This window comes from Microcaecilia unicolor, chromosome 11, assembly GCF_901765095.1.
Source record: "Microcaecilia unicolor chromosome 11, aMicUni1.1, whole genome shotgun sequence".
NCBI classification, from domain to species: domain Eukaryota; kingdom Metazoa; phylum Chordata; class Amphibia; order Gymnophiona; family Siphonopidae; genus Microcaecilia; species Microcaecilia unicolor.
In genome coordinates, this window is record NC_044041.1 from 180,718,532 (window position 1) to 180,862,710 (window position 144,179).

The following is a 144,179-nucleotide window of genomic DNA, read 5'->3' on the forward strand; positions in this document are numbered from 1 at the left end:
GGAGGTTGGAGAAACCATACAGAACCTGTTAGGTAAAATAGGTATCTTTAGTCCCCCGTGTGATCTGGAGTCAGAAAGAGGTCCAAGAGGGGGAAATTAAAACACTACCCCACATGGGACTAGATTCTGTAAACGGTGCCCAAATTTGAGTGCCGAACAAATGCGCACCGAGTGCTAATCTATCAATGGCACTCCAAGTTGGGTACTATTTAAAGAATAGCATAGGGTGTGGAGGAGTGGCCTAGTGGTTAGAGCACTGGTCTTGCAATCCAGAGGTGGCCGGTTCAAATCCCACTGCTGCTCCTTGTGATCTTGGGCAAGTCACTTAACCCTCCATTGCCTCAGGTACAAACTTAGATTATGAGCCCTCCTCCTGGGACAGAAAAATATCCAGTGTACCTGAATGTAGCTCACCTTGAGCTACTACTGAAAAAGGTGTGAGCAAAATCAAATAAATAAGATTCTGGAATCTTAAAGAGTGACAAGATTCCATGCAGAATCTCATAGACTAGTGACATTCCATGTAAAACCCCAAATAATAGCAAGATTCCGGAGTGGCCTAGTAGTTAGAGCACTGGTCTTGTCTTGCAATCCAGAGGTGGCCAGTTCAAATCCCACTGCTCCTTGCTCTTTCTTGGGCAAGTCACTTAACCCTCCATTGCCTCAGGTACAAACTCAGATTGTGAGCCCTCCTTGGACAGAGAAATATCCAGAGTACCTGAATGTAACTCACCTTGAGCTACTACTGAAAAAGGTGAGCAAAATCTAAATAAATAATACGGCTCCAGGATCTGATGTAAATCCTCTCATGTAAATTAGGAGCAGATTCTTCCAAATTCTATAACACTGCCCACATCTTGTTAGTCTCTCTCTCTCACACACACAAGGAGTGACACATGCTGCAGCAGGACATGCTTATCCACTCCTACTCTAGCTGAGATAATATTTAACCATCTCTCTGACCTCATGTGCAAATTTCTTTAAATTAGTCACCTTACTTTCTAACTCTTCTTACTCTCCTACCTATCTATATGTTCCATCTTTGCTTTACCCTTCACTACAAATTCAAATGTTCTATTACGTATTGTGTTGACATTGTAAGTAGTATATTATGCCATACTCTGTATTGTTATTTGAATATTTTTACTGCTGTAATTGCCTATTGCTCATGTTTGATCTATTCTTACTGTACACCGCCTTGAGTGAATTCCTTCAAAAAGGCGGTACATAAATCCTAATAAATAAATAAATCTTTAATGAAGACCCCCCCCCTGAACTGCCCATGCCTCTCAAATGGCCATTCCCCCTTTTCAGTTACACGCTAAAAGATTTGCAGAATAGCGTATAGCAAGATGCGTGCGCAATTCCAAATTGTTTTCAATTAATCCCAATCATTGATCATTAGTGGCCAACTTATTGACACTAATTGGCTTGTTACTCAATTAAATTGTGTGTGTAAATTGAGTGCATGCTCAAATTTACATGCTCAGTTTTTAACCCCATATATGGAATCCAGGGTTTTTTATATTATCTCCGGTCTTATAAATAGCTCTGTACTGAGCTGTGTCTATGGAAGGCAGTATACAAATGTAACTTTATATAATACCTTGCAAAAACTGCCCCCGCCCAGTCTTCCATGACTTCCTCCCACGCATGAAAAGAGGACAGACGTTTAAGGTTTATTTCAGCCCTCTGAAGAAACTGAATATATGCATCCCTAATTATGCTGCATGCAAATCAAACACAAAATTAGTGTCATATGTATGCTAATTGAATATGCACAATGTAACTGTTTTGCTGGAGAAAAGCTTGCAATAAAATAGTTCTAATTGTCCAGATCCCCTTTCCAAGGACCAATTTATGTGTTTACTCGTTTGGATTTTGCTCACACCTTTTCAGTAGTAGCTCAAGGTGAGTTACTTTCAGGTACACTGAATATTTCCCTTTCCCTGGAGGACTCACAATCTGAATTAATGGAGGGTTAAGTGACTTGCCCAAAATCACAAGGAACAGCAGTGGGATTTGAACTGGGCACCTCTGGATGTCAGAGCTGCAAAGAGGGGGGAGGGCAAAATTCCCCGAGCCCGGGCCTTGGAGGCTGGGGACGACCCGGAGCTTCCTCCAGTGCTGCTCTGCTGAGCGGCTGCTTTTCCTCTCAAGCACACATGCTCAGTTTTGAAACCGAACATGCCCTGAGAGAAAAAGCAACCGCAGGGGCAGGCAGTCAGCGCTGGAGGAAGACATCTTCTGCTAGCGAGGCCTCAGGATCCCCACCGGCCAAGGTATTTCCTGTTGTGGCAGCGATGGGGGGGGGGGCGCCAGCAATGGGGGGTGCCAGCAATCAGGTGGAGGGGCAGCAACGATTGATGACTGGGGGAGCGGCAGCGGCCCTGCCCCATCCCCAGCGGCAGCAGCTCTGCCTCAGACCCTGTTCAGTATCTCGGCAGCCCTGCTGGATATCAAAAGCAGTGCACTAACCACTAGGTCACTCCTCCACGTTATGTTCACATTCTCATTGATCGAAAGGAAGAAGGCAAATTTGGCAAAGCCAGCAAAGCGAGGTGCCTGTCAGAATGTTGGAAGCTTTCATGGTCTGGAATGGTGGCTCTGTCACTCAGTGGTAATGTTCCTGCTTTCAAGGGAAATAGCGGCTGGTTCTGATCTTCCACTCTAACCCAGCTTAACACAATCAAGAAAAGGAATTTTAGGAAAGCTACAATCCTTTCCGGAGCACAGTGTGAGGAGGCAGGAAACTACAAGGTCCAGAATGCACTGCAGCAGGAAGGGCATCAGAGTCAGGGGAAGGACTCTAGGCAGGAGAGTGAGAAGCCAGGAGTTGATTGGGAAATTGAACCAGGTGGGAGAGGTTTTCAGGCAGCTTTATTAAGACCATGGTGGAAAGCTGGAAGGTGGAGATGGAAGCACTGGGGAAGCTCTCTGCTGAAAAGGTGACAGCTGCACTACCCTCTGAGAAGGAAAAGTAAATGCTTTTGTTTGGCTGTTGAAACTGTGAAAGTTTGAGGAACTGCTTTAAGTCTGAAAAGGGTTTAATTAGAAGACTCTGAGTAAATGCCTTTTGTTATGTTTGAGTTGAAGAAGAAATGTTTGAGTTAAAGAAGAAATAAGCCATGAAGATTATGTTAAATGGCAACTAATAAAGCCTTTGGTTATAAGAAGCCTGGTGTTGATGCATATTTGTGAAAGGAGAAGAGGAGGCAGAGAACTGTCCTGTGTTTGAGGCAGAGTCCTGGTGAATCACCCAGAAGTGTAGAGCCCAGCAGTGCCTGTGTGTGAAGGAAGCTAAGCAGGGTCACAGTGAGTGTGTGTGAAAGAAGCTAAGCAGGGTCAGCCCTGGCTGGGTCCTGGAAAGATGACCAGCTCACAACAGAGAATTTCCAAATGCATTCTTTGTGAGTGCTGTAACATCATGACTGACTATAGCTTGAAATACCTTCTAAATCTCTTCCTCAGGCTTGTTCAGTGCATAAGTTCTTCCATCCTCGCTGATCCTTCCTTCAGTATTCTCCCAGACTTAGATGGATGGACTTAAGTACCTAGTTTGTCTATCTGTATCATTTCTTTACTTCTTGCGGACTTACGTGGGAATGCAAGGACTTAGGGCTCTGTTTACTAAGTGACATTAAAATCAACCACCTATGGTGACAGACAATTTTTACATGGATGTTAGCTATGATTTTAATGCTCAGTTTACTGCAGGGTGTACAACTTTTGATAAATATGGAATAAGGCCTTATTCTTCAAGAACATTTCCTCATTATGTTCGTAAAGTTATTGAGTAAGACCTTAGAATCAAGATGTTGTTAGCTATATAAGGTTCACAGTAATATACCTCCCTGCTTTCTAAGCCGCGCTAGCAGCTGCAGCTCGGCTATGCCGACACAGCCCATTCAAAGTGACGTATTGACATTGTAAGTAGTATACTATACCATACTTTGTATTATTATTTGAATATTTTTACTGCTGTAATTGTCTGTTACTCATGTTTGATCTATTCTTACTGTACACCGCCTTGAGTGCATTTCCTTCAAAAAGGCGGTAAATAAATCTAAATAAATAAATATTTGTTTTCTTAGGCCACAAGGGAGCAATATGCAGCCCCTAGTGGTCAGTGGTATTGATTATCCAGGTTTTCAGTAGACCCGAAAATTATACGAGTGCAGGTAAATATGTAGGCCCAGATGCATCAAATTTAGCGTGTCAGGACCGATCATTTTAAGCCAGTATGAACCGGCTTAGCGATCATGGTATCTAGCGACGAATGCGCCAAAGCCCACAGCGACCTGTTTACCACATTCGCAAACGTGGAACGAAAGCGCTATGCAAATGTATTGTAATTATGTGGTTCTCATTTAAATGAAAGCAACACCTGATGCACAGCTGTTTACAGACAATGCACATAAAGGTCTGCATACCTTTAATGTGATATATTTAATGGGTGCTCAGGAGCTGTCGTTAACTCCAGAAAGCTGTCATCTGCAGTCATAACACACCCATTAAGTGCATGTACCTCTCTCTTTCCTGCCCCTCTACCAATGCAAACAAATGGACAAATCAGGAGAAATTGAGAAGGAAACGTCTCAGACTTACCTATGAAAATGTGAAAGCACCACACACAAAAAAACGGGATGCAAGCAACATGATGCAGCACGTGACAGTAGTCTTTTGCAGAGCGATTTTAAAAAATCACACACGGATTGGGGCCTATAAGGCTCTGCCAGGGCCGCCAAGAGGGGAGGGCAGGGGGGACAAAATTTCCCGGGCCCGGTGCCGCAGTCCCACCCGCCCACCCTCGGCTCCGTGGACTGTCCGCCACCGGGCCGGGCCCCCTCCATTCAAATCACAGCGCCTCCCCACCTCGCTCCGTGTGAACACGCAGCAGCAGTAGCAGTCTGCAGAACGCCTCCCTTCAGGCCTTCCCTCCCTGTGTCCCGCCATCATCTGACGTAACTTCCTTGAGTTGATTATCTGCTAAGCACTGACCGGGAATATTCAGTAGGAGATAACCAGGGCCGCCGAGGGGGGGGGGGGGCAGGAGGGACAAAATTCCCCAGACCCGGCCTCCAAGGGGGGGCCCGGCAGAGGCACTGGCAAGCTTCTTTTTGCCAGCTTGCTTCTTCTGGGTCTGTCCTCTCCTGTTCCTGTGTGCCATCCAGGACCCAGACGATTGCATTAACGCAATATCACTTTAATGCGATCATCCGGGTCCTGACTCCTGGCAGGAGCAGGAAAGGACAGACCAAGGAGGTTGGATGAAAACAGGAGATGGGTTGATGCCAAAAAGTTGAAGCCAATTAGGTTAGTCTCTCTTTCACCTTCCCCGTGCAACACTCAAACAAAGCAAACAAACCTATGAGCTGCTGCATCCACGTTGTGGCCATTGGCGTAGCCATACAGCCAGTTTTGGGTGGGCCTGAGCCCAAAATGGGTGGGCACAAAATTTTCTCTGCTCCGCCCTACCTCCACCTCAAAATATAAATACTTTAGCTAATGAGGATCCTCAAGCTCAGTCAGCTGAAGACTTTCTCTGAAGGTGGCCAGAACTCTCTTTTACCAAGCTTGGCAGGCAGCAGCAATGACCCTAAGCCACTGATGCCAGCACCCCACACATGCTTAGCTGTCGATGGCTCAAGGATGCTGTTGCCAGAGCTTGGTAGAAGGGAGTTCTGGCTGCCTTTGGAGGAGGTCCTTAGCTGGGGATGTCTGGGAATCCTCACCAGCTATACAGCAAGGGTTAGGACTGGTGTTAGACCTGCTTGGGCCCAGGTCAGAAAATAAAGGAGGGCTCCCCTCCCCGATTCCCTCTCCTCTTTGCCTCCCTTCCAATTTCCCACCTGCCATTACTATCACACCAACAGAACCTCACCAAACACAGAACAAGGGATCACAAATTAGAAATAAAAATATTTAGACAAAAATTGAAAAGGAACCCCAAAAAGTTAAACATAGCATTACTGCAACACTTGAGACACAAAACATGCATTTCCTTTTCTACAGAACACAATACAAAGACATTTCATATGCACATTTCCAAAAGCTAACATATTCCATTTAAAAATTTGAAATAAAATGCTTTGTTTCTACCTTTGTTGTCTGGACATTTTATTTTTCCATCTTGCTGGTTCCAATTTCTCTTTTCTGCTTTCCTCTCTGCCGTCTGCTAATTCTTCTTCAAGCGGCTGTAGTCCATTTGTCTTTTCTCCTGTCTGTTCCCTCACTATTCCTGCCTCTGACATGTTGGTCATTCCTTTGTAGCTCTTTTCTGCCTCTCTCTCACCCTTCTTTGTCTCCTTTTTACTTTTCAACTACCTATCAAATTTCCATCTTCTTCTTTCACCCACTAGCTCTCCCATTCCCCATCTCTACTTTCTTGCTCTCCCATTCCCCGTCTTACTCCTCCCCATCTCTACTTTCTCTTTTTATCTTTAATCTACTTCCCATTACCATATTTCTACTCTCTGTAATCACTATCTCTCATTCATTTCCTTGCCCTCTCCCACAGGGTTCCACCATTCCCATCATCTTCTCCCTCCACCCTTCTAACCAGCATCTGATCCCCTCCCCACCCCACCATGGTAGCCTTATATTTTCCCGCCCCTTCTCTCTTCATTCCTGTTAAATAGTAATAGTAGTAGTCCTCTCCCCCATGGCCCAGCATTTCCCCCCTCACCACCTACTGTGTACCTCTCATCCACCCCCATGTCTATTTCCCCCTCTCATTCCCAATGTCCAACGTCTCTCTCCCCTTCCCATACAGCATATCTACCTTCCTCCCCTCTACCAGCATGTCTAACATTTCTCCCTTCCCTCCACCCCTATGCCCACCATTTTGCCCTCCTCTCCACCCCTATGTTTAACATTTCTCCCCCTCTCACCACCTATCCCCTCTCTATGCAGCATGTCTCCCTCTCCTCCACCTCATATGCAGCCAAGACTTCTCCCTTCCTGACCCCTCCACCCCTTTACTGGATCTCTCCCTTCTTCCCCATGCAGCTTCTCCCCCACCCACCATGCCTCATCATTCCATCTTCCCTCCTCCCTGTGCAGCATCTTTCCTTCCATCTTCTTCCCTCCCCCCCCCCCTGTGCAGCTGCTGTCCCCGTCTTCCCTCCCCCATCCAACATCTTTTCCCCATCATCCCTTCCCCCATGGCGTGCCACCTTTCACCCCCATCTTCCCTCACCCTCGCAGGCCCGCCCAGCAGCGATTCCGATCGCACGCAGCTTCTTCGGCTCGCACACGCTGCCTGCCGGCTGCCGCTCAAATCTCCTTGCAGCTACTAAGCAGCAGCGCTAACCCAGAAGCCTCTCCTCTGAGCCGAAGAAGCTGTGTGCGATCGGAATCGCTGCTGGGCGGGCCTGTGAGGGGGAGGGAAGATGGGGTGAAAGTTGCGGCACGACACGGGGGAAGGGACGATGATGGGGACCGGAGCCTCCGGAATCGCTGTGCTGCTGGGCGGGCCTGACCCCAAATTGGGTGGGCCCAGGCCCACCCGGGCCCGCCCGTGGCTACGCCTCTGGTTGTGGCTCTTTATTGCTGGGAAGCATTTTTATTTGATCCCATTTATATGATCAAACATGCCGGCTTGTGCAGCGGACAGGGGTGGCATTGTGACAGGGATGCTGGCAGGGCATGAGTGGGGCAGGGGCAGCAGCGTTAGTTGGGGGGGCAGGAGCATGGCAGTCCAGTTCTGCCCCGGCTGTGTCTCTCGGCAGCCCTGGAAATAACTAACTATCTCTCGCTGAATATTAGTGGATAGCCAATTAAGCGCTATTTAACCGGCCAGGACCTGTTCCTGGCTGGTTAAATAGAGCTGAATATCGGGCGATGGTTAAATTCCACTGAAATTTAGGGCAGCTCACTAAGTGTGGTTTAAGCTGACAGGAGCCTCTTCTGTCTTCTTAAATCAAGCTGAATATTGCCCATTGATCCATAGCTGCTGTCATTTTCTCTGTATCTATTTTCCTGTGAAGATATTTCTTCTTCTTTACTATCCTCCAAGATGTGGTCCATTTCCTCCAGCAGCCTGTACTATACCACAGAGGGTTTGCATGTCAGGCAGATTCACAGTGACGGAACTCACAGCAACCTGGCACTGTGGAACATTGGAAGTGATAGGACATGTCCATCATCATTGTGTCTGATGATTTCCAGCCAGAACACACTTTGATTGGATTCTAACAGCCGAACTTTAAGGAAACAATGTTAGAAAGACTTTCTCCGTGTAAAACTGGATTTTACACTTGGAAAGAGGTATTTGTAAAATAAGTCACTTGAATACACGTTTTAGAGCAGCAACCACTAGGGGCAGGAGAGAGTGGGGTTCACTCCTGCCCCAATGACGACCACCAGGGAGCTTAAGGTAGGCCCGGGGGGTATTTGGACATGGCAAATCAGAATCAGAGGGGAAGCTTGTAATAGTGGTGTAATTCCAAGGGGGGGGGGGGAGAGCAGAATTGGGGAGAGGGGCTTGTAATGGTGGAGGGTTCTCAAGGCAGAACAGAATTGGGGGTGGGGAGCTTGTACTGGTGGTGGAGTTCAGAGGGTCAGGGTCATGTTGAGGGGGGGGGAGTCATGAGGGAGGGAATAATCTTCAAATGAAAGAAATATTATGACTCATAATCTATTATCAGTTATTTTTTTTTTTTATTAAAAGGAAGGATTTCATAAGTTTGCAGAACAATAAGTAATCTTGTTGAAGATCAAATAACATCTGGTAAGGAGTTCCACCACCGAACACCCTGATAAGAAAACTAGCAGAAGGGATTGACTTGTATACCGCTTTCTTACAACTTGAGAAATGGAGCTGTTTAGACAAGCTTTTAATTTAACCAGCTAAGGGGTTGGGAGGCCTGCAGCCAGCCTTCACTCTTTTCTTGTTTACCACATCTAGTGTAATCCCCTTCTTTTCTTCTCCCCCTTCGTGTCCTCATCTTTTCCCCCCTCTTTTCTTAAATTTTGGCTCCTACCTTGTAAGGTTTGAATGAGTTGGTGTGATTACATAGTAACATAGTAAATGACGGCAGAAAAAGACCTGCATGGTCCATCCAGTCTGCCCTACAAGATAAACTCATATGTGCTACTTTTTGTGTATACCCTACCTTGATTTGTACCTGTCCTTTTCAGGGCACAGACCGTGTAAGTCTGCCCAGCACTATCCCCGCCTCCCAACCACCAGCCCCACCTCCCACCACCGGCTCTGGTACAGACCGTATAAGTCTGCCCATCACTATCCCCACCTCCCGCCACCGGCTCTGCCACCCAATCTCGGCTAAGCTCCTTAGGATCCATTCCTTCTGAACAGGATTCCTTTATGTTTATCCCACGCGTGTTTGAATTCTGTTACCGTTTTCATCTCCACCACTTCCCGCGGGAGGGCATTCCAAGCATTCACTACTCTCTCCGTGAAAAAATACTTCCTGACATTTTTCTTGAGTCTGCCCCCCTTCAATCTCATTTCATGTCCTCTCGTTCTACCGCCTTCACACCTCCGGAAAAGGTTCGTTTGCAGATTAATACTTTTCAAATATTTGAACGTCTGTATCATATCACCCCTGTTTCTCCTTTCTTCCAGGGTATACATGTTCAGGTCATCAAGTCTCTGCTCATACGTCTTGTAACGCAAATCCCTTACCATTCTCGTAGCTTTTCTTTGCACTGCTTCAATTCTTTTTACATCCTTCGCAAGGTACAGCCTCCAAAACTGAACACAATACTCTAGGTGGGGCCTCACCAACGACTTATAAAGGGGCATCAACACCTCCTTTCTTCTGCTGGTCACACCTCTCTCTATACAGCCTGACAACCTTCTAGCTATGGCCACCGCCTTGTCACACTGTTTTGTCGCCTTCAGATCCTCAGATACTATCACCCCAAGATCCCTCTCCCCGTCCGTACCTATCAGATTCTCCCCGCCTAACACATACGTCTCCCGAGGATTTCTATTCCCTAAGTGCATCACTTTGCATTTCTTCGCATTGAATTTTAATTGCCAAACCTTAGACCATTCTTCTAGCTTCCTCAGATCCTTTTCATGTTTTCCACTCCCTCCCGGGTGTCCACTCTGTTACAGATCTTAGTATCATCCGCAAATAGGCAAACTTTACCTTCTAACCCTTCGGCAATGTCACTCACAAATATATTGAACAGAATCGGTCCCAGCACCGATCCTTGAGGCACACCACTACTCACCTTTCCCTCCTCCGAGCGAATTCCATTCACCACCACCCTCTGGCTTCTGTCCATCAACCAGTTCCTAATCCAGTTTACCACTTTGGGTCCTATCTTCAGCCCATCCAGTTTATTTAAGAGCCTCCTGTGGGAAACCGTGTCAAAAGCTTTGCTGAAATCTAAGTAGATTACGTCCATAGCTCATCCCTGATTCACCCAATCAAAGAACTCAATGAGATTCGTTTGGCACGATTTCCCTTTGTTTGGCATTTCCCATCAAATTTTTGTAGTCCTTTACCTCACTGTTTTTGGGTGCTTTTATTTTAAAATTGTAACCTGCTCAGGTCTGTGAGGCAGTTTGGGCAGTATAGCAAGTTTTAATAAACTATAATAAACTATTTTAGGGATGGGCATTTGTTTGAAACATAAAAACAGAGAAAAATTTAGAGGCCCTTTTACTAAGCCGCGTGCATAGGCGCCTATGCATACCCAATGCGCATCAATTTTGAGTTATCGCCTGGCTACCGCGTGGCCCTTGCTGTAATTTCATTTTTGATGCACGTCCGCTATGCACACCATGCAGGCAGGAATCGGGTGGTAATTGGCGTTTTTTGCGCATAGACCATTACTGCCCAGTTACTGCATGAGACCTTACCGTTAGGTCAATGTCTGGCGCTAAGGTCTCAGACCCAAAATTGATGCAATTTTCATTTTGCTGCACGTCCATTTTCGGCAAAAATTTAAAAAAGACATTTTTTACATGTCTACACTACTGCAGGCCATTTTTCAACAAGCTTTTGTAATAGGGTCCCATAGTCTGATAAAGACCATAGGGCCTATCCAGTTTACCCATCCATGCCATCTGTTCTCCCTGTCACTCCCTTAGAGATCCTATGTACTTGTCCCAAGCTCACTTGAATTCAGATACTGTTTTCATCTCCACCACTTCCACAGGGAGCCCATTTAACGAATTAATCACCCATTCTGTGATGAAGTATTTCCTCAGGCTACTTCTGAGTCTATCCCCTTTCACCTTCATCCTACATCCCCTTGTTCTAGAGCTTCCTTTCACTTGAAAGACTCGCCTCCTGTGCATTTAAGCTACAAAAGTATTATAAATGTCTCCTCTCTCCCGCCTTTCTTCCAAAGTATACATTTTTTTTAATGTGTACCCCGCGCTTTCCCACTCATGGCAGGCTCAATGCGGCTTAGGTACTTATTTGTACCTGGGGCATTGGAGGGTTAAGCGACTTGCCCAGAGTCACAAGGAGCTGCCTGTGCCTACAGTGGGAATCGAACCCAGTTCCCCAGGACCAAAGTCCACCACTCTAACCACTAGGCCACTCTTATCTTTGTCTTATATTCCTTCTCATTCTTTCCACTCCCTGGACTCTAATCAGCTGGTTCTTCCTTCACCTAAACAAGCCCACTATGAAACTACAAGACGTTCGACTTTCTTCTTTCGGGCACCAAAATCATAGATCAATCTTCCTCCTGCCTTGCGACTTGAATTATCATTCCCTCATCTCAAAACTCTACTGAGAACCCACCTTTTTGGGCTTCCATTTGGCATTCTCCTCCCAGGACTCTAATGGGGGCACCTGGGTGTCTTTGACAGGATTTTGCGTGGATGGATCTGGGGTTCTTTTCTTGGTTCTGCTAATTTTTGCTTTGCTATCCATTGTGACCCTATGGTTTAGAAATGGCTGAATGTCAAGCGCTATTAGTAAACATAAGCATAAGTCTGTCCCCATAAGCTTTATGATGAAGACCACTGACCATTGTATGTCATTATCAAATGAAAATGAGGAGAAAAAATGCAAAGATTAATGTTTTATTGTATGCACTGTTTTGAGAGTATGAACTATTTATTTATTTAGAACATTTATATCCCACATATTCCCAACATAGCAGGCTCTATGTGGCTAACAATTTATAAAGAATGAACATCAAACAAATGCAAGGGCGGAACAAAGAAGAAGGCACATCGGGGGGGGGGGGGGGGGGAAACAACAGGGGAAGCCAAGGAGGGATGGCAGGAAGTTAAGGAACAGATGAGTAGGTTTTATCACATAGATGACTACTACTACTACTTAACATTTCTAGAGCGCTACCAGGGTCACGCAGCGCTGTACAATTTAACAAGGAAGGACAGTTCCTGCTCAAAGGAGCTTACAATCTAAAGGACAAAGTATGCAGTCAATCAAATTGGGGCAGTCTAGGTTTCCTGAATAGAGGTAAATGGTTATGTGCCGAAAGCTACATTGAAGAGGTGGGCTTTGAGCAAGGATTTGAAGATGGGCAGGGAGGGGGCTTGACGTAAGATGAGTCTTGAGGAGTTTCTTAAACAGGGCGTGCTCAGTAGTTTCCCTTAATGCGGAAGGCAGAGCATTCCAGTATCGTGGACTCATAAAGCAAAAAGAGGAGGCGAAGAGCAATCTGTACCGTACATTCTTGCAGTTAGGATAGTGGAGATGTAGATAAGTACGAGATGCCTTCTTGGAGTTTCTTGGAACATTCATTTACAAAGAGGGCACCAATTGCACGTGTGCAAACTATCACGCATTCACAAACCACTGCGATTATGCACATGGTACACCTTTTTTCAAAAGAGTACGCGCTCAGGGCTTCTTTTACAAAGCCACACTAGCGATTTCTGTGTGGCAAATGAGAGGAAGCCCATTAGACTTGAATGGGCTTCCTCTCATTTGCCACACTGAGAATCGGTAGCACAGCTTTGCAAAAGATGCACTCAGGATTTTTGCTGCTCAACGCTTAATTAAACTCTGGAATTTGTTGCCGGAGAACGTGGTGAAGGCGGTTAGCTTGGCAGACTTTAAAAAGGGGTTAGACGATTTCCTAAAGGACAAGTCCTTAAACCACTACTAAATGGACTTGGGAAAAATCCACAATTCCGGGCATAACGTGTATAGAATGTTTGTACGTTTGGGAAGCTCACCAGGTGCCCTTGGCCTGGATTGGCCGCTGTCGTGGACAGGATGCTGGGCTCGATGGACCCTTGGTCTTTTCTCAGTGTGGCATTACTTATGTACTTATGACAAAATGGCCAAATCACATGGGAAACAGTGGCGTAGCCCACCCATTCTTGGCTCAGGCCCAACCCAGTGGTACCACCCCACATTAACCTCTCTCCTCTTCCGCGGCGTCCTGGAATCTGCCCACCCGTCGCTGAAGCCCGTCCCTCCCTGGTGTACCTTACAGGCATCCCCTGCACCTGCAGTGATTCATTATTGCTATCTGCGCCGGCCCTGCAGGCTTCCATCAGCCAGGTCCTGCCCTCGCCTTCATCAGGAGAGATGTTGATGTGGAGTAGGTGAAAAAAATCAATAATTTTTTTAATATCTCGGGGGGGGAGGGGCCAGGGGGGCTATGCCGTGGAAGGCTCCTTCTAAGTTAGGCCCATCCAAAATACTGGGTCTGGCTACGCCACTGATGGGAAATGATACAAAACAAATATTTTCTGGCTGCCTTTCTTACTGCTTTAGGAGCTCGCAGTTACACCAGCTCTAAGGCTGGCTTACGTATGCTGCCTAAATGTTAGGTTGATAATACCGGGTTACACTAGTATTCTACGGAACCTAGGCATCTAGATTCATTTATGGAATAGACTCCTATTGCGTGCCCTCGAGAAGCCTAAATGGAAGTGCCCAGTTGTAGAAGTGCCCTATAATGACCTGTAAGACTGCTTTTATTTCTCACAATCACCTCTGCTTTCTGGCTCTTTCTGGGTGTTGTTTGCTAAGGCATAGCCCACACTCATAGTGCACAGGGCACATTTTATTCTTATCAGCCATGCAGCCATAGAGGCCAACTTTTCAAAATGATTGGGGGTGCTGATTTTTTTTTTTACAGGTGGTGCATTCCCCCCTCCCCCTCCCCCTCATCCCCCCTCCCCCTCCCTCCCAGTTCCAGGCTCCCCTCCCTCCCTCCCCTCTCTCTCTCCTTTCCCTCCCTCCCTCCCAGTTCCAGGGTCCCCCCTCCGTCCGAGTTCAAGGGTCCTTCCTCCCTCCCTCCCTCCCTCCCTCCCAGTTCCAGGGTAGTCGTCCCTCCCTTCCTCCCTCCCTCCCTTCGAGTTCCAGGCCCCCTCCCTCCAAATTTTAAAAGTCATCTATCTTACCTCGTCGGGGTTAGGGCTGCAGCAGCGGTAAAAAGCATGCAGGCTCGATTCAGTGCTTAGTTGTTTTCCCTTCTCTCTTTATCAGCTCTGGTCCCACCCTCATTTCCTGTTTGGCGGACCAGAGCTGAGAGAGAGAGAAGAGAAAACAACTAAGCACCGAGCCGAGCCTGCATGCTTTTTACCGCTGCTGCCGCCCTAACCCCGACGAAGTAAAATAGATGACTTTTAAAATTTGGAGGGAGGGGGCCTGGAACTCGATGGGAGGAGGGAGGGAGGGAACGAACTTCCGGTGGGTGAAATATTGGGGGTGCTCGAGCACCCACAGCACCCACGGAGTCGGCGCCTATGCATGCAGCAGATAGTACAAACTAACATTATTCCCTCTAAGCTGAGCAGGAGTCCGCCACCTATAGTCCTCCTGCCAGTGGGAGGTACTGTTTCCCTGTTACATTTTGGATAGTGAAGGACAAGCAAGCTCTGTAAAACTCCAGAGAATCTGCCTATTCCCAGCAATTGAAAACACAATATTGAAACACCACCCCCTACTGGTAGCAATGCAGTTGGAGGACTCCTGCACAGCTTACAGAGAACAAAAATGACTTCAAGAGCTTGGTAGGGGACTTCTTGTTTTTTGGGGAGGTGGTTCATTTTATTTTATTTTGTTCTCAGTTTTTGAGGTACACTGTTTGCAAATAATGCACAATTTTTACAAGTAGCATTTGCTAAAAACAAAACAAAGAAAAATAACATTTCATGGCATAGTTTGCAGTTTAAAAAAAAATGAAACAAAGCCTGTTATGTTTCCAAACCTGGAACGAGCTGCTGTCATCTGCCCCAAAATATTTCCAGTCACGCTCATGTTCCACCACAGTCTTCTTCAGTCACCTGAGGTTGCTTTTTGCAGTAGATGCTGAAGTGATGCAGACTGAAATTATCTGGGTTAAATAAAACTGAATTTGAAAATGTGCCAAATAATTATAGCAAGCCTTTAAAAATGCCTCTCTTATTTACCATCCTAGCATTGTGTGAATATTTTCTATAATTTGTGTTTCTGATCAGTATCTTGGCACAGAAAACAAGACATTGCCATGGTGTGGAGAATTAGCATAAGGGATCACAAACTGGTGTGAAAGCTGAAGACACGTAAACACTGACAGCAGTTTGGTTTCTAGGCACAACATAACTGGATATTTCTTTTTCTTTATTTACCTCATATTTCCACAACAGCACAACAAAATGAATTACACCTCAGCTAATGTTGTGATAGGTGCCTGCAAATGAACTGGACTTCAAAGTATGGTCAGCTTTGTTCTTTGTGATATGAAGTCACTTATTGAAATGAATATCTATATACTTGCCAGTGCCATACAGTTGCCCCCTGATTCTTCTACCCTAGGCAGACACCTAGTCCACGTGGAGGGGCATAATCGAAAGGGTCGCCCAAGTTTTGTTGAGGACGTCCTCGCAAAACATCCCGATGGAGGGGCGGGGAAACCCGTATTATCGAAACAAGATGGACGTCCATCTTTTGTTTTGATAATACAGTCGGAGACGCCCAAATCTTGAAATTTAAGTCATCCTTAGAGATGGTCGTCCCTAGACTTGGTCGTTTCTGATTTTCGGCGATAATGGAAACCAAGGAAAGACCAAATTCAAGCCATATGGTCGTGGGAGGAGCCAGCATTTGTAGTGCACTGATCCCCCTGACATGCCAGGGGCACTGCAGTGGACTTCAGAAATTGCTCCCAGGTACATAGCTCCCTTACCTTGTGTGCTGAGCCCCCCAAACCCCTCTACCCACAACTGTACACCTCTACCCCCTTACTGGTGAAGGCGGCACCTAGATGTGGGTACAGTGGGTTTGTGGTGGGCTTTAGAGGGATCGGTGTTTCCTCCACAAATGTAACAGGTGGGGGTTGGATGGGCCTGGGTCTGCCTGCCTGAAATGCACTGCATCCAGTAAAACTGCTCCAGGGACCTGCATACTGCTGAGATGGACCTGAGTATAGCATCTGAGGCTGGCACAGAGGGTGGGAGGGGGTTAGTGACCACTAGGGGAGTAAGAGGAGGTCATCCCCGATTCTCTCCGGTGGTCATCTGGTCATTTCAGGCACCTTTTTGTGCCTTGGTCGTAAGAAAAATATGACCAGGTAAAGTCATTCAAGTGCTCGTTAGGGACACCCTTTGTTTTCCATTATGGGTCGAGGTCGTCCATGTGTTAGGCACGCCCAAGTCCCGCCTTCGCTACGCCTCCAATATGCCCCCTTGAACTTTGGTCGTCCCTGCAACGGAAAGCAGTTGGAGATGTCCAAAATCGGCTTTTGATTATACCGATTTTGATGACCCTGGGAGAAGGACGCCCATCTTCCGATTTGTGTCGAAAGATGGGCGTCCTTCTCTTTCGAAAATGAGCCTGCTAGCAGACCACATAGTTGTTTAAGTGGGTGAAGCTCAGCTATTCTATTTCATCTAGCATCGAGCTGGAAAACATTATCACAGAGAGTCTTGATTTAGTTCATGCCAATCTGGCAGCATGATTATACAAGTTTCTGAGGTGTTCAGCAATCAAGAGTCTATGGGTATCGAAATCCAATGTCCATGAACTGGTTTGGGTCAAGAACAATTAAGAGCAGTGGTCACTACCTCTGCAAGACTTTTGCATCTACTCTTTGGTGTATAGACTGCAATGGATGCCAGTTAGATTGTACTGGTCTAAACTTATTGGAATTGTAGAAGGGTCTCTGGCACTTACCCCCATCTGTTCTTTCACTGCCCTGAAACCAAGGCATTCTGTAGTAAAAAATATGGTGTTAAACTTGAGCAATTCTTTTTTTTTTTTTGTTACATTTGTATCCCGCGCTTTCCCACTCATGGCAGGCTCAATGCGGCTTACATGGGGCAATGGAGGGTTAAGTGACTTGCCCTGTGCCTGAAATGGGAATTGAACTCAGTTCCTCAGGACCAAAGTCCACCACCCTAACCACTAGGCCACTCCTCCACTGTTGCTACTATTTGAGATTCTACATGGAATGTTGCTATTCCACTAGCAACATTCCATGTAGAAGTCGGCCCTTGCAGATCACCAATGTGGCCGTGCAGGCTTCTACATGGAATGTTGCTAGTGGAATAGCAACATTCCATGTAGAATCTCCAATAGTATCCATTTTATTTTTGTTACATTTGTACCCTGCACTTTCCCACTCATGGCAGGCTCAATGCGGCTTACATGGGGCAATGGAGGGTTAAGTGACTTGCCCAGAGTCACAAGGAGCTGCCTGTGCCTGAAGTGGGAATTGAACTCAGTTCCTCAGCTCCCCAGGACCAAAGTCCACCACCCTAACCACTAGGCAACTCCTCCACTCTAAACAATTCCACCCATAAACATTGAGGTATCGCACAAAGTGGTTACGTTTCGGACTTCTTTGTGTAGGTCAGCTAATAATCTAACTGTAGGGATGCCTGCATAAATTCCACTACTTCTACCAATGGGATTATCCCCTGTAGTCTGAGATTAGTGGTAGGCAGGCAGACAGGAAGAGGTAAAAGCCAGGAATCACATATCATCACAGAAAGAAACAGATTGCAGGAGGAAACTCCCCAGACTATAAAACCTTAACACATTGTTGAAACCCTGATCCTCCCTGGTCTCTGACCTTTTTCCTTTCTTAAGGTAATTTTAATTCCTACTGCTTCTGCCACACTGTATTGCGACTGCCTATTAAGGGGGTATTTTACGTAGGCACGCTGGCACTTTTAGTGCGTGTTAAAAGTAGGCACACTCTACACGCTATGGGTGTCTTTAGCATGCACCTACTTCTACTACTACTAATCATTTCTAAAGCGCTACTAGACGTACACAGCGCTGTACACTTGAACATGAAGAGACAGTCTCTGCTCGACAGAGCTTACAATCTAATTAGGACAAGCAGGACAAACAAGAGATAAGGGAATATTAAAGTGAGGATGATAAAATAAGGGTTCTGAACAGAGTGAGTAAGGGTTAGGAGTTAAAAGCAGCATCAAAAAGGTGGGCTTTTAGCTTAGATTTGAAGACGGCCAGAGATGGAGCTTGACTACTGGCTCAGGAAGTCTATTTCCAAGCATATGGTGCAGCAAGATAAAAGGAACGGAGTCTGGAGTTAGCAGCGCACCTATTTTTAATGAGTGACTTTAGTAAATTGTCGGTTCAGAATACAGCATTGACTTGGCCTAGGTCAGTGATGGCGAACCTTTCAGAGACCGAGTGCCTAAACAGCAACCCAAAATCTAATTATTTATCGCAAAGTGCCATTCCCCCCTCCACCTCCCTCTGAGCTCCAGGGTCCCCCCTCCCTCCGAGTTCCACAGGGTCCCCTCTCCCCTCTCCCTCCGAGTTCTAGAGTAGTTGTCCCTCCCTCCCTTCGAATTTTAAAAGTAATCTCTTGACTTACCTCGTCGGGGACGGGTTACAGCGGCCGGCAGCAGCTCTAAAATGCGTGCAGGCTCGGCCCTTCTCTCTCTCTGAGCTCTGGTCCCGCCCTTGCGGAAACTGGAAATGAGGGCGGGACCAGAGCTCAGAGAGAGAGAGAAGGGCCGAGCCTGCAAGCATTTTAGCGCTGCTGCTGCCAGCTGCTGTAACCCGTCCCCGACGAGGTAAGTCAAGAGATTACTTTTAAAATTCGAAGGGATTGGGCCTGAAACTCGAAGGAAGGAAGGGAGGGAGGGATGATGACTCTGGAACTCGGAGGGAGGGAGAGGGGAGGGGGGACCCTGGAACTGGGAGGCGACTGGCTGAGGCGACGGCGCGTGTGCCAGCAGAGAGGGCTCAGTGTGCCCTCTCTGGCACGCGTGCCATAGGTTCGCCATCACTGGCCTAGGTCATTGAGAGACTGGACAGTGTGGATTGAGAGGGGAAAGCTGCTTATCAGCCTCCTGGAGGATTCTATTCTCGGCCTTGGTCCCAACCAATCAGTACTGTTTATGTGCAGTGATTAGCCACCAGGTGATTGCCTAGGGAAAACACATATCCACCATTACCTTTGTTTCATGACCAGCAAATCAAAGAGCAATGTATACTATTTGATTTTCTTAATGGCAATTGCTCTGCAGTTAATCCTAAGAAATTGGAAAAATAATGCAATATTGGATTCTTATTATTGCTGGAACACAGTCTGGCAATATTAAATATGAAGCCATTGCAGTGAAATGAAGTAATTGGGTGTATTACCTTGTTAAAGCCTGAAACCCAGTGGATAAGTATCGTACTGCTTTGCAAACAGGTTAGAATGCATGTAAATGAGCAGGATACCGTTCCATATTGCCTATTCGGTGGTCTATATTAATTTTATTTTTTTTGTTTAATGTGATTTCTATTTTGAAACTGCAATAAAACACATTGAACGCAATATAGAGAGATTAGAGAGACGGATAGGATTGATGTATGCCATTTAGAGCAAATATTAGCTAACTGGGAATTGCGGTGTGATATCACGGGGTCCAGTTGTGAGGGCCCAGAACACTGACATGAGGCTGAGGGAGGGGAGAGGAGTAACATGAGGAAATATTTCCTCACAAAACAAGTGCCGGATGCACTGAACCGCCTGCCAATGGAGATGCGGGGGAGGGGGGGAATTAAGTGGCCTTAGCACACTCTTTCGCACAGTGGCAGACCTACCGTTAGGCCACCTGAGGCGGGGGCCTCAGGCGGTGTTATAAATAGCCCCCACATAACCTGAGAACCTATACAAAAATAGGACTCATAAAATCAGATTGATGAATCCAGGGGCGTAGCTATGTGGGGCCACGGGGGCATAAGCCCCCATAGATTACGCCCTGGCCCCCTCTACATTTGACACCCCCCCCTCGCCGTCACCACCCCACCCCCGCATCAGGTACTTTGTTAGCTGGCGGGGCTCCCCAAACCCCGCCAGCCAAAGAGTCTTCTTCAGCGCCAGTCAACTCCGGCGCCTTCGTTGTGGGATCATCTGTTTCTGACGCCTTATGTCCTGCACGGTGCATGTAGAAACAGATGATCCCACAACGAAGGTGCCGGAGTCGACCGGCGCTGAAGAAGACTCTTCGGCTGGCGGGGATTGGGGACTCCCACCAGGAAACAAGGTACCTGATGCGGCGGCGGGGCGGGCAGCGGCGGTGGTGGCGTGGGGGTTTGCAGTTGCGGCGGTGGTCCAAAGTGGCGTGGCGTGGTGGGGTTTGCGGTTGTGGCAGCAGGGGGGGTCCAAAGTGGCGGGGGGTTGCGGCAGCGAGGGGGGATCGGAGGTGAGGGGGGATTGGCGGCGGGGGGAGACAGCTAAACAGTGCCCCCCCACCTCGGGCTCTGGCCCCCCCGTCCCACCGAGGTCTGGCTACACCCCTGGTGAATCAAAGCCTAATTAAACAATTTAATATTCAAATCATTCTCACGAGCATGAGGTGTGTGTTCCGTCAGCTCTAACTTGGAGCTCACTCACACACACACATTTCTGTAAAATTGCACAGATTTTATAATTACATTTAAGTGTCTGCCCCTAAGTTTTTCTCATTGGCCGATCGTTTGCCTGTCTGCTAGAGTTCTGTGTAACCTCTCTCTCTTTGTAGTCTCTTTGTTCATAGTTCCCTGTTATCTCACAGATGTGACCTTGGCTTATTTCAGCTCTGGGGCCCACATGTCTTTTCTAAAGCTTGTCTGCCAGCAGGGTGGACTTCTCACCCCCCCCCCCCCCCTTCCTCCCTCTTCTCCTGTTTAGTACAGATTCCTTTGTGCAATGATTCAAACAGCTAAGATACAGTAAAATGCTTTATTTTAAAGACAGCTAGGGCCTATTATATGAAAATGCCATATATTTCTCTATTTCTTACAGGCGGCATGCTCCCCTCACTCCTCAACCCTTTAGCTTGTTTCTTTTCCAAAAGGCAGCAGCGGCAGTGATTCCCATAGGCTGCCCTGCCACCGGTACTGGCCTCTTCTGCCAAAGTGACCCGCATCTTGATGTAACTTCCTGTTTCCTCAGAGGCGGAATGCAGTAGCAAAGAGTCCGGTGCTAGTAGCAGGGCAGCCTATGGGAATCGCTGTGGGTCTCCAGCAGTGGCGTTCCTAGGGGGGGCAGTGGGGGCGGTCCGCCCTGGGTGCACGCTGCTGGGGGGGGGGTGCCGCGCGTGCCTGCCCTCCGTTGTTCCATGCTTCTTCTCTGCCCTGGAACAGGTTGCTTCCTGTTCCGGGCAGAGAAGAATCATGGAACAATGGAGGACAGGCACGCGCGGCAACACACCCCCCCCCCCCCTGGCGGCGTGCACCCGGCGGGGGGGTTCCTTCGCGGGGCTGTCCTTTCGCCGGGGGGGGGTCCGCGCTGCATCGGGGGGGCGCTGCACCCGGGGGGCGGGGCGAATTGGCGATCCGCCCCGGGTGCCAGCCCCCTAGGAACGCCACTGGTCTCCAGCCCCCCCAATATCGCTCAGATGTCCCTGGTGGCCCAGTGGGCAGTGGGTGAATCCCCCCCCCCACACCTGATGGTCTCTAATGGCCCTTCCCCACCCCCCACCTTAAGTTGAAGGAGGTGGCCTCCCTCCTCTTCCATCGGCACTGCCTGCAAAATGGCGGTGCCCAGCCCTGCTCAGTGGTTCCTGGGATGCGCTAAGCCGGGCTTCACGCCATATAAGGGAACAACGCAGGGCTTTTGATCATCTGCCTATTGGTTTGTACTATTGAATGTTTACCCATTGTTGTTTATTGGACTGAATTGTTTGACTCCCCGAGGCAGGCGCTCCTCTGCGCCGTAATGCAGGCCTGCATCGAGTCTGCTGTTTACGTTTCAATAAATGATTGCCCTTGTGTTGGAACTTGAGTGGTCTTCTCCCATTCTTCCTTTTGTTTTGTTTTTTCTCTTTGGTGTATGCGTTTGGGGGATCTTCATCTTTCTTTAGTTTAAACACCTGTTTTTACATGTGCACATCAAATAAATGAAGAAACCTTGATTTAGAAAGGCCAGATTTACATGCACAAAGAGCAAATATGAGGATGCAGCAAAGGGATGTGGTTTGGGCCTAGTTAGGGCAGGACTAAGGTGGGGCCAAAATAAACCCAATTCCCTGTTTCAAAAGGGGATTTTTCCAGATGTCTCCCAGAACACCCAGATAGCAAGGAAAACTTTTTTTTTTTTTTTTTTAGCTTTGAAGAATCAAGTATTGGCTTTAGGTGCATCTTTTTCCCTACATTTTCCCTATCAGTGTTATGTTACATTTCAGGGAACTCAATATATTTTTTACATTTCTTCACAATTGGAGAAATTCTTGCAGAAGCACAGTAAAAATCTTGACCTAATTAGGTTGTAGTTCTAGGTTATTAGTCCAGTTTCAATTTGTTTAAGACGTGTTCTTAGAATTTATTGTATTCGTTTTTCCCTTTTAGAATGTGGTTTGTCTGTCTGTCTCTCTCTCTATCCCTTAATGTGGGCTGCTATATTTGGTATTTGCTTGATAATGTTTTCTTAATCACCTCTTCAGATGTGTATTGTTTAGTTTCTCTGTTTTCATAAGTTCATAAGTATTGCCATACTGGGAAAGGCCAAAGGTCCATCCAGCCCAGCATCCTGTTTCCAACAGTGGCCAATTCAGGTCACAAATACCCGGCAAGATCCCAAAAATGTACAAAACATTTTATACTGCTTATCCCAGAAATAGTGGATTTTCCCCAAGTCCATTTAATAACGGTCTATGGACTTTTCCTTTAGGAAGCCGTCCAAACCTTTTATAAACTCCGCTAAGCTAACCACCTTAACCACATTCTCTGGCAACGAATTCCAGAGTTTAATTACACGTTGAGTGAAGAAAAATTTTCTCCGATTCGTTTTAAATTTACTACATTGTAACTTCTTCGCATGCCCCCTAGTCCTAGTATTTTTGGAAAGCGTGAACAGACACTTCACATCTACCGGTTCAACTCCACTCCTTTGTTTATGAGAGAAATATATAATATTTTTAAATGTTAATTTTAAAAAATGGGGTCATGGTGGATAAAAGATTGGGAGTACTGCCCTGAAATCTATAAAGGTCCATTTTGCTGATGGTTTCTTATTTTTTTTCCTTTCTTACCAGTAATGGGTACCTGGCTACAGAAGGTTTATGTTTTTCTCTCTTAGGGGTCTTTTTACCAAGCTGCAGGTAAAAGGACCCTGCGGTAGCAACGGGAGCTGTTTTTCCCGTGCACCAGGGCCCTTTTTACTGCAATGAGTAAAAAGCCCCCAAAACTAAATAGCCGTGCCATAAAGAAATCTCTTACTGCATAGCCATGCGGCAGGGAACTCTTACCACCATCCATTGAGGTGGCGGTAAGGGCTCCCATGGTAACCAGGCAGTAACCGCCACGGCTAACCATTTCCGGGGGGTTTTTTCCCCAGAAATGGCCTGCGCTCAACCCAGAACTACCGCCGGTGGCCGTGTTGGGCCAGCGGTAGTCCTGGAATCAGTGGTGTGGCAAGGGGGGGGCGGGAGGAGCGGTCCGCCCCGGGTGTCAGCTCGGGGGGGTGCTCCCTGCCAGCTCCCCCCCCCCCCTCGGTGCATCGACTCCCCCCCCTGACCAGCTCTCGCAGCCTACCTTTAAAAAGAATATCGGAATCCAAGGCAAGGCGCAGCCCCTCGTGCCTGCCCTGCACGTAAAAGAAATGTGGACTGTCGAGCCTTCCCTCGCTCTATCTGTCCCACCCTTCGCTGACGCAACTTCTTATTTCCGCAAGGGCGGGACAGACAGAGCGAGAGAAGGCCCGACGATCCACTTTCTTTTACGTGCAGGGCAGGCGCGAGGGGCTGCGCCTCGCCTCGGATTCCGACATTCTTTTTAAAGGTAGGGTGCGGGAGCTGGTCAGGGGGGAGGGGGGTGTCAATGCGCCGAGGGGGGGGATGTCATCGTGCTGCACCCGGGGGGAGAGTGCAATGGCGAACCGCCCCGGGTGGCAGCCCCCCCCCCCCCCCCCCCCGTTACACCACTGCCTGGAATACCGAGTGGTAAGCCCACGTTGGGCTTACTGCCCCTCTGTAAAAGGGTCCCTTAGGGCTTCAGAATGGGGGTGGGGCGGTCATTTCCTCATTTGTAACCAGTTCAGCATCACCAACCAGTTTTAGGATTCCCCTTGCCTTTTTGTATCAGCAATTGAAAACCTTTTGCATAGCTATTTCCCATGGACTCTTCTATTTCCAGTGAGAAATCGTATTCTTCCCCACAACAGTTCCATTACAGATTAGCAGAAAAAATAAACCTCACCCCTTTTATCTGATATACCTGTGCCCTCTCCAATACAAATGACTTGATAGGCCTTTTAAACACCTCAGCATTCAGATATATTCCATGATTGAATGGGTAAATGTGTGGAGCAGTAAATCTGTATAACTTCAACCATTTTATGGCTCTCTATTGAAATTTTATGAACTGCAAAACCTTGAGTCAGAATAGTAGATGAGCTAAAGGTTTGAGTCAGATCCAGAACCGTTTAATATAAATGGGTTATTCAATATTAAACTTTTTCCCAGTGTTCTGTGCGTGACCAATGCTAATCTGCCATGCTTTGAGCAAAAGTTATTCCTGTCCCAAGAGAGTGAGATGCAATTTATTGGGGGTGTGCAGTCAGAAAAACTGTTTGTTTATGTGAGCACGATCCTTGCCATACCTTTTTTAAAAATCCGTAAGAAATCTCTCTCAAGGGGAAGATTCATTTGTGGAACCTCAATGCTTGAATATGTCTCTGTATTTCTTTTCAACATCTTTTATCCTTATGCATTTTAAAACAAAAACAAAAAAAGTAGAAGAAAAATTGTCTAAAGACTTCCTTGCATCTTTCCCTTATGCCCTACTAGCAGGCTTCTGCCTTAATTCAGTATCACTGCTGATCAGGACTTAGGAGCCAATGTAGAAAGCTTGCTGTGTGATTAATGCCAGCATTAATATATTTATAAATGATTTAGAGATGGGAGTAACTAGCGAGGTAATTAAATTTGCTGATGACACAAAGTTATTCAAAGTCGTTAAATCGCGACAGGATTGTGAAAAATTACAAGAGGACCTTACGAGACTGGGAGACTGGGCGGCTAAATGGCAGATGATGTTTAATGTGAGCAAGTGCAAGGTGATGCATGTGGGAAAAAAGAACCCGAATTATAGCTACGTCATGCAAGGTTCCACGTTAGGAGTTACGAACCAAGAAAGGGATCTGGGTGTCGTCGTCGATAACACACTGAAACCTTCTGCTCATTGTGCTGCTGCGGCTAAGAAAGCGAATAGAATGTTGGGTATTATCAGGAAAGGTATGGAAAACAGGTGTGAGGATGTTATAATGCCGTTGTATCGCTCCATGGTGCGACCGCACCTTGAGTATTGTGTTCAATTCTGGTCGCCGCATCTCAAGAAAGATATAGTAGAATTGGAAAAGGTGCAGCGAAGGGCGACTAAAATGATAGCGGGGATGGGACGACTTCCCTATGAAGAAAGACTAAGGAGGCTAGGGCTATACAGCTTGGAAAAGAGACGGCTGAGGGGAGACATGATAGAGGTATATAAAATAATGAGTGGAGTGGAACAGGTGGATGTGAAGCGTCTGTTCACACTTTCCAAAAATACTAGGACTAGGGGGCATGCGATGAAACTACAGTATAGTAAATTTAAAACAAATCAGAGAAAATTTTTCTTCACCCAACGTGTAATTAAACTCTGGAATTCGTTGCCGGAGAAAGTGGTGAAGGCGATTAGCTTAGCAGAGTTTAAAAAGGGGTTGGACGGTTTCCTAAAGGACAAGTCCATAAACCGCTACTAAACGGACTTGGAAAACTCCAAAATTCCAGGAATAACATGTATAGAATGTTTGTACGTTTGGGAAGCTTGCCAGGTGCCCTTGGCCTGGATTGGCTGCTGTCGTGGACAGGATGCTGGGCTCGATGGACCCTTGGTCTTTTCCCAGTGTGGCATTACTTATGTACTTATGTACTTATGTACCTTGGAATAGCAATACAGGAAAGGCTTCAGCATGGGTGTTAACTCACACAGAAACCCTTACCGCAAACTGCATTACAATGCATTTAAATGTGAGTTCCACTGCGTCCCCTGTGGCGGGACCTGGCAAAACTTTGGTCTTTTGATCCTTCCTACAGCAGACTGTTGCCTAATCGAGTGCATGGGCATTTTCCTCCAGGTAAAGATCACTATGTCCTATATTTATTGTTCCGCTTTACTGTTTATATTACTATTTTTGTTATCTGAAAACCTTAATAAAATTTCGGGGTGGGGGGGGGAAGATAATCAGAGGCTGATGTGCTGGGCGGAGGGAGGTCGTTGTTCTTTGCAGCATTTTCTTATGCAAAGAAGGCAGTGTTTTGAGGCAATGGTGTCAAGAGGGGGGTTGGGGGGGGCAAAGTTCCCTGGGCCTGGCCTCCAAGGGGGGGCTGTTTCCTGCCTGCCTGCTCCCATAGTCTGCCCTCCCCTGCTCCTGTGTGCCACCCAGAACCCTGATGATTGCATTAGCATGATATCACTTTAATGCAATCATCCAGCTCCTGACTCCCAGCAGAGATAGGAGCAGGAGAGGACAGACTGTGGGAGCAGGCACACGGGAAGCGGTTTGCTGCCCCCCCCCCCTCCTTGGAGGCAAAGACAAAAAGGTGTGGGAGCAACAGTGCGAGTGGGGTGGGAGGGGGGCAGTGCGAGTGGCTTTCCAACGCTGGGCCTGGGCCTCCTTTAGAGGCAAAGGCAAAAAGGTGGGAGGTGGTGGTGCAATTGGAGGGCAGTGGCAGTGCGAGTGGGGGGGGGCAGGCTTGGGGGGAGGCGGCTTGTGGCATTCCAGCTCAGCCCTGAGCCCAGCCATGTCTCTCGGCGGCCTCGCTTTGAGGACCCTGGAAATGCCATTCCCTGGGACTTTGGACTTTGCGGATCGCTTCACCTATCAACAAATATCTCACTATGTGGCTACTTTGGACTTGGTGTTGATCTGACCACCCAATTTTGAGAGCTCTTTGAGGTACCATCAGGGGATCCCATGTTCATTTCGTTGTTGCATAGGAGGTTGCTGTTGTATTGATCATCTACAGATCTGGGCCATCTCGCCCAGCGCTGGTCAAAGGATCTGTGAATTCAAATTACATCTCAGGTCTTGTTAAGCTGCATTGGAAATATTCCTCGTTGGGTGCAGAGCACGAAACTTCGGGAGTGTCAAGCACAGGTGATTCTTAGGGCATAAATTTTGCAGTCAAGACTGCAACTGATGGGTGGAGTGGATATGCCATTCTGTTCCAAATGTGGTCAATCCCCTAATACTTTTTATCATGCTTTTTGGATGTGCCCAGCTATTAAATCCTTTTGGAGATCAGTGGTAAGATATTTGGAGTGCATTTTGGGAAGAGCGGTTTTGCTCTTGCCTAGAGGTATTCTCCTAGGCTGTGTGTCTGCTTGTGGGATTGGAGCTAAACATCAATCTGCAGAGCTGCCAAGGGGGTCAGCCTTCTGGGCGGGAGATTTAGGGCCTACCCATAGCTCTGCCCCATTCTGCCCATAGCTCCGCCCAGTTCACTCATAGCCCAGCCCACCCATAATTCCACCTAGAACTGCCCATAACTCCACCCAGAACTCCTCACAGCTCCGCCCCGGCACACCGCAATTTGCATCAGAGCAGTGACAGCAGGAGACACCTTCATAAAACATCATATCCTGCTGCTGTGAGACCAGCGGCAGCAGGCAATGACATTTAATGAAGGCATTTCCTGCTGTCACTGGAAACGGAGGCTGTTCAACGGGAGATCCAGGATCCCTGGCAGGAGTGTGGGAGATGACCCACGAAAGCGGGACACTTGGCAATTCTGAAACTGGTTGCAGAAAGCCTGTCTTATTGGTAAGAAATGTATTCTTAAATATTGGATTCATCAGAAGGCTCCCTCTTATCAGTTGTCTCGTAATCAGTTATATAATTTGCTCTCAATGGAGCTTAGAGATCAGTGGCGTAGCCACAGGTGGGCCTGGGTGGGCCAGGGCCCTCCCACTTAAGACTCAGGCCCACCCAACAGTAGCACACGTTTAGTGGTAGCTGGTGGGGATCCCAAGCTCCGCCAGCTGAAGACTTCCCCCTGCTGGTAACGAAAACGCTACTCTCCATGATACCGGCACCTGCACATGCTCAGTGTTCAGTGTATGCCTGCTGCAGACTGCCAAGGTGGAAAGAAGCGTTTTCCCACCAGCTCAGATATTTTTCTGATGGGGGTTGGGAAGAACACTTGGTGCCCACCCATTTCTTGCCTAGGCCCACCCAAAATCTGTTGTCTGGCTACGCCCCCGTTAGAGATTCCCACTTGAATATCAAATCACAGCGTAACTTTTACCTAGTTTGGAGACAGTATGTTCACACTCTAGCCCCCGGGCTCGTAGACATACTTTAAGTCAATTTAGGTGCTGTTTTGGTTACCTCATAGTCCCTTACTGACGTTCTCACTCAGAGATCTGGGTCTTTCCATCACAGTAGCCCATGTTTTTTTTATATTCATGGCTTACATAGAAGGGGGGAATAGGGGGCTCGGGAGGTTGGGAGGAGGGAGATGGAGTTAGGCATCCTTTTCTGGTTTTGGGGTTTACGTTTTACAACATAGCTTCTCTTCAGCCAGTGGAGGGTTATCAGAACCCAGACTCTCCATACTCCGTGATGACCATACCTGATTTGCACAGTTCATTGTTGATTGGTTATGTTGTTTTTTTTTTCATCCTTTCTATTGGTGCCAACCTGCCGCTTCTTGTTTCAGGGAGGAGGAGGGAGGGGGAAGTGGGGTTCATTTTGGGATTACTACCTTATGTTTTGCAGTCTTGTATTGTTCTTGCGAATATGCTGTTTGTAATGGTCCACATTTCTTGTTCAATAAAAATTGTTTGAAGTAAACATGAATTTAAATGTAGGTTAATGCAGTCATTTACTAACCTACAGCCATGCTAAAGAAGAGGCAAACTCGAAAGCTTGTCTTGAAGGACACAGTTAACCTTGGACTGGGTCACTTACCAAGACTGCGGGTATGGTTCACCCAGAGCGGTTCCGGGTGGGCTGAGCTTGCATAGGAGGTGGGTGCACTTTCACAGTGGGTCAGAGGATTGGCCACTTTAAATCCGAACTGTTTTTCCTGCTGGACCTTCAGAACCCTATTGGGCAAGTGCTCTTAGGGGTGGGCTGCTGGCTGAATGTTTATGGTAGCCCATTCGAGGATCAGGGCTTTTTCTGTTCCTCGGAGGCAGCTTACCCTCCCACCAACCGTTTGTTTGGTTAGTCATGGGCCAGGACCCGGGAGGTCAGACAGGTATGTGGTGGTGGTGGTGGTGGTGGGTGGCTAGGGCTGTCACAGTGGTGAACACTTGAGCTACAGGGGATGTGACTCATGAGGGATGAGTCATAGCAATAAGCAAGTGACAAGACTGGATTATCACGGTGGGTTACAAGACCCCATTAATGGGCATGGAGGCCCATGTCTGCATACGGCCTCTTGCTGTCAAGGCAGAGCTGTGAGAGCTGAGATCAGCGGTGATGGACTTGCCTCATAGCTGACAAGGCGAGTAGCTGTGGGGTGGGGTATTTGAGAACATTTTAAGTGTAGCTCGGAGTATTACTGTTCAGATTTGAGGTTGCCAATTTAAGCATTATGAATAAACAAAGCTGTGGCCTACTATTTACTTCCAATTTGTGTGTTGTTAAATTATTTTAAGCAGTGTTGGAAGTGGTAAAACATAAATAAGGAATGAAAATGGTAAAGAGAGGGGAGTGATAAGGACATCACTGGTAAGGCAGTCCTAGATCCAATGGTTTAAAAAAAAAATTCTCTTGCGTTGTGCTGGGAAAATTTGTGCCAGGTCTGGGGCAACACAGAAGGGTTGGTTTAGAGGAGCAGGTGTCTAGCAGCACCCCTTCTTTCCCTCCAACCCAATCACCCTGCCCTGGATTGCTTCCCAACCTCCCCCCATATTAAAAAAAAAGTTTTCCAGGTGTTCTAGTGACCCCCACCCTCTCCCTCCCACCCATACATACAAATTCCCTGGTAGTCTAGTAGTCCTCTCTCCCTGCCCCAACCCTATCAGTCCCAAAAAATCTCACCCCCCCCCCCCCCCCCCACCCTATGTCCTCAGGCTGAGGCCCCCAACCCCATACTTCAAATGAGGCAGGAGCATTTCAAAATTCTGGCACCCTTTCTCTCATGGTGCATCCTGGGATGCACCAGGTGGAACCAGTTTACCATATAAGGGAAAGGGTGGGATTAGACAATATAGTGACTGTGTTTTGTTCTGCTTCAGGCTCATCCCCTGCCCTCTATTCCCTGCCGGGTATCTAGAAGGATGGGGTTGCAGCAAAAGACACTTGCTGCCCTGGAGTTTGAAAAGAAGTTGGGGGACTGTCTACCAGATCTCCCCCCCCCCCCCCCCAGAAATTACGCCCCATTGCTGATTCACTGGAGCAGCCAATCACTCTTAGGAGCTCTACATCCAAGAAAGATTTGCTATAGAAATACACATATTTTATTAGGATTTTATTATAAAAGTCTAGATGCATTAGAAAAAATTACAGATACAAAACTATAAGATTTAAAGCACTGGTGAGAGTGATACAAATGTCTGAACTTTAGGGAAAGGTAACCTGTGGTATACATCTGTGGGTTTGTGTATTGAGAGGGGGAGTTCACTGCAGTTTGGTTTGGTCATGTCACCTCGGGACCGCATCTCATAAAAAAAAAAAAATCAATCTGACCATCCAAGGCAGAGAAGTCCTCACGGTTTCCATGGCAACAGACCTGAAACAAAATAAGAGACAAGGACCAGCAGGAAATTAATGGGACCAGACACCATCTTTGAGCCTCAAACAAAATCAGTCAAAGACCAGGGCACAGCTGGCAGCAGCCCCAACTCTCCCACTCACCACCGCAACATTTCAGGGTTCAAACCCCTCCTCGAGACTGAGAATTAGTATAGATAATTATTTCCCCTTCACCCCTGCCATTCTCGCACACAGATGCCCTGTTTTCAACCACGTTCTAAACCACAACAGGGGATTTCACCGGGGATTTCTTGCATGAATAAATAAAATATGTTTCATAGCCATACTGGCTTTCCCACTCACTACTTAAACTGCCCCATTTCCTTTCTGCTACTTCTTCCAGTCTTTACCCCTCCCCCATCCCTCGCATCCATATCTGTTTTCTCAGTGGTAAGGTGAGTAATCAGTTTTCTAATACCGATCTGGGGAGGAGCTGAAAAGATATATGTGCAGGAGCATTGACATGAAGAGCAAAGTGCGGATTCGAGGGAACGAGAGAGAGAGAGACAGCGCATTACGGCCACGTGATGCCTCTCTCAGCTTGCTCTGCATTAAGGTCCATTACAGCAATTTCTTCTCCATCATGAAGAAAATACACCAGGTAAGGAAGTGAATACTGGCAAAAGTTCTACAGGCTGATGCACGATGCTCTGGACCCCAGGAGGATTCATTACTGCAGACTGACTGGGGTGAGAGAAGCAGGGAGCAGCCTCATTCCTATCCAATAACAGGACACTTTACCACTAATAAGTGAGTTGAGTCAGGGCCCCTGATGGGCTGGATCATATCTAGAAAGGAGAGTCTGGAAAGCTTCCAAAAACACACAATTTTTTTTTCCCTTTGGTTTCTACGGTTCTTGGGTGAGGATGCATAGCTGTAGAGATTCTAACATGCGAGTTTGTGCAAAATGGCTAAGATACAATATGGCTGTGTCCTCCCCCCCCCCCCCCCCTCCAGTGTAGGTTCTCTCAGCAACCAAATTACAAAAGCAGGCAGCACAAATAGAGAGTCAAGAATTGCAGCCAATTATATTAAAAACAGTAGACACAACTAGCTTCCCAAAAGGGAAGGAAGGAGACCTTGAACCAACACACAATGAGCGAGTGCTTTACAGAAAGTCCCGAGGCTTTATTTTGTTCTAAACCATTATTTATGATCAGGGAGAGAAAAATTAATAGGATGTGAATGAATTCCTGCTGTGCAATCATTTGAGAGGCAGGATTTGTTTCCCCTACCTTGTATGCTACCTGTTTATAAGCACAAACATCTTAATCAGATAATGTCAGTGGCTGACACCCGGGGCGGATCGCCGATGCGCCCCCCTCCCCCCGGGTGCAGCACCCCCCCCCCCCCCCCCCCCGGGTGCATTTTTACCTGCTGGGGGGGTGCCGCACGCCTGTTGGCTATGAGTCCGCTCGTTCCCTGGCTGCTGCTCCCTCTGCCCCGGAACAGGAAGTAACCTGTTCCGCGCAGAGGGAGCAGCAGGGAGGGAACGAGCGGACTCGGAGCCAACAGGCGCACGGCACCCCCCCCCAGCGGCGTGCCCCCGGACCGCCCTCACCGCCCCCCCCCCCCTTGGTACGCCACTGGATAATGTAATAGGGGAAAATATTAGTTGCCATCATAGGAGCCAACTTTTCAAAATTATTGGGGGTGCTAAGCCCAGTGGAAATAACCCCTCCATAGACACATGCAAGGAATTTTCTCGATTTTGGGGGTGCTCAAGCACCCACAGCACCCACAGAGTCGGCTCCTATGGTTGGCCATAGCTACAATATGATTATAAAATGAGGAATCTCCCTTCCAACATCTGTTTACATATCTAATACATATGGAATAGGTTGGCAAAATTGTTGCACCCAGTGGAGCCTTGAAGTGGTTAGTTGGGGGTATGGAGATCTAGGGGGAAAGGGTTTGTCCTGTTCAGAAGCCCCAGTCTTTCTGCAGCGTCTCACCCCACTCCTGTGCTATTTGAAAGCCAAGATACTTTTCCAAGAATGGTGCAGCAGAAACAATGTATCTAAATTATTAAAGCTCAGAGAGCAGTACAGTCAGCACAAGACTTGTGCTTCAGCATTTTTCTTGTATGAAGTGTGTGTGTGTGTGTTGGGGCAGAGAGGCAGGAGATTGAACACTTACGTGGAACGAGCAGAGAGGGGCGGAGGGAAAGTATTACTATCAGGCTTATTTTCGAAAGAGAAGGGCGCCCATCTTTCGACACAAATCAGGAGATGGGCGTCCTTTTCCCAGGGTCGCCCAAATCTGCATAATCGAAAGCCTATTTTGGGCATCCTCAACTGCTTTCCGTCGCGGGGACGATCAACGTTCGCGGGGGCGTGTCGGAAGCACAGCGAAGGTGGGACTGGGGCGTGCTTAACACATGGAAAAAAGAAGGGCGTCCCTGGTGAGCACTTGGGCGACTTTACTTGGTCCATTTTTTCTTGTGACCAAGCCTCAAAAAGGTGCCCGAACTAACCAGATGACCTCCCCTTACTCCCCCAGTGGTCACTAACCCCCTCCCACCCTAAATAAAAAAACTTTAAAAATATTTTTTTGTCAGCCTTAAATGTCATACCCAGCTCCCTGACAGCAGTATGCAGGTCCCTGGAGCAGTTTTAGTGGGTACTGCAGTGTACTTCAGGCAGGCGAACCCAGGCCCACCCCCCCCCCCCCCTACCTATTACACTTGTGGTGGTAAATGGGAGCCCTCCAAATCCCACCAGAAACCCACTGTACCCACATATAGGTGCCCCCCTTCACCCCTTAGGGCTTTGGTAGTGTTGTACAGTTGTGGGTAGTGGGTTTGGGGGGGCTCAGCACACAAGGTAAGGGAGCTATACACCTGGGAGCAATTTGTGAAGTCCACTGCAGTGCTCCATAGAGTGCCCGGCTGGTGTTCTGGCATGTGAGGGGGACCAGTGCACTACGAATGCTGGATCCTCCCACGACCAAATGGCTTGGATTTGGTCATTTCTGAGATGGGCGTCCTCCGTTTCCATTATCGCTGAAAACCGGGGACAACCATCTCTAAGGTCGACCTAAATGTTAAGATTTGGGCATCCCCGACCATATTAGCAAAACGAAAGATGGGACGCCCCTCTTGTTTCGGTAATATGGGTTTCCCCGCCCCTTCCCGAGGACGCCCTCAGGAAAACTTGGGTGCCCCGTTCAATTATGCCTCTTCACGTCTGTCTGGCTTCAGACTGATTTAGACAACCAAACAGCAGCAGTGATCCAAGGAAGGACAAAGAAAGCAAGAGTTTATCCGAATGTCAGCTTTAATGGAAACAGGACGCAACCTGGCCAAGTTTCAGAAAAAGCTTCATCAGGGGTCACTTAGGTTTCCACAATACGTTCTCAGATTCAAAGCATGTACTGCAATACCTGTGTTTTAAAGAAAAATGGGTTCCAATGTCAAAAGTAAAAGTACGCAACCAACAGCATCTGCATAGAAAAAGCTCTGGTCCAATTCCAAAAGTCAGTAACCACCAAGTCTCCAGCCCAAATTCAAAAAGCACAGTTGGACTTTTGACATTGTACCTCATTTTTCTTTTCAACGCAGGTATTGCAGTACATGCTTTGAATCTGTGAATGTATTGTGGAAACCTAAGTGACCCCTGATGAAGCTTTTTCTGAAACTTGGAGGGGCATAATCAAATGGGGCCGGCCATCTATAAGGGTGGCCATCTACAATGACGGCCCCGTAAAGCGGCGTACCCGACTGTATGATCAAAACAAGATGGCCGGCCATCTTTCATTTCGGTAATACGGTAGGGGCCGGCCAAATCTCAACATTTGGGCCGCCCTTAGAGATCGCCGGTGATAGAGATGGCCGCCATTGGTTTTCGCCGATAATGGAAACTAATGGCGGCCATCTCAAACCCGGCCAAATCCAAGCCATTGGTCATGGGAGGAGCCAGCATTTGTAGTGCACTGGTCCCCCTCACATGCCAGGACACCAACCGGGGCACCCTAGGGGACATTGCAGTGAACATCACAAATTGCTCCCAGGTGCATAGCTCCCTTACCTTGGGTGCTGAGCCCCCCCCCAGAACCCACTTCCCACAACTGTATACCACTACCATAGCCCTAAGGGGTGAAGTGGAGCACCTACATGTGGGTACAGTGGGTTTTGGGGGGTTTGGAGGGCTCAACATTTACCACCACAAGTGTAACAGGTAGGGTGGATGGGCCTGGGTCCACCTGCCTGAAGTGCAGTGCACCCACTAAAAACTGCTCCAGGGACCTGCATAGTGCTGTGATGGAGCTGGGTATGACATTTGAGGCTGTCATGTTTTTAATTTTTTTGGGGGGGTGGGAGTTGGTGACCACTGGGGGAGTAAGGGGAGGTGATCCCCGATTCCCTCTGGTGGTCATCTGGTCAGTTCGGGCACCTTTTTGAGGCTTGGTCATGAACAAAAAGGGACCAAGTAAAGTCAGCCAAATGCTCATCAGGGCCGGCCTTCTTTTTTCCATTATCAACCACGCCCCGTCCCGCCTTCGGTACACTGCCGACATGCCCCCTCGATTATACCGATTTGGCCGGCATTAGGAGAAGGCCGTCCATCTCCCGATTTGTGTCGGAAGATGGCCGGCCTCCTCCTTCGAAAATAAGCAGGTTGGTCAGGTTGGGTCCTTGCCCCCTCCTCCCCCCCCCCCCCCCCCACACACCCCTTACAAAAGAAATTTGCTCAGGAGTGCCACCAGCTGTGACAAGAAAACTAACATTTTCTTTATTGAGTCTTACGATATGTATGCATGTAAAGAATCATTCATGCATACACAGAGAAACAATGATGCAAATGCAGGGGTAAGTGGGAGGGAAAGCTGCATCCGAGGAGCAGAAACCAGACCTGATTCTCAGAGAGAGCTCAAATACTGTCCTGTCGAACTCCTCCTTAGATAGCAGCTCACCCTTAATTGAATTTCTGCGCCCAAAGAAAATTTGAAAGTAAACTTCTAATGAAATTAAAATTCCTGACATGCTCCTCCTCCCAGCTGACTGGCTCGGGGAAGGGGTCGCCCAGCCTCCTCTTACTTGGGGGTTCTTGGGACGAGCTCTTGCCCTTATAAAAATGTTGGCACTAATATTTAATTAAAACAATCACCCCTTCTGCTAATTATTGGGGCCACAATAAATTGGTGAACAGATTATGGAGTCCTTTTATTAAGGTGCGCTAACAGATTTAGCACGTGTTAACAATTAGTGTGTACTAAATACTAAGAAACCTGTGTTATACCTACATAAGTATTGCCATACTGGGAAAGACCAAAGGTCCATCGAGCCCAGCATCCTGTTTCCAACAGTGGCCAATTCAGGTCACAAATACCCGGGAAGATCCCAAAAATGTACAAAACATTTTATACTGCTTATCTCAGAAATAGTGGATTTTCCCCAAGTCCATTTAATAACAGTCTATGGACTTTTCCTTTAGGAAGCCGTCCAAACCTTTTTTAAACTCCGCTAAGCTAACTGCCTTTACCACATTCTCTGGCAACGAATTCCAGAGTTTAATTACACGTTGACTGAAGAAACAATTTCTCCGATTTGTTTTAAATTTACTACATTGTAGCTTCATCGCATTCCCCCTAGTCCTAGTATTTTTGGAAAGCTTGAACAGACGCTTCACATCTACCCGTTCCACTCCTCTCATTATTTTATAGACCTCTATCATATCTCCCCTAAGTCGCCTTTTCTCCAAGCTGAAGAGCCCTAGCCGCTTCAGCCTTTTCTCATAGGGAAGTCGCCCCATCCCCTTTATCATTTTCGTCGCCCTTCTCTGCACCATTTCTAATTCCACTATATCTTTTTTTGAAATGCGGTGACCACAATTGAACACAATATTCGAGGTGCGGTCGCACCATGGAGCGATACAAAGGCATTATAACATCCTCATTTTTTGTTTTCCATTCCTTTCCTAATAATACCTAACATTCTATTTGCTTTCTTAGCCGCAGCAGCACACTGAGCAGAAGGTTTCAACGTATCATCAACGACGACACCTAGATCCCTTTCTTGGTCCGTGACTCCTAACATGGAACCTTGCATGACGTAGCTATAATTCGTGTTCCTCAGCATTTATGTGCACTAAATCCATTAGCACACCTTTAGTAAAAAGACTCCTAAGAATTTAAGGGTAAATTGCACTATATTGACAATGAAAACTGTTCAAACTTGGGCAGTCCTTGCCAGTAGATTTAAGGACTGATTGTACAAGAAGGATGGGTGAAAACAAAAACATGGATGTTCACAAGTGAAAAACTGTATGTTTGTTCAAGGTTTCTTGCATGCTTAACTCAACTGTTTAAATATAAAATCTGGCAGCATGTTTAATCGGGGAGGGAGGGGGTGATATTGAAATGAAATGAAAGAAAAATTGAACACAAGTTCATTTGATTTGTTTTTTTTTTTAATGTTTCATTTCCAAAAAGTAATGAAAGCAGGTGCATTTCCTGTCTTATCTCAAACTACGGCAAGTCCCTGCTGCCTAGGCACAGCTAAGAGATACCTATGCTGGTTCGTGATTCTAAATAGCAGATTTTAAAGAAAGGACAATAAGGGGGCGTGGCCTCCAAAGGTCCATTTGTCAGCATGCCATATCATTATCTCCACAAGCATTAGCATGGATCTCTTTTCAGAGCAGTGAAAGCTCAGGCCTAACCTAAATTGGCAGTCAGGCCACTGCAGTGAATTGTATAGAGCAGCGGGGCTGTGAATGCTGTTTTTCTGGTATCCTGAGCCTCGGTCAATCCAGGATGCATTTGTCTGATGTAGGAATCAAACTCAGGTCTTCAGTTTGGTAGTAAACAGTGTGCATCACTGGGTCTCACTGGGTCACCAGGCTAGTCCAGCCTGCATTTTTATTTTTGCAGTAGTCTCAACCCAGTCCTCAGCAAACACCCAGACAGTCTGGTTTTCAGGTTATTGACAATGAATACGTCTAAGACTGCCTCCATTTCATGTAAATCAACTTTCTGCATATTTATTGTGCATATCATGAAATTGTGTTGAGAAATCCTGTTCTATAGAAAAGAAGTGTTAACAGAGTGACTTTGCATGTCTGACAAAAGGATAATGAGACTGGTGCATAGGGAAATGATACCGCTAATACTTCCCACATCTCAGAGCTGTATAGCCTCCATGATGCATTCATTTCCACTATATACAACCTCCCACACATCCTCTGTTCCAGCTTTGAATAGAAAATATGTTTTGCCACCACCTTGTCAGAATAACAATTTCCCTCAGTCTCCCTTCCTGGTCAAAAAATGGGTGAATCAATGTATCTACTCCATCTGAATGTAGCTCACCTTGAGCTAATGAGAAAGACATGAGCTAAAACCAAATTATAATACACTAGGAGAATTGTATCAGTGACAGTCCTCGAGGGTCACAAACTGAACCTACTGAATATGCATGAGATAGTTGGCAGGCGACTCCACCTCCATTGTGTGCAAATCTATCTCATGTGCATTCACTACGAATAGCCTGAAAATTAGAGAATGACACGGGGATAAAATTTGTCCCCGCCCCATCCCCATGGGTTCTGTCTCCATCCCCACCCAGTCCCCGCAGGCCCCGTCTCCATCCCTGTCCCGTCCCCGCAGGCCCCGTCTCCATCCCTGTCCCGTCCCCGCAGGCTCTGTCTTCTTCCCCGCCCTATCCCCTCAGGTTCTGTCCCCGCCCCATCCCCGTGGGCTCTGTTCTCATCTGCATATTTTAAATCTTTTTATTAAAGTGTAAAAAGGAACAATATGCTGTGCAACTATTATGTATAAATTACAATTAGAAAACAATAATAACAATGAACAACTATAATAAACCCTCCCACCACCACCACTCTTCACCCTTCCAACCCCAACAATAGCTGACTTCTACTACCCCAAGGAATCCTAATCCACCCTGTTAAAATGTCCAGGGGTACCAAATACAACCCATTCTGTATGCCCTAGAAATATGCCCTTTCAAGCACTGTTATGATTTTTTAAGTCTGTGGATGAATAAGAAGTCATCAACAATCTTAGGATCCAGTCTAGCTTTCCTGTCTTCCATAGTCCCTCCTGCAACAGAAGATGTCTTAGATGATGTGCTGGTAGCAGGAATGTACAGGATCCCCCCATGCAAATTTTGATAGCTGTGGCCAGCATGTTTGCTTGTTTTTCCAAAAAATAAAAATATTATCGTCTGCATCAAACATAAATAACAGTCCAGTTCATTAACAGTCTTCAAAGTAGAAAGTGATACGGGTACAAAGATTGTCCCCGTTCTCAGGGGCTCTGTCCCCATCCCCACCCTGTCCCCGGGGGATGTCCTCGCCCCTTCCCCATGAGTTCTGTCTCTGTCCCCATCCCCATGTCATTCTCTACTGAAAATGTGACTTGTCTCTAGCCCTCAAGGACTGGAAGTAAATAGCACTGCATTAGACTATCAGTTGCAATCCACAGAGATCTGACAACATTGCAAATGTTATAAACGTTAAAATTCCGCTCAAGATTTTGCTTCCTTTTGTGTTCCCTCTTTTCATCTACTGATGAAGAAAGCATCAGCCAGGCAACCAGGTCTCTGTGGATTTGCATAGGATATCTACTTTTAACTCACTGTCTCAAACATGATGAGCAAATACACAAAAATGGAGTGAGAAGGCACTTCAGAGTCCCTCTCATTAAATAGGCAGCATACCTTGAAGGCTGGTTTTCCCATTGGGGCAGTCATATTTTGATATCTGTCCAGTCACAGGCTGTTGCTTTTTGTCTCACCTGATGAGTTATCGGAGAGTCTGATCATGAACAAAAAAAAAAAATTCAGAACCGTAAAACAGATTGATAATAATCCAAATAGGAAACAAAAAAGTGTAAAGAATTCTCTGCTTTCAGATTCCTGTGTTCACCATGAGAAGTGAGAAGGATTTCTCCTTCGGCCAACCTAATCTGCAAAGAACATAGGTTTGAGAAGACCATGCCCTGTGAGATGGAGGGCCTGTGGAGTGGTTCCTCCTTCTAGGGAAGAACATGTGTGAAAGGTGAGCTGCCTGCATCATACCACACTCTGATACCTAGGGGCAATTGGATAAGTGAAGGGGGTAGCTTAATGGTTAGAGCAGGGGGCTGAGAACCAAGGAAGTCGCTTCAAATCCCTGCTGCTGCTGCTCCTTGTGATTTTGGGCGAGTCACATACCCCCAGATGTGGGTGCATGAATACTGTGTGTAATTCTGGTCACCGCATCTCAAAAAAGATATTGCAGAAATAGAAAAGGTACAGAGTAGGGCGACAAAAATGATAAAGAGGATGGGACGACTTCCCTATGAGGAAAGGCTAAAACGGCTAGGGCTCTTTAGCTTGGAGAAAAGATGGCTGAGGGGAGATATGATAGGTCTATAAAATGATGAGTGGAGTGGAACGGGTAGACGTGAATCGCTTGTTTACTCTTTCCAAGAATACTAGGATTAGGGGGCACACAATGAAGCTACAAAACAGTGGCAAGGAGGAGTAGTGTAATGATTAGCGCAGTAGGCGAGGGACTGGGTTTGATTCCTGCTGCAGCTTACTGTGACCCTGGACAAGTCACTTAAGGGCTGTTCTACAAAGTGGCAAGTAGGGCTACAGCTGTGTGCAGTACTCGCCAAATCGACAGTACCACCCGGTTAGCACCCACCTGGCGGTAACGTTGACATTGGCACACGCGCTGTTTCCTGTGGTAGAAAATATTTTTTCTATTTTCTATCATGGGGTGCGTTCCCCATGGTAATCGGCAGTGCAGCCACCTACAGTTCTACCAGTGTGTGCTGCTGTTTCACTACAGTGAGGGATAGGCAAGTTCTGGAACATGCCTGTCCCCAGCGATTGAAAACACAATATTGAAGCAAGGAATTTGAAGGACTCCCACTCAGCACAGAGGGAACAGTGCTGGGTATTGACTGTGAAATGGATATTCAATGTTGGCACCTGGACATGGCCTGGCATTGAATATCTGGGTCTAAATTTACTGGCAACGGTCAGTATTTAAAAACCACTGACCACCACCAACTGAATATTGACCCGTTTGTTCTTTTTATGTTTAATTTCTTTGGAATTTTCACACCTTTTCATTGGTAGCTGAGAGTAGGTTACATTCAGGTACTGTAGGTAGTCCCTGTCGCCAATGGCTTGCAATCAAAAGGGACCAATTTATTAAGTTGCGTTACAGAAATAATATGCATTCTTTGCCAATAATATAGCTCTTTGTGCATTAAGTAATAATGAGCTCCATCATTTATAAAGGCTTGCAAAATAGCTCATTATTATGCAAAATGAATGACACAGTTCACATTAAACTTTGCAAGCTGGCTATTCATGGAAAGTTAACTACACATCTGGAAGTGACTCACTAACAGGTGAGTCAAGTTTCCTGGCAAGGATCATAAAGGGACTAGCATGGTCAGAAAAATTGCCCCCATACCCCTCCTCATATCCACTACCCAGTATACAAAATTGAAGAGGTCACAAGGCACCCGCCAACCCCTTGTAAAGGGAAAGGAGATGGGATTTGATATACCACCTTTCTGTGGTTACAATCAAAGTGGTTTACATAGTATATACAGGTACTCATTTTGTACCTGGGGCAATGGAGGGTTAAGTGACTTGCCCAGAGTCACAAGAAGCTGCAGTGTGTAATTGCTGTTTGTGATGTGGTTTAGGTTTTTACTAGCTTACTTCAAAATTCTGAAATGTGTTCTATGTTTATACTTAAAAAAAAATGCTGGTTAGAGGAGCTGTCCAGATCATGGTGCTGAACAGCAGGAATATAGATACATTGTTGTTTCCCTCATTTCAAATAAACCTCTATAATTGCCCAGGTCAGGGCATATGTATCTGAGCTGATATAAATCATTAGAATAATATATGTGAGCATATGTGCACAAACATGAATATAAGCCAAAATTCTGCCTGTGCTCTTCTGTAAATATGCAAATATCTTACATATTTGACAGGTAGACATATACATATCAGTGTCTGGGGGGGAAAAAGGCTTTTTTTTCAAGGGGCCAGGAAAAGGGTCTGTGGTAAAATTGAAACCAGCACATGTCTATTTATGGCCTGAGCCGTAACACCACCCATTGATCTAGTGGTAAGGGCTCAGGTGCTACGTGTGCGGTAAATGGTCAGCGCACGCCAACTGCCAATTAATGCCAGAAATGCCATGTGTGGTAGGAAATAATATAATAATTTGTCCCATCAGTATGAGTGCATGCCAAATCCAAAATTAACACCAGTAGGGCACGCTATCCTGGTGGTAGTCTCGTTTTGGTGCACGTTGCATGCGTGTAGAGTCTACCATGCCTTTGTAAAAGGGCCCCCCAAGAGTCCCACATGGGCTCTGTCCATGTACACACCAGAAGCATAGCTAGGTGGGTTGCAAGGGGAGCAGCTGTTCCCTCAAATTGGATTTTGAATGAAATGGCACTTATGTGAATTGGGCCTGCAGCCTCGCACCAACACCTTTTTTACAAAAGGTCTGCTCCCCCAGATGTCAAAACCTGGCTATGCTTCTGATCTACACCCCTCTTACATATACACTCTTGGCCCTTTTACAAAGCTACAGTAAGCTTTGTAAGTGGAAGAGTGGAGGAGTAGCCTAATTGTTTATTAAAATTTACTAAACCGCCTTTATCACTAGAGCAAATCAAGGCGGAGTACAATAAAATAAATTTAAAATTCAATTTAAGAAAATAACATCATAATAATTAAGGACAGGTAAACATTCAACCATAAATTTTATACAATCAGACAGACCTTCCATAACAACCAGCTGTGAAAATTCCTTCCATGTAGGGATACCCACAAAAATGGAGAGGGGGCACAAACTAAGCTGTACTGGGCAGGAAGCCATAAGAACTTAAGCATTGCCATACTGGGGACAGACCGAAAGTCCATCAAGTCCAGTATCCTGTGTCCAACAGTGACCAATCCAGGTCACAGGTATCTGACAAGATACCAAAACAGGACAACACATTTTATGCTGTGTATCCTAAAAATCAGCAGTGGATTTTCCCCAAGTCCATTTTAATAATGGTCTATGGACTTCTTTTAGGAAGCTATCCAAATCTTTTTTAAATCCCACTAAGCTAACTGCTTTTACCACATTCTCTGGCAACAAATTTCCAGAGTTTAATTACACGAGTGAAGAAATATTTTCTCCGATTTGTTTTAAATTTACTACTTTGTAGCTTCATTGCGTGCCCCCTAGTCCTAGTATTTTTGGAAAGAGTAAACAAGCGATTCACATCTACCCATTCCACTCCACTCATAACAGAAAAGGTGTCACACTCACCCGAGAGCCACATCAGAACCAGGGAAAGGCTGTCTCAGGATAGAACACATTCTGCTGTCATGGAGGTGGGTACAGCATTTGAGGCTGGCATAGAGGCTGGAAAAAAGGTTTTTAAAGTGGGGTTTTTTTTGGTGGGACGGGGTTAGTGACCACTTGGGGAGTCCAGGGAGGTCATCCCTGATTCCCTCCAGTGGTCATCTGGTCAGTTGGGGCACTTTTTTGGGACTTGTTCGTGAAAAAAAGGGTTCATAAAAAGTGACTCAAAATCGCGGTAAAAACGCCTTTTTTTTGATTATCAGCTAAAGACGCCCATCTCTCCTCAGCCGATAGCCACGCCCCAGTTCCGCTTTCACCATGCCTCCGGCACGCCCCCGTCAACTTTACCCATTTCCGCGATGGATTGCAGTTGGAAACGCCCAAAATCGGCTTTCGATTATAATGATTTGGGCGCCCACAGGAGAAAGACGCCCATCTCCCGATTTGGGTCGCAATATAGGCGTTTTTCTCTTTCGATTATAAGGAGGATTGTACACCATTCTGCCAGCTCTGACCTACTGCTAATCTCAGTACCAGGGAGACTCTTTGCCAGTGGGGCACAACCTCTGATCTGCAGTTAACTGTGAGTAAACGTGCTTATTCCAATAAAGGACGTTTTCGGAGACATTAGTCTTCAGGTGTCAACTGGTATGACAAGATTATACAGCAGCAACAAGTCCTAGAGGCCTGCGTGTATGCAGATCCCTGGAGCACTTTTAGTGGGTACCGCAGTGCACTTCAGGCAGGCGGACCCAGGCCCATGCCCCCTACCTGTAACACTTGTGCTGGTAAATGGGAGGCCTCCAAAACCCACTGTATCCACATGTAGGTGCCCCCTTCACCCCTAAGAGCTATGGTAGTGTTGTACATTTGTTGGTACTGGGTTTTGGGGGAGGGGGTTGGGGGCTCAGCACCCGTGGTAAGGGACCTATGCACGTGGGAGCGTTGTCTGAAATCCACCGCACTGACCTCTAGGGTGTCCAGTTGGTGTCCTGGCATGTCAGGGGGGCAAGTGTACTACGAATCCTGGCCCCTCCCACGATCAAATGGCTTGGATTGGGACGTTTTTGAGCTGGGAGTTTTTAGTTTCCATTATCGCTAAAAAAAACAAATGCCCAGCTCAGAAATGACTAAATCCATGGCATTTTGGTCCGTACAAACCATATTTTTTGAAGCAGAAGATGGACGCCCATTTTTTCCGAAAATACAGTCTGTCCAACCCCTTCATGTACCCATTCTCGGACATAGATGCCCATGGAGATGGGCGTTCGCGTTCGATTATGCCCCTCCACATCTTTCTTTGAGATACGGTGACCAGAATTGCACACAATATTCGAGGTGCAGTCATACATTGGAGCGATACAAAGGTATTATAACATCCTCATTTTTGTTTTTCATTCCTTTCCTAATAATACCTAACATTCTATTCTATTTGCTTACTTAGCCACCGCCACACACTCAGCAAAGGGTTTCAAATGTATTATCAATGATGACACCTAGATCCCTTTCCTGGTCAGTGACTCCTAATGTGGAACGCTGCATCACGTAGTTATAGTTCAGGTTCCTCTTTCCACATGCATCACTTTGCACTTTCTTACATTACACGTCATCTGCTATTTGGATGCCCAGTCTCCCAGTCTCGTAAGGTCCTCTTGTAATTTTTCACAATGTTCTTACAATTTAACAATTTTTAATAACTTTGTGTCGTCAGCAAAATTTAATTACCTCACTAGTTACTCCCATCTCTAGATCATTTATAAATATGTTAAAAAGCAGCAGTTCCAGCACAGACCCCTGGGGAACCCATTGAGAATACTGACCATTTAACCCTACTCTATTTTCTGTTAATCAGTTTTTAATCCACAATAGAACACTACCTCTTATCCCATGACTCTCCAGTTTCATCTGGAGTCTTTCATGAGGTACTTTGTCAAATGCCTTTTGAAAATCCAGATACACAATATCAACCTGCTCACCTTTATCCACATGTTTGTTCACCCCTTCAAAGAAATGTAATAAATTGGTGAGGCAAGATTTCTCTTCACTAAATCCATGTTGGTTTTGTCTCATTAATTCATGCTTTTGAATATGCTCTGTAATTTTGGTCTTCATAATAGTCTCTACCATTTTGCCCAACACCAATATCAAGCTCACCAGTCTATAATTTCCCAGATCATCTCTGGAAACTTTTTAAAAAATCGGCATTACATTGGCCATCCTCCAGTCTTCCAGTGCTGTGCTTGATTTTAAATCCTTCAAAGGCTAGATTTAAAAAGTGGGTTTGAAAACCAAACTTACCACCCCCACCCCGCTGCTGATTACTGCCGGGAACGCACCCCGTAAAAGAAAATAGAAAAATATTTTCTACCATGTAGCACGTGAGCCCTTACCACTAGGTCAATGGGTGGTGGTAAGGGCTCAGGCAGTAAAAAGCCATGCACTACCTTTAATTTTAGTGCAAGCCCATTTACTGCCTCCATTGAAAATAACCTTTTTTATCAGCTCTAGTAAAAAATGGCCCAGTGTGTGCCAAAAACACGCACCCATATTACCGCAGGCCACTTTTAACCACAGCTTAGTAAAAGGACCCCTAAATTCACTAGAACAGAGAATGTACCTGCATATAATACATGCAAATAACTTTGGTTATACAACAGAAAGACAGTATATCAAATCCATGACTCTTTTCCCAAAACTGGCATCATGCTGTGATAGCTTTTTCCAAAAGACTAATGGTTTTATAAATTCCCAAAAACATTGCATGGTTTCTATACTACTCCATTTCGATTGAATCACCATCATAAATAATCAAAAAGGTATCACCTACATCTTGCATGTGCAACCTTCGAAAGCTAATCAAGAAATGTATTAAGTTATGTCCAATAAAAAAGGTATCATCTTATTTTCTTTTCCATGTTTTATTTTGTTTGATTTCTATTGATGACTTTTCTTTAGAAATTCCTAGACATTTCCAAGTCATGTGGCTGGTTAAGGAATACAACACAATTGCTGAACTCTTTTTTTTGCTGAAAACTAGTAGACTAACAGGGACACAGAGGAATTTATGGATAGAATGAAATGTGATGAAAGAGAATAATGTTACCTGGTTCTTCTGCGTTGGAGTCTTTGAGAGATGGATGAGAAGTGTTCTGAAGGTCTATACTAGTCCTTGGAGGTTGCCGTCTCCTTGGAGAGGGAGTTTCTTCCATGTTCACTTCAGAAAGCTGGGCAACAGAAATCTTATCCGAGTCACCAGTTAAAACCATCATTGCATAGTCTTTGGTACATCTCTTCAAGTTTTCAATTGTTGGTCCCTCCTGTCCTTCGTGGAGCTTGAAGGTGGACTGAGTCTGGGGTCCAAACTGGTTGCCGTTGGTCTGGGAATAAACATTGCTAACCTTTGCCTTCTGCTGCTCTTCGTTGCTATTGTAGACCTTGTACCTGATCATTAAGATGATGATGAAAACCAAGACCGAGGCCACGATAATGCCACCGATGATGATGATCATGGTGCCCCCCAGGAACTGTGCATGGATGGACTGGCATTGATTGTATTCCTGCTCAGTGGTGAACTGTACGCAGCCAATAATTCTGGTCACTGTCAGGGAGGTGATCCCATCATTATAAACGGCCAGGACACAGAGGTCATACTCCCGACCTGCAACCAAGTCCTTGATAAGGAAGGTTTTGCTAGTAGAAGGGATCATTCTGAAAGGAGAAATAATTCTAGTAGCATTTCATTCCAGCAAGAAGTCTCTCAGAGTTCTGATAATTTATTATCTTATCGGGGTATACAACTAAACTGCAGTTAAAAAAAAACCTAGATTAAATCGGGTCCAGTTAACTATGCAGTGTTCTTTCCCCTAAAGATTATTTAAGGTCACCTAACAGCACCCAGACCAGTGTTAGACAAATTAACAGAAATGTCTTTTTAAGCATGCACTTGTTCAATAGCGTTTAATTGACACTGTGTCAGTAACCCCAAACTCCGATAGTTAAAGTGCAACGATCAATACAGAAGGACAATCTTGAAGGCTCATTTTCTAAGAAAAGTGCCCCTTCCCAGAAGGCTTCATTTAAGTTTAATTTGGTTACTGAGAATAAGAAAATACAAACATTTTGTTCCTATATCCTGCTTATTTTATTTGTCCGATGATCTAATTCTCGATAAAAGTCCTAAATGGTGAAAACAAGGAGCAAAATCACTAGTATAAGAATTTATTTCTGAAACAGGGCAGAGGGGAGGGCACAGAGTTTAACTCTACTACTAATACTACTATTTAGCATTTCTATAGCGCTACAAGGCGCAGGCAGCGCTGCACAAACATAGAAGAAAGACAGTCCCTGCTCAAAGAGCTTACAATCTAACTCTTGCCTGTCCGTTCAATAAGGACAACAAAAAAGATGAGAAGCAGGTCTGACCTCAGATGGAATGTCCCAGTGGAGGATGACAGACGACCTGACAAACTGAACACAGCAAGATTTATCTCATCCAAGATCATTTTCCCCCCTCGTAATGGTATGATCTCATCACAGTACCATTTGCAGCTTGCCAAGTGGCTGCTTTTCCTCTCAGACCTCGCATGCTCGATTTTGAGAGAACTTCTCCTGCCTGGTTAAACCCTTTTGAATATCAATGCCAATATAAATTGAAAACAATCAAAGGGAACAAAAGTGAATTTTTTAAAAATTTCCCATGCACGCCCTTAAAAGTAAATCTTTCTCTCCTCCTCAGAATGAACCTGTATCTGCAGTCCTCTTTACAGGGGGGACAGGGGAGAGGGGCTACTCATGCATTTCAAGAGATCTGATAACTAGAGATGACAAGTTCACACAGCTCCAGGCTGGACACTTTCCTGCAGATTTTCTATAGCGCACCTTGCGTTCTGCGCCAAAATCCAAGCATATTCTGTAACAACGCATGTAACTTTATTTGCTTAACAAGCCAATCAGCATGGTTAACAACATTTAACAAGCAATGAGCACTAATTGGCAATAATTAGAATTTATGCATATAATTTGCTAAGCAAATGCACTGCGCCTAAATTCTAATGTGCGCAGGCAAAAATGGGTGTGGTTAAGGGCAGGGAAATGGGCATTTCATGGGTGTTCCAAAATATATGCATGTTGTTATAGATTATGGCCCAATGCACCTAAATCTACGCACCAAGATTTACGCCATGTTTTCACTGGTGTAAATGGAGATGCGTAGTTTTAGGCACTTAGGCGGAAATGCTTTCTGCACGGATTTTCTAGGCACCATATATAGAATGTTCCCCTTTATGGCCAGTCCCGGTTTTGAACTTACATCTCAAAGCAGCGTGGCTGATTCTGCCCATTGAGCTCAGTGCTGCAAATCCCATAATGCACCAGGATGGGGCGATCAGAAATCCAGGATTGTCCCACAAATCTCCAGCCTGCAACTGGGTAACTTGGCATCTCTGGATAAGTCTAAGGGATGTATAAGGTTTCTACACAAAGCGGAGATGGCAAGACGTGACCATTTTTGTTCCCTGTGGGAACTTTGCTTGCTTTAAAGCCAGTAAGGCATAACATAGGCAGCCGAGACCCCTCGTGCCTGCCCGAGTAGATGTGATGATGCAATAAATTCAGGAGGCAATGCGTTTATTATCATGGCACAACTTGGCCGCAGCTTGATTTTATTTTATTTCATATCATCAAAATTTGCACTAGGTATACCCAAGCAACCAACTTTCCGGCATAACAGCCCACCCAGTCCGCCGCCATTAGCAAGACTGACAACCATATACAGAGCTCCCCGCCACATAGCAAGGGAGCTCAACCGTAGTTGTGACCATTTTTGTTCCCTGTGGGAACTTTGCTTGCTTTAAAGCCAGTAAGGCATTTGCTACTTTGTGAGTGCTGTCTGGAATCTGATTTCAGAAAGCTAATTAATCCGCAAACGAACCTTTTCTGGAGGTGCGAAGGCAGTAGAACGAGAGGACATGAAATGAGGTTGAAGGGGGACAGACTCAAGAAAAATGTCAGGAAGTATTTTTTCACGGAGAGAGTAGTGGATGCTTGGAATGCCTTCCCGCGGGAGGTGGTGGAAATGAAAATGGTAACAGAATTCAAACACGCGTGGGATAAACATAAAGGAATCCTGTTCAGAAGGAATGGATCCTCAGAAGCTTAGCCGAGATTGGGTGGCAGAGCCAGCCGGTGGTGGGAAGCGAGGATAGTGCTGGACAGACTTATACGGTCTGTGCCCTGAAGAGGACAGGTACAAATCAAAGTAGGGTTTACACAAAAAGTAGCACATATGAGTTTGTCTTGTTGGGCAGACTGGATGGTCCATGCAGGTCTTTTTCTGCCGTCATTTACTATGTTACTATGTAATTGATAACCATTTGCTGTTTTGTGACGGCTGTATTGTTAACCTGATCTCAGAAAGCTAATGACCCCTGACGCAGGCATTGCACTGAAACATGGCCACATCGGGTCAGTTAATAAAAGCTTCTGCTTTTTGGACCTGTGGTCATGCCCGTGTCTCTGCTTTGTGTGGTCTTTGGAGGAATCCGCAGAGGTCTTTTTTAGTTTGTTGTTGTAATGTCTAGGTTTCTTTCATGCGTGCCTGCAGGGATTGGGGCAAAGGGGGTCATTCACAGTCCCCTCAGCGGGTGAATTTTCATGACTTAATTGTTTTAATAATTGCTTTTTCTGATTGTGTTTTAGTTTTGTTACTCCTGCTCCTCTACCCAGCCCGCTTCCTTCCCCCAAACATTTGCTGCCTGTTTCCCTGCTTTCTTTTACCAGATCTGGAGTCTGAACAGCCCAGCACTGGGTAGCTTCCTGCCAATGGCAATTTTTAACTTGTTTTTTTTTTTTTTTTTAATAGACTGCAAGCAGCAGGATGTGATCAGACACCCTCACTAAGGCACAGCATAGGGCACAAAATCTTTGTTTCACCAAATAAAGCAGTTCCCAAACATTAGTCTCCCCTTATGCATCCCTGTATGGAACCTTTTTTTTTTTTTTTGGTTTGTTTTCCTCCTTCCTAGAAATTGCTAAGAAAGAACTTGAGCCCTTCAGTGTGCTACAATGTCGATGTCATTATTACCCTTCCTAAACTATAAATGGAAGACAGCATTACATAATTAACATTTAGCTACAGGAGGATGCAGGAAACATAATAAATAAAGGCAAAATAACCAGTAGACACTATTTCCATCTGCTTCCATTAACTAAGATATCGAGCCAGGAGGAATTGTGGCACTGTGAAGGCTACATTAGATCATTTCTATAGGGACCGAGCTTGCATGTATATGTATCCGTGTACTTATTTATTTTGTCTTTGTATCCAGCCGTCTTCCTCGCATGGGTATGACAAGCTCAGCTCTACAAAGGCGGAAATCCAGACCTATAATTAGAAATAAACTCATGGGAGAAGCCTGTTGATTGAAAACGAATCTCCTATCATTTCAGCGTGCAAAACTCATAGCGGCTGGATGCTGCATCATTTCTGTGCCTTGATCAGAGCAACATTAATTCAACTGCACTTGAAAAAAAAAACCCTCCAACACATACATTAGCATAACAGAGATGTTTAACGGGTTATCATATCCAGCGCCATCATTGAAATTAATGCAGTTTGCTTCCCTGAACCCATTCTTCCGCAAGAAAGTCTTGATTAACGAGCTCGCTTTGCCTTCACGAAATATTTGGAAAGGATAATGAGAAGAGGAGACGGAGGTAGCTACGAAGCAGCGTGGAGGTGCCCAACGCGGTGTGTAATTGGAAGCAAACAGATAAATTATGCGGAAAGCTGAGTCAAAGCAAAACTGAAATTTGTCAATGGGGCTTGATGTGCTTTTTAGCTCTGAAAAGACTCTAATTCTTATTCTTAGATGGCGCCTTGTAATTTTCTGGTGAATGTCAAGAGCGTAGATACAAGAGGCCCATTGACAGCGCTAAACACTGAAATTTTCCATAAGCTAGCCACAGAGCTGCACGAGCAGCAGAAGGTAAGATCTACCTGTGTGCACATCCACGCACATGTATGCACTTATACACATTCATGAACTCAAAGATATACATGCATATAGTGACACACCTACACGTGCATTCTCTGCATTTGTATATACATACGTGCACCCACATACAGTCATTCAATTGTACTGGTTCGCATGCAGGCAGACATGTTTACTCTCGCGCCCAATGCCCCACTGGGGTGTCTCATCTCTTCAAGAGGAGAAATACTACTGCTACTACCTATTTCTATAAAACTACTAGACATACACAGCGCTGTACACTAAACATGTAAGAGAGACAGTCCCTGCTTGACAGAGCTTACAACCCAATCAAGACAGACAAACAGGGAAGAGGACAAAGAGTAGCAAGATTCCGGAATCCCAAAGAGTAGCAAGATTCCAGAATCCCAAAGAGTAGCAAAATTCTGTATGGAATCCCAAGAGTAGCAGGATTCCAGAATCCCAAAGACTACTACTGCTATTACCTTTCAATTTCTATAGCGCTACTAGTACCCAATGCTAGACACTGAAACATGAAGAAACTGTCCCTGCTCGACACAGCTTACAACCTAATCAAGGCAGACAAACAGGGAAAAGGACAAAGAGTAGCAAGATTCCGGAATCCCAAAGAGTAGCAAGATTCCGGAATCCCAAAAAGTAGCAAGATTCTATGTGGAATCCGAAGTGTAGCAAGATTCCGGAATCCCAAAGAGTAGCAAAATTCTGTATGGAATCCTAAAGACTACTACTGCTACTACCTTTCAATTTCTATAGCGCTACTAGATGTACCCAATGCTAGACACTGAAACATGAAGAGACTGTCCCTGCTCGACACAGCTTACAATCTAATCAGGACAAATAAGAAATAAGGGAATTACTAAGGTGGGAATGATAAAACAGACATGGGTACTGAACAAGTGAATAGGGGTTAGGGGTTAAAAGCAGCATCAAAATGGTAGGCGTTTAGCCTAGGTTTAAAGACAGCCAGAGATGGAGCTTCCAGGCATATGGCGCAGCAAGATAAAAAGCACGGAGTCTGGAGCTGGCAGTGGATGAAATCTGTAAGAAGGAGGGGAATTGCATTTTTTCAATTGCTTAATATTTGGCATTTCTGCTGAAGCTGTTGACCCAAGTGAAAATGTCAACCTGAGACATTGAAGGCGGATATCATTGTGCTGGGCATTAGACTGAAAGCCAATGTCTAATTTCACGCGTCTTCAGGTGTTTAATATTTTTCTGCTCTTACCAGCTTGATCTGCCTCTGAATTTGTAATTTAGAAGTGAAATGCTTCTCTGTTCAGTGGTATGAACAGCAAACACTGAGGGGTCCTTTAACTAAGCTCCGGTAAAAAAAGGCCCTGCGCTAGTGTCAGGGGCCATTTTTGCCATGTGCTGAGGCCCTTTTTACCTGCAGCACATAAAAATGTTGAAAAAAAGACATGCCATGCGGTAAGATTGCTCTTATCATGTGGCCATGTGGGGGGGGGGGAGCACTTACCGTCACCCCTTGAAGTGGCGGTAAAGGCTCCCACGCTAACTCGGTGGTAACCGGGTAGTGCAAGGTGCTGCCCGGTTACTTCCAGGTAACCCCCTGCATAAATATTTTTTGCCGGAAATGCCGTGAACTGGTGGTGGAACTCTAGTCTGGCCCACAGTCGGCTTACCGCTGTTTAGTAAAAGAGCCCCCCGACACTCTTATAGACTAGAGAATTCATTTTCTCCAGCAGAAGTCACAAAAGGCAAGTGTATTTGATTAAAATATACAGAAAAAATGTTAATTTATCAGCGAAAGGATCAGAGCAGAAAAATCAACTATATCCTAAAAAATCCGCTGTTAAAATCACAACAATTTTAAATCATGGAGGACAAGGACCTCCAAGACTTCATACCCTCTTGTACCTAATTGTACAATCAGGTGGGGGATGGAAATGGTTTATGGTTTATTTAGATTTGCTATACCGCCTTGGCTAACTAGCAGATGTCAGCAGTTTATAATAAACAAAAAAGTTGAAAAAAAGGAAAGGAACTGCAAAATTGATAGATCACTCATTTAGCAGAGAGGGAAGGTTCACACTAAGAGAGCTAGGAAAAAGGGGTTAAATAAGGGGTTAAAATATGGGGCGGACAGCAGCGATCGATCCCAGCAGTTTAGGATGTGACAGAAGCCCGGGAGAACAGCCAGGTCTTTAGGCGGGATTTAAAATTCTTAAATGGGGTTTCTGCACGAATATCCAAGGGGAGGGAATTCCAGGAGGAGGCGGCAGTAAAGGAGGCAGCACGGTGTTGAGTTGGTTCTAACTGGGCAAGTTTAGGGCCAGATAAGACTTAGCGATGAACATTTATGGAATGAAGGAGGAGCACCACCAGGGAGTACGGAATAGTAAGAGAAGAGAGATCTTGCAGGAAGCCAAGCCTAGGCCTTGAATGTAAGAGCTACTAGTTTGAAAAGTATGTGTTGATGAATTGGTAACCAGTGGACTTTCTGAAGCAACGGGGACACATGCTCATAACGATGGCAACGGCATAACAGTCAGATCGCCGTATTCTGTAGAGGTTGAAGTTTCTTTATGGAAGCCTGGGTAGAAGCTAAGTAGAAAATATTACAATAGTCTAACCTTGTAGTAAGTAGTAGTAGTGAAACACTTACCGTGTGGCCATTATACTACTACTACTATTTAACATTTCTAAAGCGCTACTAGGGTTACGCAGCGCTGTACAATTTATATAGAAAGACAGTCCCTGCTCAAAGAGCTTACAATCTAAAGGACAAATGTACAGTTAGTCAAGTAGGGGTCATCAAATTGGGGCATTCTAGATTTCCTGAAAGGTATAAAGGTTAGGTGCCGAAAGCAACATTGAAGAGGTGGGCTTTGAGTAAGGATTTGAAGATGGGTAGGAAGGGGGCTTGGCGTAAGGGCTCAGGAAGTTTATTCCAAGCATAGGGTGAGGCGAGGCAGAATGGGCGGTAGGGAAGATCCTACCATCGCCTATTAGGAGGCGGTAAGGGCTCCTGCACTACCCCGGTGGTAACCCTGCCCGATTACTGCCAGGTAAGCCCCCGGCATAAAATTTGTTTTAAAAACCCAACACACCAGAAATGGTGCGCGTTGGGGGAAGGCACTTCCTCTTCAAAGTGCTGGATTGGTGCACAGCAAAGCGCCAGTACAGGTACCACCCTGTAGTAAAAGGGGCCCTTAGGCACTTGCACTCATACCAGCTCTACAGCTGGCATAATTTCAAGTGGGCACCTCGATATTAGGTAGTTCAATACTGGGTTGCACTACTGTTTTACAATGGAGCCCACACATCATATGGTTCTGCTAAAGAATAGACTCCTCCCATGCAACTTTGGAGAGCATAACAAGGGCATAGCCAGACGCCCAATTTTGGGTGAGCCTGGGCCCAAGATGGGCAGAAGAATTCCGCCCAGTCCCACAAGTGATCTGGTCTCTCCCTCTCTTGTCTGCATGCCATATGGCCTTTTAAACATCCCCTCCCCCAAATACCTTTTAAATAGCAGATTTTCACCGTCAGTGAGCAGCAACTAATACACACTGCTCATGTTGGCCCCACAGTCTTCCCTCTGATGCAACTTCCTGTTTCCACAAAGGCGGGAATACATCAGAGGGAAGGCTGCGGGGCCGGTGCGAATAGTATGTATCAGTCATTGCTCGCTGCAGGCGAAGATCTGCTATTTACAAGGTACTGTCTGCAGGAGGGACAGTTGTTGGGAGTTTTTGGCTGGTGGGGCTTGGGAATCCCTGCCAGCCACATCATAGGTGTGCTGCTACTGGGTGGGCCTGGGCCCACCCTTGGCTACGCCACTGAAGCATAAATTAGAGGCACCCAGTTATAGCATTTAGGGGCCCTTTACAAAGGCGTGTTAGGTGCTACACGCTTGCAGCATGCGCCTAAATGAGACTACCGCCAGGCTACCCTGTCCCCCTGGGTAGTAATTTTAGATTTGGTGCATGCCCATAATGCCTGGATAATTTATTTATTTCCTCCCATGCGCATCATTTCTAGCAGTAATTGCAGTTGGTTTGTCGACTGGTCACCACGCATGTAGCGCGTGAGCCCTTACCGCTAGATCAATGGGTGGCATTAAGGGCTCAGGCTGCTTTTGAACACGCACTGCTTTCAGTTTTACCGCATGCCCGTTTCCTGTCTAGTTTTTAAAAAGCCCTTTTTTGCAGATGCAGTAAAAACTGGCCCGGCGCGTGCCCAATACGCGTGCCTACACTACCGCATGCCACTTTTTACCGCAGCTTAGTAAAAGGACCCAGTGGCGTACCAAGGGCGGGGCGGTGGGGGCAGTCCGCCCTGGGTGCACGCTGCTGGAGGGGTGCAGAGAGCAGCCGCGCGCCTGTCTACTCCGCTGGCTCCCTGCTCCCTCTGCCCCGGAACAGGTTACTTCCTGTTCCGGGGCAGAGGGAGCTAGCGGAGCCGACAGCCGCGCGGCTGCTCCCAACACCCCTCCAGCAGCGTGTGTTGATGCAGGGTATGCTGATGCGTCAGGGAGGGGGGTGCTGATGCCCCGGGGGGGGGGGGGTTGATGCTGCGCTGGGGGGGGGGGTCGTGCTGCACCCGGGGGGGTTTGCAGCGGCGATCCGCCCCGGGTGGCAACCGACCTAGGAACGCCACTGAAAGGACCCCTTAAAGGTTAACTCTGTATGATTCCTGAATTTATTTAGTGCAATCAAATTGCCATTCAATTCATATTTTCTAAGTGTAATCTTATGACTTTGAGTGTAAGAGCATTTCTTCGTATTATGAACTCCACCATAATGACGGTCATTTGTTTTTCATTGGCGGCTTCAGTTTTAAATCTTGCTGTCACAGGTGTGAGGCAAGCAGTTCCAGGGCCCTATGGGCTAAATATTTTTCCTATAGGTGCAAAGGAATATTTTCAAATATAGGAGAGGCTGGAGACCATTTTAAAAACATTTCCATACATAAATAGCAACAAATCATTTGCATATGTAGACAGGCAGTGAAGCTGCTATTTACACACAGAGATGGTTGGAATGCAGAGAAACTGAGGGGGCATGTTTTCTGCGTGCTGAAAATGTACAGATATATTTCAAATCTTACAATGAGAATATTCATATATGCAAATTTCTCCGTTGGGTTCTGCACCAGCTTAGAGGCACACATGTAATTTTAGAAACTGCTAGTTTTAACCAGGGCTTTGCACACAAGGGATTAAGAAAAAAAATCTCCTTCATCTTCTACACTTTATTTCTGTCTCAAATGTTTAAAATAAATTAGCTCTTTGATGGCTTTGAATGTTAATCACCACCACATATACATGTTATTTTCTGAAACTGGGGAACTATCCCCCGGATTTTATATAGCGTGTCTAGCATTCTGTACTGAAATCCAGGCCTATTATATAATGGCACCAGGGGCATAGCTAGGTGGGGCCACGGGGGCATGGGCCCCCGCAGATTTAGCCCTGGCCCCCCTGCTTTCACCCCCGCCACCAACCCTTGCCCACCACATTCGACCCCCCCCCCCCCCGCCGCTGCCAACCCTCTCCCGCCGCCAGGTACCTTTGCTGTCAGGGGTCCCCAACCCCAGCCAGTCAAAGTCCCATTCAGCGCCGGTCTCCAAGTCCAGCACGTTCACTGATCTGGATTCTGTTCCTGCACGTAGAACATGTCAGGACTCACAGAAACAGAATCCAGATCAGCGAACGCGCCGGAGTTGGAGACCGGCGCTGAAGGGGAATTTGGCTGGCTGGGGTTGAGGACCCCCACCAGCAAAGGTACCTGGTGGTGGCGGGGCAAGGTTGGAGGCGGGAGTGGGGTCGAAAGGGATGGGGAAGGGGTGGCGGCGCCAGGGGGGGGTCAAAAGTGGAGGGAGTTGGCAGCGCTGGGGAGGTCAAAAGTGGCGGGGGGGTCAGCGGCACTGGGGGGGGGGGCTAAAATGTGCCCCCTCACCTCAGGCTCTGGACCCCCCCTCTCGCCGAAGTCTGGCTACGCCCCTGATACAGCACGTGTATCTTAGTTGGTTTAACAAGCTAATCAGCGTTGTTAACAGCTCTTAACAAGAAATAATGATCACTAATTGGCAATAATTAGAATTTACGCACACAACTCCCTAAGCGTATTCTACAATGCATTGCGCCTAACTTATAACATACGCAGGCAAAAAGGGGTGCAGTAATGGGTGGGGAAATGGGCATTTCTTGGGCATTCTGAAATCTATGTGCTTTGCTATAGAATATGGCCCTTTGCGCCTTAATCTACATGCCAGGATTAAACGCCGTGTTTTCATTAGTGTAAACGGAGGCACTTAGTTTTAGGTGCTGGGATATCAACTAAGTGTATGCTATATATTGTGCCTAAATCTAGGCGCTGCTTATAAAATAAGCTTAGGTGGAAATGTTTTCCGTGCAGATTTTTTAGGCGACATATATAGACTCTTCCATGTATACATAACAGAACTTATATGCAGAAGCTGCCACATGGTGCTGCTGTTTGTCTCCAAGTGTATCCTTTCAAAATTGCTGCTTCCCCTGGGCACGTGTATTTTGCCAGCTTTCTTCTACATATTTTACAAATGGCTCTATGATCAGCGGAGCCTTTTGTAAAATACAGGCAAAATTGTGAGCGTACCGACCTGGACATCCCAAATCCTCCCTCAATGACCTGTGCAAAATAGGCCTTTCATGTGTGGACTCAGTGGTAATTTTAACTGATATTAATTTTATGCCCACCAAAAAATAAGACTGCGCCTAATTATGCGTATCTGAACAGGGCCGTGCCAAGGGTCTCTGGCGCCCCCCTGCAGACTACCAGTTGGCGCCCCCCCCCACACCTGCCTGGCTCCAAGGCAGCGATTCCCCTCTCTCCCCTGCCCTCCCGCTCCCATGTAGGAACTGCCCGCCCTCTTCTCCCCCCCAAGATCCCGTTCGTTTTTTTTTCTTTTAAATTTACCTTCCTCCGGCAGCGCAGCGTCAGTGAAGGAGGCGGCGCTCCCAGTCCCGACGTCTCTAGCCTTCCCTTGTTCGCTGCTCACTGCCCCGCCTTCTTCTGACTGGGAGCGCCGCCTCCTTCACTGACGCTGCGCTGCCGGAGGAAGGTAAATTTAAAAGAAAAAAAAACGAACGGGATCTTGGGGGGGAGAAGAGGGCGGGCAGTTCCTACATGGGAGCGGGAGGGCAGGGTAAGCACGCAGCGGCGGCGCTCCCCAGAGGATAGCGCCCCCCTGCAGCGCTTACCCCGCTTACCGCATCAGCACGGCCCTGTATCTGAAGAGGGGGCAGGGGTCAGGGCAATAATTAGAATTTACATGCGTAACTCACTAAGCGTATTCTGAAATGAACTGCGCCGAAATTCTGAAGTGTGTAATTCAAAAGGGGCGTGGCCATGGGCAGGGAAATGGGCATTTTGTGGGTGTTCCCAAACTTACACAAGTTGCTATAGAATATGGCCCAGTCTGCGTAAATCTACACCACGTTTTCATTGGTGTAAATGGAGACCATAGCTTTAGGCACTGGGACATTAACTTGGGGGCCCTTTCACAAAGCTGCGGTAGGCTCTACGCGTGTGCAGCGCGTGCACAAACGAGACTACTGCCAGGCCAGAATGCCCTCCTGGTGGTAATTTCAGATTTGGCATGTGCCCATAACGCGTGGATGAATTATTTCTTTCCTCCTACGCACACCAGTTCTGGCATTCAATTCCTATGGGCTTCCTCGCATTTGCCGCACGGGAATCGCTAGCACAGCTCTGTAAAAGAAGCCCTTTCTGTGTTAACTTGAGAATTTTAAACTTTATCCTATATTCTATAGGAAGCTAGTGTGGTTGTTTTAAACTGTTGAACCTATTACTTTTTGTATTAGACTGCAAACCACCCTAAAGGTTCCCATAGGGTGGGGTAGCAAATATTAAATTAACTTGGAATCTAAAACAATAAGCCTTAGACATATTTTCAATTTTCAAAGTTTATCCTGAAATAAGAGTAAGTTCATGCTTTGGAATGTTGTTATTAGTTTCCAAACCAAATTAATTTTGTCTTTTCTTTATTCAATTTTTGAAAGTTTCTACTAGCCCAGATATCTATCTTTGAGATATAGGGCTTCTAATCAAACCGCACTGGCAGTCCATGGTGCAGTAACGCCCAGGGGCGTAGCCAGACTTCGGTGGGAGGGGTGTCCAGAGCCCGAGGTGAGGGTGCACATTTTACCCCCCCCCCCCCCCCGCGCCGCTGGCCCCCCGCCCACCTTTCACGACCTCCCGACGATGACCCTTTTGACCCCCCCTCCGCCTACCCTTGCTTTTACTGGCGGGGGACCCCAAACCCCGCCAGCCGACATCCTCCTCGTCCCGCAGTCAGTGCAAAGTCTTTGTTCTATTGCTGACATCCTGCACGTTGTACGTGCAGGACGTCAGCAACAGAATGAAGACTTTGCACTGACTGCAGGACGAAGAGGACGTCGGCTGGTGGGGATTGGGTCCCCCGCCAGCAAAAGCAGAGGTAGGCGGCAGCGGGGGAGGGTTCACGGCGGGAGGGGGGGGGTTGAGAGGGTCGTTGGGAGCGGGGCCCAGGACGAAATCTATGGGGGCCCAGGCCCCCTGAGGCCCCACATAGCTACACCACTGGTAACACCAACAAAGTCTATGCACTTTGAATAGGCTTCATCGGCATTGCCGCGTGGGAACTGCTAGTGAGGCTTGATAAAAGAGGCCCATAGTTTTCTTTTTACAAGTACATAAGTATTGCCCCCTAGTTCTAGTATTTTTGGAAAGCGTGAACAGACGCTTCACATCTACCCGTTCAACTCCACTCATTATTTTATAGACCTCTATCATATCTCCCCTCAGCGGCCTTTTCTCCAAGCTGAAAAGCCCTAGCCGCTTTAGCTTTTCCTCATAGGGAAGTCATCCCATCCCCTTCATCATTTTCGTCGCCCTTCACTGCACAAGCGTTTAAGTGTAGTCAGTTTTCTAACACAGGAATTAACACAACGTCATCTGCATAAGATAAAATATAAATATCCATGTCAGAAAAAATGTAACCAATGATTTAATATATACGTTAAATAGTAATAGTGATAACAGAGATCCCTGCAGGACTCCACATCCTGGACACCATGAAACTATGTTATTATTCCACACACAGTAAAAAAGTTTCAAACCGTTTCAAAACCTTGCCAGACACACCTCGTTCACTCAGCCTAAGCAGTAGCAGAGAGTGATCAATAGCGCTGAATGTAGCTGATTTGTCAAACTGGAGGAGAATTGCCTGCTTTTCCTTACTTAATAACATTCTGAGATGTTAAAAGAAAAAAGTAGGGACTCTCTGCTCTCCATAGGACAGAAACCATCAAAAGAGAAAAGATAATCCTTCAGTTGGTTATTCACTAAAAATTCTAACAATTTAGCAAGCCGTGGTATGCTGGCCACTGGACAATAATTATCCAGCACAACATTACTTTTGCTAATTGATCAGGATAACCACCAAGTGATAGGGAGAGATTTATACGATAGGGGGCCTTTTACAGAGAGGCGGTAAGCCCAACGCGGGCTTACCGCTCACTCTTCCGGGACTACCGCTGGCCCAATGCGGCCGCCGGTGGTAGTTCTGCCCCAAGCGCATGCCATTTTGGGGAGAAAAAGAAAAACCCCAGAAATGGCTTGCGTGACGATCACCCGGCGGTAATCAGGCATCGCTGCGAGCTGCCCGGCTACCACCAGGCAAGTGCTCCCCGCCGCATGGCCATGTGGTAAGAGTTATCTCACTGCATGGCCATTTTTATTTTGGCTGTTACCCGCTGTGGGAAAAAAACAGCCCTGGTGCACCGGTAAAATGGCTCCTGCCGCTAGCACGGGGCGCTTTTTCCCGCAGCTTGGAAAAAAGGACCGCTTAGTAAGCCATAAGAAAATATCAAAAGAAATATTTTTCAGTAAATAAGCCAGACATATGTCTGAAGGACAAGGTTTATTAATTAGTTTCTTCAATGTTGATGAAACTGTACTGAGACATCAGCAAATTGAACTCATATTCTATCAGCTGTAATAGCATCTGTTCAATTTTGAACTGCAGATTCGATAGAACCAGTGGAATTATTTAAACAAAACGACTGCCTAATTTTATTAACATTAGACTGAAAGAAATATGCTAGATCTTTTGCACTAAGTGAAAGAGCTTCAGGACTAGAGAGCATTTTATCCATATTAGTCACGGCGTCAAATATTTTAGTCAATGTTTTAGAAGGATTACTTCAATTTTGAATCTGTGTATCATAATAATCCTTTTTAGCTTGATTTATAGCTAACATTGGGGCCCTTTTACTAAGCTGCCTAAGCATCTACGCACACCCAACGCACGCCAAAATGGAGTTACCGCCTGACTGCCACATGGCTCTTGTGGTATTTTCATTTTTGGCGTGTGTCCGATACGCGCATCTGAAAAATATTTTTTATTTTCGGGTGCGCATAATGGGCGCGCACCAAGTGGCATTTGATGCGCATAAGTCTTTACCGCCCAGATTTTTACCACTATGTCAATGGCTGGCGGTAAGGTCTTGGACCCAAAATGGACACGTGGCAATTTTGCTTTTACCACACGTCCATTTTCAGCAAAATAAATAAAGACTTTTTTAAAGGCGCCTTAAAAAATGGATCGGCGCGTGCCCGAAACCCACGCCTACACTACCGCAAGCCATTTTTCAGCGCACCTTAATAAAAGGACTCCATAACAATTCACTTCTTTCCTCCATTCGGCATAAGAATTTTGATTTCTATCTTTTTTCCAGATCCTCTCTAATCTCGTACAATTCTTTTTCAGTTTCACTAACGTCTCAGATAACCAAGGGTCAATAGTATTACGCAATTTTTTTTTCCTTCAGAGGCACAAGGTCATCTAAAATTGCAGTAACAGAATCATTCCATGTTTGCATTTGGGAGTTGGGACAGTGAGCTAATGGATCTAATTTCTGTTTAAATTCCCACCAAAAACAATCCCAAGTCTTGACCCAGTTTTAAGTTTTTTTGCAGTAACTGAATCTTTGTATTAGGGATAGTCAAACAGAAATCCAAAAGATAATGATCTGATCAGGCCAACCATTGTTCCCAGACCTGATAACTCGCTAGAGGAAATTTCCTTGACATATCAGAGTAAGCTAGAAAGTCTAAGGAACGACCTTTAACATGCATTGAAAATGTAGGGTTTAAGAACAGATTAAGGGGTCCTTTTACCAAGCTACGGAAAAAAGGGCCCTGCGGTAATGGCGGGGGCTGTTTTTCCCACGTGCCAGGGCCCTTTTTACCACAACAGGTAAAATAAAGCCCCCAGTACACACGGCCATGCGGTAAGAGAATTTTACCGCATGGCCATGTGGCAGGGATCCCCGATTACCAGTGGGCTATCACCGTGCAAACCATTTCTGGGAGTTTTCTTTTCCCCCTGGAAGTGGTGCTTGCTCGGGGCGGGACTACTGCTGGTGGCCACGTTGAGCCACAGGTAGTCACAGATCAGCGAACGGTAAACCCAAAGCGCTCTGTAAAAGGGCCCTTGAGTTCAGAAAGTGAGTAAATTGACAAGTAAAAGGATCATCCCCGATATTTATTTGTTACATTTGTATCCCACATTTCCCCACCTATTTGCAGACTCAATGTGGCTTACACAGTACCGTAGAAGTGTTCGCCAATTCCGGTATGAACAAATACAGTAATGTTGTGGTAGAAAAAGGTTCATGTGTAACAGACACATTAGGGAATCGTAGAGAGGAAGAGAATCATAGAGAGGTGTTTGGGTGGTAGGGCTAGTTCTGGGCAAGACTTCTACGGTCTGTGTCCTGAAAATGGCAGATACAAATCAAGGTAAGGTATACACAAGAAATAGCACATATGAGTTTATCTTGTTGGGCAGACTAGATGGACCATGCAGGTCTTTTTCTGCCGTCATCTACTATGTTACTATGTTATTACGTGTCCATTATGAGCTTTGACGTGTAACTCATAGCATTCTATAATTATTCACTTAAATGTGCGCCACACTCATGCTCTGCCCAGACTCCGCCCATGTGAACCCTCACCTGACAAGTACATGCTATCAAAGACAGGTGTGTACTTATAGAAGCTGGATTATTTACACAAGTTTATTTAAGTGTATATATGACTAGAATTCCAGCTGATCTTGCTAATTATGAATGGAAACTTAAATGATTGATCACTGTATCTGGTGGTATCACAGAGCATTGAATTGACAATTTACCCCATTTATTGTAAGTACGATCATTGTTCTTTGGAATATTTTAACCTGATTTTGTTAAGTTTTATTGGAGCCAATATTCAGACCACGGTAGGGTACCCGACTAACTCCCATGGTCAGCCCGAATATTCAATGCTGGGCCTATTCTGGTGACCAGTGTTGAATATCTGGTTTATTTTTAGCCAGTTTAAAAGTTAACTGGCAGTCGATATTCAAAGATAGCTGGTTAACTTTAAATCAGCTAAAGATATACCAGCTATTTAAGTGGTTCGATGTGGCTGCTTACAATAACTGGATATGAATTGAATATTCGGGGATAGCTGGCTATATTGAACTTACCGGGAATATTCAGCAGGGATATCTAGACGGAGATTCACATTGCCTAAAACAATCAAGTCACTAAACACTGAAGCATAGCAAGAAATTACTTCATATAGGGGTCCTTTTACTAAGCCATAGTAAAACATGTCCTGCGGTAGCGTGGGCATGTGTTTGTGGCGCACGCTAGGCCATTTTTTCACCGCAGCTGGGAAAAATGCTTTCTCAGGGCCGCCGAGAGGGGGTGACAGGGGGGACAAAATTCCCCGGGCCCGGGCCTCCAGAGGGGGGCCCGGCGCCGCCGCCACAGTCTGGTCCGCCCGCCCTCCGTCGCACCCTGGCATTGAACTTAAGTGCCCCACCTTCGAAAGCGCAGCAAGCAGCAGCAGACCACTCCTTCCTTCCATGTCCCGCCCTCGCCTGACGTAACTTCCGCGAGAGTGGGACACGGAAGGAAGGAGTGGTCTGCCGCTGCTTGTTGCTGCGCTTTCGAAGGTGAGGCGCTTACAGTCAGTGCACAGGGCCCGGGGGTGGAGAGATAGCCCGTTGGCAGGTGGGGGGGGGGGGGCCCGGCGACCTTGGGTGGGGTGGGGGGCCCCGGGGGCGGCCTTGTCCCGGGCCTGGCCCAGTCTCTCAGCGGCCCTGGGCTTTCTTCAGTGGGGGCAGTAAATGGCCGTGTGCTAGAATTAAAGGTAGCACATGGCTATTTACTGCCCAAGCCCTTACCGCCACCCACGGACCTAGCGGTAAGGGCTCGCATGCTACACGTGCGGTACCCATGCAGCGCGCACCAATGTGGCCACACTGCCGATTACCACCAGAAATGCCCCCCCCCCCCCCCATGGTAGAAAAAAAGAAAAATCTTTTCTACCGCTGGAAACAGCAAGCACCAACTTCAACATTACCGCCAGGTGGGCTCGCAAACTGGACGATACTGTCGATTTGGCGCACCGCCGGTTTGTAAAACGGCCCCATAATTTCTGTTGAGTCAAGCACCAGTTTCCCAGGTCTATAAATTGTAATAGTTTCTAATGGTCTGGAACATGATTTGTCCATAAATTAACATTCTGTAAGGGATAAAGTCAGCAAACTGACATTTGATATATTTTTCCCAATATTTTACCTTTAATTGTCCTACTGTAATTTGTTTGTATGTTTGTTTACTTATTTTACCTTTATTATATATCGTGTGTGTTTGTTTATAACCCGCCCAGATCAATGCGTTGGTCAGGATATAAATTTTATACATACATTTTATAAACAAATAAATGCAAGTATTTATACTGTCTCTGGGTAAATCTACACCAAAGAGTGTCTTCAGTGCAAGCATGACAAGCTGTATAATCACAGTATCCCAAAGGCGGATCTGAGTGTGGAAGATTGAAGGTTTAGACAACATTCCACATACTTCAAAAAGAGAAAAAAATATACCACAGCCTACTAGAGAATCCAATTTTGAACATTGTCAATATTCATTTTCATTTCTTGACAGGCCCAAGGCATTCTATATTGATCATTTGCCCTTTTAAATGTCCCTTTCACAGAATGCTGCATGAGATCCTTACGTATTTAACTTCCTATCTTCACATTTTGATTATGCCAGAGAGGCTGGGCTGCTGAGAGACAAAGCTGGACCCGGGGCGAATACCCCCCCCCCCTATTGCAAACACCCCCTGGGTCCTCCCCCTCCCTTACGCCTGCTGCTGCTGCCGCCCCTGGCATGGGCACATGCCCGGACCTGCCTCCCCCCCCCCCCACCCCTGTGTGCCAGGATGTTCACTCTGCTCTGCCGCACAGGTCTCTCTTACTGCTACATCCCTCCTCCATGTTTGTGGAAACAGAAAGTACTTCACACAGGAGGTAGAATGAGGCAGGAAGAAGGACCTATGTCCCTCAGAGCAGAGTTAACATGATAACCCAGCACTGCGGCACACAGGAGGAACAGGACTCAGGAGAACAATCTTAGCCATGCCAGTGCTGGGGCAGGCCCCCCTTGGAGGAAGGGCCCTGGGGAATCTTGCCCCCTGCCCCCCTCTCTTGACAGCCTTGCAGAGAGGCAGTTCATCCATCAAATAGTTCCCAGATTCTCCACATTGTTACGTCATTCCTGTATAGGAAAAGGCCCCTGAAGGACATACAGCTACCACCAATGGCGTAGCTAGGTGGGGCGCCAGGGGAGCAGCCGCTCCCCCAAACGGAGTTCTGCCGGCGCCAGCACCTAATTTTTTCTCGTCGCATTGCATTGAAAATGTGCGCCGGTGACGGCGGAAGTCCGCTCTTGCGCCGCTTTTGCTCCCCCTGCGCCGTCAACCTGGCTCCACTTCTGGCTACCACAGAAGGTACTAACTGGGCAAAGAACTTGTGCAGCACTGAAGACATTAAGGGGGAAACTCACAATTTGTCACTGAAAACAGTCAGTGCTGAAGGGTGTTCTAGAAGAGTGTTCCAGGACAGTGGCGTTCCTTGGTTGGCATACACCTGGGGTGGTCGCCGCTGCGCACCCCCCCCCCCATGCAGTGTCATCTGTTCCCCCCCCCCCCCCCAGGTATCACCTCCAAGCCCTCCCCCTGGTGCATTATTCTTGTCTGCTGGAGTGCAGGGAGCAGCCGCACAGCTGTCGGCTCCGCCTGTTCCTTGCTCCCTCTGCTGTTACTTCCTGTTCCAGGGCAGAGGGAGCAGGGGACCGTCAAAGCCGACAGCCACGCGGCTGCTCCCAGCACCCCTCCTGCAGTGTGCATCCGAGGCGGACCACTGCCCCGCCCTTGGTACGCCACTGTTCCAGGATCGGCACCCTTTCTTTATAGAGTGTAGCATCAGGATTCACACTCAACTTTAGGCAAGAGGAGTTACAGCAACTGAAACCAGGTGCATATCCTGATGGGCAAGTTTGGGTGCAGATCCATGCTAATCTGTAACACTGCGTGCGTTTTAAAGGCGCGTCCCTGGCCCACCCAGCCCCTCCCATGACAACCTCCCCTTTGCAGATCCACACAGAAACACTTACCACCCAATATTTAAAACCATTTAACTGGCCAGGATTGGCTCCTGGACACTTAAATGGCACGTAACCAGCTATCCGGCAATATTGAGTGGGAGATAGATGGTTATCACCCACTAAATATTGCCAGTTAGCAATTAGCAGAAAACCGGTTCTGTTGCATGGTATAACCGGCTATCTGCTAATATTCAGCACATCGCCAGCTAAGCTTGACAGACAAATCTGGCTGCCAAAATAGCTGGTATATCTTTGCTTGACCAGCCAGCATTGAATATCGGCCAAAAAATACCCAGATATTCAAGGTCAGTCATCGGAAACGATACAGCATTGTATATCTAGGCTCAGTGCCGACCAGGGGAGGCAACCTGGCTACCTTCCACAGTCTGAATATTGGGTCCTTATGCATAATTTTATAAATGGGTGCTTGACTGAGTTTTCACATGGATCTGCTCCATTTTGGCACCTTGCATCCGTTAGAATGCTTTCACACCAAACATTTAGCATGGAAGTAACTCCTAACTTCCCCTAAGGGAGCAATTTTATAAGTGGCATCTCTATTTACCCTGATGCTAAGTGCTGAACATCTTTTCTACAATAGCATCTGAGTGACCAGATTCTGTTATAGAATACTAGGGTAACCTGGCATCAACAAGCCTTACATTTGCCTTAGACCTGGCGTAACTGCAACCACCTAAATGCGACAAGGTCATATGTAGGTTAATGTAGGACCCTTTTACTAAAGGGTTGAGTATGGCAACATGCTTGCCATGCGCCAGTTTGGAACTACAGCCAGGCTCCTGAGGTAGCCCGGCGGTAAGCCCCACCCCCAGCGTGTGTGTGTCATTTCAGGTGCAAATGCTGCTGTCTAAATTTATGTGCAGAGCACCCATATTCTGGAATTATGCACGTAACTCAGAACCATGCCCCCGATCTGACCCGAAATGCCTATGACCCTCCAATTTCCACACCCCCTTTTTTGGACTGTGCATAACCATTAAACCTACAGAAGGTGACCTCTCCATGAGAGAAACGAAAGCCAAGCAAACGAACAGTGGATCCAAAAAAACCTCCTCTCTCAGATGGTGTTTCTCGAACAAGGTCTTTATTCAAATCAATAAAAAAACGACCCATTTTTTACTGATTTGAATAAAGTCCTTGTTCGAGAAATACCATCTGAGAGAGGAGTTTTTTTGGATCCACTGTTCGTTTGCTTAACCATTTAACCTGCCAAGAACAGCATCTGGCTGGCTAAATGGTACTTAGCCGGCTATCCGGTGATATTCAGTGGAAGGCAGCCAGCTATCTTTCTCTGAATATCGCCAGTTAGCACCTAGTAAATAACCTATTATATTGTGCAATATAACCAGCTATGCCGATTTTTGGCACATCGCTGGCTAAGTTTGGCAGCCACATTTAGTAGTGTGAATAAGTGATATATCTTTGACTGGTTAAGTTGAAACCAGCCAAAAATAAACCAGATATTATATGCTGGTCACTGGAAACGGTTCAGCATTGAATTTCGGGCCTCAGCGCTGACTGCAGGAGGCAGCCCAGCTACCTTCCGCAGACTGAACATTGGCCCCCTAGAGTAGATGCTTCTTTGGAGAAGGTGGATATTTGTGCAAAACCATATGTGCACTACCAGTGGTGTAGCCACAGATGGGCCGGGGCCCACCCACTTAGGGTTCAGGCCCACCCAACAGTAGCACATGTTTAGTGGTAACTGGTAGGGATCCCAAGCTCTGCCAGCTGAAGACTTCTCCCTGATGGTAACGAAAACGCTAATCTCCAAGATACCGGCACCTGCGCAAGCTCAATTTTCAGCCCATGCCTGCTGCAGACTACCAAGGTGGAGAGAAGCATTTTCCCACCAGCTGATTTTTGTTGGCGTTGGGGGGGGGGGGGGGGGGAGAGAACATTTGGGGCCCACCCACTTCTTGCCTAGGCCCACCCAAAATCTGCTGTCTGGCTACGCCCTGCACTACTGAGTGTCATAGCGTGATCTATATGTGTAGAGATAACTTGAGGCGTATTTTCAAAGCACTTAGTTGCATAGTAACCTGTGGATCTGTAAGCCTAAGTGCTTTGAAAATGAGCCCCTTTAGTAGATGGACATGCTTGCTCTGAGCTCCCTGATGCGGAGACTGAAACATGAAATCATGTCAATGTCTCATAGCATTACGGAAATACTCAATGTTTTTGATTACGATAAGTGAAATCTCTTTTGTTTTCTAATTTTCCTGAGCACAGGAAGAAATGTCCGTTGTCACTAATGGGCTGATGGTGTGGAACAGATGCTGGGTGAGTTCTACAGCTGCTTTTTTTTCACTTTTGACGATCCGTTACTTTTAAATAATTATGTGTCCTGGGGATTTTGATTGGTGCCTGTATGTGGACTGTTCGCATAGGCACAATTTTGAAAGGGATTCTCCACAGGTAATCAGGTGTTTACCCACAGAACGGATTCCTGGAAATCTTCCTTCCCCTGGGCAGGGAAAACTATGTCTGCTGTGTACAGTGCAAATAGATTTCCCTGTGCTGGAAACAGGGGTGTGCTGGTAAATTTTTAACAACGGGCTCTCTCTCCGGGGCACAGCCGGCCCTGAAATTTGGGGGGAGGGGGAAATACATGCTTCTCTCTCCCCTCGCTTGTGCGGGCACGCTAGGCATACCTTTGCCGAGCCCCACCAGCCAATAAATGGACTGCCACCATTCTCTGCTGCTTGTTTCTGGCTCTGAGCAGCATGATGGAACCTTCTTGCGCTTGCATGAAAAGTCCCAGCCTGATGCTCAGAGTCAGAAACAAGGAGCAGGGAGCAGCAGCAGTCTATTTACTTGGCTGGTGGGGCCAGCAACACTGCCAGCAAAGTAAAAGAGAATTCAGGAGGGGGCCCAAAACCACATTTTGGGAGTCAGTTGTTAAAGTAGCCATGGGGAGGCCTACTGTAACAACCGGCTCCCAAAATTCTTAAAAACTTAAACGGCTCTCGCGAGCCCGTGAGAGCCCGCTCCAGCTCACCACTGGCTGGAAAGATGCAGAGCTGGTTGTGGGGCAGTCCAGCAGTCCCCTTTGCACTGGGTGACCCATCTGCTGGTTGAAACAGCCTCTGACCAGTTAAATCACTTGCTCGGGGCTATCTAGTAATTTTCAGCGGTATTTAAGCAGTTATCTTCGCTAAAAAAAAGTGAAAGCTGGCTATTTTGGGGGCATTCAAGGAGCAGAGTTGGCACTTGGCCTGCTTAAGTGCTTATGCAACACAACAAAACTAAAGAACGTAATGGACATAACACAACTCTTCCGTTGTACGATTCCCTAGTGTGGCTGGGCCACATGAACTTGATCTTACCACAACATCACTTTGTATTTGTTTACACCGGAGTCTGTAACGCCTCTCCAGTACTATGTAAACCACATTGAGCCTACAAATAGGTGGGAAATGTGGGATATAAATGTAACAAATAAATAAATAAATATTTCAATGCTTAAGCGGCCAGGGTAACTGCATAAACGGGACCGTATAAAAGTCAGTTCTATCTTTATGCAGCAACCCATGGCTAGGTAAGTTCTGAATATCAACTTAACCGGCCATGTGTTAGTCAGTACCGCTTACACCGGATATTCAGGTGCCCTTTTACAAAGGAGTGGAGGAGTGGCCTAGTGGTTAGGGTGGTGGACTTTGGTCCTGAGGAACTGAGTTCAATCCCCACTTCAGGCACAGGCAGCTCCTGGTGAATCTGGGCAAGTCACTTAACCCTCCATTGCCTCATGTAAGCCGCATTGAGCCTGCCATGAGTGGGAAAGTGCAGGGTACAAATGTAACAAAAAAAAAGTAGGATGTGGTAGTGTAGGTGCGTGTATTGGACATACGTTGGACCATTTCTCCACTGCATCTGGAAAAAAGGGGTTTTGTTTTGGGGCTGGGAAATGGACTTGCGGCAAAACGAAAACCAGTGACCATCTATTGATGGCCTGAGCCCTTAATGGAAAACGTTGACTTAGCAGTAAGGGCTCATGCGTTACCCACGCAGTAACTGTCCAGCACGCACCAACTGCTGATTACTGCTGGGAATATAGAAAATTATTTTCTACCGTGGGCTTTCGGCATGCGCCAAACTAGGAAATACCGCCAGGTGCACACGCTAGCTGGGTGGTAATGCAGATTTGGTATGTGCTGCACCCGTATAGGTCCTTATCTGCCTTGTAAAAGGGCCCCTCAATTTTGAAGCCCGGACATGACCAAATTATCTGGGAATAATGCCGATGGCAGTCGGCAAAACGTTCACCGCTGCCGGCTGAATTTTGACCCCCTAAATTTATAAAGGGAAATGCCATAGATTCTCTTTGAAATCATCCTGCTTTCAAGCCTGGGGCTATCTGTGGGAAGACTCGATAATGAAACTCTTACAGGGTCATGTTTATTTATTTATCAGGATTTATTAACCACCTTTACGAAGATATTATAAGAAATGTGAGCATATGAATAGTCTTAAACATGCCCAAGTAAAACTTATACATACCAACAAGGAGACAGCTGCTGATCTAGCAAAATGGAAGCACAGATCGCACCAGTTCAAAAAGGAGTTCCAAGATTTATTAACATAAATAAGACTGATGTGCAGCGGCGTAGCGAGGCCGGCTCACACCCGGGGCTGGTGGCCGCTGCGCACCCCCCCAGGTGCAGCCCGGCGCACCCCCCCCCCCCCCCTCAGCGCGCATGCCCCCCTCGGCACGCGCAACCCCCCCCCCCCCCCCGGAGTGCATCATTACCGCTGGCACTCCGCCCCGCCGAGTGCACGTCGTCTCTGGGAGCTGCGTCGGCTCCGTTGGTTCCCTGCTTTCTCTGCCCCGGAACAGGAAGTAACCTGTTCCGGGGCAGAGAGAGCAGGTAACCAGCGGCGCCGACACCCCCCCAGCGCATGCACCCGGGGCGGACCGCCCCACCGCCCCCCCTTCCTACGCCACTGCTGATGTAGCCATGTTTTGTCTGATAAGGGCTGTACCAGGGGTCAGTGGATGTTTCTAAAGCACAAGAAGAGTGTGATGAAAGACTTCCAACACAGAGGAATGACCTGACCTAATAAACATAGTACATATCAATATCAGTATTTTTGTAAAAGCACAAACCCTTGGATTTTATATAGCGTGCCTAGAGATCCGCGCCTAAATCTGATCAGATTCTATAACAACATGTGTAACTTAACACGCTTAACAAGCTAGTGAGCACTGATAACAGCATTTATGATAGCGGTATATAAAATAATGAGTGGAATGGTAAAGATAGATATGGAGCGTCTGTTTACGCTTTCATAAAATACTAGGACAAGGGGGCATGCGATGAAGCTGGAGTGCAGTAAGTTTAAAACAAATAAGAGAATTTTTTTCTTTACTCAGCGTGTAATTCGAATCTGGAATTCGTTGCCAGAGAATGTGGTTAAGGCGATTAACTTAGCAGAGTTTAAGAAAGGTTTGGACGGCTTCCTGAAGGAAAAGGCCATAAAATGTTATTAAATGGACGTAGGGAAAAATCCACTATTCCTGGGACAAGCAGTGCAAAATGCTTTGCTCCGTGGATCTTGTCGGGTGATTGTGACCTGGATTGGCCACTGTCAGAGACAGGGTACTGGGCTAGATGGACCTGTGGTCTGTCCCAGTGTGGCGATGCTTATGTCTTATGTCTAACAAGCAATGAGCACTAATTGGCAATAATTAGAATTTAGGAGCACAATTTGCTAAGCATATTATATAACGAAGTACGCCAAACTTCTAATGCTCGCAGGTAAAAAGGGGCATGGTTGTGGGCAGGGAAAAGGGCATTTCATGGGCATTCCGAAATTTACACGCATAGCTATAGAATATGGCCAATACACATAAATCTACATGCTGGGATTTATGCCATGTTTTTGTTGGTGTTAACGGATGCATGTAGTTTTAGGTGCTGATATATCAACTAAGTGTATTCTATATACCACGCCTAAATCTAGGCACCGCTTATAAAATATGCTTAGTCAGCACCGATTTCCATGGTGACTTTTTAAGTGCCATATGTCAGGCTTTCAAGGCAGGAACTAGGTTTGTGAGCCCTTGGGCCACTGCCGAGTAGCAGCAATGGCAGGCAAAACCACCCCACACCAGGGACAAGACAGAACTCAGACAGGAACAGCAAGACTTCACCTGCACTTAGCCGCCCTTCCCCAGGAATTGAGCCCCTGGCTTCAGGTGGCCGGCAGGACTTACAGGACAGGGCAGGAACTGGATACCAACTAGGCTGAAGAGGGACTGAGGGTCAGAGGGGAAAGGAATATACATGGACAGCAAAGCAGGAAACTGGGCTAGGACTCACAGACAGACAATACCACACAAGGCAGGGAATGGACAAGCTAAAGGATGGGAACTGAAAGCTGCAAGCAGCCACAGAAACAAGGAACAAACACTGACAGACAAGAGACAGAACTGAAAGCTGCCAGGCAGCCACTGAACAAGAAACACAGACAAACAGAAACTAAATACAAAAAGACAAGCAAGGAACAAGACTAGAAAACAAACAATAACCCTAAATTAAACTACACACAGACTAACTAGAATCAGACAAGGAACTAGAATAAAAACCAAACTAGGCAGAAGTGCAACAAGCACCAAGAAACCAAGGCCTTAGGCGATGCAAAGGCAGAAGCTTCCAGGTGGCTAATAAAGGCCACCTACAAGGGAGTTCACCAGGTAAGGGTGCTGCTAAGTTCCAAAACTCCCAAGACAATCTGGGAGGCTGGAAGATCCGGACTGGACCGGCCTGACTTCTGGAACCTGGGAAACAGCACACAGACAATCCAATGCAGCCACCAGGTGGCGAGATGACTGAGAGCCTGAAACATGGGCACGATCGTGACACCATATATAGAATCTCCCCCAAAATGTCAATATGATGGTAACTTCCATATACCAGGGGAATGAGCAAGGGGGATAATCATAACCCAAGTATGAAGTTCATTCTGCCATGTTATCATAAGGAACATCATCATATTGACATGTTGTGTTTAGGGCAGCTTTTGCAAAAAATACTAATATTGATACGCCGCTATGTATATTAGGTTGGTTAATTCCTCTACATTGGACAACGTTTGTCATAGTCTTCTTGCGCTTTAAAAACATGTATTGACCCCTGACGCAGCCTTATAAGATGAAATGTAGCCACATCAGGCATCTTTTTATTAATAAACTTTGGAAATCCTTTTTGGACTACTTTGTTTCCTGGAGCTATATATTTACATAACATAAAATGAAACTGGGCAGGGCAGTACTGGGATCCCTACTTATATATGTATCTTTTAAAATGCATGTATTTTCATGAAATTATTCAAATCCTGTTCAAAAACAAAGGAAATGATCAAAGTACATCTCTAAGTTGACTCAGTAATAGATTGTTCCAGTAATGCTGAAATAGTATTTAGGTCCATCTGTCCACCTGAAGCTTGCAGAGCTAATACCTCTCCTTGGGAACTACTTGAAGAAATATTAATGTAAAATATTTTACTCAAAGGCAGAAATAACCCTGAGAAAAACTTCAAAATTTCTGAAAGATACATTTTTTAAACATATCCAAAGGCAAATCCCCCCAGAGAACGTGGAAAATTCAAAGCACGCAAGTTCAAGTGTCTATTTTCATTCTCCATCTGTTCGATCTTCCTCTAGAGAAATATCCTATCTTGAGCAACAGTGTTTCTAAATTCCTGAAGTACCTTTATATCACTTTGTATTTGTTGAAACTGGCCAGAACAAGTGATGCACTTTGATAATTTCCTTAGGTTTTGAGCTGGATTTGAACAATTTCATGAAAATATATTTTTATGATTCACAAGCTCTTTTTTTTTTTTTTTTTAATTGGCCAGAACGTTTATGGCCAGCTAAGGCTACACAAGTACTGTTTTGGGATCTTGCCAGGTACTTGTGACCTGGATTGGCCACTGTTGGAAACAGGATGCTGGGCTTGATGGACCTTTGGTCTTTCCCAGTATGGCAATACTTATGTACTTATGTACTTGGGATTCTGAATGGAATCTTGCTACTCTTTAGGGTTCTACATGGAATGTTGCTACACTTTGAAATTCTGCATGGAATCTTGTTATTCTTTAGAATTCTAGAATCTTGCTTCTCTTTGGGGTTCTATATGGAATGTTGCTATTCTTTGTTTTCCTGCCAGGTACTTGTGACCTGGATTGGCCACTGTTGGAAACAAGATACTGGGCTTGATGGACCTTCGGTCTGTCCCAGTATGGCAACACTTATGTACTTATGCTTTAAGGAAAGAGACCTTAAATATGGGAGCAACTTTCTTGTTGGCCTATCCCTGAAAATGTTTGGTACGCTTTGGGAGGGGGAGGTCCTAAGTATGTTTTCTTTTTATCTGATTAGCTAAAGTCCTTCATAGAGCTTAAGAATATTGTATAACATCTGATTGGTATTGTTTGTTATACTGTAGAATTACGTGTTATGTCCTTTCTTTTTTTTTTTTTTTTTTTTTGCCTCAGTGTCTTAGTTACTCTACCCCTTACTATTGTAGCATAAGGAAGAAGAGAGATTAATGCTTCTTTATTTTTTTTAATGAATGTAATTTCTTCTTATCTCTTCTGTAACAAGTACATACTTGTGAATTATGTTGAAATTAGCAAAAATAAAATAAAAGCCTCTCTCCCCTGGTATCCAATCCTCCATTGTGTCCGGCACTGGCAGCCGCACTGGTAGAGGAGTCGCAGGTGCTGGTGGGATCAGCACCGGAAGCCTCAGATGGGGGTGACGCTCAGCTGGTGAGCTGTCGAGAGTGTGAGAATGTTGGAGTAGTTAGGGGGGGGGGAGGAACCAACAACTCTACCAGTGGCTTCTTTGGACAGCATATGGAAGACTTTACAAGATTTTTCTACTTATTTTAAGATGACCTCCAATGAGGTAACCTCTTTGTTTGGGAAAGTGGATGGTCTAATTAAGGTGGTAGAGTTCATAAAATACATGTATAAAAGCTGATTCTCATCAGTGCATACATGCAAAAAATTACTCTTTGGCGCAGGGATAAGAGTGCAGTAGCTTTGAAGAGGGCTATTTCTCAAAGGCACATGGAGGGGCATAATCGAACGAAAACGTCTATCTCCATGGGCGTTTATCTCCGAGAACGGGTCCGTGAAGGGGCGGACCGAACCGTATTTTCGCAAAAAATAGACGTCCATGTTTTATTCGACAATTTGTGAGCTGGGCGTTTTTGTTTTTCAGTGATAATGGAAAATGAAAGCGCCCAGCTCAAAAACGAATAAATCCAAGGCATTTGTTCGTGGGAGGGGCCAGGATTCATAGTGCACTGGTCCCCCTCACATGCCAGGACACCAACCGGGCACCCTAGGGGGCACTTTTACAAAAACAAAAAAAAGGTTAAAGAGCTCCCAGGTGCATAGTACCCTTCCCTTGTGTGTTGAGCCCCCCAAATCCCCCTCAAAACCCACTGCCCACAAGTCTACACCATTACTATAGCCCTAAGGGGTGAAGGGGTGCACCTACATGTGGGTACAGTGGGTTTGGGGAGGGTTGGGCGACTAAGCATTAAGCAGCACAATTGTAACAGGTAGGGGGGATGGGCCTGGGTCCACCTGCCTGAAGTCCACTGCACCCCCAAACAACTGCTCCAGGGACCTGCATACTGCTGCCAGGGAGGTGGGTATGACATTTGAGGGTGAAAATAAAAAGTTGTGAAACATCATTTTTTTGTGGTGGGAGGGGGTTAGTGACGTACTGGGGGAGTCAGGGGAGGTCATCCCCGATTCCCTCTGGGGGTAATCTGGTCATTTAGGGCACTTTTTGGGGCCTTATTCGTGAAAAAACAGGGTCCAGGAAAAGTGCCCTAAATTCTAGCTACAAACGCATACTTTTTTTCCATTATTGGCGAAAGGCGCCCATCTCTGTTCGGGTGATAACCATGCCCCAGTCCCGCCTTCACCACGCCTCCGACACACCCCCGTCAACTTTGTACGCTTCTGCAATGGAGTGCAGTTGAAAACGTCCAAGTTCGGCTTTCGATTATACCGCGTTATTCGTTTTTGTGAGATAAACGTCCATCTCCCGATTTAGGTCGGAACTTGGGCGTTTTTGTCATTCGATTATAAGCAGGATGGGTGCCTATGCTGCCTTTTATACAATAGGAGGGACATATGCATCTTGACAGCCTAGGTGCCCTATAATAAAGTTAACAGAAATTTTTTAAGCCATTTATCCAGGTAGGTACCAGTTTGCTATGTAAAAAGACTGTGTGAAAAATATGAACCTTCAACCCTGCTACAAGGAAGCATAGAGTTCCACCATGCATACACCTTACTTCTATTCATATGAGAACGTGCTTTCCTCCAGGGATCGCATTTAGATCAAAGGAGCAAAACAGTGCATGTAGATTGAATTTTGAAATCTAGGTGCATTATTGTTCATGCAAAAAAATCCCTGTAGAACAAAGCAAGCACAAATATGTGTAGGTACTTGATACTCATGGCAATTTTCAAAGCAAAAGTAAACAACTGGGGCATATGTATGTACACTGAAAATCGGTATAAAGATTTGTCAAAAAGTACCCATGGACTTTGGAGCAATATGGACAGTTTGAAAATTGTCACCTCAAAAGAGAGTAAGACTTTCATGATTGATTAGCTATCAAAGAACAGAAAAATAGCAAGAATAAGACTTGGATCAGAAAGGGGACTTGAAACAGACAAATCAGCATCAATCATTTAGTAACAAATCCAACTGCAGAATTCTATATCCTATCTAACGACAGAGTTCAGTCTTTCCAGTGAACTCTTGGTGACCACTGCTGTATCTTGTACTAGAACATGAGACGTTCTGATGGCTTAACCTTTCTGGCATGTGATCTCAGAATTGTTTGTAGAAAGTGGGACACATGCTTGGAATGCCCTCCCAGTAGAGGTGGCAGGACAAAAACAATGATGGAACTCCAAAAGGCCTGGGATAAACTCAGAGAATCTCTATATTGCAAGAGATTGGAAACAAAGATCTCTATGTAGCACGAAGCTGGAATCAAAGCATAGAGTTTTTCCGCTCAAAGCGGACCTTAAATAGAAAAGGGACATCATGCAAAACAAAGAATGACAGTTACAACCCTAAACAAGAAAGTAGGGTAACCTGTATAGAGTAGCAGTACAAACCTAATTGCCTTACAGGGCAGACCAGATGAATCACGTTGATCTTTATCTAGTATCATTTACCATGAGATCAATATTCAGAAGGCCATATCCAGGGAGGAAAGACTCTACCTGGATAAGTTCCACTGACTGGGTCCATACTTGGATTTTCAGCCGCTTTATCTGGGAAATGCTGCTTAATCCAGTCAGACCACCTTGACACTATCTGGGTAGTGCTGTGGTGATTGCGGTGAGGAGCTTGGGTGGAACTGGGAGCTACCTGGTTAGTAAGTGATATTCGGTCTGCTAACTGGGTAACTGCCTGGATAAAATTAGAACACAAGAAAGGCGATCCTATCTTTAACTGGTTACCTACCAGTTGCCAGTCGGAAAATCACTAGCACACAGATAAATAACACTAGCCAACCTATACCCAGATATATGGCACAGGCTAAACATCTGGGTATAAAAGGCCTGCGATAAAAGGCCTCTCTCTCTCTCTCCATTAGAGAGGTTTCTTCAATGCTGCGTTCGGCACCTAACCCTTACCGTTCAGTGAATCCAGACTGCCCCAATTTGACTGCCCTATCAGACCGACCGTTCACTTGTCTATTAGATTGTAAGCTCTTTGAGCAGGGACTGTCTCTCTTTGTTAAATTGTACAGCGCTGCGTAACCCTAGTAGCGCTCTAGAAATGTTAAGTAGTAGTAGTAGTTTCCCATGTTCTTTCATTTTTTTTTCACCTTGCCAAATCTCTGTTTGTTATCAGATCCCAGGACTGCCTCAACATATCTGAAGATGTAACTCAGCTTACATTCTGTCAGCATAATGTTACATGTCAAGTTAGTGACTAAAACCACATCTATTCCTCTGCTTAATAAGACATGTACCTCCATCATTCTAGGTGTCAAGCATTTACTTTCCATAATCCCTCTTGCTGTATATAACGGTTCATAATTATAACTTGATAAATATTACTTAGCCTTTGACTCAGCATAAATGTCCACCCTTATCGGAATTCAGTATCCTGTCTTTAAAATAAATCCACTCACCTGTACACTAGTGTGTTATCAGAAGAGCTGTTGTATTGGATCTGGTACATATGGACTCCTGGGATGTTCTTCTGTGGGTACCACTGAATGAGAGCTGTAGAAGATGTCTTGGTGGCTGCTATCACCTTCTTGTCTTGTTGAATGCTGGTCTCATTCCCACCACCAGGGGAACTCGATTTAGCAGAGATAAGGATATCGGAGGGCCCCGACTCTGGAAGTTTAACATGATTAGTTGTGTTGGCAAAATGAGGCAGAGGATTGATGTATAGTTCAACTGAGGCAGTGGCATCTCCAGCTGCATTGGAGGCAATGCAGGTAAAATTACCGCTATCCTTTATGGTGGTAATGAGAACTTCAAGTGTTCCATTGTCATATGAGATTGTCCTGGATGAGTTAGAAATTACTTTTCCTTCTGGTGAGACCCAGTGGATTGAAGGATCTGGGTCTCCAATAGCTTTACACTTGAGTAAAACCTCTTCTCCTTCCATGACTGATGTCTTACCTGAATGTCTGGTGATCACTGGTGGGTCACAGATAAATTCCTCCTCGGGGATGGTCCAGAAATATTTTCCCAACAGATCTGGAGGAGATGCACAAGTCTCCAGATCATCTTCCCTGGTAAGGCGTCTGAGCCATAATAGCTCACAATTACAGTGTAGTGGGTTACCCCCAAAGCTGAGAACCAAAGAGGTCAAAGGAGAGCCCTTGGACTTTGCATACACTGGTATCCTCAAAAACAGTGGATCTGGTGGGATTTTCTTCAACTTATTGGATGTCATATCTAGCCGTGCTAGTTTGAGAAGGTTGGTAAACACCCCCTCAGGAACAAAGTCAATAAGGTTATGGTCCAAGCTGAGTGAGTTGACATTATTCAGTTTCCCAATGATATCCCAGGGAATGCTAATTAAGTTGTTGTAGGAGAGGTCCAGATCTTCCAATATCCCAATAAAGTCATCAAAGGAGCCTGGAGCTATGTGCTGAAGCTGGTTGTTACTCAGGATTAGGTGGCGCAAATTCAGCAGCCCTTTGAAGTGAATACTGCTGATGCTAATTATCCTGTTGTTATCTAGGTGCAAAGCCCGCAACCCTCTCAGATCTGCAAATGTATAAGGCATGATTTGGCTTATCGTGTTTCTGGAAAGAGTCAAGTGGAGAAGGCTGGTCAAGTTGGCAAAGTCCTTCCTTCGGATCACTGTGATGAAGTTGTCAGTCAGTCTGAGCTCCACTGTCCGACGGTCAATGACAGGTGGCACAAAAAGTAAGCCCGTCTTGGTACAGAGGATGGCAAGGGAAGGCGCCAAGTTTTGACACATACATCGCTTGGGACAGACCTGGGCTCTCACAGACATGCTGAATATCAGCACATAGAAGACCAGTTTTTCCATGATACCTCACTGGACAGAGCTGACAGAGGGAAGAAGAGAATCTAGTTACATCAGTGAAAAACAGCAGTACAAGTGCAGCTTTGAATACAACAGACAGAATGTTTATAAGCTTCTCTAGGGACTTCTCCGTTTGACACTTTCTAACAGGCTTAAATATCAAACTAATATATTTTCCTGCCATCTTAAGCTCCTTTCTATATTTCCAATACCTTTTGTTTAGTTAACGCATATACTGTAATTCTCATTCAATAGTAGTTGCTATAGACATGTTTTTTCTTCTTCAGAGCCAAGTTTATATAAGGGCTGGAAATATCACTTAGAGCCTGATTCACTAAGCCTTACACCCCCCCCCCCCCCCGCCATAGACAGAGAGTGAGAAAAATGCCTTAGTGAATCAGGCCCTCAATGGTTAATCTCATATAAGGTTGCCAATTGGCAGTTTATTCCCTAGCCAGGCTTATTGCCAGCAGAAGTAAAAATCTGGCTCCATAAAAGCTGGTAACAGGTTTCACAATGGTTTGGACAGGTTGGGACAGTGGCCTGCAGAGATCTTCAGTGTTCCAGCAGTGAAACATTTCAGCATGAGGCTGGAGTCGGTGTGTGTACTCTGGCATATCCTGCAGCATCCTGCCTCTGTGTCCATGGAAGCCCATGCCAGCACTTGGGTCAATGCAAGGTTTGCCAGCACACACAGTGATTCCAGCCCTGCACTGAATTGCTTTACTTTTGCTGATGCTACATCCGTTAACAGGGCTGGAACAGCTGCAAAAGAGTGGGGGGGGGGGGGGGGAGATGGAAAGAGTGTGGGGCATTTGGGGAAGGGCGAGAAGAAAAAAAGCTGGAAGAAACCTGAGAAGAGGAGGGAAAGAAACCAAGGGAGAAGAAGTGGGGTAGGGCCAAGGGGGGTGCTATGAGAAGGAAGAGCCTGGAAAGGGCTATGAGATGACATGGCAGGTATAGGAGAGATAGCAGCCATCGTAGAGGAGGTCTAGAATGAAAAGGAGCTATGGGATGTAAAGAGACTATGAGGCTGGCTGGGAAAGGGCCATGGGGTGCAGAAGGGAGTAAAGGAAGGCACCACTGGGAAATAGAGAAGATGGAGAGGGTCCGTTGAAAAGGACCAAGAATCAGGGCCCCTATCATGTTTCTTCCATGGGCACTGCCTCCCAGTTCCAGCTAACTAAGGTTAGAGTCCCCAGTACCTACCTTGGGTAGCACAGCCCCCTCTTGGACAATGCCACTACCTGGAAGAGGACCGATTTACACAGATGGGTTCTGGCAACTTGGGGATGTATATGGGAAGAGATGGCTCTTGGGGGTATATGTATAACACATAGGGGATCTAGGGATTAAGGAGTATTTATGGGGAAAAAAAGAGACTCTGCTAGATGTACATGGGAGATGGAGGATGTTTATGGGAGGAGGAAAGTCAGGGAGTTTCTGGAGACTGAGGAACACTGTGAATCATATGGTTGGGTGGCCATGTCCAAAGGAAACGTCTGGAGGATGGATTATATTGCAAGGGACAGTTGTTGGTTATAAAGGAGGAAGAGCAGGAGGCAGGACCATAGAGGACAGGAGGCAAGGAAGGGTAGGGCAGGACTACTGATACATTTTTCTCTTTTAAAAGATTGGCAGCGTTACCGTGATATTTGAAAACCCAAAAAGATTGAATCTCATCCTTGCCACTGTCTGACCTTGATTGATGTCCTTTTATTCTGATGGTCTCATATATATTTTTATGAGGGAAGTTTTCTGTTCTGCATTTGTATTACCCTTCATTGTTTGGGTGTTTTATGGTGGTGACCTTGAGCAAATCCTTTGATCTTTGCATGTTTTTTTTCCAGTCGTATTGTCATCACATCCATCTTGGTACAATGTGCAGACTAGCAATTAATCTCTATTGTGTTCCCACTCTGGAAGCAGCAGAACGTTCTATGCAAATGAATTTTTATAAAATACTGACTAGCGTGAAAGTACACAGGTGCATTTCATTATGTGTGCTGGCCACTTCGGGTGTGTGCACCGGCAGAATTTGGGTGGAACATCAGCAGGGTCTGTACTTATACATAGCTGTCCATTATTCCGAAAATATTGAGCTCCTAAATTTATGCCCCTAAAATCGGGGTCCTTTTCTAAGGTGTGCTAACGATCAGCATTTGCTAAATAATAAAATGCCCATTATATTCTTAAGGCCATCTTATCATTTAGCACATGCTAATCACTAATGCATGCCAGTGGCGTTCCTAGGTTGGCTGCCACCCGGGGCGAATTGCCGCTGCGCACCCCCCCCCCCCCCCGGGTGCAGCGGCATCCGTCCCCCCAGGGTGCAGCACAACACCCCCCCCCGGCGCAATGACACCCCCATCCCCGGCGCATCAAGCCCTTCCCGGCGCATCAAGCCCCCCCACCCCCCGGTGCAATGAAGTAACCTGTTCCGGGTCAGAGGGAGCAGGGAACCAGCGGAGCCGACAGGCGCGCGGCTGCTCTCTGCACCCTCCAGCAGCGTGCACCGGGGGCGGACCACCCCGCCCTTGCTACGCCACTGGTGCATGCTAAGGGGTCCTTTTACCAAGCTGCAGTAAAAGGGGGCCCATGTTGGCATGGGCGCACAGTTTTGCTGTGCGCCAAGGCCCCCCTTTTACCACAGCGGGTAAAAGGTTTTTTTTCAAAGTGGGAGTCAATGGCCATGTACTAAGTCAGCACTTTGGCTTGCGGCCATTTACTCCCAGAACCCTTACTGGCGGTAAGGGCTCCTGCACTAACCCGGCAGTAACTGGGTAAGCCCCTGGCACTAGAAATTTTGTTTAAATATTCCTAGTGCCAGAAATGGCACACAGTAAAAGGCAGAACTACTGTCAGGCTCCTGTCACGCGGCAGTAGGGCCGATTTGCCGTGCAACATTGCCGCAGTAGCCCTACCATGGCTTGATTTGTTAGCGCACCTTAGTAACAGGACTTCTTAGCCTCCTAAATTTGTGCTTCATTTTTAGCTAAACTTAGGAGCATAACTTTTTAGCGGCACCCAGTCATAATAGCCCTGATAAAACAGCCTTGTAACAAAATAACCCTTGACATTTCACACCCTAACAAAATAGCCCTTGACAAAATGCCCCCCCCCCCAAAACAACCTTTGACAAAATAGCCCCATAAGAAAAAATAACACATCACAAAAAATATAATAAACTAAAACTGAAATCAATCACTGATAAAGACTCCTACCAGCATTCAATTGCATAAAGCATATTTAAATAAACAAAATTCTTTAGCTACAAACCGCTATTCATGATCTGTTCTGCTATTTAAAGAAACTATTCTTCCATAAGCATGCTAATTAAAAAAAAACCAATATTGTCATCATTTTCATAGTCTTACCAACCTTATCCTGTTTGGCAAGGTAAGATTATTAGGGGAAAAAATGCAGTGCCATATTCTGGGCAGCCTGATCGGGCCCTTTGGTCAGGGGGCTATCTTGTCGAGGGTTATATTGTGGGCAGGCCGTTTTGACAGTGGCTGTTATGTCAGGGACTATTATGTCGGGAGCTTTTTTTGTTTGGAGCTTTTTTGTCGGGGCTATTTTGACCAGGTACCCTTTTTAGCTGAAAATTCATCTTAATGTAGGAGCTTAAAAGCTATGCTCATAGGCGGTCGGTGGCCCAACTGTTTGGGGAGGCTAAAGGGGGTGGAGTTAGGGATGGGGCCAGGGGTGGAGCTTAAATCCATAATTGTCTGATAACACACAGAAAAAAATAAATAAAAATAAAAGTCACAATACTTTTATTAAATTTAGATATTAAATATGTATCATATGTCAAAGAATAAAGTGATTGCTCAAAGCATATACTAACCATAATCGCTCAACTGCAAAACACATCTTTTGCACATCTTTGTGCAAAAACACACTCAGAACTTTACTGTACCAAAAATATTACACTGGGCAGAACCTAATACACCATTAGGGGCTTATAGCCCATTTAGTTATGTTTAAACAAAAGAGATCTGCAAAAGAGATCTGCATTAAAAAAATATTTATTTTTATTTTGACCTATAAAACCACTTGTCCCTGAAACATGCCTAAAAACAGAATAATCCAGTTGTGTATCTAAAATGCTAATTCCTACAAATGAGATGACATTAAAATGTGATTCCATGTGCCCCAGCTTTAGCCTTGTTACGATCAGCAATCAAGAACAACCTGGATGTAGCAGCTCAAAAGTTTGTTTGTTTTGTTTGGGCTGAAGGCAGTGAGGATGTCATGCTAGGGAAACACATTAACCAAATTGGCTTCCTTGTTTACTTACTGGGCTACAAAGGCTCACTTCCACTGGTTTTGGGAGTCTTGCATCTTTCTCCCCGTTTCTTCTGCTGCCTGCTGTCTCCCGGTCCTCATTTTTACTGCACTGAAGAGTTCTGCCTCGGCACCGGCAATTCAGAGACTCAGAGTCAGCCTTCTGCCAGCGTCGGGGCTTCTCCTCAGGGGCGTCCAGGACTCTAAAGTAACTTCCTCTTTTCTGCAGAGCTGGGAGGGAGTGAGACATGCCTGAAGAGAAAGCCCCGATGCTGGCAGAAGGCTGACTCTGAATTGCTGGTGCCGAGGCAGAACTCTTCAGTGCAGTAAAAATGACGATGGAGACGGCGGGCAGCAGAAGAAACACAAGATGGTCAGGGTTGGGCTGGGGAGGCTTAAGAGGCATATTTTCAAAGCACTTTGGGAGGCTAAGTTCCATAGGTTTCTATGGAACTTTGGGAGGCTAAGTGCTTTGAAAATGAGCCTCTTAAGTGCTTTGAAAATTAGCCTCTTAGCCTCCCCAAGCCTCTTATACGGGGCGCCTATGGCTATGCTCATACATTTACACCTGCCATTCCTTTGCCTAGATTTGGGAGCCTAATTTATGAGCCTGGTGCTGAAAATCAGTGCTAAACTCCTAACTTCTTTTCCCCCCGCCCTAAATCTGCCCCTGTTGCCACCCACTTGTCAGGCTCCTAAATTTAAGGGTTTAGTGAAATTTTGAGTAAAGATTTATACACTCAGCCCTGGTAAATTTTCAAAGAGGCCAATTTATTTATTTGTTACATTTGTATCCCACATTTTCCCACATATTTGTAGGCTCAATTTATGAGCATAATTCTCAATTAGGTCCTTTTGCTAAGGTGTTCTAATGGATTTAGCATGCACTAAATGATAAGATGCCCATAGGAATATAATAGGCATGTTATCATTTAGCACATGCTAATCACTAGTGTGCACTAAATCCATTACCACACCTTAGTAAAAGGACCCCTTAGGAACATAAATCCTTTGAATATTGTCCCAGTAGTCTATAAAAGGACTTTTAAAATTTTGGGCAACCACATATGTAAGTAAAGTCCATGCAAACGTTTACACCAACCATGAAGTTGATGTAAGTGCCGGCACTTATATCTATATGCATTCTTTCACCCATATTTATTAATTATTTATTTATTTATGAGAATTTATTTACCATCTTTTTGAAAGAATTCATTCAAGGTGGTGTACAGCAAGAATAAGTCAAACAGACGTTCAACTATTTGAAAGGTATTAATCCGCAAACGAACATTTTCCGTAAATGGGAAGGCGGTAGAACGAGAGGACATGAAATGAGATTGAAGGGGGGGGGGCAGACTCAAGAAAAATGTCAGGAAGTATTTTTTCACGGAGAGAGTGGTGGATGCTTGGAATGCCCTCCCGCGGGAGGTGGTGGAGATGAAAACGGTAACGGAACTCAAACATGCGTGGGATAAACATAAAGGAATCCTGTTCAAAAGGAATGGATCCTCAGAAGCTTAGCGGAGATTGGGTGGCAGAGCCGGTGGGGGAGGCGGGGCTGGTGGTTGGGAGGCGGGGCTAGTGCTGGGCAGACTTCTACGGTCTGTGCCCTGAAAATGGCAGATACAAATCAAGGTCAGGTATACACAAAAAAATAGCACATATGAGTTGTCTTGTTGGGCAGACTAGATGGACCTTACAGGTCTTTCTCTGCCATCATCTACTATGTTATTATGTTACTATAAGCAGTAGACAATTACAGCAGTAAAAATATTCAAACAACACAAAGTATGATAGTATATCACATTATAATTCCAACACAATACACAATAAATTATTGTAATAACTAGTTTAGGGTGTAGGCAAATATGGAGCATAGAGGGGGGTTTATTTTACAAAAAGGTGCCCCAGCGTTTTTAGCTCACATTAAAGATTCTCATGGGCTAAATTCTAAGATGCCCGTTATGAAGGAGATTCTATATATGGTGCCTAAACAAATCGTATTCTATAATCGGCACCTAGAGTTAGGCACCAATTATAGAGTATGCTTAGCTGATATTTCAGCGCCAATATCTGCAAGCATCCATTTATACCAACGAAAACCTGGTGTAAATCTCAGCACGTAGACTTAGACTCAATGGGCCGTATTCTAAAACTAGGCGTCTAAATTTTGGAATGTCCATTTCTCCATCCATAACCATGCCCCTTTTGCCTCCGCATGGTAGAAGTTCGGCGCATATCGTTACAGAATACGCTTAGAAAGTTGTGCATCTAAATTCTAATCTGTGCCAATTAGATCTCATTATTGCTTGTTAAGTGCTGTTATCAGTGCTCATTAGCTTGTTAAGCCAATTAAGTTACACGCACTGTTATAGAATCTGCACCGATTTTGGAGCTATAGAGAGGCATAATTGAACGTTGCTGGCGATCTATTTTGGCGGCGGCGCAACAGCTGGCCGGAACCGTATTTTCGAAAAAGATGGCCTGCCATCTCCCGATTTATGTCGGAAGATGGCCGGCGATCACTTTCGAAAATAAGCCTGTAAATTTAAAAGCACTAAATGAAAATCCGTGGGTATATTCTTATGGGCATCTTAGCATTTAGCACATTTAAAATATTAGCACGAGCTAAAAACTTTAGCACACCTTTGTAAAAGACCCTCATAGATAGATATGATAGACTAACAGGAGTAAGAAAATAGGTGTACAATATGTTTACTAGGTGTGGCTAAGATTCCATTTAATTGTTTCTCATCACCCATTAACCAGACATATAAATCTTTTGGCTTGATACAAAATATAGGATTCATTGTAAGGCATGAGCTTTGGAGACCACAGTGATTTTTTTTTCTTCAGATGTGACCTAAGTGATTTCAAAATCTTACGTACTAGAGTATCCGTGAATGAAGGAGTGGCCTAGTGGTTGAAATGACAGGCAGGAGCCAGGCTTCAAATCTCACTTACTATTGACAATGCTTGGGACCTTGGCCAATCCCTTCATCTTAGGATACCCACTTAGGGTTTCTTTTACAAAGGCAAAGTAAAAAATGGCCTGCGGTAGTGTGGGCGCGTCTTTTTGGTGCACCTGGGCAACGTTTTACCGTGGCTGCCGAAAAGGCCATTTTTAATGGGTCGAGAAATGGACGTGCGCAACAATTAAAACTAGCTCATGCTTATTTATGGCCTGAGCACTTACCACCAGCCATTGACCCCGCAAGTAAGGGCTCACACTCTACCTGCTTGGTAAACACGCAGCACGCACCAACATGGTCATGCTGCCAGGAAATTATTTTCTACTATGGGATTCGGCACGCGCCAAACTCAGAATTACCACCAGGTGCATGCGCTATCCAAGTGGACGAGCCAATTTGGCACACACTACCTGAGCGTTATTTATTTATTTATTACATTTATATCCCACACTTTCCCACCTATTTGTAGGCTCACTGTGGCTTACATAGCACCGGAGAGGCGTTACAGACTCCAGTGTAAACAAATACAAAGTGATGTTGTGGTAAGATAAAGTTCATTTGGCATAGCCACACTAGGGAATCGTACAACGGAAGAGTTGTGTTATGTCCATTACGTTCTTTAGTTTTGTTGTATTGCAGAGATCAGGCATTTATGTTGGATCAGTAGGGTATGCCTTTTTAAACGGGTTAGTTTTTAGTGTTTTCTGGAAGTTTAGGTGGTCGTTCGTAGTTTTCAAGGCTTTTGGTAATGCGTTCCATAGTTGTGTGCTTATGTAGGAGAAACTGGATGCATATGTTGATTTGTATTTGAGTCCTTTGCAGCTTGGGTAGTGCAGGTTTAGGTACGTTCGTGTTGATTCGGATGTGTTTCTAGTTGGTAGGTCGATCAAGTCTGTCATGTATCCCTGAGCATCACCGTAGATAATTTTATGAACCAGAGTGCAGATTTTGAAAGCAATGCGTTCTTTGATTGGGAGCCAGAGTAGTTTTTCGCGAAGGGGTTTTGCACTTTCAAATCGCGTTTTTCCAAAGATAAGCCTAGCTGCCGTGTTTTGAGCGGTCTGAAGTTTCTTTAAGGTTTGTTCTTTGCATCCTGCATAAATTCCATTGCAGTAGTCTACATGGCTTAGTACCATTGATTGTATCAGGTTGCAAAATGTTCCCCTCCGGAAGAATTGTAAAAGGACCCTTTAGATTTTGGCAGGGATTTATCACACCTGACAAAAACATTGATCCAATGTGGCTAATAAACCTCTGCATTTGAGATGGTCCTTTTTCCAAGCTGCAGGAAAAAGGGCTCTGAACTAGCAGCAGGGGTCATTTTTCCCATGTGCCAGGGCCCTTTTTACTACTACTACTACTACTACTATTTAGCATTTCTATAGCGCTACAAGGCGTACGCAGCGCTGCACAAACATAGAAGAAAGACAGTCCCTGCTCAAAGAGCTTACAATCTAATAGACAAAAAATAAATAAAGTAAGCAAATCAAATCAATTAATGTGACCGGGAAGGAAGAGAGGAGGGTAGGTGGAGGCGAGTGGTTACGAGTCAAAAGCAATGTTAAAGAGGTGGGCTTTCAGTCTAGATTTAAAGGTGGCCAAGGATGGGGCAAGACGTAGGGGCTCAGGAAGTTTATTCCAGGCGTAGGGTGCAGCGAGACAGAAGGCGCGAAGTCTGGAGTTGGCAGTAGTGGAGAAGGGAACAGATAAGAAGGATTTATCCATGGAGCGGAGTGCACGGGAAGGGGTGTAGGGAAGGACGAATGTGGAGAGATATTGGGGAGCAGCAGAGTGAGTACATTTATAGATTAGTAGAAGAAGTTTGAACAGGATGCGAAAACGGATAGGGAGCCAGTGAAGGGTCTTGAGGAGAGGGGTAGTATGAGTAAAGTGACCCTGGCGGAAGACGAGACGGGCAGCAGAGTTTTGAATCGACTGGAGAGGGGAGAGGTGACTAAGTGGGAGGCCAGCAAGAAGCAGATTGCAGTAGTCTAAACGAGAGGTGACAAGGGTGTGGATGAGGGTTTGGTAGAGTGCTCGGAAAGAAAGGGGCGGATTTTACGGATGTTGTAAAGAAAGAAACGACAGGTCTTGGCGGTCTGCTGGATATGAGCAGAGAAGGAGAGAGAAGAGTCAAAGATGACCCCAAGGTTTCGAGCTGAGGAGACAGGGAGAATGAGAGAGCCATCAACAGAAATAGAAAACGGGGGGAGTGGGGAGGTGGGTTTGGGGGGGAAAATGAGAAGCTCGGTTTTGGTCATATTTAATTTCAGGTGGCGTTGAGACATCCAGGCAGCAATGTCAGACAAGCACGCTGAAACTTTGGTTTGGATGCAAGGTGAGATATCAGGGGTAGAAAGGTAGATTTGGGAGTCATCAGCATAGAGATGGTAGGAAAAGCCATGGGATGAGATTAATGAACCAAGGGAAGAAGTGTAGATAGAAAAGAGGAGGGGACCAAGAACAGAACCCTGAGGTACGCCGACAGGCAGAGGGATAGAGGTAGAAGAGGATCCACCAGAGTGAACACTAAAGGTGCGGAGGGAGAGGTAGGAAGAGAACCAGGAAAGGACAGAGTCCTGGAATCCAAGTGAGGACAGGGTATCGAGAAGTATGCTGTGATCGACAGTGTCAAAAGCAGCGGAAAGATCAAGAAGAATGAGGATGGAATATTGACCTCTGGATTTAGCCAGTAATAGGTCATTGGAGACTTTAGTAAGCGCAGTTTCGGTTGAGTGGAGAGGGCGAAACCCAGATTGTAGTGGGTCAAGAATAGCATGTGAGGAGAGAAAATCAAGGCAGCGGCGGTGAACAGCACGCTCAAGTAATTTGGAGAGAAAAGGAAGGAGGGAGATGGGTCGGTAATTAGAGGGACAAGTAGGGTCAAGTGAAGGCTTCTTAAGGAGAGGTGTGACCACAGCATGTTTAAAGGCAGCAGGGACAGTCGCAGTGGAAAGTGAGAGGTTGAGAATGTGACAGATAAAAGGAATAAGAGTAGGAGAGATGGCATTAAGAAGGTGGGTGGGAATGGGATCAGAGGAACAGGTGGTACATTTTGAGGAAGAAAGCCCCCCGAAAAACATGGCCATGCGGAAAGAGAATTCTTCCTGCGTGGCCATGCAGCAGGGAGCCCTTACCACCACCCATTGAGATGGGCGATAAGGAGTCCTGTGGTAAACGCATGGTAACCAGGCAGCGCAAGCCATTTCTGGGAGGTTTTCTTTTTCCCCGGAAATGGCGTGTGTTTGGGGCAGAACTACCACGGTGGCCACGCTGGGCCAGCGGTAGTCCCAATTTAGCATTCAGTAAGCCTGCATTGGGCTTACTGACGCTTTGTAAAAGACACTCTTACTGTCCTGAAAATATCCTGTCATTCTGCATCAATAGAAACATTCCTGTGAGAACACTGTAGAGCTCAAGACAGTAGATTTACCCAAAAGATTTTCCTACGAAATCAAAGCTAACATATTTGATGTTTCCTTAAACCATGCAGCCAAGTTCTCAGCCCAAACATGTGCTGGCCTAATAATTATGGGGAGTGAGAGAGTTAACCCCTTGGTTACTGCTCACTGGGGATAGTATCATAGCTGGTACTTCTTTTTTCCTGCTGATAATATTGAGGAGAATTTAATTCCAGGTTAACAATAGAAATGAAACAAAATAAAACATGGAAAAGAAAATAAGATGATACCTTTTTTATTGGACATGACTTAAAACATTTCTTGATTAGCTTTCGAAGGTTGCCCTTTCAGGTTAAGAAAATGGCACAAGGATACAGGTTGGAAATGTAGAGGCCTTCACATTCCCATTGTCACTAGTTGGATAAGTTTTAATGCAAGGTTTTGCCACGTGACCCTCACTCAATCAACAGGAAAGTCCTTTTTTATTCCTATGATGTCTTCCTGTTTCTACCTCTCTGCCTTTGGCCCCAGTAATGATCCTGAAGGCAATTGCAATAACCCCTCACCGCTCCATCCACAAAACAGCAAAACTTTGGATCTTCCTCTTCTGGAGTGGAGGAGTAGCCTAGTGGTTAGTGCGGTGGACTTTGATCCTGGGGAACTGGGTTCAATTCCCACTGCAGCTCCTTGTGACTGTGGGCAAGTCACTTAACCCTCCATTGCCCCACCTACAAATAAGTACATGTATGTACTATGTAAACGACTTTGAATGTGGATGCAGAAAGGCAGTATATCATTTCCCTTTCCCTATTTGAGATTCTATGTGGAATGTTGAGATTCTGTTGCTACTATTTGAGATTCTACATGGAATGTTGCTATTCCACTAGCAACATTCCATGTAGAAGCCTGCCCTTGCAGATCAGCAACGCGGCTGCGCAGGCTTCTTGTTTCTGCGAGTCTGACGTCCTGCACGTACGTGCAGGACATCAGACTCACAGAAACAGAAGCCTGCGCGGCCGTGTCGCTGCTCTGCAAGGGCAGGCTTCTACATGGAATGTTGCTAGTGGAGGAGTAGCCTAGTGGTTAGTGCAGTGGACGTTGATCCTGGGGAACTGGGTTCGATTCCCACTGCAGCTCCTTGTGACTCTGGGCAAGTCACGTAACCCTCCATTGCCCCAGGTACAAAATAAGTGCTTGTATATATGTAAACCGCTTTGAATGTAGTTGCAAAATACCACAGAATGGCGGTATATCAAGTCCCATTTCCCTTCTTTCTGGACCTGCCCTGAAAGAAGATTCAACTTCCTTGGCAGGCCCACCCACCATTTTGAGAAGCTCAGTGTTAAGAAAATAAAACATTTTACCTCATTGCCCCCTCGACAACTATATAAATAACACAGTAAATGTGCACTCCTGGTTGCTACTGCAAAAGCAATTATATTTGAAGGGTTGTCAAAATCTGACAAAAAAACAATTTTACAGAAATCAACAGCAATGTGCTGGATGAAGAGTGGCAGGTTCCAGGCTGAGGGCTGTATAGAATCCATGGCTAATAATGCAAAAAAATTAATCCTGATCAAGGAAAGACAGCAGAAGGGGGAGGAAAGAAATCCAGGGGCTCTTTTACTAAAGCATGGGAGGTTTTGCAATTACCTCATGTTAACAGCAAAAATGAATGTGCAGTAAGTGTAATGTAAATTCAAGGGACGCGCCCTGTATGCATCTGGTCCTAGAGGTCACAGCGGTAGCTGTTTTTTGAATACCACATCTATTTATATAATAGTAGCAATGATATTAACATACCAGTAAAAAAGGCCCGTTTCTGACACGAATGAAACGGGCGCTGGCAAGGTTTTCCTTGGAGTGTGTATGTTTAAGAGAGTGTATGTGAGAGTGACTGTGTGTGAGAGAGAGAGAGAGAGAGAGAGAGTGGGTGTGTGTGTGTGTGTGTGTGAGAGAGAGAGAGAGAGAGAGTGAGTCTGGGTGCGAGTGTGTCTGTGAGAGAGAGAGAGTGTTGTGAGAATGAGAGTGTGTGCAAGTGAGACACAGTGTGAGAGAGAGAGTGTGTGTTTCACACAGATACAGTGTGTGCGAGAGAGAGGGTGTGTGTGAGACACAGACTCTCTGTGAGACTGAGTGTATGAGACCAAGAGAGTGTGTGTGACTGTGTGACACATAGAGAGTGAATGTGATACAGTGTGAGACATAGAGTGTGTGTGAGACAGTGTGTGAGTGAGAGAGAGCAAGACATTGACTATGAGAGAGAGCGAGTGTGTGAGAGTGTGTGTGTGTGTGTGACAGAGATACCTCCCCCCCTTCTGGTGTCAGGCCCCCCACCCCCCCCTCTCTCTCTCTCTCTGATGTCTGAGCGTTACTGTGCAGGACGCTGAGCTCGGGCTGTGCTTCAAGGAACTGACCAATCCTATTTAATAGAATGCACCTCCAACATTCTGAAGCCGAGAAACCTCGTGTGGTTGGTCACTTCTGTTTGTGACGAACCCGGAAGTACGTGATGTCAATTCAGGAAATGAATACAGAGAGCAGGAATGCCTCAGCCATGCAGTCAGCTTCAGAATGTTGGAGGTGCGTTTTATTATATAGGATACTTCTATTAACCCTGCTTCTATTATCTATTTACACCATACAGTATGTAAATCTCTTTCATCCATTTATTTATCTGCTAATCCTATATTTTTAGGGGGGTTCTTTTTGTAATTGATGGAGTTATTTTTTGTATTTTGGGTTTTCATGTAAATTGTACATGTTCTGAACACTGTATAGAGCAGGTTTGAAGATGTACTCAATAAGTATAAATAAGTAAATCTAAATATATGAACCCTGCATTTATCCATCTGGACCAGTTGTTCATAGATTTTTCTGCTTGGAACTCCTCTCATATGAGGAAAGGCTAAAGAGGTTAGGGCTCTTCAGCTTGGAAAAGTGATGGCCGAGGGGAAATATGATTGATGTCAATAAAATCCTTGGTGGTGTAGAATGAGTAGAAGTGAATTGATTCTTTACTCTTTCAAAAAGTACAAAGACTAGGGGACACTCAATGAAGTTACATGGAAATACTTTTAAAACAAATAGGAAGAAATATTATTTCGCTCGATGAACAGCTAAGCTCTAGAACTTGTTGCCGGAGGATGTGGTAATGGCAGTTAGCGTATCTGGATTTAAAAAAGGTTTGGACAAGTTGATGGAGGAAAAGTCCATAATGTGCTATTGAGGCAGGCATAGGGAAGCCACTGCTGTCCCTGGAATTGGTAGCATGGAATCTTGCTACTCTTTGGGGTTCCGGAATGTTGTTACTCTTTGGGGTTCCGGAATGTTGCTATTCCTTGGGGTTCTGGGATGTTGCTACTCCTTGGGGTTCTGCCAGTTACTTGTAACCTGGACTAGCCACTATTGGAAGCAGGATACTGGGCTAGATGGGTCATTGGTCTGACCCAGGATGGCTATTCTTATGTTCTTATGAGCAATGACACAATTGAAGGACACATCACAAGCTAAAACCCCTTCCCCGGGACAGTTTTACAACTATTCTTTTCAAACAAAATTATCTCAAGCAAAGCTATAAAACTAAATTGCTTTATATGTTCAAGTATTACCACAACCAGAGTCACATTAAGCTTAGAATTTAAAGGGTAAAGATTCAGCCAGCGGCAGTCAACCTTTTTTTGGCTGCCACCAGAATTATGCTGGGAGATGTCCAGACGCCAGAACTGAATGTCCAGGTTTGTGCGACCAGCAGTCCTTTATCCGGTTAAGTGTGATACAGGGGCATAAGCCAGACAGCTGATTTTGGGTAGGCTTGAGTCCAAGGTGGGCAGGCATGGAATTCATCTCCCCCCCCCCCCCCCCCCGGTTCTGCTCTCTGCTCCTGCCCACCCACCAAACCCGCCATCCCAAAATATTAAATACCTAAGCTGGCAGGGATCCCCAAACCCCACCTTCTCCTTGGGCAGCCAGTGCTCTTTCAAATAGCAGCTGGCAGCACTTGCCTCGACTTGATGCCACCGCCGGCTCAGTGCTTGCGCATGTGCAAAAAGTGAGCATGAGCAAAGGGGCCAGTGTCAGCCTCAGCTCAAGGCAAATGCCATATGGAAGAGCACAGGCTGCCTGAGGAGGAGAAAATCTTCAGCTGGCAGGGTTTAGGGATCCCCACCAGCCATGACAAGAGTGCCACAATTTTGGGTAGACCTGAGTCCAAATTGGGTGGGCCCCCGTCCACTCATGGCTACTCCACTGGTGTGATATTCACCATGGATAACTTAGATGTGGTTATAAGCTGAATCTAAGTGCCAACTCCGCCCCGGACTGCAAGCAAAATAGCCGGCTTAGAGTGTGGCAGTTAGTGCAGATGTTCAGTAGAACTAACCAGTTAAATGCCACTGAATATTTTATTTATTTGTTACATTTATATCCCACATTTTCCCACCTATTTGTAGGCTCAATGTGGCTTACATAGTACCGGAGAGGCGTTACGGACTCCGGTGTAAACAAATGCAAAATGATGTTGTGGTAAGATAAAGTTCATGTGGCAAAGCCACACTAGGGAATCGTACAACGGAAGAGTTGTGTTATGTTCATTACGTTCTTTAGTTTTGTTGTGTTGCAGAGATCAGGCATTTATGTTGGACCGGTAGGGCATGCCTTTTTAAACAGGTTAGTTTTTAGTGTTTTCCAGAAGTTTAGGTGGTCGTTCGTAGTTTTCAAGGCTTTTGGTAATGCGTTCCACAGTTGTGTGCTTATATAGGAGAAACTAGACGCGTAAGTTGATTTGTAGGGCTATCAGAGGACAGCCCTACACAAGCATAACCAGCCAGGAGCCTTTCTTGCCTGGTTACATTTCTTGGACTATCAACCCCTAAATCAAAAGATACCAGTGTGCTGCAAATCCACAGTCTTGAGTTTTTCTTCTACTTACTCACGACACCTTCATCTTGTGACCGACTTACAAACATTTTGCTGCCCACATTTTTTTTTTTAGCTCCTGACTCACAGGTCGAAAACCACAGATAAATATAAATTCCAGAATATCAACCTACTGCAGATAACTCACTGCACAGGAACTGATGCATCAAGGACAGAAATCAGAGCAGATGGTTCGTCTGGAACCGAAAAGTGTTTCTAAGAGGGACATTGAGTCAATTCTATCCTCAAGAACAAGGAATATTGAATTAGTTCTATACTAAAGAGTACAGCAGGGGCGTAATTACGGGGTCCACGGGGGCCTGGGTCCCTGCAAATTTCATCTGGGCCCCTGGTTTGGCTGGCAGGGGTTGGAAGCCTTGTTCAGCATCGGTCTCCGGCGCAGACGCATTCGCTGCCCTGCTGTTCTTTCTTCTTGCTCCTCCTGTGAAAGCTGACGCTCCTCCTCAGTTTCACGTAAAGGAGCGTCAGCATGCACAGACAGAAGGAGCAAGAAGAACGAAGAGCGGGGCAGTGAATGACGCTGCACCGGAGACCGGCGCTGAAGAAGGCTTCAACTGGTGGGGGATGGGGACCCCCCACCAGCAAAAGTATTTGTTTGTGAGGGGATGTGGCAAGGAGGCGACGCGTGGCGGTGGTGGGAGGTGGCGAGGCGAGGTGTTGCAGTGGGGGGGGGGGCGGCGAGGCGTGGCAGCAGGGCGTCACTCAAAATGTGTCCCCAGCCCCGGGCTCTGGCCCCCTCCCACCATGAGGTCTGGCTACACCCCTGGAGTGCAGGATGCCTATCTGCATATCTATCTGTCTCCTGTAATGATGTGTAGTGGCAATATTTCTCAATTGATAATGTTTACCTATATCATCTAAGCTATTACTAACACTAAAAATTTTCAGTTCAGTACATTAGTGAGAAAATAACTTCTCGCAGTCTGAGGAGGTCCTTTTACCAAGCTGTGGTAAGCACTAATGCATGCTTACCTCAGCTGAAATGCCTTACCGTGGAGCACAGTCACAAAAGAGAGGGTATTACAGCATACAAGCATATACAGTGGGGGAAATAAGTATTTGATCCCTTGCTGATTTTGTAAGTTTGCCCACTGACAAAGACATGAGCAGCCCATAATTGAAGGGTAGGTTATTGGTAACAGTGAGAGATAGCACATCACAAATTAAATCCGGAAAATCACATTGTGGAAAGTATATGAATTTATTTGCATTCTGCAGAGGGAAATAAGTATTTGATCCCCCACCAACCAGTAAGAGATCTGGCCCCTACAGACCAGGTAGATGCTCCAAATCAACTCGTTACCTGCATGACAGACAGCTGTCGGCAATGGTCACCTGTATGAAAGACACCTGTCCACAGACTCAGTGAATCAGTCAGACTCTAACCTCTACAAAATGGCCAAGAGCAAGGAGCTGTCTAAGGATGTCAGGGACAAGATCATACACCTGCACAAGGCTGGAATGGGCTACAAAACCATCAGTAAGACGCTGGGCGAGAAGGAGACAACTGTTGGTGCCATAGTAAGAAAATGGAAGAAGTACAAAATGACTGTCAATCGACAAAGATCTGGGGCTCCACGCAAAATCTCACCTCGTGGGGTATCCTTGATCATGAGGAAGGTTAGAAATCAGCCTACAACTACAAGGGGGGAACTTGTCAATGATCTCAAGGCAGCTGGGACCACTGTCACCACGAAAACCATTGGTAACACATTACGACATAACGGATTGCAATCCTGCAGTGCCCGCAAGGTCCCCCTGCTCCGGAAGGCACATGTGACGGCCCGTCTGAAGTTTGCCAGTGAACACCTGGATGATGCCGAGAGTGATTGGGAGAAGGTGCTGTGGTCAGATGAGACAAAAATTGAGCTCTTTGGCATGAACTCAACTCGCCGTGTTTGGAGGAAGAGAAATGCTGCCTATGACCCAAAGAACACCGTCCCCACTGTCAAGCATGGAGGTGGAAATGTTATGTTTTGGGGGTGTTTCTCTGCTAAGGGCACAGGACTACTTCACCGCATCAATGGGAGAATGGATGGGGCCATGTACCGTACAATTCTGAGTGACAACCTCCTTCCCTCCGCCAGGGCCTTAAAAATGGGTCGTGGCTGGGTCTTCCAGCACGACAATGACCCAAAACATACAGCCAAGGCAACAAAGGAGTGGCTCAGGAAGAAGCACATTAGGGTCATGGAGTGGCCTAGCCAGTCACCAGACCTTAATCCCATTGAAAACTTATGGAGGGAGCTGAAGCTGCGAGTTGCCAAGCGACAGCCCAGAACTCTTAATGATTTAGAGATGATCTGCAAAGAGGAGTGGACCAAAATTCCTCCTGACATGTGTGCAAACCTCATCATCAACTACAGAAGACGTCTGACCGCTGTGCTTGCCAACAAGGGTTTTGCCACCAAGTATTAGGTCTTGTTTGCCAGAGGGATTAAATACTTATTTCCCTCTGCAGAATGCAAATAAATTCATATACTTTCCACAATGTGATTTTCCGGATTTAATTTGTGATGTGCTATCTCTCACTGTTACCAATAACCTACCCTTCAATTATGGGCTGCTCATGTCTTTGTCAGTGGGCAAACTTACAAAATCAGCAAGGGATCAAATACTTATTTCCCCCACTGTAACAGGAAGAAAAAAAAGCAACACTGGGCCTTCAAGAAAGAGAAATCATCTACGGCGTAGTCCCAGGATACATGACAGACCTCATAGATCTGCCAACTAGAAACAGACTCAGATCAGCATGATCATACCTAAACCTACATTACCCAAACTGCAAAAAGCTAAAATACAAAAGCATCCTATGCATCGAACTTCTCCCACATAAGCGCACAACTATGGAATGGACTCCCGTATGCAGTGAAAACAATGCATGACCACCTAAACTTCAGGAGATCATTAAAAACTCACCTCTTGAAAAAAGCTTATCCCACTGATCCAAAATAAATCCCCACACCCAGCAACACAACATAATCAATGATCGTACCGGACAATTTACTATCCTCTACCCTCGACCCCATGATGCCTGATTCACGTCTACCTCCTTTGAGCACAACACAATCTTGTATTTGTTATCAACCGACATGGCAAACGCCTCTCGGTACCTTGTAAGCCACATTGAGCCTGCAAATAAGTTGGGAAAATGTGGGATATAAATGTAACAAACAAACAAATAAATAATTGCCGTCCTTTATTGTAAACAAAGGACACGGGCCGTATTTCGGCGCACAAACGCCTGCCTCAGGCCAAACCGACAGCGTCTGGCTTGGCGAAACGGATGATTTATTTATTCTAGACTGTCTGAATATCTTTATCTAGATTGTGAAGATACACTTTGACCCCTGAGGCAGGCGTTTGTGTGCCGAAACACGGCCCATGTTGGGTCTTGTTCACAATAAAGGACGGCAGTTATCTTTCTTGAAGGCCCAGTGTTGCCTTTTTTTCTTCCTTAACGTGGAGCGCACTCAGGCATCCTGTGGTAATCTTGGCAACAGTGCACGCTACCCACGTTCTAAAAAACAGAATTTATTTTTTAGTGCTGGGCCAGGCCTAGAGGTGAAGAGTAGGCGTGTTCTGTGCTAATCAGTTAGAGCAGCTATATTGACATGCGCTAACTGATTAGCGTATGGTTAGTGTGTGAGCTCTTACCACCTAATGGGAAAATTAGCAAGTGGCCATTAAAAGAAAAACTCAGATATTCTGCCATTTTACTCATGTGGTAAAAATGGCCTAAGTGTGCAGAAATTACCCGCTTTCGCATGTACTAAGGCCACTTCTTACCACAGTTTGGTAAAAGGGTCTCTAAGAAAACTACCAGTAAGTTGTGATATAAAAAGGATAAAAATCCAGCTCTGTAAAGCATGTCTAATTTAGGTACCAGTTACACACTAAAGTTTATAGAATGATGGTGCTATGTGCAGGATTAGTGGTATTAAATTTATTTAGATTTTGCTCACACCTTTTTCAGTAGTGGTTCATGATGAGTTACATTCAAGTACACTGGGTATTTCCAGTGATGATCTTAGGTTGGCTGCCACCCGGGACAGATCACCGATGTGCACCCCTCCCCCCAACCACCTGAGGCAATGGAGGGTTAAGTGACTTGCCCAAGGTCACAAGGAGCAGCAGTGGGATTTGAACTGGCCACCTCTGGATGTCAAGACTGGTGCTCTAACCACTAGGCCACTCCTCCACTCCACATACATGGCTCATATGTGCTTGAGTGCTTGCCACCATTCTATAAAATTGGTGTGCAGATTGCATAATGTATAACCAAAAGGGGGCCATACCTATGAGCAGAAAACGGGCATGTCATGAATATGTCACCATGCGATGTGGACAACTTATAGAATACTGCTAGTTGTGCATGGCACGACAACTTATACCAGCCATTACCCTGGCTTAAGTGGTTGTGCCTAAGTTTCAGCATGCCAACACCACTTAGTGCTTGAATTCTGTAATGGGTTAGACACACTTCAACATTGTTACAGAATTGGCACCAAGTGTGTCCCATTGTAGCACTTTAATTTAGGCCCCACTTTATAAATTTCCCCCTACCGAGTTGGTATTCAAAAGGGTTTAACCAGGCAGGAGAGGCTAAAGAACAGGAAAAGGAGAGGGAGATGGAAAGAGAGAGAAGGAGAAGGAGATGGAATAGAGAAAGTGGGACGGAGAGGGAGGGAGGAGATGGAGCCAGAGTCAGAGAGAGGGAGGGAGGAGAGGGGTAGAGAGAGAGAGAGAGAGATGGAGATGGACAGCAAGAGAGTGAGAGAGAAAGAAAAGAAGAGGGAGATGGGGAGAGAGATAGGGAGGGAGGGAGAGAGAGGGGGGGGGGGGAGAGAAAGAAGGAGGAGGAGAAGACAGAGAAAGAAGGTAAACTGATTTCCATGGCTTCCTTCTCCATGCAATGCTTACCCATGTTAACCTTGGCGCCCACAAAAACAATCAGTCCTGTCTATGACATTATTTACGTGCACTGTATATATTAAGCCTTGTGTATACACTAAGCTCTCTTGAGGGCCTTCATGCATTTTTGTAAACATGCCTGCTTAGTTTTAATTCACAGATGAGCATGCCCTACCCAAAATGAAAGCTTACTAAATTTTAGCAAGTTCTACTGATGACATTAATGAACAGCTGACATTTTCCCCATTGCAGAACAATGAGAAGAACCCCCCCCCCCCCCCCCCCCATTGAGTGCCTATCTGAAGGCCCCCACTTCAGAATAGTTCAAAGCCAGGCTTAACTAAAAAAAAAAATGCATGCAGTCTTACATTTTACTGGCACAAATATTGGTTTACTTTGTGCTTTCAAAATTAAACCTCCTCCCATCTGCTTCTTTCTCTCTGCATGTTGGACCTTTGCAATTTGTCTTCCAGGCACAAGCGAAGGGTTCCCTCCCCTACAAAACAGCAGCTTGCAGCCTTCTCTGACCTGGTCCACCTCAGCTGTGCTAACACAGTCCACCATCACTTTCCCCCTGCAGCTGCTTCCTCCTGGAATTTGTGAGGAATCAGAAGCAGAGAAAAGATTATTTATACTGGCAAATGAATTTTGGTCTTCAAGTGCCTCAGTGATATTTGTTCTTTCAGGATACATGGAATATATCAATATGGTCCCATAGGCAAATCAGCTTCAGGAACTGAGAGCAAGGATATATTTTATCACAGTGTGCCTGCCACATCTATATAACCCAAGCCAAGCTCAATTCCAAACCCTCAAAGTAAAGATGTTTATCCTACAGCTGATGGTTCACTGTGGAAGCCTAAGAGGCTCTTGAGGCTCACTATATTCTCAGGTAAGATCTTACTCACTAGAGCAGTGGTTTTCTTCCCCAGTCCTCAAGGGCCACCAAATGGATCAAGTTTTCGGGATATCCCTAATGGAACACGATGGAGTCAATATTCAGCCGGCCGCATTCAGAGTTTTCCTGATCACTGCTAGCATTATTCCCGGAAATTCAATGCCAGGCCATCAGCACTTAAATGGCTATGGGTCCGCACAGTAAGCTAGGACTGACTTTTATGCAGTCCTATTTATGTGGTTACCTTGGCTGGTTAAGTGCTGAATATTTGCCCGGAATACCCCCAAAATATCTGGGTTTGAGTTTGATTGTGACTGGTCATTTGCAGCAGCACTCAGTAACGTAGCGAGTCCGTGCGTGCCCTGTGCAGCATGCTCCCAAATGCTGCCGATACACCCCTACCCCACCCACTTTGCAAGGGAAGCCAATGGAAGGGCGCAATTTTCACGCCCCAGCTTCCTTTGAGCCCTGTGCAGCCGCACTGCCTGAGCATAGTTTGCTATGGCTCTGGTAGCACTAACCAGTTACGTGCCACTGAAAATGACCAGTTAGCCCAGAACAAGCGATTTAACCAGACAGGATCTATTTCTGGCCAGTTCAATGGCTTTGAACATCAACCCCAATATTATGAGATTTAAAACTTTATGTGTACATACACACACACACACACACACACACACCAAATTCCGAAAATAATTTACCTCAGTTGATGGCCTACTTAAAAACTGAATATTCAACAAAATGGCAACTGTCGTCCATGGATCAATATGAGCAAGCACTTCAACAGTAATGTGGACAATCCAAATCCAACAAACCAATTAAAATTGGAGAGAAAGGCCTCAGAAATCACTGTAGACCTCACATAAGACCCAAAATGCAATGGGTCACAAATAAGTCTTACTGCTACAATTCAATCAATGGTGACAAACCTCCCTATATAAGGTGCAACAATTGTTCTTAATGTACATTAATTTTTCTCGCATTAATTATCATTCATTTTTAAATCAATCTTAAATTACGTATTTATAAATAACTTGATTCAACAGGTCGACATATCAATGGCACAAGAGCCATAGATGAAACAGATTGGCACTTATCTTTCTTACTGGATCCCAACAGGTACCCCTTTCACAATACAGCTTCGTCAGGAGATCGCCATCTTCTGCTACCTGTACCAGCTTCTAGCTTATTTTGCTGCTAATTGGTTTGTTGGATTTGGGTTGTCCATATTACTGTTGAACTGTTTTAAAACTGTCCACTCTTTCTGTAGGTTAGAGTATGATTTGATGCTTCTTTGAGTTGGTGTGGTTATGAAGGACCTATCGCTTTGCTTTGACTGTAGCTTCTCGTTGCTGTCCCACAAATACCATTGTCCTAGGCAATTATTTAGTTTGTCTAATGGTTAAGCCAGCCCTCCCATAGGCAGCTACATAAGTATTGCCATACTGGGAAAGACCAAAGGTCCATCAAACCCAGCATCCTGTTTCCAACAGTAGCCAATCCAGATCATAAATACCTGGCAAGATCCCAAAAAGTACAAAACATTTTATACTGCTTATCCCAGAAATAGTGGATTTCCCCCCATTTAATAACGGTCTATGGACTTTTCCTTTAGGAAGCCATCGAAACCTTTTTTAAACTCCGCTAAGCTAGCCGCCTTTACCACATTCTCTGGCAACAAATTCCAGAGTTTAATTACACGTTGAGTGAAGAAAAAATTTTCTCCGATTCATTTTAAATTTACTACATTGTAGCCCCCTAGTCCTAGTATTTTTGGAAAGCGTGAACAGACGCTTCACATCTACCCGTTCAACTCCAGTCATTATTTTATAGACTGCTATCATATCTCCCCTCAGCCGCCTTTTCTCCACCTACATTAGGTTCCTAAATCTAGGTGAATGACATTTAACATTTAGGCTCCAAAATTTAGTCAAATTTTCAGCTGGAAACTTAGGGGTTGATGATCAGCACTTGTTAACTAGGTAGGAGAGATTAACAAGTACTGGCTAGGGCCCCGATGCTCAAAAGTCACTATTAAATGCGGAGTGCCTCTATATCCATGGTTGAAATAGCAATCGAGGCTCAAAGGAAATTGCATGCAAATGAGATGTGCAATTTTCTACAAGCACCTCAGCAGGGAAAGCACCTAGCACATGCGCAGGACAGTTTTGTGGTAAGCGTCAAAGTTCTACTCATGCCTAGGAAAAAAAAAAAGCAACCACCACATCATAGGCACACATCCAGTGATGTCACATGGAGTTTCCTTTTTATTCCCCACAACTTTTTAACACTACTGTTGCATGCAGGACACACATACATATAATACACGCACATGGCACACACATATAATGCGCACACATGGCACATTTCACTGGCGGAGCAGTTGGGGGGAAGAGGGGGTGGTGGTTGGGAGGCGAGGATAGGGGAGGGCAGACTTATACGGTCTGTACCAGAGCCGGTGATGGGAGGCGGGACTGGTGGTTGGGAGGCGGGAAATACTGCTGGGCAGACTTATATGGTCTGTGCCCTGAAAAGGACAGTTACAAATTCAAGGTAAGGTATACACATATGAGTTTGTCTTGGGCAGACTGGATGGACCATGCAGGTCTTTTTCTGCCGTCATCTACTATGTTACTATGTTACTATGTGCAGATATTATTAAACACTACTGCTATGTGTAGGACACATATGCTTATAATACACATACATGACACATTACACACACACGTGCAGCTACTATTAAAATATGCAAGCAGACTGCTCCACCGTGAAGTCGCCCCTCATGCAACAACAGCTCCAGACCTGCTGGAACATTTTGAACATTAAAGGAAGGCACTCATAAGTGCATAAGTACTGCCATACTAGGAAAGACCAAAGGTCCATCGAGCCCAGCGTCCTGTTTCCAACAGTGGCCAATCCAGGTCACAGATACCCGGCAAGATCCCCAAAATGTACAAAACATTTTATACTGCTTATCCCAGAAATAGTGATTTTTCCCCAAGTCCATTTAATAACGGTCTATGGACTTTTCCTTTAGGAAGCTGTCCAAACCTTTTTTAAACTCCGCTAAGCTAACTGCCTTTACCACATTCTCTGGCATCGAATTCCAGAGTTTAATTAATACGTTGAGTGAAGAAATATTTTCTCTGATTGGTTTTAAATTTACTACATTGTAGCTTCATCGCATGCCCCCTAGTCCTAGTATTTTTGGAAAGCGTGAACAGATGCTTCACATCTACCCGTTCAACTCCACTCATTATTTTATAGACCTCTATCATATCTCCCCTCAGTCACCTTTTCTCCAAACTGAAGAGCCCTAGCCGCTTTAGCCTTTCCTCATAGGGAAGTCGTCTCATCCTCTTTATCATTTTCATCGCCCTTCTCTGCATCTTTTCTAAATCCACATCTGTGCATTGCACTGAATGCTCATTCTAATATTAATGAGCTCATTGTAATACACTTACATAGGATTATCGGTAGCTGTTACCATGGAAGATAAAAGTAACGCAGAACCCTTTGTGCATTAGACACTGAACAATGTGTGAACTAGACTCACTACAACCAGTCTAAATCAAATATTGCAAGCACAGAATATTCAGTGGCACATAACCAGACCAGTGGTGTAGCAAGGGCGGGGCGGTGGGGGCGGTCTGCCCTGGGTGCACTCTGCTGGAGGGTGCAGAGAGCAGCCGCGCCCCTGTCAGCTCCGCTGGTTCCCTGCTCCCTCTGCCCCGGAACAGGTTACTTCCTGTTCCGGGACAGAGGGAGCAGGGAGCCAGTGGAGCCGACAGGCGCGGGGCTGCTCTCTGCATCCTCCAGCAGCCAAGAATGCACCCAGAGGGGGGGGGGGCTTGATGTGCCAGGGAAGGGGGTGTCATTGCACCGGGGGGGCTTGATGCACTGTGGAGGGGGGTGTCTGCGCTGGGGGGGGCTTGATGTGCCAGGGAGGGGGGTATCATTGTGCCGAGGGGGGGGCTTGATGCGCCGAGAAAGGGGGTGTCGTGCTGCACCCTGGGGGGATGGACGCCGCTGCACCCAGGTGGGGGAATGCGCAGCGGCGATCCAACCCAGGTGGCAGCCGACCTAGGATCACCACTGAACCAGACATAGCTGCTAAATATCTTGCCTGACCACTGTGGCACTATCTGGTTAGCACTGGGGTGGTCCGGTGTGGAGACAGGATTGAGCCAGGAGTCATCCTGGTACCACCAATATTCAAGCAGCACTACCCAGATGTCTATCCAGTTAACATGACAGCAGAAAGGTTGGTACCTAATTATGGGCCAGCACTAAATATCTGGCTTTAGTTCAATCTGTGGTGCCCAGCATTAAAGGAAACACTTACATAGCAACATAGTAGATGACGGCAGAGAAAGACCTGCACACACGGTCCATCCAGTCTGCCCAACAAGATAACTCATATGTGCTACTTTTTGTGTATACCTGACCTTGATTTGTATCTGCCATTTTCAGGGCACAGACCGTAGAAGTCTGCCCAGCACTAGCCCCGCCTCCAAACCACCAGCCCCGCCTCCCCCACCGGCTCTGCCACCCAATCTCAGCTATGCTTCTGAGGATCCCTTTCTTCCGAACAGGATTCCAAGTTATGTTTATCCCACGCATGTTTGAATTCCGTTACCGTTTTCATCTCCACCAGCTCCCGCGGGAGGGCATTCCAAGCATCCACCACTCTCTCCGTGAAAAAATACTTCCTGACATTTTTCTTGAGTCTGCCCCCCTTCAATCTCATTTCATGTCCTCTCGTTCTATCGCCTTCCCATTTACGGAAAAGGTTCGTTTGCCACAAGCTGAATTTGGCCCTTAGGATTCAAAGTTTCCAGTTGGAAATTCACCTAAAATAGAGGTGAAGAGAGGGACAAATTTAGGGATCCAACTTAAACTCTCTGGGATTGTTCTTGGGGGCAAGGGGGCACTGGAATCAAGCAGAGTGAGAGTTGGACTGACCATGACTGTTAAGTTTTAATTATCAAAATCCCAGCGGGGGGGGGGGGGGAGTGACTAAGGGCTGGTAAAGCTAGTGGGGAGGGGGACTGGTGCAAGGCAAGGTTTTGCCTAGGGTATCTAATACTTCTGCTCCAGGCATTTTAATTCCAAGAACTTTTAACAGAAGTGGGGGAGGGGCAGGGAGGAGCTGTGTGCTGGTGACTGAGGTATATAAGGATCTGCCAGTCTTCCATGCCTCCCCCAGAAGAGCTCCTTTTGGGGAAAGAAATAGGGAAAGCCTTTCTCTTCCCTATCGCCCCGAGTCTTGTTCTCCTAAATGCCAACTTGGTGCCATTCATCTTCCCAAGGTTGGTTCTTAATCTGTTTTCACTCTGCTGAAAGCTCAGAATAACTTAAACCCTTCTAACAACGGTGAAAGGCACCAGGAAAAAAAATTATTCCACATATGATGAATTGATAATGAGTGTGACAATTGGGCAGACTGGATGGACCGTTCAGGTCTTTATCTGCCATCACTTACTATGTCACTGTGATGGAATATTGAGGACAGAGAGCTGGGCAGAATTTGCAGACGCCCTCAAAGGGGTTGGGGAAAGAATCTAAGTCAAGTCCACCCAGTCAGTGTCTCAGCAATTGCATTCACTAAAAATGTAAACGTCAAGGGATCAAGGACCTGTAGAGACTCTGATGTAAGTAACAGAGCTTTACAAAGATAACACACTCTTCTCTATCAACGAGATTGTACAGAAATGATGTCGTGTGCCTCTTCTTCCTTTTAAAGATGGCTCTACCTGAAGCTACTTTACAGAGATCTTGCTTCCTCCGTTAAAACACAGGTATGTATCTGTATATATACACGGACAAGCTTCCATTGCTCAGAATAAAGAAACAGCTTCAACCAAACGAGTCCCTTAACCTACAGTTAAGGATATTCTGTGCAGAAGGAAAAGGGGGAGGGGAATTGTGGTTGTCATTTCTGCTACCAGACAGTGAAAGCAGTACAGCTAACCATCTGATACAGACAAGCTCAATAGCTGATCCCCGGCTCACCACCACAAGTCAGAATTTCAAAGTGAGAGGGTACTTTGCAAAGAAATGTTCCCCTAAATTGATTCTCGTGCCACCAGAGTTCTCCGTGTATCTGTCCAGTTTACACCATTTCGCTGTCATTCCTGGTAGATCTTTGAGGAAAATCAGCAGCTATATTCTTAAATGCATTTAAAAACAATTTTTTTTTAATCTGAATCACACACATGCAAAGATACACCTGCACTGGTGAGTTTTAACCATTGGAGCTGGGACTGCCTTACTAGCCATGTCCTTATCACCCCCACCCCTTCTATCTCTGTACCATTTGATCCCTTATTTAACATTTTTACCCCTTCCAAACCATACACGTCAGCAGCCCGAACACTGCTTAAAATAATTCCACAACACACACATTGGAAGTACACAACAGGCCGCAGCTTTGTTTATTCACAATGCTTAAACTGGCAACCTTAAATCTGAACAGTAACACCCTGAGCTGCACTTAAAATGTTCTGAAATACCCCACTCCGCGGCTACTTGCCTTGTCAGCTAAGTAGCCAGTCCATCATCGATCCATCCTGGCCAATCTTGTTCGTACAGCTCCACCTTGCTAGCAAGAGCCCTTATGCAGGCATGGGCCTCCATAATCATTAACCAGGTCTTGCCACCCACCCAGATAATCCGATCTTTGTCACTTGCTTATTGTTAGGACTCATCCACCCCAAGGGCCAGGGTCCCTGTGGCTCGAGTGTCCACCACATACCCATCCAGGAGGATCCAAACCTATGATCAACCAAACACAGGACGGGTGGAAGGGTAGGCTACCTCCAAGGAGCAGGAAGGGCCTTGATCCTCGCAAGGGCTAGAGTAGGTGCTCCGCTAGCAGCCAATCCAACCCCCTCAGTGCACTTGCCCAATGGAGGTCCAGCAGAAAAGACAGTTGGGATTTAAGGGGGCCAATCCCCTGACACACCAGGGAAGGGCACCCACCCGGAGCCACAACAGGCGACCTGCGCCCCTAACCCTGGTGAGTGACTCTGCCCAAGGTTAGTTGGGCCCTTCAGGACACGCATTTGGGCTTGTCTTTTCTCATCTACTGGCCAGGTCTAAGTTATCCACTGTCTCCTCTCACTTTGGGAAATTACAAACGTCCATCTCAACAAGAAAAACAGGACCATCGTTACTGCAATGTATTGTATTGGACTTAAACGTATAAAGGGGGGGGGGGGTGGCATATCCTAACAGCTGCAGAGCAAGCCTGCACGGGATTATATTTTACCCATCTTGTCCTCCCTTCTTTCTCTCTCTTTTCCTTCCCTCCCAGCATTGTCCTTTCTCATCTCTCTCGTGCATTCACTTCCCTTCTTAGATCTCCCTTCTTTTACCTTCTACCTTTGTATTTTTGCCCCGTCTCTTCCTTTCTCACAATCTCTTTCTATCCCCTCCCCCTCAAGCCTTGGGTTTCCCAGGCGCAAAGAAAAGTCTTTACCTCCTACAGCAGGCTTGGGATGGCCACAGACTCACATTCTTATCCGCACAGGATGGCGCGAGCGGTGGCCGCCACCAGGCTCCGGTGCCCCCCTCCCAAGGACGGCTGTTCCCTAGGTGCTCACTTTAGATGCTGGCTTTGGAAAGGGAACCTACTATGAAGACAGAAGAAGGTGGACATTTTGCCACACCGGGCAGAAATTCTTCCGATGAGCTGACGGATAACAAAATCCCAAGCAGGCAGAAAGCGGGAGGGCTTGTCCCCCCTCCCCGAGCACCACATTCTCAGCTCTTAATCCTTGTTTTCATCCACCCTCTCGTGTCAATTGTACAAAAAGCACTGAAATGCCGGTGTGTGGCTCATCCTTGAGCGCTGCGTGGACCTTCCATTCTGGTCAGGGTTTGCACAGGACACCTTCAGAGTTTCTTTTCTCTTTTATGGCTGTTTCACCCCACAGTAAAATAATAATAATAATCCTTTAGTAACTCAGAGACGTCATTTCAGGTTATAGCAGGAGACCCCGAGGACTCGGGATGGAAGCAGCGAGGCTGGGGTTTGCTTCGCAGCAGCCCTCCTCAGTGATACCGGAGTAGGGATTCGGTAGGTTCGGTAGCCTCACTGTCTTCCCGGCCGAAACCGTCACGCCGCCTGGGAGCGGCAGAAAGCAGGAGAGCATCCCGGCACCTGGGGACCTGTCATCCCCTCGGTGCTTTGTCCCCTTTGGGACACCGATCAGAGCCGTCACGGGCGCCCAGGAGAAGTTGCACTCCTTCTTGCCGGTCACTTTAGCCAGGTTTAGCTGGGGGACAGGTGAGGCTCTGCTTTCTGCCCCGGCTTTCCTTGCCTCCGCGATTTTTGCAGAAGGATCCGGGCAGGGAGGGGGCGACGCCGGGGTTCTAGATTTGGTCTGCGTTTGTCTTGGCTGCTCCTGGGGGGCTCGTGCAGGCTGTGGTCCATCTCAGGCGAGGGCTTCACATCACATGCCTGGCACCGGTGCTGGGTCCAGAGCTAAGGAAGGAGGGGCTCCTACAGATGGAGAAACGCATCCAGCAGCCTCTCTCTTAAAGCTGTTCCAGAATGTACTGTAACAACGACACAGGGGAGAGAAAAAAAAAACCCCTCCCAACTCTACAGAATTCCAGCCAGATTAGGGCATCTTCTGTCTGCCAGGAGCTGCCTTGATCCCAACATCTGCTCTCAAAGGCAAATTAGGGACACGGTTCTTCCTTATAAAAGAACCCAAGGTCTGTATACTGTATGAATGGATAGTGTGGGAGGTAAAGAGTTTTCTGAAGGCAAGCAGGGTGACCAATTCATTCCTGTTTTTTTTTTTTTTCACTTCTGGATGGATCTATTCATTTCCCTAAGAAAAGCGGTGGCATGTATGCAGTAAAGGAAACCAGGACTGGACCAGCCTGTCATGAAAAGCAGAGGCATTTGGCAACCCTGTAATTTAGCCAATAGGAGTGATCTAGTGATAAAAAACCTTGGACCTGGAGTCAGAAGTCCCCGCCTCCACTGGTTTTCTTTCTGTATTATCTGGGCATAGAGTTGCCACTCGGCTGCATGTCATACTTAAGTCCTATGTTTACCCTATTGCATGCTGGCACTTTGTAGTCTGACTTTCAGAGCTGGCCCTCACACCAGGCAGACTAAGTGTTTGCCTAGGGTGGCAGAAAACTACTTTACCTCTGTGCAAGGCTGCTCTGAAGCACTTGAAGCTGCAAGCATGTTCTTTTGGTCTGCTGGGTGATACACCCCTCTGGTAACTCAAGGGTCCTGTACTGTGCGTGCTGCTTTCAGGCACTTCAGGGCAGCCCAAGACTAGGTAGGCGTGGTAGCAGCAGCAATGGAAGAAGGGAGAAAGTTGGTCCTGTAAAGAAACGCCATAAGATCATCCCGCAAATTTCTCAATCTGCACTTCCCCAGCTGTAAAGGACTAAAATACAAACTGATGCACGCCACCACCTTCTCTTACATAAGCACGCAGTTGTGGAACGCACTACCTACAGCCCTGAAAACTATTGACGAAACAACTTTCGCAAATCTCTGAAGACATATCTCTTCAACAAGGCCTACAAAGAGAACCCATAGCCTTAGCAAACTACCTCGCCAACCCACCCAGCTATGAAAGTCCACCTTCTATACTTACCCGCCTATCACTTTCCTTTTTCTTCCCATACTTAATCTCTGCTCATCACTAATTGTATCTGATATACTGGAATGACAATGTCATAACAAAACTCTGTACGCCACATGGAGCCTGCAAATAGATGGGAAAATGTGGGATACAAATGTAACAAATAAATAAATAAATCTGAGATTCTACATGGAATGTTGCTACTATTTGAGGTTCTACATGGAATGTTACCACTATTTGAGGTTCTACATGGAATGTTGCTACTATCTGTATTTGTTTACACCGGAGTCTGCAAACGCCTCTCTGTAAGCCACATGGAGCCTGCAAATAGGTGGGAAAATGTGGGATACAAATGTAACAAATAAATAAATAAATCTGAGGTTCTACATGGAATGTTACCACTATTTGAGGTTCTACATGGAATGTTGCTACTATCTGTATTTGTTTACACTGGAGTCTGCAAACGCCTCTCTGTAAGCCACATGGAGCCTGCAAATAGGTGGGAAAATGTGGGATACAAATGTAATAAATAAATAAATAAAATGGTAGAGTGGGAGAGATGATAGACTTGGGGGAGGGAGGAGAGGAGGGAAGAGAAATACTTGTATCTCTAAGATTAAATATTATAGCTCAAATCATAGTTTTAAATTGAATGCTAACAAGACCAAATTGCTTTGGTTTGACTGTATTGTTAATTCTATTCCAGATTCATTCCAGGTCTCCAAAGATCGAATGATCTTCCAAGGTCTTAGGGTTCATCTTTGACTCCACTCTCTTGTTTGAACCCCAAGTAAATCATCTTGTTCAAATGATATTCTTTGAACTTTGTCAATTACGTCGCCACTACTTTGACTCTAAGCATTTTGCTATTCTAGTCCAGGCAGTAGTTTTAGCCCGTGTAGACTATTGTAATGTCCTTTAATTATCTCTTACTGCTAAACTTCGCTCTAAGCTTCAGATCCTACAGAGCACAGCAGCTCAACTCATCTATGGCTTTAAAAGATTTGAAAGTGCCAGGACTGCTCTTATTTCTCTCCGTCCATTGGCTACCAGTTTGGCTTGAGGTCTGTTCAAATTGGCCTGCTTAGTTTTCAAAACGTTTGATGGCCTTGCCCATGGTTTTTTTTTTTTTTTAATTTCTCTCTTTTCCTCTTGTCTGCTGCATTTCACGAGCTACAGATCCGTTTTGATGATTTCTGCCCTCTTTTTTGGGTGTTAGGTTTTAAAGATTTTAGAAGATTCCTTTTGTTATGATGCTCCTCATTTTTGGTTATCCCTTCCCGCTGTTCTTCGCTCATCCTTTTCTTACTTTTCTTTTCAGAAGAATTTGAAGACATCTCTTTTAAAAATTTCTGGTTACGTGACAGTTATACAGTGGTGGAAATAAGTATTTGATCCCTTGCTGATTTTGTAAGTTTGCCCACTGACAAAGACATGAGCAGCCCATAATTGAAGGGTAGGTTATTGGTAACAGTGAGAGATAGCACATCACAAATTAAATCCGGAAAATCACATTGTGGAAAGTATATGAATTTATTTGCATTCTGCAGAGGGAAATAAGTATTTAATCCCTCTGGCAAACAAGACCTAATACTTGGTGGCAAAACCCTTGTTGGCAAGCACAGCGGTCAGACGTCTTCTGTAGTTGATGATGAGGTTTGCACACATGTCAGGAGGAATTTTGGTCCACTCCTCTTTGCAGATCATCTCTAAATCATTAAGAGTTCTGGGCTGTCGCTTGGCAACTCGCAGCTTCAGCTCCCTCCATAAGTTTTCAATGGGATTAAGGTCTGGTGACTGGCTAGGCCACTCCATGACCCTAATGTGCTTCTTCCTGAGCCACTCCTTTGTTGCCTTGGCTGTATGTTTTGGGTCATTGTCGTGCTGGAAGACCCAGCCACGACCCATTTTTAAGGCCCTGGCGGAGGGAAGGAGGTTGTCACTCAGAATTGTACGGTACATGGCCCCATCCATTCTCCCATTGATGCGGTGAAGTAGTCCTGTGCCCTTAGCAGAGAAACACCCCCAAAACATAACATTTCCACCTCCATGCTTGACAGTGGGGACGGTGTTCTTTGGGTCATAGGCAGCATTTCTCTTCCTCCAAACACGGCGAGTTGAGTTCATGCCAAAGAGCTCAATTTTTGTCTCATCTGACCACAGCACCTTCTCCCAATCACTCTCGGCATCATCCAGGTGTTCACTGGCAAACTTCAGACGGGCCGTCACATGTGCCTTCCGGAGCAGGGGGACCTTGCGGGCACTGCAGGATTGCAATCCGTTATGTCGTAATGTGTTACCAATGGTTTTCGTGGTGACAGTGGTCCCAGCTGCCTTGAGATCATTGACAAGTTCCCCCCTTGTAGTTGTAGGCTAATTTCTAACCTTCCTCATGATCAAGGATACCCCACGAGGTGAGATTTTGCGTGGAGCCCCAGATCTTTGTCGATTGACAGTCATTTTGTACTTCTTCCATTTTCTTACTATGGCACCAACAGTTGTCTCCTTCTCGCCCAGCGTCTTACTGATGGTTTTGTAGCCCATTCCAGCCTTGTGTAGGTGTATGATCTTGTCCCTGACATCCTTAGACAGCTCCTTGCTCTTGGCCATTTTGTAGAGGTTAGAGTCTGACTGATTCACTGAGTCTGTGGACAGGTGTCTTTCATACAGGTGACCATTGCCGACAGCTGTCTGTCATGCAGGTAACGAGTTGATTTGGAGCATCTACCTGGTCTGTAGGGGCCAGATCTCTTACTGGTTGGTGGGGGATCAAATACTTATTTCCCTCTGCAGAATGCAAATAAATTCATATACTTTCCACAATGTGATTTTCCGGATTTAATTTGTGATGTGCTATCTCTCACTGTTACCAATAACCTACCCTTCAATTATGGGCTGCTCATGTCTTTGTCAGTGGGCAAACTTACAAAATCAGCAAGGGATCAAATACTTATTTCCACCACTGTATATCTGTCAGTGATTTCACTTTTTCATTTTATTTCTTTAAACCTTGGAGCTGGGACCCCGTTCGACCCACTTACCCCCCCCCCCCCTCCTGCCGCCCTTGCTCCTCCCCTTCTAATAACTCTCCGACACTGGAGTTGGGTAACCATAGGCCACAGCTTGCTTTATTAACCATGTATAACATACCTTTTTATTAATATGAATAAACAGGAATAAACAATGTGCCCCCCTACCCCCGAGCTACATATGTCCAGGCTTAACAACAACAGTTCACCCCCCCCCCTTCCGCCGCTCGCCATATTAGCAAAGCGGCAATTTATCGGCATCTCCCAGGGCCCCGCCCTACCAGCAAGGGCCTGATCCGTGCGGACCTCCGCACATCTTCCGGGTCACCCGACCCGCCTGTCACGCCCTGGCTCAGCCCCCACGAGCCATAGCTCCTGTAGCTCGGGGGTTTGATTGCTTCTTTTTGCTGCTGCGACAAAACTTCCAGGCCATCTGCTGGAATAAAAGAAAAAACACAACCAGAAAAACTGCCTCTCCAACCTCCTACTCCCAACCCCACAGCCCATGCTAGGGTGGGACGGTGGGCAAACTGCCTCTGAGGAACGGGACAACACCCGTATCCACGAAGGGGTCTTTTTAATCTCCCCCTTAGCCCCGCCCTCCAATGCCACCATCCACCAATAGTAGCCCTCCCAGCGAGGCCCGCCGAGTGAGCAGTTTTTAAACGGGCCACTCACATCGCGTCCCTCTTCGCACATCACCCCCATGGCCTCTGACCCCCTCCCATTGCTCATGCCCATGCAGAACTGACTCGAACGGGCCCAGCCCTCGTTTAACGGGGCCCGTCGAGACCAGCTCTCGGGCCTTTTATTCTAACTCCTTTTGGGTCTCTTTTACTAAACCGTGCTAGCAATTCCTGGCATGGCAAATGCAACACAGCCCATTCAATTTGAATGGGCTGCATCACAATTGCCATGTGGGAATCGCTAGCACGGTTTTGTAAAAGAAGTCCTTTGCTTGTTATTCGCTTTGAACCACTATTAATGGGAGTTGGTGGGATACAGGAATCTTATTACATTATATTGCAAGAGAAAGGGAGATGCTAGACAACGGGGGAGAGAAGAGGAGATATTGGCCTTTGCGAAGTAAAGAAAAGGGGAAATGCTGGACCTGGGGGAAAGGGAGATGCTGGACATGGGGAGGGGAAGAAAAGGAGACATGCTTTACCCAGGGGAGATATCAGACATGGGGGAAGTGATGATGGGCATGGGGAAGAGAATGGGAGTTGCTAGGCACAATGGTGTAATAGGGAAGAGGAAATGTACTATTGGGGGTTGGACCTTAAGCCACCCTGGGGGAGGAAGTAAATGACTGAAGGTTACCTAGGGCATCAGATATCTTTGGGCCATCTCTGCCCACTTTTCATAGTGAAATCAGAACTACAAATCCATGCATGCATTGTGGTAAAATCAAAAAAATACAAATTATGGAAAATTGATATCCCAATTTATACAATAAAATTGTTCGTATTGCAATTGACCAAAAACACATGAATGAAAACTTTTAAGTACAGAATCTGTATGCATGATTGAAGAAGATTCAGTTCATTTATATTAAATGTGTCACACACTGTAAGATGTCCTTTTACCAAGCTGCGGGGAAGAGGGCCCTGCGCTAGTGGCCCTTTACCGCGTTGTCATGCGGTGGGGAGCCCTTGCCACCACCCATCCTGCAGTAACTGGGCAGCACGCAGCGATGTCTGATTACTGCCGGGTTACCACCATGCAAGCCATTTCCAGGGGTTTCCTTTTTACCCCAGAAATGGCATGCACTCGGGGTGGAACTACCACCAGTGGCCACATTAGGCCAGCGGTAGTCCTGATTTAGTGTTCGGTAAAACTGCATTAGGTTTACGGACACTTTGTAAAAGACCCCCTTTATGTATATTTAAGATTGAGGCATAAATTCATGGAATGCATTTTTGAGTTCTTTAGCACTTGGGTGTCATAAGTACATAAGTATTGCCATACTGGGAAAGACCAAATGTCCATCAAGCCTAGCATCCTGTTTCCAACAGTGGCGAATCCAGGTCACTATATACCTGGCAAGATCCCAAAAAAAGTACAAAACATTTTATACTGCTTATCCCAGAAATAGTGGATCTTCCACAAGTCCATTCAATAACAGTCTATGGACTTTTCCTTTAGGAAGCCGTCCAAACCTTTTTTAAACTCCGCTAAGCTAACCGCCTTTACCACATTCTCCGGCAATGAATTCCAGAGTTTAATTACACGTTGAGTGAAGAAAAAATTTTTTCCAATTTGTTTTAAATTTACTACATTGTAGCTTCCTTGCATGCACCCTGGTCCTAGTATTTTTGGAAAGCGTAAACAGACGCTTCACATCTACCCATTCAACTCCACTCATTATTTTATAGACCTCTATCATATCTCCCCTCAGCCACCTTTTCTCCAAGCTGAAGAGCCCTAGCCGCTTTAACCTTTCCTCATAGGGAAGTCGTCCCATCCCCTTTATCATTTTTGTCGCCCTTCTCTGCACCTTTTCTAATTCCACTATATCTTTTTTGAGATGCGGCAACCAGAATTGAACACAATATTCGAGATGCGGTCGCACCATGGAGCGATACAAAGGCATTATAACATCCTCATTTTTGTTTTCCATTCCTTTCCTAATAATACCTAACATTCTATTTGCTTTCTTAGCCGCAGCAGCACACTGAGCAGAAGGTTTCAATGTATCATCAACGACGACACCTAGATCCCTTTCTTGGTCCGTGACTCCTAACGTGGAACCTTGCATGACGTAGCTATAATTCAGGTTCCTCTTTCCCACATGCATCACTTTGCCCTTGCTCACATCAAACGTCATCTGCCATTTAGACGCCCAGTCTCCCAGTCTCGTAAGGTCCTCTTGTAATTTTTCACAATCCTCCCGCGATTTAACGACTTTGAATAACTTTATGTCATCAGCAAATAGTTACTTCCATCTCTAGGTCATTGATAAATATGTTTGCATATAATCAATGGATACTTTTTTGGGGGTGATGATGAGTATTCACTGCTAGGTTCAGTGATGGCTGTAAATGAGGGGTATAATATTTGGGCCCTGTAGATGTCTTTCTTAGGAGAGGTGAATTGTCAATGCATTTTCGGTTAATTGCCATAAGAATAATTGTATTGCATAAAAGAAATTAGGGTATCAATTCCACCATTTTCCTGCAATGGGGGTAGTTCATGCAAATCTCTCTCATGGATATTCATTGTGCATATCCTGAAAACCTGACTGGCTGGGAAGCCCCCAGGACAGGATTGGGAACCACTGAACTAGGTTCATTATTGACACAAATTTATATGGCAAAGCAAAGCAGCCATAGTTGACCACAGATGAAACAACAGCTGCGTTCAACTGGACAACAGAAAGTGGGAATTTGTATATTTGACACTGTAATACTGAAATTGGGACTTGAAAATAAGGAAGCTTTGCTTTACCCTACTGCAGTGGTTCCCAAAACTGGTCCCAGAGGCACCCCAGCCAGTCAGGTTTTCAGGATATCCGTAATGAACATTCATGAGAGAGCTGCAAGCACTGCCTCCACTGCATGCAAATCTCTCTCATGAATATTCATTGTGGATATCCTGAAAACCTGACTGGCTGGGGTGCCTCCGGGACCAGGTTTGGGAACCACTGCCCCATTGGAAAGACATTTTGATCTCTGAGGCAGGCGTTTGCTGAAACAGGTCCGATAAAATCTGCTTCCATAAATTGGCATCCCCTGATCCTCGATTCCATCCTGTTGTTTCATCTGTGGCCAACTACACTGTATTTTGTTCTAGACGTGCCTTTATTATATCTTAAAAAACTCACAGTAGCTGTATATCAGTGGTTCTCAAACCTGTCCTGGGGGACCACTAGCAAGTCAGGTTTTCAGGATAAGAATATGAATATTAATGAGACAGATTTGCATGACTGTCACCTCCATTATATAGAAATCTCTCTCGTGCGGACTCATTAGTGATATCCTGAAAGCATGACTGGCTGGGTGGTCTCTCAGGACAGGGCTGAGGGCCACTGGTATGTATCATTTCTGCAATTCTTTTAGATATATGCAGTGCAGTGTAGTGCAGATTCACAATAGGCACAGTCTGTGCTCCGAGGCGTTGACCGTCCAAGTTAAGATGCACAGACATGAAAAATAAGCAGCTTCTGAAAATATACATTTTTTAAAGTCTCTCTTATGAAGAACCAGGGGTTCAAATATTTGAAAGCAAGCTCTCAAGTTTACAAGCTGGCAAGGTGGAAAACATAGAATCAGTGATTCAGGAAAAAGGACCTCTGAGAGAAGCTTCTCTAATGGATGGGGGGAGGGGGATTAGAGGGAAGAGGTAATGAGGAGAAACTGAAGAGTGAAGGCACTTATAGATGAATAAGAAAAGCTTGTTACTGCATGTGGAAGCAGATGGGAGCCATGGAGTAACTTGAGAAGGATTTTCAGGGTCATAACAACAGTAGAAAAAAAAAAGACAAGTCCTGCAGCTGAATTTTGAACTGACTGTAGTGGAGATAGATAGTTCAGTAGGAAAGCAGTGACATTCCACTTTTGAGGATATCTCAGCTTCATGGAAGGCAATTCTATTGTGTGTGTCAAACGTCAGTGCAAATGCTCAGCTGCAAAATGGAGGAATAGGGCAGGAAAAAACATAAAAAGTGAAAGGAGGGTGGCAGCGAGAAAGCGATTGAAAACGGAAGAAAGGGAGGGAAAAAGCATAGAGATCAGACAAGGTAGCCAGAAAGAAACAGGATAAGAGAAAGAAGCAGAACAAGAGAGAGAGAGAAACAGAAGAGAAAGATAAAGTCACAGACAGAAAGAGGTCACAGAAAACAGGGCACTTTATGAGAATGCCAGAGTGTGAATATAACCTAGTTCTGATCATCTTAAGGGGGTCAGCATAAATCTAGCTTCATCCATGAAAGCTGCAGTTCTTCGGGGATTTGGCTGATTTAAGGCTGAACTCCTGGCTTAGCAAGGATATTAATACACCAAGTCTACATACACAATCCTGCCCCAGACTTCAGCATGCTGCAGAATAAAGATACCACGATACCATCCCAGATACACACTCACTGCAGTCTTCCTTGCCTACAGATTTTCATTACAGACTCAAGTGGGAAAGTGTGATTTCCAAGGATAGCCCAAAGTTATTTATTTAGCATCATGGTATAGCATCTCCATGTGGATCCATTTTGTGCCTACCATGACTGGAATGAACCTCACCTGTGCCAGAATATATTGGAGCTGATTTCAGTCTCTCAGATTCATGGCTCAACATTTGCTTTGTGTCAAAGACAGCCTCCTTCTGGAGATCATAAGATGCAATACACCCAGGCAGCGTTTCAAGATGTTATATAGTGAATGGCATATGGTGACGGAATTTGAATCTGCATCTCCTGTTCTGTGATTGAACTGTGAGGCTTCAGTGCCAAGTCAGCACAGATTTCTAAACACGTTGGGCATATCGTGCACAGAAAGATCGCTAGGAACCCTTTTTCTTTAACTTTTTACCTTTCTGTCTCATTTTCCGTCTTTTCCTCTCTGCCTCGTTCTCTGTTCTTTCATATCTTCTCACCTTCTCTCTCTTTTTTTCATAGGCAGAACCGTGCATGTAATTGGACTCTCTTCAAATCCCCACAATGTTCCCTCAGGAAACGGGTTAGTTCTACACATATCCTCAAAAGTATGAAACATGCCGTTTGCTAACAACAGTGGCATACCAAGGGGGAGGCGGGGTGGCGGTCCGCCCTGGGTGCACGCCGCTGGGGGGTTGCCGTGCGCCTGTCGGCTCCGCTCGTTCCATGCTCCCTCTGCCCCGGAACAGGAAGTAACCTGTTCCGGGGCAGAGGGAGCATGGAACGAGCAAAGCCGACAGGCGTGCGGCACCCCCCCCCAGCAGGTAAAAATGCACCCGGGGGGCGCATCGGCGATCCGCCCCGGGTGTTAGTCACCCTAGGAACGCCACTGTGGCTAACACAGACTATTGGAGGGAGGGGCTACAAACATCTCAGAATTTAAATAAACAAGGCCTCAAAGCCCAAAGAGCATTGATCTGACCAAATGTGTCAGTTTTCCAAAAGGGATTCCCAGATATTGTAATTGGCCTCAATGAGTGGAGGAGTGGCCTAGTGGTTAGGGTGGTGGACTTTGGTCCAGAGGAACTGAGTTTGATTCCCACTTCAGGCACAGGCAGCTACTTGTGACTCTGGGCAAGTCACTTAACCCCATGTAAGCCGCATTGAGCCTGCCATGAGTGGGAAAGCGCGGGGTACAAATGTAACAAAAAATACATCCTCAAACTCCAAAAAAAAAAAAAAAAAAAGAGAGCAAACAAAAAACTCCAGAAAATGGAGAAAAAAGTTGCTCACCAAAAAAAATGAAGAAAAACAGCTAAAACCCACACAGTCTGTTTTAGTCGTCAAAAAACAAATATTTCCACATCAAATCCCCATTAATCCCAATAAATGGACAACTTAACCAGCTTTCGCAAATCTTTGAACACATATCTCTTCAACAAAGCCTACAAAAGAAATCCTAATGAAACTAACCACTCCTAAACTACCCAAGTGCTTCAAGAACCTCTCACACGACCCTACCCATCACCTTTCCATTTAAATCCTCATCTACCTTCAGCTTATTACCGACTATTTAAAATCATGTAATGACTATATCATAACAACACTCTGTAAGCCACATTGAGCCTGCAAAAAGGTGGGATAATGTGGGGTTCAAATGCAATAAATAATAATAATAATAATAAATACCACTGATAATTCACAAATTATAGCAACATACAGTTCAACAGATACTTAGCTTGACTGCAGAGGTATCCTGCTCCCAAACTGGACCATCAAAACCACTGCTGCTCCAGTGCATAACAAATTCCAGGCTGTCCTAAAACCTCAACAAGGGCCACTTGTTTCGCGAACCTGCTGCTTCAGGAGGTGGAACCATGATTCAAAAGATTATCCAAAATGGCCGCCGGCTTTTATAACAAACACTCACAGGAACAACCAATCACAGACTGGCCAATTTTTAAAGGTCTAGTATTCCATAAAACGCTTGCTGCTCCACAGCCATATTCAAACCCATAGGTTCTACAGTGTTAGGAGAAAAGATCCAGCATTGCTCTCGCTGTCTATTCGATGATTTATTGAGGCCAATGATAATATCTGGGAATGCCTTTGGGAAAACTGACACATTTGGTCAGACCGATGCTCTTTGAGCTTTGAGGCCTTGTTTATTTACATTTTGAGATGTTTATAACCCCCCATAGTCTGTGTTAGCCATTTTATAGCAAACTGTGTCTTTCATGCTTTTGAGGATGTTTTGAAAGTTTGCAACCCTTTGTGTATTTATTAGTTCTACACATACCATGACAGAAATGAACCTCACGCCTAGGCCAGAGTATGCAGAGCAAAGACTCAATATCTCAAATTTAATGCTAACACTTGCAGTAGTATTTGCAATGTGCCAAAAAGAGATTTCCTCTGGAGTTCCTTTTAAGAGAAAGACTTTGAATGCTGGCATGTGGCCTTCTACCAAATGTCTCTAATCTGTATGAGATTATACTTACCGACCCGTCCTTTTCTGCACGGAAAGCCACATGTTTAAGTAGGAAATGGGCAGCTCATGGCTTTGGAAGGCAAAATAGCTGGTGTTGAACTTAAGCTGATTTCAGCTGGGAAATGCGACTAAAGGTTTCATGGCAACAAGATACTCTTTCAGGAACTCCCGAGTAGAGGAGTGTGGTAGCCGTGTTAGTCCACTCTTAAGGTTATCAATAGAAATCAAACAAAATAAAACATGGAAAAGAAAATAAGATGATACCTTTTTTATTGGACATAACTTAATACATTTCTTGATTAGCTTTCGAAGGTCGCCCTTCTTCCTCAGATCGGAAACTCCCAACAAAGTAGCTTTGTCGGAAGCCTTGGAGGGAAGGGCAAACTCATAAAATAACAGGCAGTCCAGAAGAACTGACAATAATCTGTACCAGCATGATTAATGAGAGGGGACAGTGTTCCTTGTAGTATCCTGAGACATAAGCAAAGATCTTAACTCCCCAAACAATTTTTTCTGATAGGTATCCTTAAAATCGAGCGTGGTACTGGAAGATTGGAGGGTGGCCAATGTAACGCCCATTTTTAAAAAAGGTTCCAGGGGAGATCCGGGAAATTATAGTCTGGTGAGTCTGACGTCGTTGCCGGGGAAAATGGCAGAGGCTATTATTAAAAACAAAATTACAGAGCACATCCAAGGACATGGATTACTGAGACCGAGTCAGCACGGCTTTTGTGTGGGGAAATCTTGCCTAACCAATTTTTCTTCAATTCTTTGAAGGAGTAAACAAGCATGTGGACAAAAGGGAGCCGGTTGATATTGTGTATCTGGATTTTCAAAAGGCGTTTGACAAGGTACCTCATGAAAGGCTACAGAGGAAATTGGAGGGTCATGGGATAGGAAGAAAAGTCCTATTATGGATTAAAAACTGGTTGAAGGATAGAAAACAGAGAGTGGGGATAAATGGGCAGTATTCACAATGGAGAAGGGTAGTTAGTGGGGTTCCTCAGGGGTCTATGCTAGGACCGCTGCTTTTTAATATATTTATAAATGATTTAGAGATGGGAGTAACTAGCGAGGTAATTAAATTTGCTGATGACACAAAGTTATTCAAAGTCGTTAACTCGCGACAGGATTGTGAAAAATTACAAAAGGACCTTAAGGACTGGGAGACTGGGCGGCTAGATGGCAGATGACGTTTAATGTGAGCAAGTGCAAGGTGATGCATGTGGGAAAAAAGAACCCATATTATAGCTACGTCATTCAAGGTTCCACGTTAGGCGTCACGGACCAAGGGATCTGGGTGTCGTCGTCGATAATACACTGAAACCTTCTGCTCAGTGTGCTGCTGCGGCTCGGAAAGCGAATAGAATGTTGGGTATTATTAGGAAAGGTATGGAAAACAGGTGTGAGGATGTTATAATGCCGTTATATTGCTCCATGGTGCCACCACACATTGAGTATTGTGTTCAATTCTGGTCGCCGCATCTCAAGATAGATATAGTGGAACTGGAAAAGGTGCAGCGAAGGGCGACTAAAATGATAGCGGGGATGGGACGACTTCCCTATGAAGAAAGACTAAGGAGGCTAGGGCTTTTCAGCTTGGAGAAGAGATGCCTGAGGGGGAGACATGATAGAGGTATATAAAATAATGAGTGGAGTGGAACAGGTGGATGTGAAGCATCTGTTCACGCTTTCCAAAAATACTAGGACTAGGGGGCATGCGATGAAACTACAGTGTAGTAAATTTAAAACAAATTGGAGAAAATCTTTCTTCACCCAACGCGTAATTAAACTCTGGAATTCGTTGCCGGAGAACATAGTGAAGGTGGTTAGCTTGGCAGAGTTTAAAAAGGGGTTAGATGGTTTCCTAAAGGACAAGTCCATAAACCGCTACTAAATGGACTTGGGAAAAATCCACAATTCCAGGAATAACATGTATAGAATGTTTGTACGTTTGGGAAGCTTGCCAGGTGCCCTTGGCCTGGATTAGCCGCTGTCGTGGATAGAATGCTGGGTTCGATGGACCCTTGGTCTTTTCCCAGTGTGGCATTACTTATATATAGATAGAATTCTCAACCAAAGTTTCTCCAATATAATGGTTTGCAGAATAAGCATCCTGTTCTTATATTTCCAACCACGGCAGGGGGTCCAAGATTTTCAGTGGTCTGTGAGGTCCTTTCTACAATTTCACCATTGCAGCCACTGTTCCAGCATTACTCCAGTTAGATTGAATAACCTAGTTAAAAGCTGCTCAGCCACAGAAGTCCCTTTTGTGAAAGTCCATTCCTAATTTTCCAGCTGATTCTTAATCTGCTTTGCAGTATAAACAAGTAGATTCTAGGACATTGCTTTGTGAAGAGGTCCTTTGATCTCTGTACTTAGATAACAAGACATCTGTAAAAGGGATTCCTTGGCCAGGATCTGATTGTTTTCGGAATCCTGTTCTTGTCTCCCTAATTTCTTACTAGCTCTTATTTTATAGAGGAATTTTCTTTCAATGTGCCTATGGATTATAGAACTCGCAGCAATTAAAATTAAATTAAATTAAATTAAAATGTAAATTGTAAGTCACTTTGAACCAAAACTTGTTTTTGGATAACAGTGGGATACAAGAATGCATAAATACAGGAGACCTGCAGTCAGTATGAAGCTAGCAGTCTGTTCTGACTGCTATTATTTTTTGTCATATAAAATAGCCAGATTTTTCTGTGAAAATATACTTCGGGTGTGTTGTTTGTTGTTAGAGAATTGAGCTTTATAAAAGTTTCTATATAGCTCAACTGAAATTGCACATGCACGTGGAGGAGTGGCCTAGTGGTTAGGGTGGTGGACTCTGGTCCTGGGGAATTGGGGAACTGAGTTTGATTCCCACTTCAGGCACAGGCAGCTCCTTGTGACTCTGGGCAAGTCACTTAACCCTCCATTGCCCCATGTAAGCCGCATTGAGCCTGCCATGAGTGGGAAAGCGCGGGGTACAAATGTAACAAAAAATAAAATAAAAAATCCAGTCATATTCTGGGTTTGTGCACACAATATAATTATAACAAGCCAATCAGCAATGATAATTGCCACTTAACAAGCAATTATTGTCACTAATTGGCATTCATTAGAATTTAGGTGCACAACTTGCTTGATGCATTCTGTAAAAGTGGTGCGCATAAATTCTAATGTACGCTGCCAAAAAGGGCGGGTCCAAGAAAACAGCAAGGCAAACGATCTGCAAACTCCAAGATGGAAAGACAAATATTCAAATCAGCCCGACACTGGCTGTGTTCCGCCCAACTTGGCCAGTGTCGGGCTGATTTGAATATTTGGTTGTCATTTAATAAAATATTTTTTTACTGATCTGCTTTTTTGTCTTTCCATTCCGCTGCCAAATAGGGGGCATGGCCTTGGGTGTAGATTGGGCATTCCTAAAGCTGCATGTAGGGTTATAGAATGCACTTACTCCGTGCCTAACTTAGACACTGGTATTTATACAAAGCTTTTTTTCTTTTTTTAAATTATTTTATTTATTGCGTTTACATTTTACTTCAAGTACATATTCTTGAAACAGAAAAGATGATTACAAGTCAATACGAATGTTAGGAATTTAATTTACAAGCATAACTAAATCTTAATCTTTGATCTTTTGCTCATCTTTAGTCCACAATATGGAGGCATTACACAATTACAAAGGAAACTATTAACTTTATAGAAAAGAAAAGAGAAAAAGGCGGCAGAGAAGAAGGTTGAGTGATATTAAACTTATTGCGGCGTTGAAGTTGTTACATTTCTTGGTTGTGACATAGGTGAACTAGCTATCTTGGCGCCCAAGAAAGAGTTCAACTGTTTAGAATTTTTTTTTAAAAATGTATTTATCAGAATTAAGCTTTAAGACACATTTACAAGGAAAATTTAGCCAAAATAATGCCCCCAACTGAAGAGCCTTCGGACGTAATTTAAGAAACTCTTGTCTTTTCTTTTGTGTGGTCTTAGAGACATCCGGATACATTCTTATTTTACGATCAAGGAACTTTTGTTCTCTATTAAGAAAATATTGTTTAAGTATCTAGTCTCTATCAGGTTGTAAAATAAAAGTTAGTTACTTTAAGTGTTGGTGTTGTCAATCCCACTTTATCATCTTCTAGCATTTGTGTTAAGTTCATATCTAAAGTCTCCACAGGCACATCTGCTCTTTGTCCATGATCTAAATCCTTCTTCATTACACAAAGTTTTACTTGGTGTAATGGATGCGCCTAGAGTTGGGTACAGGCATGGCCACTAGGCATATTCTATAAACCCTCTAGGTGTAATTCTATAAACTGTGCCTAAATCTAGGTGTAAGCCTAGGCAGAAATATTTTTGCTGCCAATTTTTGGGATGCCATATATGGAATCTAGTCCTATGGTTGACCTGATAGACCTAACAAAAAAAACAGCACCACGGGCCTTTAAAAATGGAACACAGTTCTTTAATGAATGAGCCTTGACAAAAAGACCCGACACGGGCCGTGTTTCGGTGACTAGCACCTGCGTCAGGGGTCACAGTGATGACGTGGAAAACTTGGAGAATAACTTGAATATATTCCTCTACAATATCCATTTGGATACAGAAAGTGAAAGTGCCTTGGTGCTTTGTAGCTTTTACTATATGAGACGTGGGGTAAGGAATAATATATTGTAGAGGAATATATTCGAGTTATTCCCCAAGTTTTCCACGTCATCACTGTGACCCCTGACGCAGGTGCTAGTCACCGAAACACGGCCCGTGTCGGGTCTTTTTGTCAAGGCTCATTCATTAAAGAACTGTGTTCCATTTTTAAAGGCCCGTGGTGCTGTTTTTTTTGTTTGGACTTTAGTTTGTACTTCGTTCCCTCTCTTTTGTTATATGACCTGATAGACCTGCCACCTAGGAATGCCAAAAGATCATCCCGTACATTCCTTGATCTGCACTTCCCCAGCTGCAAAGGAATGAAATACAAACTAATGCATGCATCAAACTTTACCTACCTGAGCACACAGTTATGGAACGCACTGCCGCGCAGCTTGAAATCGATCTACGAAAGAACGAACTTCCGCATATTACTGAAGACCCATCTCTTTAATAAAGTGTACCACAAAGATCAGCAAATGTGAATATACACAACTTGCACATCTATATTCAGAACTGTTTTATAATATCTGCTTGTATACTATTACTCTGTTTGTTTGTTTGTTTGTTTGTTTGGTTTGTTTGTTTATTATCATCATGCTGACCAAGATCCTGCAATACTAAATGTTTAACTACTAGCATTCTTCCACTACTCATGAGTTTTGTAAGCCACTTTGAGCCTGCAAAGAGGTGGGATAAGGTGGGATACAAATGCAACAAATAAAGTAAAAATAAATAAAAATATGCTACCAGAGGCTTCTACAAACATAAGACTTCTCTCAGCTGGGACTTCCAGATTCAGCATGTCTCCTCTTCCTAGGGGTCAGATATATGCCACTTCTGATGTAGGGATCTATGCAACAGCACCATAATCCAGTACTGACGTCGACATGGGGAGAGCTCATTGTCCTAGCCTTAGCAAGGTATCGGAATCCAGACGAAGAGCCACTGGGCCAGATGTTCCCAATGTACTGCCAAGGGACAAATCGAAACGTAAAACGCTTCTGTAAAAATGAATAAGACAATTACCCACTGTTCCCAACAGCAGTGGGCAGGTGCAGAGGAAGAACATCTCACTCTACCCTTCTCCTTCCCCGTCACAGCAGGCATTGAGGAGAAAAATGGAACCCCACACGAATATTCAAGGAAGGTTGAGAGCTGCATAGAACTTTTGTGGGTGGCCATCTTGGATCCATAAGCCTGAAAAGTTCTGTGGTGCCACATTTGTTTTATTATTACTTATCTCAGAGTAGGGTGATCACCTGCCTTCCTGTCGTAAGGAGAAGGTGAGGCAATTCCAGTCTTTGAAATCCTGTTTGACAGGTCCAAAAAAGTTTCTCAATACAAAACTGAGATAGAAAGAACAAAGGCTCGTTTTCATTTACTTTGAAGAAAACATGATTTTTCTCACCTCCAATACACAATGGAATTCGGCTCTCCTCCAGATGTGTAAAACTCAAATCCCCTGTGAAGAAAATGCAGCTTCTACACCAATTCCCACTACGCCTAGCTTCAGACACTCCATCACTTATATTAAAGAAAGTGAATGCCCAACCCTTGTGTGTGGGTGCGGAGGGGGAGTTTCAGATAAAGCTTCCATTTCGTTATACAACATATGGCAGAGCACACGTGATCCATTCAGAACAACAAAGCTGGAAAAATCTTGTGTCTAGTTAGATAGAGAATCATGTACGTTGCAAGAGTTAATTATGCTGAATAACTTCATGAGGATATAGAGGGTAATTGAAGAAAGGAGTGCTCGTATTTAAAGTCCATGTAGGCACCTATTTTGCGAAGGCAATTAGAAGCCCATGTACCGTCATCAAATAGAACCAGCTCCTCGCAGTCTGCAAATGGAAATGCACAGATTTACACCTGTTATCTTTTTATTGAGTTTTAATAAGGAAGCCAGATTCAGAATAAACCGTAATGAGAATATCCACATTGAAAATACAAGTAACCAGATATACATATGAATATCAATAAGCAAAACTCCCTTTAACCCCCCTCCCCCATCCTCAGAAGATGATAGGCTACAGTATACTTCACAGTCCTATGCTAAAGTGCAGCAAGCCCACCGTGGGCTTGCCACATGGCAAACCGGAACTACCGCTATCCAATGCGGCTGCCAGTGGTAGTTCTGCCCCCAGCGCGCTGCATTTCTGGCGCTGCCAGACGTTTTGTAAACTTAATACTGCAGAGGGTTACCGTCAGCATAATGCAGGAGCCCTTACCGCTACCTCAATGGGTGGTGGTAAGCGATCCCCCAAAATGGCCACTTGGCAAGTGCGAACCTACCGCACGGCCATTTCTCTCTTTTTTGGGGGCCTTTTTACCCACTGCGGTAGAAGGGGCATTACAGCACGGCAAAAATGGCTGCTGCAGCCAGCACAGGGCCCCATTTACCAAGCTTCTCTTATTGACCTATAAGTGCATTCACTCTGCCGCTCCCCAGTACGTCTCCACTCTCATCTCTCCCTATGCCCCCCCCTTGGGTACTCCGTTCTGTAGATAAATCTCTCTTATCCGACCCCTTCTCCTCTACTGCTAATTCTAGACTCCGTTCCTTTTGTCTTGCTGCACCTCACGCCTGGAATAGACTTCCTGAGCCCGTGCGTCTAGCCCCGTCCTTAGCCGTTTTCAAGTCCAAACTTAAAGCCCACCTGTTTACCACTGCTTTTGACCCCTAACCACTACTCACTTGCCCTGTCCTTTATCCTCACCTATTTATTCCCTTACCCTTAATCGTTCTGTCTGTCTTATCTAGATTGTAAGCTCTTTGAGCAGGGACTGTCTTTTAGTGTATGGTGTACAGTGCTGCGTATGCCTTGTAGCGCTATAGAAATGATAAATAGTAGTAGCTTAGTAAAAGGGCCCCGTAAAGAGTTAAGTAGTAAACTTCTCATTCGCTGTTGCAAAGAGTCTAAAAATGGGGTCCAGATACGAGCAAATCTTTTGATCTTCTTTTCCCCTTTTCTCTGCAGTGACAGTCTCTCCATGAGCAATAAATGTGCATTTGGATTCTCCACAACATGATAGAGGATCTTCTTTTATCAACATAAGTGAAATACATCGCTTCGCCATTAGACATGACTTAGTTACGTACAATGTTCACCACGCTGCGATCGAGATCATCCTCCAGATCTAGTAAGCATAATGCCTTACTCATCAGTAAAGACTGACATATCATTTTCTCCATTTGTGCCCAGACCTTTGTCCAAAACTGGGCTATCTTTTCACATTCCTACCAGCAATGTATTGTAAAGGGGTCCGTTTCCTCCACTCTGGGTTGGGGCCGGCAGCCCTGTTAGGTTCACAGGTTTCCCGCAAAGAACCAGACTGCCATGCGGACTTAAGACCAAAGTGCTTTATTCTCAATTCAGTTTCACTCTCAAAATTGAAATGCAGTTCACAAACAGGGTTCAGGCCGTTAAAAAAATGGAAGCGGTGCAAAGAAAAGCTACGAGGATGGTATGGGATTTACGTTCCAAGATGTATGAAGAGAGGCTTGCTGACCTGAACATGTACACCCTGGAGGAAAGGAGGAACAGGGGTGATATGATACAGACGTTCAAATATTTGAAAAGTATTAATCCCCAAACGAATCTTTTCCGGAGATGGGAAGGCGGTAGAACGAGAGGACATGAAATGAGATTGAAGGGGGGCAGACTCAGGAAAGATGTCAGGAAGTATTTCTTCACGGAGAGGGTGGTGGACGCTTGGAATGCCCTCCCGCGGGAGGTGGTGGAGATGAAAACGGTAACGGAGTTCAAACATGCGTGGGATATGCATAGAGGAATCCTGTGCAGAAGGAATGGATCCTCAGAAGCTTAGCTGAAATTGGGTGGCGGAGCAGTTGGGGGGAAGAGGGGGTGGTGGTTGGGAGGCGAGGATAGGGGAGGGCAGACTTATACGGTCTGTACCAGAGCCGGTGATGGGAGGCAGGACTGGTGGTTGGGAGGCGGGAAATACTGCTGGGCAGACTTATATGGTCTGTGCCCTGAAAAGGACAGGTACAAATTCAAGGTAAGGTATACACATATGAGTTTGTCTTGGGCAGACTGGATGGACCATGAAGGTCTTTTTCTGCCGTCATCTACTATGTTACTATGTTTCAAAACTCCAGCCAACATTCAGTTCCTTAACAGTTCAGGCCCACTTCCTTTGCACTACCTCCCCTCTCCCTCAGAAGGGCTCAGTCAAAGTTCAGCCTGCTATTCTATACATCCCAATAATTTAACCCTTTCACAAACAGTCTCTTCAAAGGAAACTACTACTTAATGCCCCTGTCCTCTTCACAGCACCCAGGAGGACCCTGTACCAAACAGGGCTGGCAGCTTTCCTCCTACCTCACAGCACCACACCCCTGTGGCCTCTCACACTGCCTTAATGTGCTGGACAGGGCTACCCTTACATTCTCACACTCCATGGCAGCTTACTCTTCCCCCCCCAGGGAAGCTCCAGTGGTTGGCCCTTTCCCTCCTCCACCTACTCCATGGCAGCTTCTCTCTCAATCAGTTTCCTCTCCCTCCTGGTGGCTGGGAGCCACCCAGAAATCTCTCCCTCCTCCCATAGCTGGAGGGAATTATATACTGGCGATGCAGCTAAGGGACTGAGCTTCACCTCCCCTTTCTCCCTCTAGTGGGGAAGGGAGTAACTGGCTCCCCTAGCACTGAGTCACTGCTTCCCCTGCTGGGTTTGGAAATCCGTTCCACCCTTTTAGGGCTACCCTCCTCTCTCCTTCTTGCAAGGGCTTCTGGGAACCGTAGTTCAGGGATTAGCTGCTTTTCTGTGGGGCCCCGAGTGCTAGCTTTGTCACAGTATGTACGTACCCTCACAAGTCCCACATTTTACTCATGTACTATCTGTGCATGTACTTAGTGCATGTAAGAACATAAGAATAGCCATACTGGGTCAGACCAATGGTCCACCTAGCCAAGTATCCTGCTTCCAGCAGTGACCAATCTAGGTCACAAGTATCTGGCAGAAACCCAAATAGTAGCAACGTTCCACGGAGAATCTCAAATAATAGGAACATTCCATGTAGAACCCTAAAAAGTAGCAACATTCCATGCTAGCAATCCCAGGGCAAGCAGTGGCTTCCCCCATGTCCATCTCAATAACAGACAATGGACTTTTCCTCCAGGAACTTGTCCAAATCTTTTTTAAACCCAGATACCGCCATTACCGCATCCTCTGGCAATGAGTTCCAGAGCTTAACTATTCTTTGAGTGAAAAAATATTTCCATGCAATTTCATTGAGTGTCCCCAGTTCTTTGTACTTGCTGAATGAGTGAAAACTCGATTTACCTCCACCCGCTCCTCACCACTCAGGATTTTGTAGACCTCAATCATATCTCCATCTCTTTTCCATGCTGAAGAGCCCTAATCTCTCTAGCCTTTACTCATATGGGAGTAGTTCCATCCATTGCCGTGGCGAGGGCTAATGGCACCCGGGGCGGGTCCCCGCTGCGCACCCCCCCCCCCCCCCGGGTGCAGCACGGCGCGACCCCCCCGGACCACATTCTTACCTGCGGGAGGACTGATCCGCCCCGAGTGCACGTCACTCGGAGCTGCGTCGGCCCCGCTGGTTCCCTGCTCTCTCTGCCCCGGAACAGGAAGTAACCTGTTCCGGGGCAGAGAGAGCAGGGAACCAGCGGGGCCGGCACCCCCCAAGCACATGCACCCGGGGCGGACCGCCACTGGTTCCATCCCCTCTTATCATTTTGGTCACTCTTCTATGAACCTTTTCTAATTCCGCTATATCTACATATGTAGATTACAACGTTGCCTAAACCATGACCCTGGGAATATTTATGCATAGCACACATGTAAGTATATTCAGTCTTGTAGGTATCCAAATGACCATACAATGTTATAAAAGATCTTTTCTGTTAGGCTTTATAGTCAAAGAAGCCATTATAAAATTATTCCCATCTTGTAAACCTGTACTGTTTTTCTCTCACACAGTTGTCCCTCTATCATGCTCTCTCTTCCTCCCTGCTTCAATATGTCTATGTTTTTTTTTCCTTTCTCGTTCTCTCTTTTTAAATATTTGCACAATGGTTATGAATCAGAGCAGAGAATACAATGGCAAAGAAAGATAATAAGACCCATTCAATCTACCCAGTTTATCTATAATTCCCCCAAATAGGGATTCTTTGTGCCTAATGCCAGGACTTCTTGAATTCTGTCACACCAACTCCGCCGAATTCACCCCCTTTTCTATAAAGAATTATTTTCTAATGTTACTCCTCAGCTTGCCTCCTTTGATCTGTACAACCCCTTGTGACCTCCTGTCCTAAACTAGCATTTCCACTGAAAAATGTTCTATCTGTTGAACTCTAAAACATCCTTCAGAGCAGCTACACATACACTCTAGAATTCTTTTTAACTATTTGTTACACTTGTAAACTGGTCTGAAAGGTTTATTGAGGACAGTATATCAAATCTTTAATAAACATGGCAGTGGTGTTCCTAGGGGGGCTGACACCCGGGGCGGATCGCCGATGCGCCCCGCCCCCCCGGAACAGCACGATGCCCCCCCGGTGAAAGAATCCCCGATCCCCCGGCGAAAGAACCCCCCCCCCGATGCACACCGCTGGGGGGGGGGTGCCGCGCGCCTGCCGGCTCTTCGTTTTCATGCTGCCTCTGCCCCAGAACAGGAAGTAACCTGTTCCGGGGCAGAGGGAGCATGAAAACGAAGAGCCGACAGGCGCGCGGCACCCCCCCCCAGCGGCGTGCACCCGGGCCGGACCGCCCCCACTGCCCCCCCCCTTGGTACGCCACCGAAACATGGGAATCAGTGGGGCCATTAGATCATCAAGGAGTTAAAGAGGCACTCAGGGAAGACAAGGCCATAGCAGAAAAACGGAATGAATTCTTTCCTTTGGTCTTTATTGAAGAGGATGTAAGAGATTTATCTGAATCAGAAATGCTTTTCAAGGTTGACAATATGGAGGAATTGAAACAAATCTCAGTGAACTTGGATGATGTAATGAGCCACATCGACAAGAGTAATAACGTGGTGAAGGCGGTTAGCTTGGCAGAGTTTAAAAGGGGGTTAGACGGTTTCCTAAAGGACAAGTCCATAAACCACTACTAAATGGACTTGGGAAAAATCCACAATTCCGGGAATAACATGTATAGAATGTATGTACGTTTGGGAAGCTCGCCAGGTGCCCTTGGCCTGGATTGGCCACTGTCGTGGACAGGATGCTGGGCTCGATGGACCCTTGGTCTTTTCCCAGTGTGGCATTACTTATGTACTTATGTACTAAATCACCTGAACCAGATGGTATACACCCCAAGGTACTGAAATCGCTGATATACTATTAGTGATCTGTAATCTACCATTAAAAATTGGAGATTGGAGGATGGCCAATGTAATGATAATTTTTAAAAAGGGTTCCAAAATTAGCACATGCTAAACACTAGAGCCGCCCTTATGTTCCTATTGGCGACTTAGCATTTAGCACGTCCTAATCATTAGCGCATGCTAAAAACGCTAACGTGCCCTTAGCCCTGCTTAGTAAACAGGGCCCTAAATTTGCAAATGACACAAAACTATTCAAAATTGTTAAATCGCATGCAGACTGTGAGAAATTGGAGGAGGGCCTTAGGAGACTGGAAGACTGGGCATGCAAATGGACAATGAAATTTAATGTGGACAAATGCAAAATAATTGTGCATTGAGAAGAATAATCCGAATCATAGTTACTTGATGCTAGGTTCCACCTTAGCAGTCACCACCCAGAAAAAAAAAAAAGATCTAGGTGTCAATGTGGACAATACATTGAAATCTTCTGGCTGAAAAAGCAAACAGAATGCTAGGAGTTATTAGGAAAAGGATACAACATAAGACAAAGAATATTTTAATGCCTCTCTATCATTCCATGCTGTGACCTCACCTTGAATATTGTATGCAATTCTGGTCACCATATCTCAAAAAAGATATAGCAGAATTAGAAAAGGTTCAAAGAAGGGTGACCAAAATAATTAAGGGGATGGAACTCCTCTTGTATGAGGAAAGGTTTATGATGTTAGGGCTCTTCAGCTTGGAGAACAGACAGAGAGGGATATAGTAGAGGTCTACAAACACCCGAGTGAAATAAAACAGGTAAACATGAATCTATTGTTTACACTTTCAAAAAATGCAAAGACGAGGGGGCACTCCAAGTGTTACATGGTAATACTTTTTTAAATGAATAGGAGGAAATATTTTTTTTCATTCAACAAATAGTTAAGTTCTGGAACTCACTGCCGGAGGATGTGGTAAAAGTGATTAGTATATCTGGGTTTAAAAAAACATTTGGATACGTTCCTGGAGGAAAAGTTCATAATCTGCTAGATATAGGCAAAGCCACTGCTTATCCCTGAGATCATATGAATATACATAAGAACATAAGAATAGTTGTACTAGGTCAAACCAATGGTCCATCTAGCCCAGTTTCCTGCTTCCTGCAGTAGCCAATCCAGGTCACAAGTACCCGGCAGAAATCCAAATAATAGTAACATTCCATGTTACCAGTCCCAGGGCAAGCAGTGGCTTTCCCCATGTCTATCTCAATAGCAGACTATGAACTTTTCCACCAGGAATTTTTCCAAACCTTCTTTAAACCCAGATATGCTAATCGCTGTTACCACATCCTCCAGCAATGAGTTCCAGAGCTTAACTATTATTGAATGAACAAAACGTTTCCTCCTATTCATTTTAAAAGTATTACCATGTAACTTCATTGCTAGTCTTAGGGATTCTGCTAGATAATTATGATCTGGATTGGCCGCTGTTGGAAGCAGGATACTGGGCTAGGTGGACCATTGATGTAACCCAGTATGGCTATTCTTCTGTATTAGTTTTCATTTTTAGTGGATTAAAAACATGTATTTAGAGTAATTTCAAATCAATTATATAGAATCATTGTACTAAGGAAAGCTTCCAGAAATGGTTAGATAGTTTTCACATAGAAAATATACAAAATAAAATAAAAATAATTCACCCTGAAAATTCAAGTCCACCAAAAGAGAGAGTGGAGGAACAGGAAAATTCAATTACAGTAGAATAGCCAAACTGAACATATATTTCAAAGGAAAACAGGCTGTCAGGACAACAAACCGATAGCAGATTCAATATGATCAATCCTCACATACTAAAGTGGTGAACTGGATTAGAAATTGGTTGAATGACAGACATTGCAGGGTGGTGGTTAATGGCATTCACTTGGAGAAAAGAAAGGTGAGTAGTGGAATGTCTCAAGGTTCAGTGCTGGGGCTGATTCTATTCAAGATATGTGTGAGTGACATTGCTGAAGGGTTAGAAGGTATTGCTTGCCTTTTGCACATCATGTCCAGATTTGCAACAGAGTGGATACCTTGGAGGGAGTGGGCAACATGAAAAGTGATCTACCAAAGTTAGAAGAACGGTCTAATGTTTGGCACATTCTTAACCATAAGAACATAAGTATTGCCATACTGGGACAGACCACAGGTCCATCAAGCCCAGCATCCTGTTTCTAACCCAGGTTACAAGTACCTGGCAAAATCCCAAAACAGTACATTTTATGCTGCTTATCCTAGAAATAAGCAGTGTATTTTCCCCAAGTCCATTTTAATAATGGCTTATGGACTTTTCTTTTAGGAAGCTAGCCAAACCTTTTTTTTAAACCCTGCTAAGCTAACTGCTTTTACAACATTCTCTGGCAATGAATTCCAGAGTTTAATTACACTTTGAGTGGGAAAATATTTTCTCCAATGTGTTTTAAATGTACTATTTTGTAGCTTCATTGCATGCCCCCTAGTCTTAGTGTTTTTGGAAAGAGTAAACCAGCGATTCACCTCTTCCCATTCCACTCCATTCATTATTTTATAGACCTCAGCCATCTTTTCTCCAAGCTGGAGAGCCCTAGCTGCATTAGCCTTTCCTCATAGGGAAATCGCCCCATCCCCTTTATCAGTTTTGTCGCCCTTCTCTGTACCTAATTCCACTATATCTTTTTTGAGATGCGGTGACCAGAATTGCACAGCATTCAAGGTGTAACCAACAAACAAACAAAAAACAAAGCAAAAATTCCCATAAATGACACCGGAAACAATATGTAGTGAAAGTTTTTGTCTGCAGGCACCTAATACACTTCACTGACCTAAAACGTTTGTGTTTCCCTTTTTCATTAACTGCCTGATCCTAAAACGCCATGGAAGAGGTTTGGTAATAAAGCTCAAGAGTATCAGCTAATCGCTTGCACAGTATAATATGAATATGAAAGATTCAGCTCACTGGGTCTATAATTGTAGCATTTCTGTTTAGTTTTTTGTCCTTCACAAACCTGAACTTTTTTTTGCAGCTAATGGGCTTCTGAAAGTTACTACTGTTCACACAGGCATATCTAATGCTTCTGATATATGCATGAAATTCACAGCAGATTCAGGCATCTATTGAACTGGTTTGTTCTATAGAATTTGGGACACAAATTAAAAGTCATGTATTTTTCTGTCTCCATGGAAAATAAGGGAAAGGAAGAAGAGACAGATCAAGAGGAAAAAAATAACAGGAACAAAATGAGAGGAAGACTGAAAAAAAAAAGAGGAAAGAAGGATATAAATAAAGAGAGACGCAGTGACAAAAACATATTTAAAAAAACAAGTGGAAATACAGCAGCAGAAATAAGAGAGAAGCTGAGGGAGGCAGTTAGAATTAGAGAGTGTGAAAGACTGAGAAAGTGAGAAATACAAACTGATATAAATAGAAATACTGTGAGGCTGCAGAATTAGTGAAGGTGCGGCACAGCTGGGGAGGTGCTATTTTCCCAGTGCCAACGCAGTGAGCAGGGCAGATCTGCACTGCTGGGGGTCCTCGCCTTTCTTTGCTGACATGGCAGATCAGTGCTACTGTCTCTGCTGTTGCTATAGGGCAGTACCAGGGGGCAATGTGGCTGCACTGCCGTGGCTGCTGTCTCTCCAGTGCCTCTGACACAGTGTGCAGGGTGGGTCTGCTCTGCTGGGGGTCTCGCCTTTCTTTGCTGACGTGGCAGATCAGTGCTACTGTCTCTGCTGTTGCTATAGGGCAGTACCAGGGGGCAATGTGGCTGCACTGCCGTGGCTGCTGTCTCTCCAGTGCCTCTGACACAGTGTGCAGTGTGGGTCTGCACTACTGGGGGTCTCGCCTTTCTTTGTTGACATGGCAGATCAGTGCTACTGTCTCTGCTGTTGCTGTAGGACAGTACCAGGGGGCAATGTGGCTGCTGTCTCTCCAGTGCCTCTGACACAGTGTGCAGGGTGGGTCTGCTCTGCTGGGGGTCTCGCCTTTCTTTGCTGACGTGGCAGATCAGTGCTACTGTCTCTGCTGTTGCTATTGGGCAGTACCAGGGGGCAATGTGGCTGCACTGCCATGGCTGCTGTCTCTCCGGTGCCTCTGAGACAGTGTGCAGGGTGGGTCTACACTGCTGTGGGTCTCACCTTTCTTTGTTGACATGGCTGCTGGCTGTTAGCTCATTTGCACACGATTTCCTTCCTAAGGAGGGGAAGCCAGTGCAGAGCAGCCACACGTTATGCATGGTTGCTCTGCGCATGCCAAAGACGGCTTCATACATGCAGACAAGCTGCGTGTATAATAGCCGTCTACAACCTTAAAAAAAGCACAAGTCCAGGTAAAAACATCCAAGTGCCCATCAGGGACTTCTTTTTTTTTCTGAATATGGGTGAAGCACGTCCAAGTGTTAGGTGCCTTTGCTATCCAAAATGTGGATGCTTCTCTGAGAAGGACGTCTATGCCTTTGCTCTACCTCCAACACCCCCTTTATTTATTTATTTGGATTTTGGATCACAAGTAGCAGCAGTGGGATTTGAACTGGCCACGTCTGGATTGCAAAACCAGTGCTGTAACCACTAGACCACTCCTCCACTTCACTCCCTTGAAATTTGGCCGTCCCTGTGGGGAGGGGGGCAGTTCAGGACGTCCAAAATGTTTGAAAGAAGGATGTCTAAGCCTTCGCTATGCCTCCGCTGACACACCCACACCTCCCCCCCCCCCCCCCCCCCCCCCCGGGACCTGCATACTGCTGCGATGGACCTGAATATGATATTTGAGGCTGGCAAAAAAACGTTTTTAAAGTTGTTTTTTTCAGGATGGGAGGGGGTAAGTCACCACTAGGGGAGTCAGGGGAGGTCATCCCCGATTCCCTCCGGTGGTCATCTGGTCAGTTCAAGCACCTTTTTGAGGCTTGGTCGTAACAAAAAATGGACCAAGTAAAGTCGGCCAAGTGTTCGTCAGGGACGCCCTTCTTTTTTCCATTATCGCTCAAGGACGCCCATGTGTTAGGCACGCCCCAGACCCGCCTTCGCTACACCTCTGACACGCCCCCGGGAACTTTGGTCATCCCCACGACGGGAAGCTGTTGGGGATGCCCAAAATCAGCTTTCGGTTATGCCGATTTGGGCGACCCTGAGAAAAGGACACCCATCTGCTGATTTATGTCAAAAGATGGGCGCCTTTCTCTTTCGAAAATAAGCCTGTTAGCTAGTCAGATTTTCAGGATACCCATAGTGAATATGCATGAGATAAATTTGCATACAATGGAGGTAGTACATGCAGATTTATGTCATGCATATTCATTGTGGTTATCCTGAAAACCCGACTGGCTATGTGTGTCTTGAGGAATGGGTTGAAAGCCCCTGCCCTAGACAAACCTTCAGTTTTGTGCCACTCCCCCCTCCCACAACCATAATGATCACCCAATACAACCCTGCCCAGAATAATCTGAGTAAATGGGCTATTTGAAAACTGCCAACACCCTCCTTGCTGATAAAACTACCCCTCCTCTCCCCCCCCCCCCCCCACCCCTCTTTCTTTGAGTTTGTGCTGTTATCAGAACCTACTGTTTTGTATTCCATCTGTTTTTTGACTAGGTCATTGGTTCCCAACCCTGATCCTGGAAGCACCCCAGCCAGTCAGGTTTTTAGGATATCCACAATGAATATTCATGACAGTCATCTGCATGCACTGCCTCCACTGCATGCAAATCTCTTTCATGAATATTCATGATGGATATCATGAAAACCTCCAGGATCAGGTTTGGGAACCACTGGCCTAGGTGTTCGTCTAGTCCTGTCTAATGGTTCGACTGGCCCTGAGTAGACTCGGTCCACCCAGATAGCACACTGATTGGGAAGAGGTCCTAGAGCTCAAAATGTAGTGGCAACACCCAAGCCTACCAAGGCAGTACTGTGAGCCCTTTTACAAAAGGGTTGCCATGTGGCAACCTGGAACTACCGCTGACCCAATGCGGTCGCCAGCGGTAGTTCTGTCTTGAGCGTGTGCCATTTCTGGCATGCCAGAAAATATTTTTGTTATTTTTACCATGGCGCTATCCGGTGGTAATTGGGCAGTGGTGTACTCTGCTTTGTTAGCATTGAGTTACTGCCACCTCAATGGGTGGCGGTAAGTGCTCCCCATTGCAAGGCCATGTGGTAAGAGTAATCTTACTGCATGGTCATTTTATTTTTAGGGTTTTTTTTACCTGCTGTGGTTAAAAAAAAAAAAGCCCTGGCATGCAAGAAGAATGGCCCCTGCTGCTACTGTGGGGCCCTGTTTACCGCAGCTTGGTAAAAGGAACCCTGTATGAGGTATTGTGCAATCAACTGCTTTTCAGCCTCTTTTTGGTTAGATCAAATGTAAGGTCTGGGTTATAAGTTAATGACAATTTATTTATTAATTTAGATTTTGCTCACACCTTTTTCAGTAGTAGCTCAAGGTGAGTTACATTCAGGTACTCCGGATATTTCTCTGTCCCAGGAGGGTTCACAATCTAAGTTTGTACCTGAGGCAATGGAGGGTTAAGTGACTTGCCCAAGGTCACAAGGAGCAGCAGTGGGATTTGAACTGGCCACCTCTGGATTGCAAGACCGGTGCTCTAACCACTTGCAACATTCTGTGTAGAGTCTCAAATAGTAGCAACAGAATTTCAAATAGTACCAACATTCCATCTAGAATCTCAAACATTTATTTAGATTTTTCTCACACCTTTTTCAGTAGTAGCTCAAGGTGAGTTACATTCAGGTACACTGGATATTTCTCTGTCCCGGGAGGGCTCACAATCTAAGTTTGTACCAGATGCAATGGAGGGTTAAGTGACTTGCCCAAGATCACAAGAAGCAGCAGTGGGATTTGAACTGGCCACCTCTGGATTTCGAGACCAGTGCTCTAGCCACTAGGCCACTCCTCCACTCCCTTCTTGGTTGTATAAAATAGGAGTTCTGTAACCTGCAACCCGAACCTATTTAAGGATGATGGCCATTAAAATGAACTTTACTGTTCCTTTTCGCCCACATCATCATTAGAAGAGCAGGATGAAAACCCCATCATTCATAGAGTTAGACTTTGGTTCTTCTGTGAAGATATCATCTCCTGGTATGGCTCCCACCAACTACTGTGTGGTCATGTGCTCAACCACCATCTCCATTCATTGGATACCTTTCCCTGGGTGACTGCAGCAGCACAGGAAACAGTTCAGCCATTGGAAGGAGTCACTGCAGTGCAGGAGTGAAGCTAGAACTGCAGAGGAACACAAGACACCAGGAGGGGCACCACTGGCAGTCCTAAGGGCTGGCACGAAGAGACCGGCAATCTTGATGGAGATCACCAAGGTGAGCCAAGGAGGCCAATGGAGGATGGAGGCCAGGAGGAAATCCAGCAGGAAACACTGAAAGGCCTCGGGGGTGTTTAGGAATGGAAAGAGACTGAGTTCCTTGTCTTGTCCCTTTTGATCCCGCACCTGTAACCCACCTCAAGGCTGGTCTGGTCCCACCCCATGGCCTTCCTTTCTGCCAAGTTGGCCAGTAGCTAGTGGCTACCTCCCTATCCCTTGAGGAGAAGACAAGGAAGAAAGTTTACATCCCTTCCCCTTGGCAGAATCATCCCAAGGGTTGTGCGGGTGCTGCAGCCACACAGGACACCAGGGAGATGGATAAAAAAATCACTCCCTACCTATTGTCCCCCACTGCAGTGATTGTGGCACAGTGGGAGGGGTGGGTGCACTAGAGGGTGTGTTGCACAGGGCACAATTCCAGTTTAGGATGTTCCTGTCCCTGCTGTGGGGCAACATCATCTTGTTACTGTCATCTTCCGCAGCACTCCAACCCAGTGCCTCCCTCAAACCTTCATGTGCCTATGTCCTCTGCCTGCAGACCCTCTCAGCAAATCTTTCCTCCCATCTCTCTTTCCCTCCTTGAAGTAGCTCTAAGTAATGTTCCCTTTGTGCTTCATTCTTAACAGCTTTTAAATTAAGTAAATGAATGCAACATTTTTTAATAGCACCTCTTCTGTCTCGCACCTTCCAAATTTAATATGGCTGTCAGCATCAGCAGTCCCTGAGAGATCTGGGATGGAAATATAGAACAAACTGATCTTCTATTGATCAGAGGCAGAGAGATGTGGAGGCTCTAGACAGAATTGAACTCTCCTTGTTTAATACTTAATAATTTCCAAAAGATTTTCAGTCTTTGAGAACCCAGTAATCTCATATAAAATGCTTCTCATTATGAAAAGTCCATCAGAAGCCTTGGGAGCTGGAGGATCCAAGGATGGAATTTATTTCAGTCTCTCACTGAAAGGCAGATGAAATTTTAGATAAGTGTTGAAATCATTCTGGGCCAATGCTCAAACGTCGTCAGTAACAGCTGCGTACATTTATAGCAACGGCTGAACTTCCAAGGGGCTCTTTAACAGATCGGAGGTAAGCCCAGCGCAGGCTTACTGCTTGCTCTTTCGGGACTTCTGCCGGCCCAGCGCGGCTGCCAGTGGTAGTCCTACCCCAACCGTGCCCCATTTCTGGGGGGAAAAGAAAACCCCTGGAAATGGCTTGCGTGGTGCTAACCTATCGGTAATCGAGCATCACCATACGCTACCCAGTTACCACCGGGTTAGCACCAGAGCCCTTATCGCCACCTCAATGGGTGGCGGTAAGGGCTCACTGTCACATGGCCATGCAATAAGAGTTATCTCACATAAGTACATAAGCACCGCCATACTGGGAAAAGACCAAGGGTCCATCAAGCCCAGCATCCTGTCTCCGACAGCGGCCAATCCAGGCCTCAAAAACCCAGCAAAAACCAAAAACAAAACAAAAATTTTAATTAATAATGTTCAATGGACTTTTCCTTCAGGAATCTGTCCAAACCCCCTTTAAACTCAGCAAGGCCAACTGCTGTCACTACATTCTCCGGCAACGAGTTCCAGAGTCTACGCGCTGAGTAAAGAAAAACTTTCTCCTATTTGTTTTAAATCTACCACATTCTAGCTTCATCTTATGTCCCCTGGTTCTATTCCTAATTCTCACCTCCAACATTCTGTATTGCCTGGGACTTTGCCTCCCTCGGAGGTGGTGCGGAAGGCTCCGTAGATCAGTCACACACGTCACTGGACACATTATGACATGGTCGTAGCAGACCAACTCCGAGGGAGCCACGGTCCCAGGCAACACAGAACGTTGGAGGTGAGAAGTTAGTGCTTCTGAAGGAAAATGTGGACCGCGTGAGTCGAACATAATGGCGCCGCAAACACCCCCCTCCCCTCCTTCTGTCATTCCAGGACCCCCATTCCCCCACTATGTCGTTTCAGGACCCCCCTCCCACTCCACCCCTCTCTGGCCCTCCCATTTGTAAGAGCCGTCTGCTTAAAAGTTTTTACCTCCTGCATGCAGGGACGCCGCTTCACACAGCCTCTTCACACAGCAGGACCACAGGAACAGCTGAAACACAAGCGAAAGAAGAGGCTGTGTGAAGCGGCATCCCTGCGTGCAGGAGGTAAAAACTTTTAAGCAACAGACTGCTCTTACGAGGGGTAGGGCCAGAGAGGTGGGGAGAGGGGTCCTGAAACGACAGGGGAGGGAAGGGGGGGTCATGAATGACATGGGGGGGAAGGGGGTCCTGAAACTACAGAGGGGGGTCCCGAGATGACAGAGGGGGGGAAGGGGGTCCTGAAACGACACGGGGGGAGGGGATTCCTGGAAATCCACTATAAGGGTAGGGGCGGGTCCTGGAACTGGAAGGGGAGGGGGTCCTGGATCAGGGGGTAGCGGGGGATGGGAAGAAGGGGGATGGGAAGAAGGAGGAGGGGGTCCTGGAACTCGGAGAGGGGGGGAGAGGCGGAGTGGGAAGGGGAGAGGGGGGATGGGAAGAAGTGGGAGGGCTTTCTGGAACTCAGACAGGGGTGTAAGGGGGAAGGGAGAGGGGGGAGGGGAAGGGGGTTCTGCAAACTCTCGGTCTCAGTATGTGTATCGCACACATACTCTCACACTCGCTCTCTCTCACACATACACTCTCTCTCTCACACACTGTATC

General features: G+C 45.7%; 1 protein-coding gene and 1 long non-coding RNA gene across 2 annotated transcripts; one reads left to right on the forward strand and one right to left on the reverse strand.

Moving 5' to 3' along the window:
• Positions 1 to 23,161: 23,161 nt before the first annotated feature.
• LOC115480386 lies at positions 23,162 to 36,791 on the forward strand. The gene is made up of 3 exons (XR_003943818.1): positions 23,162 to 23,206; positions 26,931 to 26,938; positions 36,726 to 36,791. It is a non-coding gene; the product is annotated as an uncharacterized LOC115480386 (long non-coding RNA).
• On the reverse strand, positions 30,949 to 80,581 carry LOC115480385 (leucine-rich repeat and fibronectin type III domain-containing protein 1-like protein). The gene is made up of 4 exons (XM_030219039.1): positions 79,193 to 80,581; positions 46,552 to 47,156; positions 39,785 to 39,881; positions 30,949 to 31,081 (listed from the first exon to the last, which is right to left on the reverse strand). The coding sequence occupies exons 1-3, from the start codon at positions 80,575 to 80,577 to the stop codon at positions 39,814 to 39,816; spliced, it is 2,058 nt and encodes a 685-aa protein (XP_030074899.1). The 5' UTR covers positions 80,578 to 80,581; the 3' UTR covers positions 30,949 to 31,081; positions 39,785 to 39,813.
• Positions 80,582 to 144,179: the final 63,598 nt, after the last annotated feature.

What these genes read in the sequence shown, in the direction of transcription:
- LOC115480385 (XM_030219039.1), bottom strand. Translation starts at nt 80,577, where the DNA reads ATGGAAAAACTGGTCTTCTATGTGCTGATATTCAGCATGTCTGTGAGA. An exon ending in GATAACACACTAGTGTACAG is followed by an intron (nt 47,157 to 79,192) that starts GTGAGTGGATTT and finishes TTCTCCTTTCAG; the next exon opens with AATGATCCCTTCTACTAGCA. An exon ending in CTCCAACGCAGAAGAACCAG is followed by an intron (nt 39,882 to 46,551) that starts GTAACATTATTC and finishes GTTCATGATCAG; the next exon opens with ACTCTCCGATAACTCATCAG.